This window comes from Cuculus canorus, chromosome 1 (genome assembly GCF_017976375.1).
Source record: "Cuculus canorus isolate bCucCan1 chromosome 1, bCucCan1.pri, whole genome shotgun sequence".
In the NCBI taxonomy this organism is placed as follows: Eukaryota; Metazoa; Chordata; class Aves; order Cuculiformes; family Cuculidae; genus Cuculus; species Cuculus canorus.
Window position 1 is genome coordinate 156,588,236 of NC_071401.1, and position 144,179 is coordinate 156,732,414.

Genomic DNA, 144,179 nt, shown 5'->3' on the forward strand with positions numbered 1-144,179 from the left:
AAGAGACATTTGGACAACACCTTCGGACACACAAGGTGAATGTTGGGGTTGTCCTGTGTAGGGACAGGAGTTGGACTCAGTGATCCTTGGGGGTCCCTTCCAACTCGGATCATTCTGTAATTTTCTACCTTTGCTTTGTGTACATTCTGCTCCATACGTATGACCTCTGCTCTGAGGTCATACCATGTCTTTCCAGGTGTGCCACGTAGTGTATGGCAAAGCTACCCTGCAGTAAAACACACAGAGTGCTCTGGATGTTCACTTATTCATTTCTTTTGTGCTGTACAAACTGCAATTACAGTGCTTCAGCAGTGGTCACACTGTATTTTATGATAAAGCCAATGGTCTAAACTATGTCCAGGACATATACTCTTTATTATAAGTAGGCAGCTTGAGAAACTCTCTGGACTTTAAAGTGTGATTGCATTTGTCATCTTTTGGTCAGTGACTCAAAGCAAGTTCTAGCATGTGCTGGAAAACTAATTACCACCATCACAAATTAATTACATCCCTAGAAGTATGGGCTCAGCACTAGCTCAGGGTCAATGTGTCAGTGATTCTAAGCTTTAAGAACTTGTTTCATTTTTCTACAAGTTGGCAGCAGAGTTGGGTCTTTTGGCAGCTTTTACGAACTGCCTTCTAGTAACACGGTTTATTTGTTCTTAACTAAGTTGCACAACATATTTCATGGAACTAGAGTTGTCTTCTACCCTTGAAAAGCAACTGTGTGTGTGTGTAGACTTGCTTGATTACTGAGTCATAGAATCATAGAATAGTTTTGGTTGGAAGGGACCTTAAAGATCATCCAGTTCCAACCCTGCTGCCATGGGCAGGGACACCTGGCACCAGACCAGGCTCCCCAAGGCCCCATCCAACCTGGCCTTGAACACCTCCATGGATGGAGCAGCCACAGCTTCCCTGGGCAACCTGTGCCAGTGCCTCACCACCCTCATTGTGAAGAAATTCCTCCTTATATCTAGTCTAAATCTGCCCCTCTCCAGTTTATACTTGTTCCCTCTCGTCCTGTCACTACAAGCCTTTGTGAACAGTCCCTCCTCAGCCGTCCTGTAGCCCCTTCAGGTACTGTCCATGATACACAGCTGCTTCTTCCTTTGTGAAAGTGCCTGGAAAATGAAGTTGTTTTTTTTTTTTTTTCCAGAAGTTTTCAGTTTTTGTTTCTGTGAGAAGGCTGGGAGGGCAGCATCACACGCTTGACTTTCTGGGCATGATCTAGACCCAAACCATTGCTGCTTGAACATTACTTGAGCAAGGCGGCAACACTTATGAAGAGGAAGAGCACACACTGGGGTCTTTTTGAGAGAGTTCTCTCTTGAGATGTCTGCAACGAAGCACAGATGACTCAAAATGTTAAAAACCCAGTAATTTATTTCAAAGTATAAATTTCAGGCGTGTCAGACAAACCCCCACTACAGTTAACAGAGAGACACACACACTAATCTACAGTACATACAAAAATGGGGAGAGCTTGCAACTGCCCAGTTTAAATTGGACATTAAATCAGTTCTGCATTTTTTTTTGTATTTACAAGTCCAGCTGCAAAACAAAAAAAAAAATCAGATTCCAAGTTTTCTAACAAATGATTTTGCACATTTGACTCCCAATAGCCAATAAATTACTAAAGCTGAACAGAACTCCCCAAACAGCTACTGCCCAGTTATCTTATTTACAGCTATACTCCATTAAATTAAGACAGCACTTCAAATTATATATATATATATCTGTGTGTGTGTGTGTATAAAGAGGAAAAAAAAGAATGCTCAGCTTGTGTAATGACAATGAGAAATAAAGATGCATTTTAACAGGTACTTAGGAAGTGATGAAAAGGAAAATTAATCCACTTTCTCTTAGCAATCCTTTATTTTATTTTCTCCTCTCCGAAGGTGTTTGGAAGGGAATATCGAGTTTGGTGGCTGGGCTGGCTCAGCATTATTTGAACTCCTCTCCCTCCAGTGTTTTCATACGATGCCCACCCCTACCCAAAACAACAAATTAAAAAAATATATATTTAATATATCAAGATTCTATTTAAAAAGTCTGGATAGATATTTTTTGACTAAATCAAAATACTCAAGAGTTTACAAGAAGGCAGAATCACAGCTTGGCTTTGTACAGTGTATGCAATACTCTAATACTTGGGAATGGCTGTTTGGAGAGCTGGAACAGATTTGACCTTTGACCTGTGCCTACATATAATACAGATTCTAATTTATTGGACATTTAAGACAAACAGGATAAAGGAAGGGCTGAAGTGACTATTTTTGTTACAGTGCAAAACAGTGCTCAGATCCTACTATTGGGCCCAACCATGCTCCCACTGAAGGCACGAGGGGTTTTGCCGTTGTTTTCGAAGGAAGCAGGGTAAGACCCCTTATTTTTTACAGGGAAGACAATGTGGGCATTTCCAGCCTTGTGCTAAGAACTTGGGACTGGGCAAGCATCTCAGTGCTTGTGATCAGTCATGTAACGAGGCCAACGGCAGCACAAATAATTTGAAGGAACAAAATCTAAGAGCACCTGCTACTCCTAGGAAGCTGGTCAGAAAATACAGGTTGAGTGGAACCTGCCTCTGCACCCTCACATTTTCTAAAGCTGCCACTGCAGATACAGTACAGATGCGATACCTGAAGTCTGCCCCCTTCCTAGTGTTTAGTTATTTCAATAAAATATAACTTTTTTAAAGACATATACAGAAATAAAGGAGGCTGGTGAGGCTGTAACTATGTTGAATGAAGTTGAAAGGAAAGACGTTTTACTATCAGCGCTCCACAGCAGGGGTCCTCTCCAACCAGAAACTGAACTAACTCAATTCAACCTGGACATCCAGATGCCTTTGTATTGCACAGAGAAAACAAACCAAACCTAAAACCCACCAGAAAGTAAATGAGGATGGAAAACACAGCTGTAGATTTAGTACTGTGTTTGCTAAAAAGTGGGGAACTAGATCCAAGGTGGTACTGCTGAAAAGTCACATATCCAATGGCAACAGCAAAACACTAACACAGTAACCACATTATACCAGGCTACTGAGATGGAAAAAAACTTGCACGAAGTGTGAAGGAGAAACTGAAACCGACCCTTTCACTTGAAAGCAATATAGAGATTTTAAGCATATTTTAAAGTGGAAGCCTCCAGCAACAAATACTTTTATGAAGAGCCCAGTCTAGAAGTACAGCGTTAACAGACCTGTACTGAATGTTCCCAGATACTTTGGTAATATCTTCAAATAAAGTCTATTGAATGAAATCAGTAAGTTCTGCATGTTTGTTGAAACAAACTGGAAATTTAGTTTCTCAGTAGTTTTATTGTTCCTGGGAGGTAAAGGATAATAGAATAACCAGCCACCCCACAACACAGGGAAAAGTGCTGCAGGTAATCAAGTAACAGTCCTGTTAGTTAGCATAAGGGGCAAATACTCACTGCAGAGATCTGCTCCACCATGAAAATGATTTCATAGATACGGCATAGTTCTCTCTTCGTGTCTGTTATTTGAAGACCAGCTACCTTTCAGGTGTCCAAACCAAGCTAGGCATCTGAAAGTCAAGCTGTGTTTTATCACATTGCCACCACTACTTGCTTAAAATCTTGAAATTGGACCTTTGACAGCTCTGCTGGGATGAAACAAAGGAGAAATCAGCTTTCCCCCAAGCTGCGATGGCTTCAGCCAACAAACGATAGCTAGGTTTATTTAATTTGTTCACAAAACACCAACTGCACTCTGCCATACCAGCAGCAATGGGTCTATTAAGACCCAGTCTAAGCCAGTTTTTACACCTTTCTTTGGTTATTAAAGATGAGTCTTCTTCCTCTAAAGATACAGTCCGGAAAACCTCCAAACACAACACTGGACCATCCCTAATACCTCCACTGGAGAAAAGAAAAAAAAAAATTAACACAGGACTCTCACCCCCTGCTTATCCCAAGCAAGACAAAGCTGAGAACAGCTGCGACAAACCATAGAAAAGCTTATGCATAGTTTGGGCTGGAATCACAATTAAATGAGCAACGTTAAGTTCCAGGTTGTATTCTAACATTTATTTCCATTTTTGAATTATAAAACCTCATTGTACTGATATAACCCATGGCCCTTTGGTGCCACCTCGAAGACACAATGAAAAACATTGCCCAAGGAGGACTTGACAGCCATCAACTGGAGTGAACTGCTCTAACCTCTGCTACAGAACTGGCTTTATAGGGACCCAATTTTCCATAAGTAGACTAAATGTGTAACTAAGTAATTATTCTTTGAAATAGGCAGAAAAACCATTTAATTAAACATAGAAAAATCCAAGGCATTATTGGCACCAGTAGTACAAGGACAACTGTTATCCAAAGGAAATGTTACACATCTTTCATACATGAGATTCTGTGAACCTTCTCTCATGATACTTGCATTTCAACAGAATTTTTGCTCCCCCAAATCAACAGAACTGCTGTACTTCAAAAGCAAATTTCCATACAGAAAATATCCATTACCCACCTGACAGAAGCGACAATCCCAGTTACATGAAGGAGTGTAGTGAAATAGGATAGATGAAAGTCTTCAATGGAGTTTATTTAACTGATGGAAGTTCTCAAAGGGAACACAACTAAAGAACCCGTAATTTCATAGCATACTTCACCAGCTACGTTTTGAGATTTATTCTTTCCTGGCCTTTTTCAACCTTGCTTTACCTTTACAAATGTTGGTTTTAAGAAACAGAGCACTGACGTTAACAAATGGAATCTTTTACAGCTTTGCTACTGGATTAGGAAAAAAACCCAACTCCCTTCTAAACTCTTTGTTTGGTTCTACTGGGCAGGAACGAGACTGCTGTCCTTGTTCTGACAAGTGTCAAAATAAAAACCTTACATATATTTTCTTGTCTAAGGACATTACAATTTGATTCTGCAAAAAAAGCAAGTTTAACATGTCAACAACAGTAGGGCAGATGACCGATTTCTTTTCTCAGCTCAGAAGCATCAATCAACATTTGCAATTGCTCACAAGTTTTAGGCCAGCGTCTAAAGTTGTTTCTAAACAGCTTTGGGTGTGTTACCTTTCTGCAGAAGCAGACAGGTGACTGAGACAGAGAACAGGACTGGGAAGCCAACTTAGTATCTTCTTGTACTAACTTCACATCCAAACTGAGCGCAAACAGCTAGAAGCTTTCATGGTGTCACACCACAGAGGTTTCTTCTTTGGCTGAATTGCAGCATACAGCTTTCCCAAAAGAACAGGGAAAGGCTCTGGTGGAAAATACTGTCTGTATATTCTAATATTCTTGACAGGACAAAAACAACTACTCAAGAATTACAGTGAGGAAAGTGTTGAATGATACTGCAGATAAAAACAAATCCAACATCAACAGATGTTACACTCTCTGGTCTTCACAGAAAAAATAATTGCTGCAAGCCAGGAAAATGAGAAGCAGTAATGAAGGGCTGGAAAGGGGAAAAATAACTTCAAGCAAATAAAAGAACACCACAAGGTATCTGGCTACATTTATTCTTTAAGGCACAAAATAAATTTAAAAAAATAGGGCTGGATGTATGAAGAGAGGGACAGAGAAATTATCTGAGCTAGAGTTGTGAATGCAGTCCCTACAATATCGTTTAATTTCTGACCTGGGAATACTCCCAGTGTGAGTGTGGGAGGACGGTGAAAGTAGGGGAGCATTCTTATTTAGGAGCAGTAGGAGGTAGTGGGGTGACTTATTTTTTTCTACCACCTCCAAATTTATACACATACTGGTTCCCTGGCCAGACTCAAGTTCCCTTCCCCCCGCTTAGAGAGCTGATTACAGTTTGTAAAACAGGACCAGACCACTCAATCTTCCAGTACAAAAGTGAAACCTTGAATTGCCCTTCCTCTCACAGCCTGCTCACAGTGTGAAGGGGCTAAAAGGCAAATCTGTTCCCGCCCTCACGTTAGTGCCTTGACAGATATTACAGATGTGTACGTGTTGCTTCAGACAAACTGTAATTTATTATTTTGTTCCGACTCTGAAGCAGAATCCCAGGCATCCAGGGTGCCATTGTATAACAGGTAGGTAGGTATCTAGGTAGAACAGCTGTCATGGAAAGGAAAATGAAATTTTCAAATGGCCCATGACTTGAGCTATCCAGAAAAAACAGGCTCTCTTGCTGCAGGTGACACTTTATTTTTTTTGGTTCTGAATGTATGTAGTGTATCACACAACTGTCTAAAATGATCCTGCAGACTGGATTTAAAAGTGAATTTCATGCATGGGATCAACTCCCCAAAACTGGGGTAATTCTTGGTAGTAGGACAGGTTGAAAAACTCCACATCTCTAGTTTAACTGCTCTGGGAAGAGATCACATCTGTGGACTGGGGGTCACAGAAGGGTCCAAAACGTCCATAGATGTCCTTGGCCCGGACCGCAAAATAGTATTTGCTGCCAGACACAAACTGCGTAAGAGTGCATGCCATAGGTAGCGGGAGGGCCTTTACTTCCCCGATCTTCTTCCACTGGGAGGGCATAGTGGCACTCGGGTCCTCGTGATACGCATAGAGATGGTAACTGTCCACAGTGGCACAGCTCCGGTCCACCTCCATGACACTCCACGACAGCACAATACCATTCTGGCTCTGTACCCGTGCCAGCTTCAGCTGTGGCTTTTGAGGTGGAGAAGTGTTGGCAGCTTCAGGGGGCAGACGTGGTGGCTGTGGTGCCTCTGGGAGTGGCGCAGGATGTATAGGGCGTGGCGGCTCCTAAGCAATATAACAGCAATACAGGAAAGGTCAGAGTCTACAGCAGTGGAAGGAGGCTTTAATTCTTCACTCCCCAAGCAAATGACCCAGTCATCACAACTAAGTCCTCTGTGCAGTGGGCAAGAGATCAATAGCAAAGGTTACGAAGGGGTGGGACCAAGGACGATGTAAGTTCTTATTATTCACATATAAATCCGTAGCGGTACACAGATGATCACTGCCACTGTTATTTCCCTATATCCAATTTGCTTCTTACCCAAGAGGTGATGGACTGAACACTGTGCCCTTTGTCAAGACTAAGCAGGCAGTCTCGACTAGCTCAGTGGACTAGCTCTTGACTTTGAGGTAATCCGCATTTGAGATGTTGCTCCCATGTTACCCAGAACACTCCACGCAGTGGACTAAGCTGACACCTCATCTGTACCACCAACTGCACAAGTCATCTGCAGGCAATTAATGCACCATTTTTCAGCATGTGCTACTGGTGATCCGGAGAACTCTGGGGTAAGCTAACAGACTGAACAGCTTTTACCATTCTTGGCAGAAGTTGCTCTAGGTGATAGCGTGGTGCTATACACGCAAACTGCCTGAAAAGTGTCTACAAGGCATTTCAGTATTCTGTACTTCACACTATGAAGCAATCTGAAAGACGTTAATGCAGTGACAAGCCTATAAATTGCATTAAGTAATTTCAACATGATTACTCACAGCATGCACTTGTGGTGGTGGTCGATGATGCACTGTAAGCTGAGGTGCTCCAGGTGCAAGAGTTAATCCATTGTTCACAACATATGCGGCTGTTTGAGGCATTCGTACTGTCATACCTATAAGAAGCACAGTGCATACTTTTGAGTATTCAATACTTAAAATCAGCTTAACAGAACAGTGGACGACCAACTCCTTGGTTTGGTTGGATGACATCAAATTTCAAAGCGACACACTCTCCTCAAACCGCCTGCAGGTTGATGACGTCCTGCACAATGAAACCACCTTCCATCCCTGAAGCTGTAGAAGTGAAAGAGAACTTTTACTTATGCCTGTAAAGTGGACAGAATGAAAGTGTGGGACATACAGGAAGCTTAGGTAACAAGATAAAAACTACATCGCTTTGGGATTCAGATTACTTCTGAAGCATTCAACTAATACACATCAACAGTAGCATTTCCGCAAGTTGTATAACAAAGAATAAAAAATGTACAATGGGTTAAAAGATGAAAACTCATGAGAGCTGAAAGGGATCAAGAAACATGATTGGTTTTTTGTTACCGATACGTGAAACCTCTTTACCAAATATGAAACTTTGAATCGGTATTCTAACTAAACTGGTCTTACATGTAGTCTGGCTAACCATGTGGCTTCCTTGTCCTGAGGTACAGGGTGCCACAATGCTATGGAGGAACCATCATTTTCTTATGTCTTAACTAGCTTGTCACACAGTAGTACTGTATAATACACAGACTTTACAAGCCAGAGTAACAGAACTACCTCTAACAGAATCATGGAAAAGTTCAGGTTGGATGTAAAGTATTGGGCATATCATCCAGAGATGCTTAATTGGCAGAGTTAGGATGTGATCTTAGACCTGTGATGACTTGCATCTGGTTTTTTTTTCTCATTCACATAGCTGCAGGGGGAATGATTCCTTAATAACCTGAGATTTTCTCGAGTCTGCAAGTTGGAATAAAACCCTAACCTCTAAAATTAGGACTAGTACTGTAAAAAAAAAATAAGCAACAAAGGCAAAACAAAACACCCCACCATATCCATCAGGTAGAACATATTGAGCTGTGTTGTTGTAAAATGTGCATGGAAGAAAGCATCCCCTACCTCCAGTTTGTGGGTTGACTGGCCTTAAACCTGGGCTTGGCACAACAGCTCCTCTTACAGGATTCTGAGCTGGTGGTGCAGGAAGAGTTGTGTAGACCACCTGATGGTTAGCAGGGGCTCTTGGTATAGGAAGTTTTGCAGCAGTTTGAGTCACTGGTCGATGAGTTACATTCACTGTTGTCGGAGCTGGAAAAAAGACAGAAACCTCAACCTAGAATGGAATTCCACAGCATTAAGGTGATACGCTTATTCCAGAGTACAAAACTCCTTTGGAAAACTGACTCATCTGAGCCATGAAAAATAAAAACTGTCTCTGTGAAATTTTATCTGCTTTTGACAATGCAATAGAGAAAACAGCCTAAAGAAATAGTAGTTTTCACTTTAAAGAATAATGCAAATATATAGACAAATTCCAAACATAAAAGATAAAGCATAATCCTCACCACTGGAAAAAAAAAGTGCTAAGTATAAGCACAGCTGTGGAAAATATAAAACCCAACACCAAAGAGTCTGTAGAACACATCAGTCATAAAGACAATTTCACCAATCATCTACAGAAGAAAGTAAAATAAAGAAAAATAGGAGGATTTACCAACCCAAAACACACTGCAGATAAAGTAACTAGGAATGGAATTTCATTGTCAGCCTTGCCATTCACTCTGCCAAAAGGATTAACTGCCAAGTGCAGCTGAACAGAGCCAGGAGTGATGCTGCTAATGGTTTTATGTTTCTTCTCCCCACCATTACTTCAACAATGCAACTGCTACAGGTTTCTCCTTCATTTTTACAAGCAATAGTAATTTCAATGACCATTCATAGCAGGATTTCTTCCTCTCCATGGAATTAATTTGATCCCGAATTCAACCAACTGGGCTATCCTTCCCTTTCACTTCATCAGTTTTAAAAAAAGAGTTACGGGAAACTGATTAGAGTGGATGACCAAAAAGTGACTCAAACATTCTGATCATTCAAGTGAAAAGATGAGTGCAATGTAGAACACACACAAGCCTAGTTTAAGGAAAGAAAAAAAAAAAAAGCAGTCACTGCATTCCCATAATGGTGTAAAATGAAGCTACCTGTAGGTAATACATGTATGGTGGTTTGGGAAGGTCCACTTGTTGGCACACCTGCTGGCTGCACAGGGTTTGGCTGCATAGGCTGCAAGGACCGAGACAAGGGCTGGGTGGATATGCTCAATCCTGTCACAGGTGTCTGGTTCTGTTTCTTGGCATCTGCTTTAAAAGAAAATTAAGTTTTAGACAAAGTTTTAGACAATAGCAAACAAATTAGAACATCACAGAGCTTTAAAATCTTTTTTCTCCCCAGTCATTCACAGATTAGCAAAGAATATCTCCTAGCAGGACTTCTTTCATCTTTTCATTCTGCAAACAGAACTGTAGAGAATTCATTCAATTCCCTTCACTTTCATCATCTCAATCTTTTGCCCCCCATATTCCATAATGTTTCATTCTGTCATCATCGAGTTCACGTATCTCAGCATAATTGGGAAACCTGAATTAAACAGAACACTGTGCAACACCTTTAGAAGTTTCTATTTAAAAAAGAATAGCCTAAAACCTTAAAAAATCCTTAATACTGCTGTACTCAATTTGTTCTGAAAAAGTGATAGAGCTCCCTAAATAAATCTTGTCTACCTTTGATGCTTACATCCTTTTGTTATTTGCTGACTCTTTCCTTTATTTATTAGTCATCCCAGTTTGTTGGATTTTCATACTATTTTCTTAAAAAAGGGAACTTGTTATTTATAGAAAATTTTAAAAGGAGAATTTAAGTTTTCTCAGACACCCTCCTCAACATGACTTACTGACTTGTCAGAAGTCACAGTGTTTGTATCTGCAGTTTACCACAGCAATATGTTTTCCTGCTTTAGTTTATTTGTGACAACGCAAAACATTCCTTTGAGTGCAAGTCTGTATGTAATCAAGACAGTGCACAAGTTGCATAAAGAAGAATTGAGAAGCTTTTGCCTGGATAGTTCAGCTAGAATAGACTAGTGATGGGCAGAAAAAGCACCACCAAAAACTAAAAACAAGACAAAAGAGTAGGTTTTAAGGGCACTCTATACAAAAAAATTGATTAAATTGTACATGCAGCTACTAATTTAGTAAATAAGTACACAATATAAAAATAAAAAACATGTTAGTGTGTTACTTAACTCTCAAGAAAACATATGAACAACGTATTGAAGAATACATTTAGAAACTATCAATTAAGTATACTAACTAGATTTCAAAGCATTAAGAACAGGGTTGATGGCCATGCAGCTCAGAACGCTGCGGTTTTTAGCAGCTGGAGACTATTGTGATGGTCTCACTGAGCTGTCTCTAACACCAGCTACTAAGAGCCAGAAGTAGCAGTATCTTTTACAAACTGCTAGATGATAAATTAAATACAATTCAAGACCTCAAAGTACAATACAATATAAATTGCAGACCATACTGTCCTACAGATGGAATAGCCCAACTACTTCACTGAAGCCATTTTGTGAAAATAGAATTTTATTTACTTTCTTTTTTCAAAGTCTATAAAAGGAGCAGCAGAAGGATGCTCAGTCTGAAAATGAAAGAGGTGATGTTTCCTGCTCTTTCACGAACTAACAGGTCTTGTGAATTGCTCAAGCTTTTTTTATTTTCCATAAGTAAGACACACTTCTCAGTGTTCAACAAATTATTTGGCTCTGAAGAGACTCCTACAGAGATGCACACAGCTGCTGACTTCGAATATTTACAGACTGATGCACATTTCAACTGCTGTTGGATAATTTAAGCCATTTGAGTGCATTCTTAGTCATGACCTACAGAAGATGTGCTCACGATCCAACCAGTAAAAACTCAAGACACACTACTGATGTAAAAACGCAGTTCAAGTAAAAATTCTAGCCTGAACAAATGTGAGGGCTTTTTTTGGTTTTGCTTTTGTTTTCAATCTCACACAGAAGCGAGTTCATTTTTCCCTGACAAATCAAGAGCCCTGCAGAGAATCCAGTTGCTGGAAAGGTCAGAATTGCACCAGCCAGAGAAACGATGAAAGATGCCCAACTAGACCTCACTAAATGAATGGAAACAAACAGCAAAGGCTAGTTTAGCTATGCAAGTTAAAAATCAGCAAGGAAATCAGGAAGTCTGGGTGCAGAGTAAACACAGGACTAAGGTGAACACAACATCACATTCATTACAAATGTTGAACTGGAGAGACAGGACAGTCTGATTTATGGAAATGAGCATAAAATGGAAGAAATTACTACTAGAAGTATAAACAATACTCAAGTACACAAAATGGAAAAGAAGACGGGCTAATTTCCATGACAGAAAATGGGCCTACGACACCACAGTTGTAGCAGAAAGTTTTAATCAGCACAACGATTCCGAAGTGGTATAATGAGATTATGGGAGAGCAAAAATACTATACAATACAATACAATAAGAGAAAAAAAAAATGTTCCAGAAAACTGTCAATTTGTTATCAGATAAAACAGCTTATGGAATTAAAAACTGATACTGTATGTATTTAATAGCTTTTCCTACAAAAAGATAAATGCAAAAAAAAAAGCAGCACAGGGCTGTTTGAGAGCATACTTGTGCATATTTCTTAGATCACAAGTGCAGTTTAGACTAGGGACAGGTATCAGCTAAAGCCATTAAGTTGTTTTAGTACTTTTATTAAGTATTTTGATGCAGTATTTTACACAAATATTTAATAAAAAGGACAGCAAGGGGACTGTACAAGCATTGCAAGATACTTGCAGTCAGTAAAGTATCTACATCACTCTTTGATAAAAGGGCAACAACTGCTCTGAACAGAAATAACAACACAGTTTCTGAAATTTTATGCAATATTTTAATTAATTTTTGCACACATCAGTGAGCATGCACTAAATTTAGTTGCCAGTGTGCTAAACTGGAAGATGCCCCCAGTATGGAGGTGGACCAAAATATCAGACAGGAACAAGGCTAAGACTTGAGAACTAGAAAAAAGATGAAGATGATGATAAAGCAACATCAGCCTTTTAGGAACTGGTAAGGACTTCTACTATTAATGTGGGAAATCACATGTAGAACAGTGAAGATGATCAGGAAAACCTGCATATGAACCATGGAACGTCTGTGTGTTGCTTATCTGATAAAGTAAGTAAGAGGAAATGAAAATCCAGGCTGTATCAGGTGTGTTCCTACAGTGTGATGGAAATACCCTCTTCATCCCCTACACAAAGCACTATTTGAAAGCAAACTGCTGTATGTAAAAAAGGCATTAGAACTTAGACACTCTTGTTTGTGTTAATAGAGTGGTGCTTCAAAAAGCCACACAAACAGCTGTTTAAGGAAAGCTACTCTTTTGTAGTACTGTGCCCAAAGCCTGTGGCTCAAGCACATAATTAGAGGTCCTAGTCACTATGACGCAAAGAACACCAAACCCCAACACCCCAGCCCAAACAACAACTAAACACACATCACACGCCCCCAACATGATTAGCCCTTAAAAACAATGCACGGGGTTTTGTCTATCACGATTGAAGAATAGGCTCGATGACAATGTACACAGGTCTGCTTATCCGTGACCCAGAACAGAAATTCTGATTTCAGTTTAATAACCTCACAAAAAATACCTAAAAACTCCATAGTTCTTAACCTAAAGTTCAATATAAATACATACTTTGGTATCCAGTATTACAGATATTAATTACTGATCCACACAGGAACTTCATTTGGAAAAGGGACGGAGAGTAAACTAGAAGAACAAATTTAAAAATCTACCACAATGTTAAAATTTAATGTCAACTTTAATCTTTAGTAATTTAAACCAAGAAGGACACATCTCATAGTTGTACACTACTAAAACAGTACAACTTTATTTCCCAGTTGTACCAGGAGAGATGGAAAGGGAAACACATGGTAAGTCTCTCCATATGTTAATATCTATTTAAATACCTTCTGTAAGTAATAGAATTAGGTTTACTTAATATGTGGGTGACTGCTTTAAACAAAATAATCAGGATCTGAGTTTTCCCAACAACACTAAATAAGCATTGCTCTTCTATTTGAATTAGCACTGAACTAATATTGTGGCATACTGCAGTAATTACCATAATGCTGGAGGTACCTTCTCTCCTGAGACTGCGTACCAATAATTCTAAAACAAAATAAAACTTGCTCCACGTTTGCTGTAAACAAAGCACATTGGAAAAAATTTGGCCAAATCTATATAAATGCATATGATCACGAAGAAGCTGGCAGAAGTGTACTCTTCCTCTTTTTAACCTTAATGCTATTAACAAAACATGGGAACTACTTCCCAAGAAACTTGTTCAAAATTCTAGAGATATGTTTTCACTGCATGGCAAAACGCAAGCTCTTACTATCAGTCCCCACATTTCTACAGCTTACATGAAAAATACTGACTCCCCGCACAAACTCAAAACCTAACCTAATCTGTAAGGCTGCAGACTATCAGCAAGAGTCTGGCTTCTGCTTTGCAGTGAAGAGAGACACAGAAGCTAACCCAGCCTGAAAGCACCACACTAACCTTCCTCCTATTGAAAAGAGGATTTTCTAAAACCTGACAACTAATTGGAAAGAATCTCAGAATATCCCACAACAGAAAATTGTAATGTACTGGGATAAAGCACCCAAAAAAAGAAACCAAGAAAGAATTAAGTTACTGTACTGTAACACAGCCAGGACTCTGCTGTGGCCGCTAGCACTTCTACTTAAAGAAGTGTTCTTAGAGGTGCACACACAACCATGGCGTTGATCTTCTACGGTAACTGTGCGGTGAAGACTTTATGTAATCAAGGAGGAAAAAACTTCTCTGAGAAATGTTAATTTTGACAGACAAAGATTAGCTGCAATACATTACAACACTGTGACACACTCCTTTAAAACACACCATCAATCCATTTACATATGTTGGTGTCCTTTATGTAACATTAAATGGGACTGGGTAGGCTAACCTTAGCTGACAGAGTTCCACAGTCCAAGTGCAACCAGCTCTTTTTGAAAATGAACTTTCAGAAGAGATAGAAGTTGTAATAACTTGATTCCTATGCTATTCTGATTCTCAGCTAATCTGGAAAGGACCTCCACTGGCTGTGCAGTCCAACCTCTTGTTGGAAGCTGGACCACCACCAAGATTAAATGAGTTGTGTTTTAGCCTAGCTGAATCTTGAGAACAGTCAAGAGCTTCTACCATCCCTTTGTGTAGCACTACCTTCCTACTGATTTCTTTTCCCCTCAAGCTCAACCTGAACTTCCTGAACTTTTAGTTCACAGTCACTGCCCCTTGATGTATCAGCTGACACTGCTGAGAAGAGCTATGCTGTATCATCTTTGTAATCATCCTTCAAGTAGTTGTAGGCTGCTATTACTTGTCTTTGAGGTTGCTCTTTGCCAAACATGCCATGGTCTGTTGATCTCTCCTCACAGGTCACGTACACTAGTCCCCTGCCATCCCAACACTGTCTATTGCATCTACTGGGCCCTCTGGACCCTCTCCAGTGCTACACCAACAGTTCTGAAATCAAGGAAGGGGGACTCAGTGTCCGGGGAACACTAACAAATGGGAACACACTGGTGGCTCATACTCAGCTCAGTGTCTATCATATACCCTCTGCTGATAAAAGAACTGGACTGTCAGCTATATGAATTGCATAATGCTTCTTTAATACTTGTGTACCACATTAACTCTTTTTGGTGGTAACCTTACATTTTTCCCCTCGCTGAAAGAACTGCTACCACATCCCAGCTCTGATCTTCTACATTTGCATCACAGAGAGCAAGTAAAAACATTAAGAATATACACGTAGAACTTGAACACATATAGCTAGAGAGATAGCTAATGAGGTTGTCTAGAGGAATGAAACTTCTTGGTGGCTGGACTTCAGAATGCAGTGCAGAGGCAGGCATTCAGAGACCACATAGAAGTATTTTATCTCTAACAGTATAAGTATCAATTTTTCAGCTACAATGACAGTGCAATACATAGTCTTAAGTACATACTCTTATGACTTCTTTGAAATACTAGAATACTTTCATAATCCAATGCTAATTATGATTAGACCTGCCCACAGTTATGCAAGGCTTATAAAAAGTATTATTTTAAAAAATGAAGTGCATCCACACTGCCAAAGGATACAAGAGCACAATTATATTTACTCTAATCTTGGCATACAGTCCCATAGCAAGGAACAGATCTGCATTTGGTATCTAAACTCTTGCACATTAAGTTTTTCAGTTAAACAAAAGATCAGAAGCTGTAATAACCTAATGCCTGAATACCAACTGTAGAAGTAAAAGGTCTTTAACTAAGCAGTAAAAAGAAAAATGAAATGCATCTAAAACTTTCCAAAATATAATAAAGAACTCAAATGTAAGGTAAGAATCTTGAACGCTGTTTTACAGTAAGCAGAATTATTTTTATTTAATGCCTGTCAGAATTCTTTAATAACAGTCCTGTTTAAATGAAACACCAAGGAATAAAACACACTAAGCAGAAACAGAGGTTTATTCCTTTCTATCATTCAAGGGATGAAATAATACTTGTATCTCAATTATCCCCACAACTAGTGGTTTTCACGCACCTTGTGAAGAGCTATCCTCCTCTTCATCCAGTGTAAGATCAATGACACCTCCTGAATCGCTTCCTGTGACCTTCGCGCTCTGAAAGACAAAACTCCTTCATTTTGCAAAAGCAAATCCAGGGAACCCAGGTGGAAAAGGGATTCAAATTGAACATTGAGAAGGAGAGGTCTCAGAATTGATGCATTTATTAGAAGGGAACAGATGAAATGAGCAGGAAGAAGAAATTTCAGACCAATTTCCCAGCACTTGAAATACAGGCAACGACCAAATGACTGTATTGCAGTAACGTGCTTTTAGCTTTGTAAGAAGCAAAAAGTACAAATTAAAAAACCCTGATGATCAGTAGCATACTGTTATTTTATAGGTAAATACAAAACAATTTGGTGTTATAGAGTATCTTTCAAGTACGACCCTCAATATTTTCATCTGGCTGTAATCTGTGCTTTCCACTAAGGCAGTATAACCTCTCAACGTAACAGTCACCAGGACAATACCCATCTTGAGACAGCTCGGCTATATGACTATAAAGAAATGGACTTCACAATAAGAAAAACTGAAAGCTAAACTGCAACCTGTAATGCTTATAAAACACGTCCTCAAAAGCCATCAGAGAACTTCATTTGTATCCAGCTTTTTGAAGTAGTTTTGTTACTGTACTTTTATCCATTACAATAAATTTTAGCATTCTATCATTCTACACACGAAACTATCTGTAACCATCACTTTAGAGAGGATAAAGAGATCATTTAAATTATTTTGAAGGCTAATTGTTATTAAAAACCCTAGAGGATCATCAAACAAGATTTATGTTCTGGAACAATTGGTGTCCCTTGGCTATTCAGATTGAGTGACTAGCAACACTTTCCCTTAGATGATGGAAAAAATACTAAGGCAGATCCTACATATTTCTGTGTTTTTAAATACACTTCTAGAAAAAAATTCTTGAATGATGGCTATTTCTAGTTCCTTAAACTTGGTGCAAAAACTAGGCTTTTTTTGTTTTGTAGAAATGATCATTTATTATTGGACTGAACTGCTACTGATTTATGGATTAGAGTAAACTAGGTTCCTTAGGATACAAAGGATTATGAAAGCAACATAATTATAAAAAACTCTGAACAATTAACAGAGAAAAATCCCGTAACAGTTATCAGTCCCACATGGCCTATACAAATGCCAACATGACAAATCCTAGGAAGATTAGAGATTTTTTTTTTTTTCTGTGCAGTCTGATGGGAACAGATGCAAAGAGCCTAAGCACCGAGATTATCCGCTCTGTGACCTTTGTTTGGGTAAAACTAAGCCTTCAAGGAGGTCCGAAAGACAAATCTCACAGGCACAGCTTTGAGGAGAGGGAAAGGAGGTATTGTAAGATTACTAAATGCAAACAAAACCTAGTGTCTAGATCACTGGTCACTGAATTTGGAGTGCCTGACATGACTGATCTCTTAGTTATGCATTATTACAACCTGATTTCTTCATGCCTTAAGTTCTGATGCTGTCACTGATGAAACTGTGCTAATAATCTACACGATAGACAATTTGAATAAGAAATATCTGACTACTTATGTTCATGGGCAACAGAAGAGACCTCTATAGGGACTCCACCTTTGCTATACATAAACAACTTTTAGAGTTGTTAACCATGGAATTCTTCTGTTGAGTGATTTCTATTTCAAAGACTTTCCAGCTTCAGTTTTCTCTGTATGATGAGCCAATTTATCCACTTGAATCTCAAGATAAAAGGCACATTCAAATAATCAATGATTATATGATTAGCATAAAGTTACGGTGTAGAAGTGTTGTAATTTACAACATGGCTAACACCTACAAATAGGACCATCAGAGATCATCACTGACAAAACAATTAATAAATAGGTTTCAGAAAATCCTGTACCAAAGCAACCAAGAAAAGAAACACACCCCTTTTGAACATCATGATTATTTCACTCAGAAATTCTCTCAGGGAAATTTTTGTTTCTACAATGACTTCTGAAAACTCCAGTTTACAACAGACGTATGTTTGAGGAAAGCTAGGGAATAAAAACTGCTACTGCTTCTGTAAATAGAAGGGAATGAGATTCGGAGGAGGAGACTGCTGTGTCACGTATCAGGAGATTCAGACAAGGTGCTGTGGGCAAAATCAGAAACCAGCTTAAGAAGGCTTGCAGCCCTGATGAAGGCAAAGGGAAGCCTAGCATTGGACTTTCAGTCATGCATAGAAATGATGTATCCTGTAACAGAACAATTAACATTTAAGTCTAATGTAGATCCAGGCCAAGAAGATGCACACAACTTCGAGTTGAAAGGCAAAATACTAGGTGAAGTGGGGCAAAAGAACTGCAAGGTTTGATTAAGAGTAGGAATAAAGGTGAAAAAAAGGATGCAACAGGCAGTAAAAAAGAAGCAGGGAAAAAAAGAATTGCAAGCCAAGCAGCAGTCAAGCACACGCCACTCTAAATACAGAAGGACAGTGTGTGAGTGTATTGTAATGCTACTTTGCTCTTCTTGTGCATTTTTCCTGAAACAGTCAGCCAAGGAGAAAGGCACTTCACATTTACTGTCTTGATCTGCTTTGAAAAGTGCTTTACTTAAAGAAAATCTTGCCTAATTGCAGGCTCCCTGCCCCAGCTCCTGCAGTTTGCAAAGTTACATCCACACCTATTGTTTTTCCAGTATGTAACTTTCCCTGGACTATGTATGTCTCAGGCAAGCATCAACTTGGCAAGGGTGAAGGGCAAGTGTTTTAATGCCAAGCAGAAAACTTGTGAAGTAGCAAATGAAAGACCCTAGAAAAGGGGCAAAGCCAAAAGAGTAAATTCTTACCCCTTTCAAATATCTGAATGAATCCAGTTAAGTCCTGAAACAGAGGCCAAATCATAACTTCCTCTAATCAGCACTTAATCAGGGGAGTGTAAAAGTCTTTAGAGTGCATACGGAAGATAAAAATATGAAAGGTACATATAAAATGAATGCAACTTATTCAGATTTCTGCTTTGTTTTCACTTATATTCTTAGAAATTTTTATTTCCATGGGCTAGGTGGAAAACAGGATCTATAGTACTGATTCCTCTAACGCTTTCAGATTTTTTTACCATGAAAACTACTAGAAACACTTTAATTTCTTACGTACAGTATCTATTCATATTACTTCAATTACACTCCAGCTCAAGGTTTTCTACAAAGGATTGGTGAAAGTGACCTATACTCAGAATTTCATGCTTTTCCCACTGCATATACTATGACAACATCTTTCTTACAATCCCAACTACAAAAGTCTCTTTAATAAGTAAAGGAAACACTGAGAAAATAGAGGTGCTGATAAAAAAATAATAAAAAAAAAAGAGATACTTATGGGGAGAAGTCCTAGGAAAAAGCAGCAATAATGCAGTTTTCCTTGAGGAAGAAATGAACTATACAGTGACTTTTTAGAACCAGTGGCATATGTATGTTTGATTACAGAAATTTACAAAATAAGCATATTAGAAAAAGAGTACTTAGAGTACTTGTTAAAAATGCATAAATACAGTGAGCAGGGTCACCTGAATCTGAAGGCACAATCAAGATTTGCAATGAATGCAGCGTAAAATGCTTTGTAATTAAGAACTTTCTTCCTTCTTTTGCAAAACTGTCATCACATTGCACACGTCACTGACAGCAACATTTAATAACTAACCTCCACACTGGCCAATGGCAAATTAACAAATGGAAATCAGAAAGGAATCAACCTCACAATAAAATTTAAGGGCTGCCTTTGGTGTGGAATTGATTCTGGAGCAGTATCCTCATCTGCCTTTGGAAGAGCAGGACACTGAGACCAGCTACTACCTTCTGTGCACTACCTTATGTGCTAATGCTCCATTTTTCCACAAGATGAGACCATTTCACACTGTTGCAAAACACACTGCAGTGGGAGAAAAGAATATCACCTTAGCTTTGCTATCCAGCAACATTTTCAGATCAGCACTGCTGTAGACTAAGTTGATTCGCAGTTTGTAATTTTGAAAAGAAAAAGAAAGGAAAAAAAAAAGGGGGCTAGGGAGGGATGAGGAAGGAAAAAAGCTACTTCAGTTCCTTGTAGAAAACAAACAAAATGAAGGGGACTGAATTTAAAGGCCAAAGCACATATTGCAGACATGATATTCAGAAAAGGACATATCTTCTCCCATAACTACAATTGTGAAAATTAACACAGAAAGAAGTAGTTAGAACATCACAGCATATATATGTCACTGCTAAACTACTGACGAAAATCGAAAAAGAGATCTTTAAAACTCAAATTGAACAGAAAATGTTACCAGTTACATCATTTTATATTACCACACATATACACACACCAACGTGCACATGTTTTGTACCGCATGGAAAAACGAAAGGTAAATGTTGGCATTTTGCAGACAGTTCAGAATGTGCACTCCTCTATTCCTAAGAGATATATATAATTAAAAGAAAAGGTTTTGGTATTATATAATGCCACGGTTCAGTTCATCATAGAGCAGTAACAAAGCTATTCATTGCAATGCCACCTGCTTTTCATAAAGAAAAATCTCAGTATGTGAAAGTGAAAATTGAAGGGAAAAAAATTCAACCACAACAAAAATACAATGCAAAATAAAAATTAATTCCAGGGTAGTAAAGATTAAAATTATGAAAATTACGTATGGCACGCTGACACGGTGCAGGCAATTAACAATTTCTAATGTAGCAAAACAGAAAACATTCTGGGGGTTGTAAAACAAGACAATCTATGAAGCATCACAACACCACAATCATACATGACGCACCGAGGCATTATATAATAACAAAATCCATCTTAAATTATGTTAAAAATACAATCTGGGTATGATGGGGGAAGAGGGGGAAGAAGGTGATGATACTGTGTTTGGATGCATAATTATAAGGCCACGTAACTTTTTTAGTCATCCATATAGAAAACTACAGATTCTGAGTACAGTCTAAACAGCTGTGGAAATTCATTTTTTAATACATTTTTTATTATATTTCAGTCACCAACTGCTTCCATCTCAGACTCATCACTCTTGAACAGTTACTTTTTCCAATGCAGTAACTTCCACAAAACTGAAGTAGTTATTCCAGCCTTGTAAAGCTGTCATGAAAATTTATTTCACCAGGTACTAAAAGTATTTGTCAACTCTTACCAAGATAAAAATGAAAACAATAATGCAGTCAACTCAGCAGTTTACAGAGATCACAGTTTGCACAAACAAAATTTCACAGGGCTGCAATACACGTTTTGATAGGGTGTGGTTGCATACTTGTAAAACAAATACTGCTAACAGACATTTTACATATTGCGTTTACAAGAATGCTGTGTTCTCCTTACCCTTAATCTGCGCAATGTTACCTACAGAACAAGAACAATGCATTTATGGAAGAAAATAATAAACCAGTCTTAGGAACCCCTGATAAACCAGCCTCAGTAACCCCTATATACCATCTCATTTCTTTGGTGCAAAGAGACATTGGCTCTGCTCTACTCCTTTTAAAAAGAATCATAAATCAAGAAGTCCATCTGAGGAACTGGTTGCCAGAAATGCTGGGTTTAGGCAATCTTAATTCCAACTAAAAGTCATAAAGGAACACTTGACACAATGCTTAAAAGTACTTCTTCACTGCTGTGATTTTATTTTTTGTTAACCAAAGTTTAAAAGGGTATATAACAAACACACACAGATGCATGCACATGGTTCTTACTCTTTTAAGGTGTAACATCTAACTTGTTTCCCCAAACCTCACTGACAGTTTCCCAACAGTTATGTGGGATTGCCATCTTGGATGACAGAAGATCATCTTATTCATCAATAAATATTAATTATAGTAATTTTCAGATTAGGTTAATGTACCTTCTAAGAGCTATCTCCCATGTCTGGTGTAATGATGTCATCAGTTGGATTGTATTAATATTGCTCTCAACTTTTTGGCCCAAAATAACAAATTGGAGACTATTAACCACCAGTACATTTACTTATTGAAAGCTGTTCTCAGTAACTGGGTGTGGTTTAGGTAACACAGATGTGGTCTCAAGAAAGGACAAATCACTTTAAAAAATGAATTAAAAAATAATCTGAAGAATGTCATATGGCTGAATTGGGTGTCTGTTCTAAGGAACACAATTCACGTGACTCCATTCATGTATGACTTTTAAACTATCCTCCTGCTAACATCTTAATAATTTGAATTTCTAATTAGCCTCAGGTAAAGGTTCAACCTTGCAGATAACAGCTCGTTGCATTTTAAACAGCACAAACGTAAATCCAGGATCAGAGACAAAAGCAAGTATCCCATTTTACATATATAATTATGCACGTTTATTTTCAGTGACGAAACCATGAAATGCAAGAAAACATTCATCAATAATGCTTCAACAATATAGAATTAATAGCTGCTTATAAGTTGTAAGCTGACATATCCACTTTGTTCACATTGTTTCCCAACAGACATTCACGAACTTTGTAAAACATTGCAATGTAAAGGGATAGGAGTCATAAATGTACTTTATTAACATTTTACCAGATGAATTTCTAATAGTCAGCAAAACAGCTCCAGTTAAACTTTAGTTCAACCAAACAAATCAAGGCATGTCAGAAACCATGGGAAATGGACAGGACACCAGTGCATCTTTTTCTAAAAAACTACTATTCAATGAAAAGGTGAAATGCACAGATGAAATTTAGACTGAAAGAAGATTTATTTCGTAAGAGGATAGGGTGCACCTGGAGTGGGGAACACGGAAGAAAAGACTATTCACCAGACCTGGGTTTTTAGTAAATCTACCATTATGATTCTTCAACAGATTGACTTTACGCAAACCATTTTTAACACATCCAACCCCATTCATATTTGTTCACTGTTATGTCACAACTTAACAAAAGCTGCTTTCATAGATTCCCTCAATATACCATAGGTATATTAATATATTATATATAATATATAAATCCTGTATTTATAACTGGGATTCATAATAAAATACTTAAAAACCATTCTAAAGATTTGTTATGCAATTAAAAATGCCTTTGCCTCTGTAACAATAATATTTACTCTAATACATTAAAAGTGCTTATCACGTCTTCAGAAGTGCAACTCCAGGACCGGAGGCACTGAATGGCCACTGGTAAAAAGACTGGGACTGAATAACAACCCTTAAATTTCTGTGTATGCAGGAAGAAGTTGACGCTAAGAGACTAACACAAACATAGTAAGATGCCCCCTCTCACATTCCTGTGGCCATTTCTTTTGAAGCAAGCAGCAGAGAAAGGCTGGAAAAGGAGAAGCAGCCATACAACAAAACCATACATCCAAGCTGCTTATTGCAAACTTTGACTATACTGACAATTGTTGAGAAACTGCATATTCAAGATAACTAAAAAGATGGATCAGACTGAAAACAACAAAGCCAAGAACATGTTCAATTTCAAACTATCCTTCGAAGCCTTCAAGTGTTTGACACTGTGCACAACAGTGTTCTGCAGGGGGCACAGAGAAAACGCATGTAAGAAAAAAACCATTTACCTTGTAGATTTCCCACACTGCAGATCACAGTGTCTTACAGTGGGTACGAATTATTTAAAGAGCAATAAAAGAAGTAATAAAAACCCCCTTGTCTTAAGATACTGTGCCAACTTCATAAAAATAAATAGTAAATAGGGTACTCCTTAAAGTAACAGCAGATTTCCAAGCTTATCAGGAAAAAGCACAGAAAAAACAAGTTCTAGATTCACAGCACCAGTACTGAAGATTCATTACGAAAACAAAATCCAAAACTGAATATACAGATGTACTATATAAGGTTCCAGTCATTCCCCGCTGTTTTCAGAGTCATCTCCATCAAGCAGAATGGAATTTAATACAAAAATTAGTTTAATTGACTTAAGGCTGTGTGAATACATATTTTTTCTTTTTTGCAACTGAAATATAACATTCTTATTTTAGGAAAAAAAATAATTTGAAAACCTAAAAGTGACAGCTGATACATTTCTTTCAAAGTATATTTGTTATATTCACATTTCTAAAAGTAACTTTATATGACGTTTAACAATTTTGTGGAGGTTTAGAGCAAAAGTCAAAATTTAAGTTTAGGCAAACAAACTGCTGGTTAACCAATATGATAATGGTTGTATAAGAAAAAGAGGTTTTCTGCTGATACTGCCACTGAAGAGTCTGATTCATGCCCATTTTGACAGAATTCGTGATGTTCACACGGTATAACCTGTACGGCAATGAACAGGACTGACTGGAAATTTTAACTTAGAGTTAAAAGAACAAGAAAAAAAAAAAAGGAAAAGCCTCCTTACACCGCACATTACTGTATGCACAGCCAAAGTTCACTTTACAAATCCCCCTTTCTGTCTGCCTACTTCAGCTTTACTTGAAAGGAAACAACATAAAAGGAAGATTCATTTAACACTTCGTGTGGGAAGGGGAACAGGAGAAAGCTTTTTCAGTTCTGGAAGGTGAGAAATATGTTCTCTTAATGAGAATTAATTCAAGTATTAGTGGAAAGCCTACTGAACACTGATTCCAGCTTCTGTGAAGCAATACTTTCAGACCAAATCAGGAATGCCTTTTCTCACTTTCAAGAAGACTTTGTCCCACACAAAAATAAAAAGTTAGTAATACTGCTGTCAGTAGCTTTGAAGTATCAGGTTCAGACTGAAGGTAGTAAAAGGACATTGCATAGTTGGTGCCAATAGAATTAGAACTTTACAGATAAGCCAGCAGAATGGAAGTCAAGTTAGAAGCCAAATGATAATTAAAAAGAATCAGTCATGCCCAGATTGGCTGAAAGTTCCTTTTTCAATTTAAATCACCAACTAGGTTTATGTTAAGCAATGAAACAATCAGCAATATGCTGTTACAGTAAGTTACCTAGATACAGTTCGGAGCAGAGCAGGACATGTGGTCAGTATGACCACGGTATGCAGCAAGAGGGAACAAAAGAGAATCATCTCCTGGCAACATACTTTCCCCATTTCCGCAGGATAAATTCTCAACAGCAGCATGCTGGAACGAGCAACTACCTGAGACAAAGATGGGAATATTTTTGGGGGGAGGGGAGAAAATACGTTCCCATCTTGGTAAAAGTTTAGAGTAGATATTTTCAAACGAAATTAAACTTGCCCGTCTGGCTTAATTATGAATCCCTAAAATCTGGATATGTACTATATACATATATCTAAAACGTCCTAGAACTGCACGCTTCTCTAGTTTGAGAGCTGTTTGCCCCTTCCTCCCCCCCCCTCCCCCCAATTTTTCTTCTTTCTAGACATTATAAAGACCAATTTTCTTTACCATTTCTATTCCATTTACTCTAGGCTTGACAAAATTGTGATCCTGGATACAATCCTCTTGTCATTGATGCTGTAAGTTAATGCTGCAACTAAGGAAGTGTAGGATTGTGCACAAGTAACTTTAATATTAATTATATCTGATTAAACTAGCCCATCATTTTAACAGCAAACAAAAAGGGACTGTAAAGAGTATGTAAGATAAGTAGAGCACCTTCAAAACCTTTTATCTTTAACATGATCCATTAGAAAATGGAACACTGTATGAGTCTTACACTTTGAAAAACTGTTACAATATGAATAACCTAAGCAAGGCCACAAAGGTAAAGATAAAGACTCCAAAGTTCTGGCATGAAGTCTTCTCTTCAGACTATAACAATATTTGAAAGCCTTTCCTAGCAAGGACGTTCTCCACAGAATTAAGAGTTTATAATGGACAATTTGTTATTTCAACTGGGATCTTTCTGTTTGTCCACTGCTGAGCAACACAGTAAAGTACTTAGTGATAAACAGTGTGTGACATGGGTGCATGCGTGTACACACATATATGCATGCATTTCAAAAGTATGAAGCCAGTGTTATTTCATTCAGTCAGTATAATGGAGAATGGTTTTAAACGCTACACTATTTCTTCTCCCAAAGTGGAGCTACTATAGTCTGTGATCTAATGATCAGTTTTCCATTTTTATTTGAAGGAAAATCTCTTGATTTGTCAGAATCTATGACAGAAGTCATGGCATAGATTAGCAGAGATAAATTACGAATTAGATTAATGAACTATCAATAGCCCTCCTAATTTGTAATTTTTCTTCATTAAAAAGCCTTTTAAACTACAATTTAATTTCTCTGACAAAATTCACATCCACTGTCCTGACAGCTTCTAACCTGTAAAAATCTCCTATGAAAAATGTAATCATAAGATCAGTTTACTACAGTGAACTAATCTAAAAAACTTACAACCAAAACTGGCACTTGGATAGGGTTTGGTAGAGAAGAACAAGATGTACATCTTACGAATTACACTATACTGACAAAGACTATACTACGCTGCAAAGACAACGTGAAAAGTCATGGAAGGCGGTAGGTGAGAAGAAATACAAAAAAACCCTCTCTCACAAGGGAAGCACATAGAGGCAACACTTCAGCTCTAATTACCTGCCATTTAAGCAACAAGCTCATTCTCAATTCTTCTGAGAACTTTTCCCCCATTTCATGCATAACTGAAGAGATCACAATTTTAATATAATTTGTATCAAATACTGCCTTTGGAGAACAGAATGACTGAAATCTTAGCTAGAAATATTAAACAGGAAAAGGAAAGACCTGCAATACAAATCCATAGCTCATAGAGAAGCTAAATATGGAAGAATATTTTTTTTAAAAAAAAAAGGCACAATCCTCTGGTAGGTTTGATAACAATTTGAACAGAGTGGGTGACATTGGTCAAGCAATTGCAGGTGTTTTCATGCATATGTATATAGTCGTAGATTATTTGTGTCTATTTCATTCAGTTTCTACTTTCTCCATGCTCTTCAGTAATCAAGTATTTGATTTGTAAGATGCTACATTAGTGCCAGCAGGCACAAAAATGGTATAATAAACACACTCTTCACAAAACATAAAAGCCATGAACTTAATGAAGGAAGCATAGCTCTTCAGTTAAATGGAAATCAATATCTCCCTTTCATTTTTTAAAGAATAGCTTTGCTCAGCCACTTAAAGAGTCCCAGCTGCCACAGAAAGTCATACAAACTCCAAGCCCTGCTCTGTTTAAGTTTCTGTTTCATAACTCGCTTAAGGGTGTGAACAGGATACTTCTCGCTGAACTAGAGCGTAAGAAATTTCCTTAGTAGACCAAGTGAAAAATCAAATCTGATAGCTTTTCCATTTTAGCAATTAATTTGAGCTCAGTTCTGTTACAGAAGCATCAAGTCATTGGTTCTTGTTTTATCACACGCTTTATAAAAACAGGTTTGTTACCACAGCCTTGAAGGGAACCAACAGTTAGGTTCCCATTGGCCAATTTCTTGGGGTGAAACACCTTGGAAGAACTGTGGTTCAACAGGACAGGGCTTTCTGAATTCAGAGCTCGGTGTCCCTCAGGGACTAAAGTCACAGAATTAGTGCCAGGTGGCACCACAGATTTCTTAGGGAATAGAATTTTGCTTTGTTCTAGAATCTGGTTTATAGAAGAGGTGGAGGCACCACACAGTGATTCTTTTATTACTTCGTTTGGGATCTTGCTAAATAGGTAACTGGGGGCGTTATTCTCCATTACATCCGACCAAGCCCTGTAGCGAACTTCCGCTGCTCCCCAATAGTGTCTAATAGCAGACTCAGATCGATGGCCTGTCACTGCCATGATTTCTCTAGGCCCCAGTCCTGCTTCACAGAGTAGCTGGATGGTGGTAGTTCGGAGAGAATGATTGGTATATCGTTGAGAAAGCCTGGCTGCCACACTGATCCTGGGCATCATGGTACCCAAGTAGTTCACACCCATCGGTTCTCTTTTGTACCAGACAGGCTGTTCTTGCATTTGCTCTGATGTTAGCTTTAAAGGATGTAGGTAAAAGGCAGGGGGTTCCGGAGGCAACTTAGACAAATATAGCTCCAAGGAAAAAACAGGACAGTTTGGGTCCCCTGGCATATCATACATTTTACCCATTTTATGAGGATCTTCTCCATTTTTTCCTTTGCCAGGATACCTAAACATAGCATATCGACGCCCGTTCTTGTCCTTCTCAACAACAAAAGCATCTGGAGCCAGATCTCTTAAGATTTCCCTCCCTCGTTTGGCAAAATGCAACTGCAAATCAAACCACACTTTGTTGACGAGTGCTAGTGGACTGTGCAAACCCAGCACACCAGAATGTTTAATCTTACGCAAGTCCTCAGCAGCTATAGGAGGATGGTGGTGAGTCTCATCCTTTCCCTGCATGCGCAGCATCTTCAGCACACTCACAAATACCATGTTTGCACTAGAAAAATCTTTGTCCTTCATTAAGCAAATTTGACGATTATAAGGTGGCATTTTGAGATGCCGGTTTAAGCCAGCACGTATTGACTTGTAGCTTGCCACACTGTAGGTATTTCCATCATGATTCCTTATTGTGTAATAAAACTCCCTTAAGATATCATTGAGTTCACTTACTGGGACCAATTCAAAGCTAGGATCCTTGCCATTTTTGGCCAGCCATTGTTTTAATAGGTTAGCTGCCCAGCCAGTCTGCTTGTGGGTGTTTTTGATGCTCTTAGCATCCTCTTCCTCTTCCTCCAAGCCAAAGAGGACATCCTCAGGGAAGTTAAAATTCGTCTGTTCTGCTTCTACCGCTTCTTTATTTTCTGATGAAGTCTCTTCCTGTTTCAACTGCTTTTCGAAACAATTGATCAAAGTTGTACTATCAAATATGCCACAAGTACACGGCACACAGCGAACTACTTTTTGCTCTGAGAGCTGTGAAATGTGGAGTAATACATAACATTTTGGATTTTACATAACAAAAAGCAGGTGGCATTAACTGGATTTTTGAAATATGGCATGTCAACTCCATACCTCACTGGCCAATTTAAAATGCTTCAGGTCCTTCTTTATCAACCATGGCATTACACATGCTTTAACTGATTTGACTGAAAGCAAACCTAGAAACATACGCTATAACATAAGACTGAAAACCGGAAAGCACCACGTGTCATTTATTTCCTCACCTTCCATTGTTAAATACCACTATCACACACAACATCTTTTTCCAAAATCTTTTCCGGGTTTCAGGCTCCACCAAAAAAGAAAAATTCCAAAAAATACATCTTATATTTAACATTAAATATTAAAATTGTCTGTCATCCATATCTGGTACCAATACTACATATCAAGTACTGACAATGCTTTAATAGCTATAATCCACAGGTATCTTTGAAAAATGAAGTTTCAAACAACCAATCTTTATCAAACAATAAAAGGGTAGAGTGAGGCACACTTTATACTCTGCAATATCTTTGCCAGGCTATTTCTGTGACAGTGCAAAAAGAGAATATTGTCCAGTGTATTTTCCTCTTGCTTTGAAATACAATTCGGATTTAACCGTATCTTGAAACACTATTAAATGTGGAAATTTTGGCTAGAAGAAATTAATTCTATTCCCCTTAATAAAATGATTTCCAATCATCAGCAGTGTAAATATGAGGTGCCTTGTGAAACATCAGTATGCAGAAATAAAATTACAAAAAAATTTCAATAGCTTAATGTCAACGTTTAAATTTCAAGGCAAGTTCAAGTTAATGAGGAATCCAGAAGTACTACAAGTTCTCCTTTATCACCAAGTAGTTAATCCTGAAGTTTCTTTTCCGTTTTTTTTTTTTTCTATGACATATGGCAATGAAATATCAGAACCCCAATTCTTATTAACTTCTGCATTAGCATGGAAATGAAAGTGCTGCAATAATTCACTAAATATTTGTAGCTTAAAGTTCAAGCCCTTCAGACAAAAACTGGGCAGGATTTTCTTTCGTATGTTAGCTCTGTTGTATAACCTACTTACTCAAACCCTATCAGAAAACTTGTAAAAAGATTATCAGTAGGCTTGTGCTCCAAGTAATACTCTTGATCAGAAGAAGAAAAATACAAATGGACAGAAAGGATAGCACAAAACAAACAACAATTGTTTCATTATGAGCAAAAAAGGTAAAGAACTTTTCTCCTGTGGATTGTAACTTTAGAATTTTATGTAGAAATATAATCAACAACTTACCTGTGTTGTTCCCTCAGCAGTTCGCTTGTTTGCAGAAGCATCAACTGGTGGCCTGCTTGTCTGGTTTTCTGAAGGGTCAAAAAATTGTTCATTTGCAGCATCTGATCAGTACCAAATACTGCTATCCATTATGCAAATTTGGAGGCAATATTTGTTTAATACTAAACATTCAGTATGTGGCACATCTAACATTTTTCAGTCCTAATTTTCAATTATATGTATTCAAGTTGGATTACTACCATTTTTCAGATGGAACAGAAGACACAGAAAAGCAAAATGGCACTTTCCAGCCTAGAAGCAGTACACGTTTCCTTCCTTGAAAGTCTGACAGTGTAGTCAAAATATTTTGGTGCACAGTTACCAGAGGACAAAGCGCAATTGTCACTTCTCCTGCCTCGGTATGTAAACGACAAGATACTGAACTGAGAACAATCACAATTTTTCAACATTTCTGTGCAAGAAATTGACTGAACAATGGATGGTTAAACTACATTAACCATATTGTATACATAACTGCAAGATACATAACTCATCTGTGCATGGAGACTATCTTTACTAGCTCAGCAAATATATCTATGCTTGCAGCTTGATCAGAAGTTGCTTGAATATTTGATGTACACATTTAAATCCAAACTCTCCCTTCTTACTCCTTTTAACTAGTGCTTATGAGCAACACTGCTGGCTCAAAGCAGCATTTTAATTCTGTGTAGGAAACTACTAGGGTATACACTAAGGCTATGTGAACTGCAGAAAATGAGATGTTTTTGGACACATAGGCCCTTCCTTTGGTTACTGTACCTGACATGTCACAATCATTTTTATGTTGTATTAAATCATTTTATTAGCTTTAGAGATAAAAGTCAATATGAGGCATATAACTGTCAAACTCTATGGAAGGTGTATTTTAACATAAGTAACTGAGGAGATGGAAAAATGAAATAAAACTAGTTCTGATGTCAAGAATTGACATTCATTTTAACATCATATTGTGCCAATAAGAAACCAGCTATAATTCCAACTCATTTAGAAATCTTGTTAGAATAAATACCTGTTAGAAAACAATTTGCAAGGCAGGTAAAATCAGAAGCCCAGAGAACCATCACGGCATGGCCAAAGATGGAGAGAGAGCATTTAAAAATAGTTTGTCTAGATACCATATTTGAACACTCATTGTGTTCAAAGACTATTTTAAATACAATAAATGTACCTCTTTGGAACTAGGTTAGTAATCAGTTGCACTTTTCTCCCCCATTTTGTTTACTTCCAAGTGTTCTGAAAATTAAGTTAATGATTATACTTTCCTTTCAGCATGTCCTTGCTTAGAAAGGCAGTCAGATTAATTTTGAGAGGCTGTATTAAAAATAAGTACCAAGCTGCTAACGGTCGAATTTCATGCTAGGAATGATATAAACCAAGTTCTAAATAAAACAAAGCTTACAGAGTCACATGGCTGACTCCTTCCAAGGAGAGATGATTTTCAACAATGGCTGGAGCACATCTACGACACAGGCAATTTTGATCTTGACAATTTTGACAGAGATAACCCAGAAGGAACATCTCAGTAAAATACACTAATAAACAAATCTCCACAGAAGCAAAGTTTTCTGCCTCCCTTTGACAATTATTTTCCTTTCCCAGTGTCAACACTCAAGGATAACTTACCAACTCTGGGCGCTGTAACAGTGGGTGGTTCAATAGAAGGTGTAGTACTAAATGCAGAGAGAGGAATCTTCATCTGTAGAGGGGTTCGACTGCTGGCAGCACTATAGAGTCCTGAAGTACCCACTGTAGGCAAAGAAGTCCTTGTGGCCTGGGCAACAGGATGTGCAGTGGAAACAGCCTGTACTGCCAACGCTGTGCCTACTGACCCAGCACTGGCTGGAGGGTTCCTTTGAGTACCAGGACTGGGCACAGATGGGCTGTTATTTGGTTTAGTTGATGCCAAAGACACTGCAGTTTTGGTAAGGCTACCAACTGAAGATGGGCCTTGTACAGATATAAATTCAACGCTGCCTGATTGTTGGTTAGTGACCAAAGTCCCAGTGTGGCTCTGCAGTAGCTGATGCTGGGATGAAACTGCAACAGGTACATGCAAGATTACGGGCAAAGACTGCAATGAGACAGACACTGACTGAGTGCTGCCACTGGGCACTTGGTTAGTGCCTACAACTGTAGCTGTGTTAGGTACGGGAAGAACAGTTGTCGTCAAAGAGGTGGTAGAGGTCACTGGAGTCTGCGGCTTAGGATGGCCACTGACAGCTGTTGGAGGAGCAGCAAGACTGGAAGCTGGCGCTACATCAATGAAAAAAACAATAAAAAATTAAGTATCTGAGCCAAGTGGGAATATCACCCCAACACAACAATCAAACAATTTACAACGAGAGTGGTGAGACACTGTAACAGATTGTCTGGTGAAATTATGAATGCCCTGTCATTTTACGTGTTCAAAGTTAGGCTGTACGAAGCTTTGAGCAACCTGATTTAGTGAGAAATGCCCTGGCCTACTGCAGAATGGTTGGACTAGATTATCTTTAAAGGTCTTTTCCAAACCAAAACATTCTACGATTTTATGAAAAATGCATTATACAATTTGCAAAGAAAGGCTACAGATATTTTCTCTGTTGCAAACTCTATTATTCAATGGCCTAGTTAAAGATACAGTCAGTTCTGTATTTCTGTTTGAAAACTATATAAAAATGGCAAAAAAATAAGATATACAAAGAAATACAACGCAAACAGGCATGAAGAAAGCTGCAAGATTTAACTGTTGAAAACACATGAAATATAGCATTTTAAAAACTTGTTATAGACTTGGTAGACCAACTGCTCCTTCCGAAAAACACAAGAAAGAAAACCAAGTCAGTGATGGATAACTTGCTTTGTATTGATAGGACCTTGTATCCAGAAGGTTATATGGAAACCAAGGAGTAAAGTGTCAGAGCTGATACTTGCTTTAATGTAACAAAATTTCAGGATTAAATCTAAAATTCAGAAGCATAATACACTACTGAAAGCCAGTACATGCCTGCTATGATATGGTTTTGTGGAAAGGACTCAGTGTTCAACATTAGGCAATCTACTTTTAAAACCAGGGATGGCGTGACTGCAATTAATGCAAATAATGTTGGTTTTCATTCTGCATTCCCTATACAACTCTAATCTACGAATTCCATTTTTAACTTGATTCCCTTAAGAAATAAGTCTTACGGCTTTCTTTAGCTCCCTACTCAACTTCCCTATTTAACTAAATTAACACTTAGAAGGGAAGACAGCAGCATGACATGGCCTGAGCCAAGTGTTTCACTTCTCAGCAACTGAGAGATTGCAAGTTTTGCTGCCATACCCAGCGAGCTGTCTACTGAAGCATCTACTGAACCACATGTGCTGGTTGGCCAAATCAACACATTTTTTCCCTTACCTGGTAAGCACACTACACAAAAATATAAACTGAGAACATGGTAGGGAGCTAAAAATAATGATTTTTCATGTCAGAAAAAGTAGTCATAAAACACAGTCTTGGTCTGTTCAGTTAGTTACTTATTTAATAGAAAGCAATAAAACTTTTAAGAATTGTGTGTAGTCCACAGGTAGTTTCTTACTTGAATTTAAAGGGGCTTGAAAAGTTGCTGGTGTGTTATCTCCCACATTCCGCTTCAGCTCCAGCATCTGCCTCACCGTGCCAACATTTCTATGGAATGAAGTTCCATTTAGCATTTCTCAATGAGACACACAGCGTATAATTAGGCATAATACAATGATGAAAAAACCCTTGACTTTACAGTTAACATGTTCACTGAGATCTTCTGAAACCATTTATCTCCTGCTTCCATGCAAATAAAATTTAGATTTTCCCCTATGAAAAAAATGCAGAATTTCAGGTAAATTTTCAAGTGCTTGTACCAAGTTTGCCTTCCACCATGGGAATTTTCCCTTCCTTGAAATTAAACTTTCATTTTTACCCACTATTTTTTAACCACTGAAGCAACACCCATCTCAGTTTACCTAAGAATGCATCAATAACATCCACTTATGACTTTTCCGAAAAAAAAATATTAAATTTTACTATTGAAGAGCAATGAAGAAAAAGTGCTTTAATTAAAAAAAAAAAGAAAATACAGGCTTATTCATTACATTAAGTATCTTAGGTGTCCTATTGTAAATTTTAACACAGTCACAGTGACGTGGTTTGCTTACCGATATGTTGCATTGTTTGTGTTTGCAGTGTCAGCTGCTGCTTTCACTGGAGACTGAGGTTCAGCTGGTGTATCCTGAAAAAAAAACCCAAACCGTATAAAATTACACTTTCATTGTATTTCATATTACTTCATTTCTGTGTGAGATCTAAATTTTCTGGAGCCAACACTGCAGAAGAACTTGACATATTTTACCATGCCCCACAACGTCCTAGGTCCTACCTGCCTTCCCCTCTTCCATCCTCCCTTTTACAAGTCTCTTGCTGTCAGGATTTATAGCACAAGAATCAAAATTTCTTCTTGAACGTTAACAGACTTTTATAGCTTCCACTTCTTCATAGCATTAATCCAAAATATTAATTCTTGACACAGAGAAGTATTGTTTTTTGTATTCATTCTTCTACTCTCCCCTCTCCACCCCCAAAATCAAGGTACTGGGATTCACTCTTACTCCATACTCTTCAAACTGAAGTACCTCAGATTTACTATTCCTTCATATCGCTGCCTTGAACCAAACAAGACAAACCTACTTTGTGAACACCACTGAACAACCAGGTCACATCTTTCTGCATATAAAATTTCTTCATTTTTCAACATGAGGTTTAGGCTAACTCAGAAAAACAAAGAAAACAAATTCAGCTCTTACTTCCTGTCTTTTCTTCAAGTCCTCCCTTGCTGCTCCAAATCGCTTTGTCAATCTAGCAATTCTAGCCTAAATGGGAAGAAGAAAAAAAAAACAAAATGAAACAAACCAATCCATAAATATCTTCCCCAAGAACCATCAAAGAAATTATACAAAATAAAAGACATATAATTTAGACATCAAGTCAAAGGCTATTGTCGCATCATGGAAAGTTATCCTTCCCTGAAATACAGTACAACTATATTACTTCAGAGCAGCAGAAAGACACACACATCTATCACAATCTAGGTATCTTAAAAGACAAGTTGAATTCTTTTCCTTTCTACTCACAATTGCACAAACAGAATCCATCTTGCAGAGGTTCACACGATATTCTACATTAATGAAGGCAACTGAAAGCACTGGACTGTTTTAATGCCTTATATATAAACCATACTGAAAAATACACTCGTTTGCCTCTCATATTATATACTCTTCCCTCATTTATCCTATTTGTCCCTCTCACTAATACACTACATATCACGCACACCTTACTGTCAGTTTTTCTGCTCTATTTGATGTTCCGGTGTCAGGTTCATTGTCCTCTTAAACATCATTCTTGCATCTCGTCTTCTGCTTTTAGTGCTTACCTCGTTATACTATTTGGTGTCCCTCCCTTCTGTAATTACCTCAGCATTACAAGATCCTAATTTACCCTGCCTAGGTTACTGTTCTGATCACTGACTTAACTCTGGAAGCAGCAGCTGTGCCACTTGCTCTAAGCAGGTAATTTCTCTTTTCTTTTTTTTTCTGGGGGTGGGGAGCCCAGAAAGAAGAGTTAAAATCTTTTTACAAACTTCTGAAAACACTAGGTTAGCACTAGAAGAATGCAAGTTTTTAAAAAATTGGTGAATTTCATATACCATAATTTCAGTACTTCTTACCTAAAAGGAGTTGGTTCATTTGGAAACCTCATATCTTTTACATATTTATAAAGCAACATAATAGGCTACAATTACAGTCTGCCTTTAATTACATTTATATTTCAATTTCTTTTGCAACACGGATGTCTTTTGAAGCACTTTATGTAATAAAACTGTGTAAGCTTAGATTGCAAGTGTATTAACATCAGCAGATTCACAGCCTTATACAACATTATTAATTTGATACTGTAGCTGGTCACTAAAGACACTGGTAAGTATACTGAAAGTGATAAAACATCTAGGGAGGCAAAGAGGAAGTTATGTAGCACAAAGTTGTCTAGCAAACTTGAAACTTTTTATTTTAAAAGTAATATGGTCTTTGTTTGAATTTGTTATGATGTAAGCTTTTAATTGTCTTGTCATTCAAAATTCTTCCGATTTTTGTGATGGTCCTCACCTCACCACTATGTACATAATTTCTACAAAGAATGGAAGAAAGCATACCGCATTCAACACTAACTATTGGTTTCCTGGCTAGAACATAATTACTTAGTTTCTGGGGAAATAACAAGGATAAGTATCACGGGATGTTCCTTTGTTTGAACATTCTACAAAGGCCAGTGCTACTGTCGCCTCCTTTCTGCACCTTTTCATTTTTAAGTAGATTTCTGGCTTCATAGAGGCATTAGATATTTTCATACTTCATTTATTTGAAGAATGTCAAATTGCAACAGAACAGCGGAAAAGTAGTTTACTAACAGCTAATGAATCAGTCTGCCAAAAGGAAGATTTGCTTTGGGTTTTTTGATGATTAATTGGTTGCTTTCTTCTTCTGAGTAGGGAAACAGAATTTTATAACTCAAAAGCAACATCAGTACTTGCTTGCTCATCCCCACCCCTCTTCTCTGTGTGAAGTCAAAATGGCTTCCCTACTGGCAACTACAGGAGACTTACTACTAAATATTGAAGAATTTATTTTTAATTTGACTTTAGTATGCAGTTCAACACACAAACACTCACCTGTAGTTCAGTAAGCACAGTTTTATGCCTCTTGTTACATTCTACTTTCTCTATTCGGGTTTTCAAGTCCGCCAGAGTCTTGTCAAATACAGCACACTGTAAAGCACTAAGTTTTTCTTCTAACAGTCTCTGGATAATCTGCAAAGTTATTATTAAGAAAATAAAAATAACAATGCAGTCCTAGAATTTGGCAGACTATCTAGAAAAATATTCTCAACTCTTAACTAGTACCCTGCTACAAACAGAACAATGGCAATGTTTCTGCCCTGTCAATCAAATAAATCTGTAGTCACTGATAAGCAGGTGGTCGCCCAGCTAAGAGAAGTTTCTACATCTATTCTGGCAAATACAAATGGTCCCTCTTTGCCATTAATTCAAGACATTCACTTCACTGCAGTATGAGAAATATATAAAACTTTATTAAATATAAAAAGAACCTTAAGAACAGAACATATTTTCATAAAGTGCTATGTTTAGACAAATTAATTTTTCCTCTTACTTTTCTGTTCTTGAGAGGGACACTGGTATTCAAAGAATGGAAACTAAAGACATTTAACAAAACAATTTCTGAGATTTTCCCTTAGCAGAAATACCCCATGTTGCTTTTCTTGATGAAGCTAAAAATGGAAAAAGTAGAGACTGATTTCCGCAAAGTTTACTTGTTAGACTTATTTTTTTTTTTTACACCTACTGCAGTGCAAAAATTCCCCTCAGGAAACAAAAATAAACAAGCAACATACACAGTTCAGCTTTCTGCACCCTACATTAACAAAATTACAACATGCACTAGCTAACTAATTAATAGAAGCAAGGCATAATTTTTTCTTCATGACCACAGGTTTCTTTACATGCCAGTGGTGCAACCAGGCAATTAACAGCTCTCTAAAAAACTGCAGAATACTATGCTGATTGCATGCATGTTTGGAGACTTTCTTTAAAGCTAGGCACACAATAAAACTGACCTTCCTTTTCACTTCTCAGGTAAGAAAATAAAATTGTGAGCCTAAGTTTAAAGAAACGATATTATTGCAGCATAGTTTTCAAACTGTGCTTGCTCTCTTCTTAAAAGAAAGGGTCTATAAGACTTTATATGAACTAAGCCACTTTTGTTATTTGAATTATGTTGAATTTTCAACCATAAAGCAAAGAAAGCGTTTCAGGGGTTTGGGAGCACGTAGGAAATGATTCAAGGACGGTCAGACAAATGACAGGCACACATTTACCATCTGTGCTCTGCACCTCCGTTCTACCTTTTGTAATTTTTGGTCAGTATCCTTTCTGGCTGTTATTTTTACTTGGAGCTCAGCTTCATAATCTTCTCCCATGTACCGACGACGTTTAGAATGAACACTGTCAATGTCCTCAGATTTAGAACGTTTTCTTCTTGACACTTCACCTGGAACAATTAGATACAACTGCTTGTAAGGAATCTTTGAAAAAAGACATATTGGCAGAATGCCGCTGATTATCATGAAGCTTCATTTGTCCCCAGTTTAAGCTTTTACACTGTGAACAAGTAAGAATGCCTTTGGAGAAACAAAATGTTTTATGACATCAAAGCAGAACAATAGCCCCTTTCGTCTCCATGGAAAGAACCAACTAGAACTGCAACCCCCAGCCGTATGAAATAAAGTACAGTCAGAGCCTGAGCTTTTCCAGATGGGAAACAAACTCCCATGATGAGAAAGGCTGGAAGCACCAGGACAGCAGCTCCCACCCTGCCTGCCCAGGTACAGGATAATGACAGATTTGCCTCAGTGCCCTCACTGAAGATATGGGGCTGGGAGCTGTGCTCAGTGAAGTTTCTGAACTGGCTAAACATGAGCTGTTCCTGCCTGCAGGAAGTGGAGGTGCCCATCTGCTAGGGACAGGTGACCTGTGAGCAAGATAAAGGCACCGTGTGGGTGGGAACGGGGATAGGAAAGCCAAAGCTCACCTTAAGCAGATTCTTGTGAGAGGCACGAAGGGCAACAAAGAAGGGCTTCTTCCAGTACACTAGCAGTAAAACTAGGGAAGGTACATCCCCCTGGCTGAACGAGGCAGGAGAGCAAGGGACAAAGGACACAAGAATGATGTCTTCTTTGCCTCAGACTCTAATGAGAAAACTTGCCTTGAACAATGCCTGCTTCCTGAGACCAATGGGACAGTCTGGAGCAAAGGCAGATTTGCTCTCAGTGGAGGAGCACTGAGATAACATTTAAACAAACTGGATACCCAAGTCAGAGGGACACCCTCACAAGTGCCAAAGGAGATGGCTGAAGTGACTGCAAGGCCACTCTCGACCTCTGAAACATTGTGGCAATAGCAGAAGGTTGCTGAGGATAGGAGCAACATTTGCTTTCTTCTAATCTTCAAGAAAGGCAAGAAGTACCCAGGGAGTCACAGAATGGTCAGCCTAACCTTAATCCCTGGGAATGGTATGGAGCAAGTAGTTCTAGAAGTCATCTCTAAACATATTAAGAAGGTGTTGGGGAATAATCAGAATGGATTTATCAAGGGGAATCATGCTTCATCAGCCTGATAGCCTTCTATGACGAGACAACTGGCTTGGTGGATGAAGGGGGGGAATTTGATGCTATTTATCTTACCTTTAGACACCCAAAACATCCTCAGACAAAAACTCATGACGTATGGCCTAGATAAATGGACTGGCTCAACTGCTGGGCTCCAAGAGCTGTAATTAGTAGCATAAAGTCCAGCTGGAGCTCATCACTATCGCTATACACCAACTGATGGTACTGGTAGCAATACTAACATCCTCATTAATGGCCTAGATACCTCAGATACCAAACTGGAAGGAGCGGTGGCTACACTACCATGGTTATACTGCCATTCAGTCACCTTGACAAGCTGGAGAAATAGGCAAATGGGAACCTCATGAAATTCAGTAAAAGGAAATGCAGTCTTACACTGCATAGGAATCAATCCCAATCCCACACACTGGAAACCGACTTGCTGGAAAGCAGGTTTACAGAAAAGGCCCTGGTGGTCTTCACGCACATCAACTGGAGAATGAGCCAGCAATGTGTCCTTTTGACAAAGAAGGCCAACAATATCCTTGGCCGCCCAAGGAAGAGTATATTCAGCAGGCTGATGGAGATAATTACTCCCCTCTAATCGGCACTGTGAGACTGACCCTTGTCTTGTGTCCAGTTTTGGTTTTCTAAATACAAGAAAGATGTGAGTATGCTGGAGGGAGTCCAGTGTAGGGCCACAAGATTTTTTATAGACTGGAGCATCTATCATATGAGGAAATGACAGCTGGCATTGTTCAGCCGGGGAAGGCAGTTAAGGGAGATTTTATTAAGTGTATAAATTAGCAAATGGATGGAGAGTGGAAAAGACAGACCAAGACTCTTAGTCAGTACCCATGAAAGGATAAGAAAAATGAATGTGAACTGAAATACAGGAAATTCCATTAAAAAAACATCAAAACTTTTTCACCATGAGGGTGGTCAAACACTGGAATTGGAACACTGGAAAGGCAGTGGAGTCTCTGTGGAGATATTCAAGATCTGTCTGGACAATGTTTCTGAGCAAACTGCTCTAGTTGATCTGGTTTTGAGGCAGGGAGTTTGGACTAGAAAATCTCCAAAGGTCTCATCCAACATCAACAATTCTGTGTTTCTAACCACGTGCCACCAGGGAAGCAGAACAGCTTTAACATTACGTACTTATCTCTGTGTGTTTTTCTTCTTTAAGGGCCTCTTCTTTCTCTTCACTCTTCTCTCTTGTCTTTTCCACCTCTTCTGTAAACAGAAGAAAAAGCTTCATGTCTTTCTTATGCTGACCTACAAAGTCTCACATAAGAGTCCTATTTTGGCTAGTGAACTTACAATATTTACAAAAAAACACCTTGGAGAAGGCAAGATAAATAAGTGTGACACAGAGGGAACCCAGGTATGAAAAAAATCAGAGGATAACGTCAGAGCAAAAAGTTTGAACTACCATACAATGAAATGAAATAATAATTCTGAAATGAAACGATCTATTTTTAATGTAAAGTTCTCAATAAATTATTTTAGCTTAATTTTCACCTAGGGAAAAAGTAGAAAAATTTCAGAAGCAAAATACTAACACGTTTCTCTATTTACAGCTGGCAAATTCACCCAAATTCACCTATAATCTTTGTAGCAGAAGAGGCCTAGATTCCTCTTTTATTAACAAATGTGAATCTCCATTTCAAGTTTCTTCCTAATACAAAGTAGCATGGTTTAAGTTTAGTCATTTAAAATCATACAGTTTAGGGAATTCTTAAAGAAAAATCTGAAATAAGACCTCCAAATGCACACAAGTTAAAAAGAAGAATGCTGACACTTGCTGAAAACTTTTATTGTATGTTCCATGACCTCCCATCATGGCTGTATCTGCCAACTTCTATCTTGCTAGCTACAACGTAAAACTATTAAGATTACAATCTATGTAATAGAACAAGGCAGCACTGTACAAGTACGCACATCTTGATCTGTATTTCTCCAATTTCCACACAGCATTTTACTAGCTTTTTTTACAGAAAGTTCTTGCTGCAAAGACTTGCTTAATGCTCTCTTAACTCGGAATTTTACTTCTATTGGTAAGAACATGTGAATGATTTAAAATGACTTGTCTAATAAATCTGAAAAAGGAAGGAATTAGAAAACAAAAATCTGAAATTATGAGATATTTCATTTTGTTAATTTATGCCTTAAATAATATTCATACCACAAACTCTTCAAACCCAATCAGATCTACTTATAAGAAAATAAAATGGCATAGTGTCAATGCCACCTGCTTTTTAAGACTTAACAAATACATCACGTTTATCTGTATCAGTAAAACAGAACTCATTTAACTAAGAATCTAAAGGAGTCATTAAGCTCAAGGGTACTTTTCCCACAACTCACAGAATCTAATACTCAACTGAAAGATATAAATATTCCATGGAAAGATACACATATCTAGAATGTCTTTAAAGTACGTTATAAGTTTCAAAGTTGAGCTTTGAATTCTGTGCACAGAACAAAATAATTTCAGGGAATAGTAAGTGCTTTCCTTATAAACTTCCACCATGGTGAAAAGATCTAGCTTGTTTAACCGGAAGTGGTTTAAACATGACGCATAACTAAACCTCTCTAGTATATAAGGTTTGAACCATAACGTGGAGATAATTTTACAACTGGCTATCGGCTTATTTTTCACCAATAAGCTGTGATCTTGTTATCCCGATGCTAGAAAGGCAGAAACAATGAATGCAATCCTTTAAAAAATAATTTGGTGATACCATTAAGTTATCACTGTATTTAACCACACAGTCATCCTAGTAAGTCTCTCTATTTTCTGTGGATCTCAACAGAAAGTTGTTTACTTTTTTTTTCTTTTCACTAGGCATCTGCCTGTCACTGAACAGCTGAAAATACCTTTTAATACAAAACATTTAGATCTGCTTAGTAACTGATTGGATGCATATTTGGATGTCAGCTCTGCCAAAATATATATCTAAATGGAAATAAAAACTATGAATAAGCCTAAGAGCATCTGAATAGGATTTGCAAGTTAGTGGACTGCAGTCATACCACTCACTATTGCATAATCCTGTAACTGCAACATTCTCCTTATAGACTGAGTAGAACTGATGTACTTTCAACTGCTGTCTGTGCACAAAAGCACAGCACGGCCTTTCTAAGTAGTGAATCCTCGATCAAACTCTACCCAAAACTTATTATAACAACAGAAATATAGAATTTTGCCATGAAATATGACAAGATTTGACTATTTTTGTTTAGGAAGAAATCACAGTCACATGCTTTCAATAGAACTGTCATAACCCAAACAAGCTGGAGAAATGGGATGACCAATGTTTAATGTTATTCAACAAGGACAAATACAGAAGTTCTGCACCTAGGAAGGGAGAACTCTTGCAATGACACAGGCTAGGGCCTGCATGGCTGGGGAGCAGCCCTGCTTTGAGGACTCACATAGACAGCAAACAAACCATGAGTCAACAGCGAGCCTTGGCAGCAAAGCAGGTCCATGGCATTCTCAACTGCATTTGCAGGAACAAAGCCAGTATATCCTACATGGTTTTGCCCTTTACTTGGCACTCATTATGCCACTCCTTGGTAAGGAGCAAGAGACTGCTGAGGGGTTGGAGAACATGACCTGCAAGAGAGGTTGAGGGAGCAGGATTTATTCAGCATGGAGAAAACAAGGCTTAACAGTGACTTCAAACCAGCTTTCCAGTACTTTTTTCTCAAAAGTGGCTTTTGAGAAGATGGACAGACTCATTGTAAAGGTGCATGAGGAAGGATAAGAGACAGCATGTGAAACAAGCAGAAACAAGAGATTCCAAAAGATAGTAAGATAAAAGTTTCCAGTATGAAGAGATTCACTGGAACAGGTCTTTCAGTCTTCATCAGTACTACTTTTCAAGTCCTAACTGGATAAAGTTCTGAGCTACCTTGTCTAATCTCACAGCTAACCCTGCTCTGAACAGAAGACTTGTCTAGAGGTCTCTTGAGGTCCCTCTCAATCTGAACTACTCTATTTGGTCACAATTCCTCCTGCCTATTACAAAATACATATTAAAAAAAAAAGTGAAATGACTCACACACAAAGCACAGCACTCCCTTCTCTAGTTAGTTATCACCACATATTTAGTTGAAAAAAATATTTCATTGACTTAAAAGCTTGTAACAGATGAATCCAACATCCAGTAAACGGTCATCCAAAGTCTGTTGGACAGAAGTGTGGCTGATTTCTGGTTTGCAAAATCCAGTGGATCAAAAACGTCGCAGTCGTGTCTTTATTTGCTACACTGAAGAAACCCTTCTTCCACTAAATATTCAGCTCCCATTTGCAGATATTATAGACCTTAGTCTTCTACTGCATGAGCAAAACTTATCTTCTTTTAAGCTTTCCAGTATAACATTTGTTTCCCAAATGCTGAAATATTTTTGCACCTACTCTCTGAAAGCCCTCCATTACCCCTGTCTCAAGTAAAAAACAGAACTACAAATACTACTGCAGAAAAGTGGTTTCACTGATGCCATTTAAGCACAACATATTTTCCTGCTTATGAACTCAAGAATTTTGTCAGTCAGTTCTGTCAAAACACAGGAACAAAAGTTCATGTTCAGTTGTTTATCTGCCTTTACAGGCTCTGAAGTTCTCTTCAAACACTACTTTCTAGAAGGCAAGCTGTATTCTTTCAAACGTTGACTGTATTCTTTATTCTTTAAAGGTTGTAGTTCGGGTTGCTGCTTGACTTCAGACTCCCTTAAAGACCAGTAACAACTAAGTTCTCCTTCAAACTATCCCTGGAGGGCATGAAATACCATTGTTGTAAAGAAGCCTAGAATCAAGGCGTCTAGAATGCACTCTGAAGTGCTAGCAATTCTGAGGCAGAAAGACTTCAGGTTTGCATTGGTAGACACCCTTAGCTTATCAAACTTGAGAGTGTACAGATTAGGTAAGAGAAAAGAACACAGCAACAGCTGCACTAGGTAAAATTAACAGTTCACTGAATCCAGGATCTTGTCTCCAACACTTTCATGTCAACAACAGACAATCAAGCAGGGGAAGAGTATAAAGGAGGAGAAAAACCCACATAGTTACATATTCCCAGAAAACTTCCCTAGTTTTCTGAAAAATTTCTGGTAGAAGAAAGAGACTCAGGTTTTCTGTGCTTGATTGCCCTCAAAAAAATTCATCTTCCACAGAAGATGAAGGTAAGTAAACTTCCAGCAGTCATACTTTTTCTAACAAGGAGCTCCACAGTTCTCCGCATGGAGGATCCATCTCTTCTTCCATGCCTTGATCCCACGTCTCACTTTTTTCCTTTCCTCCATTTGATATTTGAGATTCTTGTGGAGGAAGAGACATCAAACATCCATTCTTCATACCATATACTATGTACAAATCTTTCTCACTTCTCTCTTCCATCTCTCTTTTTCAGGCTGAAAGATCAAACTCTATTAATAAACAGTTCATCCATGTCTAAAAGCTCTCTCTCTGATCTGAGTCAGAAGCTGAATAAGCTGTAGAAATGAGCTAACTGTGAAGAAAAGACAAAAAGGGGATTAACTATAACCCCGTGCAGACAAAAGCCCCAAGCCTCACAGTGCTAGGAAACAGGGACAGCTAGAGGCTGTATTCAAAATAGTAACAAACAGAGACAGTAAGAAGTTTGTGACTTTCAGCAACAGAACGAAGGCTCCCTCTCTATCTGCAAATCTGCAGTTACTGACCAGGTACAGAACTGATGGAACACACTAAGAGGAAAATCTTCTATTAAGACACATCACAGCCAGCTGAGTCTGAACCAACCACCTGCATAACAGACTGGTGATAGTCATCAGGGTCTCCCTCTCACAGGAGGTACTCCGCACCCAGCAACCAGCATTGGTGCCTCAAGACAGCAGTGCTTGCTGAGGGCCTGAATGCCCAATGTTGCAAAGAGGCTACCAAGGCTCATCTGGTCCTCAGACTATTACCTCTGGCTGCTTATCCACATACGCACTAACAATACTGCTCAAAGCTATTCTAAGCATACCAAGAGCGACAGAAAAGGTGAAGGGCACCAGGGCCCAAGCTGGTGTTATCACTAACAGTCCCACAGAACGGAAACAAAAAAGCTCTAGTAAGAGTGCATGCATTCAGAAGATCAACACTTGGCTGAATAATTGGTGTTACAAGCAAGGTTTTCACACCTTTGGCTGTGGTAATCTCTGATGATCGAGAATTAGTAAGCAGGGACCGAATCCATGACAAAGGTGAACAAGAATTCTGCAAGCAGGTTCGCTAATCTAATGAGGAAGACCTGAAACTAGGCATGGTAGGGAATGTCTGTCATAATCTCAAGCAGAGATATGACAGGCAGCGAGAAAACGTCTGGGGACCAGCATGACAGGGAACGTGCTTGCTTGTCCTTTGTGAAAGCATCGTGACTCAGGGTTCGTAATCCCAAGTATCTGTAAACAAATGAATACAGCAAAAGAAACAAGGAATTACTATTGCCTATACAACTGCACAATTATGGCTTCATTTGGACTAGAGAGAGATGGTGGCATAGCTGAAATTACCACAGCGCTGCAACAGATGAACATAGTCTCTTCAGGACAGACAGGCTGGAAAGGGTGAAGAGGGGTTGCGCTTTATGCAGGGGAATGCCCCCAGCTTTGCCATGGGACAGGTGATGAGCCAGTTAGGTGCTTGTGGGCAAAGAGAAGAAGGCAAAGCAACACACACGATATTGTTGTAGGTGCTCACTACAGATCAAGGAGTCAGCCACCTCACACAATGGCAGGCCTTGGGACTGACTTATCGGTGTAGTTTAACTGGAGGGGTTATGCGAACTAGGCATAATCCAGGTGGTTTCTTGAGTGTGCTGACAATTTCTTGACAAAGGCAATTGATGAGTCAAGTAGGAGAGATGCTCTGTTGGGGTTGTTATTCACAAACAAGGAAGAATTGGTCTGGAATATGGAGGTCAAGAGCAGTTTCACCTACAGTCACCTTGAGACTTCCGTATTAAAACCCTTCAAGAAGTTTCCTGCTGGGAACTCTGAGCACATGGAAAAGAAAGAGATGACTGGCAAGAGCCAACATGGCTTCACAAAGGGCAAACTGGGCCTTACAAATTTGGTGGCCTTCTACGACAGGGTTACAGTGCTGGTGGGTAGAAGAAAACTGACCTCATCTACCTGGACTTGTGCAAAACACTTGACATTGTCCTACACAACGTCCTTGTCTCTAAATTGGAGAGATATGGATTTGATGGATGGACCACTTGCTGGATAAGGAATTGGCTGCATGGTTGCACTTTGAGTTGTGGTCAATGGTTCAGTGTCCAAGTGGAGACCAGTAATGAGTGGCAGGTGTTGGTATTGGGACTGGTGCTGCTCAACATCTTTGTCAGCAATATAGACAGTGGGATTGAGGGCACCCTCAGCAGGGCTGCCAATGACACCAAGCACTCTGGTATGGTTGACACGCTTGAGGGAAGAGATACCTTGACAGGCTTGAGAGGTGGGCCCGTGTGAATCTCATGTAGTTCAACAGGGCGAAGTTCAAGGTCCTGTACCTGAGGGGTCAGGGGAATTCCAAGCAAAAATAGAGGCAGGGTGGAGAACGGATTAAGCCTGAGCAGGAGGACTTGAGAATGCTGGCTGATGAGAAGTTCAACATGAGCTGGCAATGTGCACTTGCAGCCCAGAAAGCCAACCGTATTCTGGGCTGCATCAAAAGAAGTGTGACTGCTGCTATTCACAGGCACACTGGCAGGCTGGAAAAATGGCTAGAACGTTACTTTGTAGAACAGGGTTTTGATTTCTGCTTGAAAACAAATTGAATGCTATTTAGCAGTGTGAAATACATTCAGTAGCATTTCAGGTTGTATTGACAAGAAATCTGTCCAGCAGGATAAGGGAGGGAGGCGATTTTAGCAGTGGTTGAGAAATGACCATCTGGAGTACCATGTCCGGTTTTTGGATCCTCTGTACTAGAAAAGCACTGACAAAACACAGAAAACCACAGCACACGCAGCAGAGTCACCAGAAAGGTGAAGGGAATGAAATACATGGTATTTGAGGAACAGATTACAGAATTGGTTTTGCTGAGCTTTAACAAGTGAAGACTTGATTGTATCACTGCCTTCCATTACATAATGGGAGAGGAGAGTGAAGATGAAGCCATTACACTTTAAGATGAACAGCAACAGGTCAGGAGGCGAACGGACACAAGCTGGAAGACAGAAGATTCCAATTAAGCATGAAGTTTTTCACTGTTGAGGTTGGTTAAGTATTGGGCTACTCCAGAAGATACACTGCATCCATCCTTGGAGATACACAAAAGTAAACTGCCAAGGTCCATGAGCTATCTGATTTAACTGGACTTGCTTCAAGTACAGGATCGGAATAAACGCCAGAGGGTTGAATTAAAATTACTCTGCAATTCCATCATCTTCACTGATGCTTATTCATGCTCATTTTCCAATTTTGTGATATCTTTGATATGGGGAGGAGGAAGGAAACAGAATTCCACAAACAATCTAAGAACTTCATGTCCCACAGTGAAGTTTTGCTCAATTTCTTAATTTACACCCAGCATTCTTTATTTGCTTTCTTCAACTGCTACTATATCAATGATTTCACAGAACTGCCTACTGTAATGACAGAAAATCGTTCCTTAGTGGAGAGTCAGTTCTGTCTTCCTATCAAGTTATGAACATTTTTTTACTCATCTGTACCACTTTGTAGTTAACCATAATGAGTATCATCTGTCATTTTTCTACCCTGGTCACTCAGCAGTGTAAAACTGTTCTGCAGCTCTTCATAGCATCGTTATCGAACTGCCACCTTGCTGGTCACCCTTCATTTTGGGTAAATTATTAATTCTGTTGCACAGCACAGTCTCAGGAACAGATCACTGTAGATTTACTTTCCATTCTTCCAATGGTTATTTACTCCACAAGGATGTTCCATCTCATGGAATGACCGATCAGCTTCAGGAAGTTCTTGGTAAGAAGTAACTTGTGTTTGGATATCCAAAAGAATTCAAATACATCAGCCATGTCTTCCTTGTCTCGTGCTTGCATACTTGCCCAAAGAGCTCCAAGGTTTTGCAACACAGGATCTTCCACTACAAAAATCTTAAGTACCAACACAGCCAATTATATTTACTAATTCTACTTGAGAAAAGATTAATAGAATTTGTGCACTTGAAGAAAGTCTTCCAGTACCATTCTTTATGTCGTCGTTTGGGCATGCTGGTTTCCTGTCTGTGCTTTTTAATTGAGCAGTTTACACCTCTGACTCCAATATAGCACCTTCAAATGACCTCAATATCATCGCCACTGATTTAATTCTCACAGAATCTTTCCAAAAGTTAATCTTCTAAGATAACTCTACCTGTTTTCTCTTCTGACTGTTTCCTGCCCCTGCAATGTCTACCATTATCTTTGTTGTGGAAATAATGAATATGATGAAAGGACCGCAATTTGTTTTGTTCTTAATACCATGTTAAATTTAGTACAAAATGGGTCCCCAAGATTTGCTTGAAGAATGTCCCATTTAGCAAAAAAATAAATTCCCTTTTCTGCAACTTGATGGTCAAGCTTTATGAAGCTTCGAATGCACAAAGTAACGGGTGACTGCTGGTTAAATACAAAACATACATTACGGTGACCAGTTTTCACTTCATGAACAGTCTCAGTTACAGCCACACAACTGTGAAAGGTAAACTGCCATAGCCAATAAATAAGATATTAAAAAAAAATTTGTCCTGTCACCAAAACTGAAAATATGAAAAAAATATTGCTGGACAAAAGAGACTTGACATCCTACAATTCTGACACAAGAAAACAGAAGGTTCTTTCTCCCTGCCACCCCCAACTTCCAAATAGTTTCTGGACAACTTGAATTGCACAACTATAGTATAACTGTTGCAATCTCAGTGCCATACCTAACATCCAAATAAGATCCTTAGAAGGAACTACGAAGCCAACCTTTTATTTGTTTAACTGGCATAAATTTAAAAGTAAATACTTGAAAAGAAGGAAGAGTCTCACCTTGAGTAGTGTGGGCAGTTTTGGGTGCCACAGTATAAAAAGGATATCAAGCTACTGGAGAATGCCCAGAGGAGGGACACAAAGTTGGTGGAGGGTCTAGAAGGGAAGCTGAATAAGGAGTGGCTGAAGTCACTTGGTCTGTTCAGCCTGAAGGAGACTTAGGGAAGATCTTATCACGGTCTACAGCTTCCTCACAAGGAGAGGAGGAGCAGCCCTCTCTTGCCTTGAACAACCAACGACAGGAACCAAGGGAGTGGCATGAAGATGTGCCAGGGGAGGTTCAGGTTAGATATTGGGAAAAGGCTCTCCACTCGGAGGGTGGTAAAGCACTGGCACAGGCTCCCCAGGGAAGTAGTCATGGTACCAAGACTGACAGTATTCAGGAGACATTTGGACAACACCCTAAGAAACATGGTGTGAATGTTGGGGTTGTCCTGTGCAGGGATCAGAGTTGGACTTGATGATCCTTGCAGGTCCCTTCCAAGGCAGAACATGCTGTGATTTCATAAGTCTGAAACATGGCTGAAGAGACATATTCTTTCTCTAGTTGTTTAAAGACTGAAGACTCAGAATGCCACCACACATTAGCAAAAGACACAGTTTCATCATTAGCAAAACACGAGTAGAGAAACTGTGATTATTACCCTTCTAGACACTGAAAGATGCCTGAATCTATGGAATTCCTACCCAGCCAAGCATGTCTAAATGCATTTGGGTTAGCATGGTCATGGTTTCATAAAACACTATACAGGGGGGAGAAGAAAGAAAGAAGAAAGATAAGAAAAGTAATAAAAAAAGATAATTTGAAACAACAGCTTTCTTAATTACACGTAAAACAGCAGCATCAATTTATCTGTAAACTATTCATCTGTTTAATTTTCAGAAGTGCTAGAGGATGGCAATGACTGCCCTATGTCAAAACAATAAATATGTTTAACAAAACTGAATGTCTATAGGGGACATACATTCAATTTCACATAAAAAGAATTCTCTGCAAACTACAGGAAGAAACTGAAGTACCAGCTTCTTACACTTAAAGCTTTCAATGTTAACCAGTTGGCACAACCATCAGATAGAAGTTAGATTAAAACCATTACGAGTTAAATAAAAGCTATATGGCATGAAAATCATACATGACTTGTGTTTTTCATTAAACCTTTCCAACACTGTCTTTTGGTGAAAAAAAGAAATCTGCAACAAACAGGATTGGAGGCATGCCTGGATTACCAGCATGTTTTCATTGGTACTGTTTATCTGCATGTTACAGAAAGCTGAAATCCTTTCTTCCCCTCAAGAACTGTAAACAAAACATTGCTCTTTCCACAAATCTTCCTGTTCCATGTCTGCCAACTACTCATCTTTCCTCTTATTACACCCACCACACTACCTCAGTTTCCAAAGTCTATATGGGGAAAAAAAAACCCAAACAAACCAGATCTCAAAGATGAGTTTTTTTGGTGTTCCTCTCATTTTTTTTCTGGGCTTCAAATTATTCCTTTCTTGAAAATTTAAGACTATAACACAGAATTGGTGGGCAAGACTGCCTTTTTGATTTAGAAACTTGTTACAAATGTGTCATTCTAACAAATTAACAAAGTGCCACGCTTGAATCAAGAATATCAATTCAGAAAATTCTTACCTGGAAGACTTGACTTGTTTGGTAGTATCACTTCAGCACGTTCTTCCTTCTCATCACAGGGATCTTCTTCATCAGATAGTACTAAGAAAGCCTCTTTTGGCAGACTTTCATTGCTTTCCTGCTTGCATGGTGAAGCCAAACAGTTGTCTGGTTTCTCTACTAAGTCTGGGACTGTGACATCCGCTGGAAGCAGAGGAGTTCTGGAAAAACAGCTCAGTTCATCTTCAGCAGGGGCTAGTTTTTCTAAAATTGGAATAATTTCATCTGTTTCCATAGAGTCATTATTGCCCAAGATACTTTCACTTGGCTCATTTATAGTCTTCTGAAAAACGGTTTCTGAAAGACCTACAGTGCTGTCTTGTTTGTCCTTTGGTTCCTCATCAGTTTCCATACTGCTAGAGATGGCTGCTTCTCCAACAGCATCTTCAATAGTTACTTCTCCAGTTTTCTTCTCCTCATCTAATGAGCTGGAATTAATAGCGGAGTTATTTGTGTCTCCCTTCTCTTCAGAAGAGTTGCTAATATCACAGATTGATTTACTTTTACTTTCTGACGGGATCTCACTCTCTCTTTGGTCCAAATGATCTTTTGCCTTATTTTCTTCACGGAAGGTATCTTTATTGCTACCAGGCAGTCCACTTTCAGCCTCAGAAGCTAAAGCAGTATCAATGTCTTTATCTTGCCCAGAAGTAACGTTGTCTGGAGGCAGTATTGGACGTTTGGGTTCTACATCACTAACTATGTTCCCTGTCCTACTTTCAGGCCTCCTGGCTTCACTTACTTCATCAGAGGCTGGTTTTCCTTCTTCAGACTTATCACAGGAGTCCACTAGACCATTAACTTCCCTTTTGTCCTCCGTACAGTCTGTACTGTTTAAAGGGGAATTTAAATCAGAATCTCCATTATCATGCTTTCCATTTAACAGTTTAACTTCAGTTGTCTTCAACAGCTCCTCTTTAACCTTATAGACAGCTTCAAGCTGTTGTCGATCACTTACTCTCATTGTTTTTCGTGCTTTAAAGACTTTTTTCTGAGGTTCTTCGGTGCTATCCATCTTGACCTTTAAAGAAAAGGTTCCAAAAGAATTGTGAAGATAATTTATCCTCATCATCATATTATAATGTTCCTAAAGACTGCAACATTCAGCACATCTTAAAGCAGACCAGTTTAACTGTACCCACAAAGAAACACCTGACAACACACTTAAACTTTGTTTGTTCTCAGAAAAAGGGATTACAAATTTCTACGTGTGCTGCACAAATGTGTCTATGGAAAACCACTGATAACACACCATAATTTTACATACTAATGCTCTGACTACATATTTTAGATTTGTCACCTCCATAGTATCATTATAGCAAAGCCACATAATGAGGTTTTCGAGCTAGAAACAGATAACGTGCTAATGTAAGAGCCAGCAGCCTCTCTCCTCGTAAAAAAAGGGACAACTATCAGCTTAATTTATTTTATCTTTCTGAAATGATGCAATTTCACAAGTTTCAAATAGAATAAACTAGGGTAAATGACAAGACTTTTATACCAAGTAACTCTTAAGAGAACTTCAATATATCGAAAAAGTTTCTGAATGTATCATTAACATTTTTTTCTTCTGCACAGATAAAATAGACCTTCATCCTCCATACTTGTATACAATGGCTAACTGAACTTCAGGGAACAGTATTCTACTACGAACATTTATGCTCATAAAATCTATAGTTCTTGTAGATCCTTTTAGTAATATTTTTCAATGAAAACTGATGGCTTTGCCCTCCGTATAATTTTATTAATTCCATCCATCTATGCAAATGCAATGAAAAAATAAGAACATGAATGTATAAAAAAAGTAAGAAAAATAATGTTTGAAAAATCTGCTTCATCAAATCAATAAATGTAGTTAAATCCACAATTACCTAAGACGTTAACATAATTTTGTTGAAATACAATAAAATCTTACTTCATTTGTTTCCATTAAACAAAACAAAAAAAAATATCCATAGGGATTTTTAAACTATATTTTTCTCCATGTGGACTTGTTTTAGCACACAGTTCTAAAGGATTAGATATGATAAAATTATTCAGAAGCAGAAAGCAGTTCAGAAACTTGTTATATCCTAAATAAAACTCAGCAACTAAGACCTTAAATAATTTGATGCTAACCAATTTAGCTCTACAGAAGCCACTCTATTATCGTTAAGTTACTCCCGTCAAGGACATGGCTTTATCTTAAGTTTCTCAAAACATGTGAAAATTCACTTGAGTAACAGTAGTTAAAAGATACCATAATAAATAGGGAAAAAATCAAAGAAAACAAATCAGGCAGTTCTCTCTTTACAATGTCGCGCCCCTGTGCCAAGCACCAGAGGAGCAAATGGTTTATACCATTGATACAGGAAATTATTACACAAAGGACGCATTCTAAATATTTAGTACAGTTCATCTTGCATCTTAAACCAATCCACTTTGACTTACAGAGCTGAAAATTAATTAATAAACTGCATTTTGTCTTTTCAGGTGGGGTGTAATTTTTTTTTGATAAAAAAGCAGGACCATTGTCAACACTAGCTCAGATCAGTGATGTTTTTGCATAACCAATTAGTAAAGTTCAGAAAACAGATTCCACAGCCTCTAAGTAACAGTCTGGCTCCACCTTCTTTGTAAGCAATCTTCCCTGTAAGTTTTATTTTAGGCAGCTATAAGATTGTCCTTGAGCCTTCTTTTCAACAGATTAAAGTTGTCAAGCTCTCTCAGCATTCTCATCTTAAGTCATATGCTTTTGGCTCCTATCACTTTGGTAGTCCTCCGCTAGATCCTTCCTAGTTTACTTGGAATAGTTTCTTTAGGAAGGAAATTATTTAACATTTACACATTGCCCAACTAGAATTTTCTATGCTAAGATATAAATATTTATTCTCTAGTACAATTAGTACAATACCAACTTCCACCAACGAGACAAATTCTAAATCTTAAAATCATGATATACCATAAGGCCTCTTTTACACTTAGTTCACATGACCTGACAAAAATACAGGCAAATCAGAAAAGTAATATGATTAAAAAAAACATTTTCCCCCCATTTTGCCTCTCCTATTAACATAAAATTGAGATTCTGTTCCATGTTTTTTCAGTTCTTTTCTGCATGATAATCTAGAATCCTCATATTTGAGGAACTGATAGCACTGAAATAACATTTCAATCCACATCTCAAGAACAGAAGAACAAGTCAGATGAACATAAAGTTGTATTAGTTCTATTTATAGACTTTAAATAATACCAGTCTGAACTAAGTTTTCTAACCAGGATTGCCAACTACTGCATTGCCACTAGTGGGAGCAAAACATAACACCTACAGAAACACTGCTCTGAAACATCAGTTTACTTGTTATTAGAGAATGTTCTCATCGCATAACTATTTCCAGTCAAATGAAATATGACACCAGATGAGCTGTTAATGTCCTTCCAAAAACATTTAACCCAGTCATTCTACTCCTAAAGTTAGAAGTATATAAAAATCTCCAGTTTTTGAAAGCACATCCCTTCCTTCTTCCCGAGAACTTAGAATGTAAATCATGTTTTTTCACATCACTATAAAAGCATATTTCAGACTACCATGAAACAGAGTACTGATCATCATACTCACATTCCATGCATATAATCCCTTAGAATCAACATGCATACTCTCTTAAAGATGTGAATCTTGTAGAGCCAAATTGGAAAAAGTTAGAATAATCCAGGCTTGGCTAACCTGGAACAATTCCAAGAGCTCCTAGTAGGTGACCAGCGAGTGAGAATCTAATATTAAAACAGTACAAAGATACAGGGCCTCTGTATCAAAAACAACACGTATAAGCAGTTTGTTCTCCCAGACCACTACGGTTTCTTTTGCAAGCATTACCCAGACTTCAGAAGTTCTTATATTACAAAATTCACAAACCTACTTTTTCTATGACCAAAGATACACTAACAGACTAATAAGATGTTAACAGGCAACTCAAAATCAAATTCATAAGTGCATCACTTGACTGATCATAAAACATAACTTAAGACAAATTAATCTTTTCTACTTTACCTTCCTTAATCATCTAAGCAGTCTTTCATTCATATTTTTAATATAAAATACAGTAAAATGCAGAGTAAAATGAAAGGCACTTCCTTTTAAATTTGCCAAGAATAACAGTCTTAAAAAATTAAACATCAGAATACCTTCATATTGATACATTCTTATTTCTCTAAAACAATACTGAATGAATAAGCCTGAATTTCTAATATATTTCAAAATCATGTTTAATTTATATCATAGGATATTATCAAAAACCTAGTTTAAAAACAAATCTCTAATATAATTCTACAGTGAACCTGTATGAAAAAAAAGGCTTCCCATAAAATTCCGTTGTTAGATGGTAATCCGAGTAGCTCATGCATATTTTCAGCTCAGCCCCACAATCTTTTGTAACCAAAGAACATCCAATAAAAGCTATCATGAGTGTAAAAATTCTAAGCATAGATGATAGTAAATGATGAACACTAAACGCTGGTGAACGGCTAAATATCATGTATCCCTGCAGACCAGCCTTAAAACGTTTCCAGCCATACCCACAAGGGAGCACACTGCAGCTAAGTAACAGATCCCATGTGTGAGCTGAGGAAAAGAAGAAACAAATAAACCGGTAACCAGTCCAGACAGGTTTGGTCATACCAGTGCAAGCCAATCAGCACTCATTGATAAATACTGCCTTCCAGTCTCTCAAAGGGGTACGAAGGTTGCTTTTCTGAGAGCAGCTCCAGAGCAGGTGACGTGAATTCAGTCTTACGCAAATAAAACATTTACAGCTACCAATGTTCTAAACGAACGTTTTTGGTGGTCTCCCTTCATGCTTAACAATTAACATAACATTTAGCTATGTTTTCTATGCACTTCCCTTGTCCGATGCTTGGGTATTTTCACTTTTACTCGTGTGACCAAGTCACAAGACTGAGATGAGTGGCCCATGCACCAAGCCAATGGAGGGGCATCTTTTATTTCAAAGAAAGACATTTGTACATGGTAGCACAAAATGACTCCTGCCTGCGCAGCTAAGTATGTAAGGGTTAAATGCTCTAAATAACGTGGTAGGTTTTGAGGTTTTTTGGGTTGATTTTTTTTTAAACACAGTAATCTATTTTTAAACACTAAAACACAAACATTGTGTGTATTTGTTTAGATGTCATTTAGGAAAAATTCCCTTTTTCATTTTAAGCTTGAAAGTCACACATACTACAGCATGAGAGACGAGCACACCATTAAGGACCTCCCTCCAATAATACTTGGGAGATTGTTTCTCATGATGAAATGGAAAACCAAAGTGTGCCAGCGCAGCTAGGAATATATGAAGGGCTCCTCTCTTAGCCCATTAAAGAGTTTTCCCCTCCATTTCCTTATTTGTTCTTTATTATTGCTCCATATAGAGGTTGCAGCTGTAAAGCAACACAGGAAGGTACTGGCGTAGCCGCTATGGATCAGCCTATAACTGTGTGCTCATAGGAGCAGCCCAAGAGCTGCTTGAAACGCCAGCCAATCCGCAAGCAGTTGCCTGAATCCTGCCTGGTAACAAGCAGCAGACAAAGAGAAGGTCATGGAAACAGGAACTGGGGGGGGGGGGAGGCTGGAAGCTAAACAACATTACACAATAAGGTTTGCATAATATCATCAGTCTAGAACAGCACTGGCACAGGGTTCCTGGAGTACACGCAGTGCCAGCCAAGAAGCACCACAACCATGAACATTTGCCAAGGCACAAGAACTACATGGAAGAAGCAAAACCCTGCATCTTGAATTTCAGTGCTCAAATATGCAAGTCTACTTATAATGCAGCCAAATCAAGGGAAGTGAGAAAGCAAGTGTTCAGGAGTATTTTGTTCTAGACAGAGTCCCAGAGAATGAAAGTGGTCAATAGAACCTACCTTGTAAATACTGGCTCATAAAGAGCAGTTTTTAGTTGAAATCCTGTATGGCCACATTGATATAAATTGTCAATTTTAAAACTATTTTAAAAGAAGAAAACAATAAGCGTTTGCAATCCGTTCTTACAGAACATGCGCTAAAATAACATGCCAAGAGCTTGTTTTCCCACCACTGATCCAGGTCTATTTATCTGATGGGATGCAAAACGCGCACCACCAGCCCACTGAGAGCCACGCACAACTGTGCCTTTATTTTAAAAGGTAACAAACAAAACAGAGGACACGTGATAAGTGCAGACAGCATTTCTTTGAGCACACCACAGATAATTTGAGTTTTCCTCCCTTTTAGGCTCAAATTACCTTAGTGTCAGTTGAACAAAGTGAAAGAATGTGCCATTTTCCAGAAAAAATTACGCCACCATCCCATCCTATTTCACTTACTGCACATACAGCACAACGAGGTCCACTGTGATAAAGAAAAGAAGAGACGTTGAGCTGGCAGCCAACCAGATAACAGCTCTCACAAATCTACCTGGCAACAGAGCCCCATGAAGCCGTCGGCAAGAGCACCGACTAGGGGGTTTGCCTTAAAGCAACAAGGTTTTCCACAGGGCTGGTAAATGACACAAGGAAGAGCTACATTTCCAGCTTGAGAACTGGAGCTGCACAGAAGCGCTCGCCCACGGGTGCAGCGCGCAGCTGGCTTTCTGTGATATGAAATGTTGAACCAGAAACACTGCTCACATCCAACCTGGATTCCAGTATGGCAGCTGCCAGCTCTTCCATCCTTCAAACACCCCACAGCGCCCGTGCTTTTCTGGTGTCCCAACAGAAGCATCCAAATCGGGGTTTTATCACAAGTGCAATGACTTCTGCCTCAAAAGCAGGGGCGGCTCACCCCACCCTTGTGAACTGCCCCTTGAAGAACTAGTTCAGTACAACATTGAAGTCCACATGGGTATATATACCCAAGAAAAACATCCAGACGTGTGGTTACAGCCTCGGTAAACCAGAGTAAATCCACAGGACAGCTTCAAATAGGTCGTATGGGCTTATGTACTGTACTCAATTGACAATTTCATATGCAAACAAACTACGCTCTTGTCACTTCAGCATCACAGTGAATTAAGCAGGTGTCCTGTGCCTTCTCTACCTCCAAAGGATGACACTGCAATCAACTTTAGCTCATGAACCAATTTCTCATGCTACATTAGTAATTTTAGAGTTGTTTTCCCATAGGCTGCCATGCCTCATGGGAAAAATGCATTCCACATGGGAAAAAAGGACTTCTGGTCCATTGACACAACTAAGATCTTCCATCTGCTGGTGGTTTTGCAGAATTGTCCTTACATGGTTCATCAGTTTATGTCTTTGTAACTATTATACATAAGAAAAGATACTCCTGAAGATGGAAGAACGGTAAACAAACCAGAATCTTTCCTATACAACTTTTAATTAAAATACATACTCCAGTCAGTCTTCTTACAGGCACATCAAGTGCCTTAGAAACACCTGCTCTTTAGCATACGAAGCTTAAGCTCATTCTCCAAGAACAGTTTTGCCTTTTTCTAAAAACTAAATTTTAACAGCCACTTAGGTCATTAAACCAAGTAAAACTGCTTGAGTGGAACTCAACCAGAGCAACAGTGGTGGATACTGGTTTCTCACTTCCCACACTGCTAGAGATTTCAACTTTTATCGGCAACTTAAAACATGAGCTTTCAAAACAGGTGTGAGATCTCCAAACACTAAACAGGTTCTGCTGTTTGAAATATCTGTAACAGCACAAGCTAACACACCAAGTATGTTTGTAAGAAATTACTGAAGTTTTATATGACTTGAATTTGTGCATTTTAATATGCATTTGTTAACTATATTACAAGTCTCAGCTCATACTGAAGTTCCATCTTTGGCACAGGATTAACAGTTATCATCCTTAAACATGAAGAGGAACTAATAATTCCATAGAAGTGGACCCTAACTGCCAGAACACATCTACAATTAAATACTTGTAAAACATCCGATGTTCCAAACTTAAAACATGAACAACCTGAATTAATTGTTTACGTACATGCAGACCAAAAAATACAAGAAATTCTGTGAAAAAAATCCTTAAAAAAAAAGTTCTGTTCATGTTCAGGCTTTTCTATGCATTATAAAGTATAGTGGTTTTTCCCTTTATAGGTGAAATTTCAAGTGAAAAATAAACAGGTTAGAGCTCTAACAAGGTAATACTAATATATGCAGAACTGCATCCTTTTAAGACAATCTCTTTACAAGTCTTCTGTTAGATAAAATGCAGAATAACACTACTTTAATGAAAAATTTGCTATATTTATCTTTAACATTCTGTGAACTACTTTTTACGCAAGTTTACATATTACATATGCACCTAACTGTGGTGGTGATGTAACCTTGGCGTTCGAAGACTTGCAACTTGGTGACACGAGACTTCAGAGGTGACCTGTCTGATGCCAGCAGTGGACACCGGAAGACACTTCTCAAACACAGAATAAACAGAAATTAAAAGAGAATGTGCAACAAAAATGTTGATGCTGCATTAAAATGTTAGGAAGTGTTTGTCACACGTCCCAGCATGTTTTAGAAGTTTTTTGGAAAGATTACATTTTCTCATTAATGAAAAAGTAACTTCTAAAATGGAACTAAAACAGCAGTTGATGAGTTGGCTGGGGTAACCCGCTCTTTATAAAGTGTTATCAGTATTCCCTCTAGGGAAGCCATCCTTTCCCAGGAGGGGCTGCACACCTGCTGCCTTGCTTCCTTAGCCCAGTCCTTCTACACGAAGGCCCTGCTGAACTCCCACCAAGTGCATCTCCATCTCCTAGGGTTGGAGGAGGCAGCTCTTCAGCATGGGAAGGAACCAACTGTTTCATCACTTCTCATTAAAGCCTGCTAGGGACCTATCACCACCTTTATATTTTAGGGGCAAGACTGCTATTTCCCTGTTTTCCACCAGAACTGTTGGATTTCCTCTCCGTGGGTGCAGCGGAGTCCCTGCAGCACTGTGCTGGACTGCGGACAATCTGCATCCCTGCTTGGGATTGGCACCAATCCGCAACTGCGGGGCAGAGCCATCACTGCACGCCCATGCAAGTCTGCCTGGCACGGAAGTGTCTGGGGAAGGCGCGAGGGGTGGCGAACACAAGGGACAAGGGGACACCCAATCTCGGACTTTGTGCTGTGAGCAGAGGCATGAAGCGCAGGTGCGGTGCAAGCACACCCTCCGGTTATGGTGTGGTTTGGCTTTTTCTAAAACAGAAAAAGTAATTCCAGAAGCACCACAGTCATTCTCTTTCCAAATCAAACCAAGACTCTTATCTGCACTTTTTCTTTTCCATCTCCTTCATTTCTGAGCAAGAGTGAACAGAAACCATCTGTCTTACACTGTTTAATGTTGCACATCAGTTTGGTGACACAATGACTCCATTTTCCACCCCACTGTGACAGATGTCATTGAATCCTCATTAATGGCGGGCTTTTATCCCCTCGGCAGAGCCTTCTCCCTGGCCCCTCTCGGCAGGTCACACCTCACCAGACACACCGTACAACCTGTGCACTCCCACTAAAGAAAGGAGGATCTGGGAAGGTCAGTAGGCTGAACCAAAGTAAGAAACTAAATAGATAAGGCATCTTAACAACAAAAATGAAATACAGAACAGGATAACTAAAGCACACAATTTTTAAGCCATTATGTAAATACACATTCTATTATGAATAAGAGCTGCAATGATCTACCCATACAGGACTGTGCCACTTCAAATCTGTAGAACGGTTATCATCTATACAAGTCTGACCTTTAGAACTACTGAACTGACAGCATTAACTCTTCTAACCACACCAGAAGTAAGGAAAAGAGATTTACGCACTTTCCTATCTGCCACACCTGTCCCCATGTTTCTGTTTCATGAATGCATTAAAGGCAGGTGAAAACCAACACAGCGAGAAGGATGAGAGCAGTATCCAATGCACACGGGGCACGTACAGCTACCTAATCCATCTTTGGCAGTCTGAGAAGTACCATCTAACAGAAAAGCACATCTGGTACATAAAAACACCTGTATTTTCTACAAGGCTGTCACAATCAAATAAGGACAGAAATTAGAAAGGTGGCCAAAGCAAACAGTCGCAAAGTGACCACTGACAATGGCTTATAGCTTTTGAATGACTCTACAAAAGAGAATCAGAAATCACAAGGGGAAGGTTTGAAGTGAAAATCTTGAATGTAAGAAATCTTCAAAATAACATCAGAAGAAAAAATTTTTAGAATTAAGTTTCTTGTAGAAGCTACAATTTACTGAAACTTTATTATTGGTACCTACTGTTAGAACAATTTGTCACAAGCATCCTTCAAGGATGCTAGCTCACTCCATAGATGTTAGCGACTGCTAATAAACTTTACTAGCAACTGTGTCTCCCTGCCCACAGGACTGTTAACAACAGTGCCTCGACATTTTCCAAAAGAAACTAATGCTAGGGAAGGATGAGGACTGAAAAAACTTATCGACCTAATATTCTAGTCATTACTAGGTACAAGAAAAAAATAAAAAAAGTATGTTTTCAGTGCTGGTAGCCCACTATATTACTATGCTAAGAACCCTAGATAATGAAAGTAATTCATGTTTTTACAATGATAAGCAGTCACTCTCTAATAAATTTCTATGGCAGTCAATTTCTTATTACACCAAGCATACAATAGTGTAATATTTATTTATCCTAGTAAAAGTGTACTGCAGCAGATTAAATTCTCTTGGGTCAATGGGCAGACAATTATTTTTCTGTACTTGCTGCTAGGCAGATTTGTCACAGGTCTCAAATTTGTAAGGACTTGTAAAAAAATTACCCAAAGTATTACCCAAACTGCACTTTAAACGTTTCATAATCAAACACGTAAGCAACCATAGCATAGATGATTCTTCAACTTAAGCATGCTTACAACAAGCTCTGCAGACGCTGACTGCCAGACTTCTACTATTTCTTTGTTAAGCTGACCAAGGAATGGGAAGCAGAAACTGCACCAACACAAGGCTGTTTCTTTATATAATGTCAATAATGGAAATAAACATTAAGAACAACAGAACTAGTTTTGAAAGGAGAATTGATGGCAAAAAGTAACCTTTGATGGCAAAAAGTACCTGAAATGGTATTGATTTTTGCTGCATTCTTCTTTAACCTTCAACATACCCATCACTTACTACACCTGCAGCCTTACAATCTCGCTATACACCATTTGTCTGAGTTGTTTCCAGACCAATTATAGCATTGTACAAACATTTATTTTTCCTATCCATGTTCCTGAATGAACATCAACAAAATCGTACCCACTCCATTTTGCATTGGCATTACATTACGCTGTATACAGTCATGTTTACCTATGAAGGATGAAATAAAGCCAGATTATGATGCAAGAACCAATGAGGTGCCATGTGAACTCAGATCAGGGACCTCAGCCATGTTAAAGCAAACCTTTTAGTTCAGCCCAACAAGTGAGAAAAGCCCCAGCCCAGATCAGTTGTCTGATGCTATTCAACACGTAGATTGGTTATAGCACTTAAGCCAGGAGGCAGACAGGGGAACAGAGAACCACTTCAAGAGTAGCATGTTGCATACCAGTCTTTCGATACCAACTTATATTACCCATGCAATTACAGCACGGAGCTAGATCAGGGAGCTTAACCTCCAGATATGTACTTAATAGGTGCTTTGTTAAACTCAGTTCCTTTAGCTGGCTGACAACAACCACAGGAACACAGGGGCTGCCGCAACAGAACACGCAGAACAGCCATGGGTTTTCTGAGTGTAGATATATGAGCCAAGAACCAGCTGCAACAGACAGGCAGACCTTCCAGAGGCTGACAAAGCACTACGGGTGTCCCATCCAATCATCTCCATCTGGTTATTCAGGCTTTTTACGGACAGGACAAGGAGACTGTTCTAACAATAAAATATATTTGATATACTCAAGTGTATGTCTTCTTAATTATTTTTAAATGCTCATGATGACGCCTCAGATGTAAAAGCAATAGTGCAATAATACTGTATATAATAATATGTATACATTATAATATGTAGTTATTTCTAGAAAGCTTAAAAATAAAGAAAGAGATTTAAGGATCTAATTTAATTTCTGGGTTTAGACTGTACTAGATTATACAGTGGTGGAAGGACCCTGAAACACACACTGCTTTTGGACAGAGTATTAAGAAGAAAAGGAGATAAAATTTGCCTCTTCTCTGAGGACAGTAACAAGCTCCTAACATGAAATTTTACTTAAGTATTTCCAGACTTATGCACTCAATTACAGGTTAAAAAAAATGTTAATAGTACTCAGTATTAGAAATTAAATCAAATAACCATTAGTAGAGAAAATACGGAAATCCATGCTATCCCATTCCTTTAAGATTTCAGTGAACATCCTGCAGTACGTGATGACAATTTATTCTCAATTTAAAAAAAAGAAAACAATTATTTGTGGTAGCTCATACAAATAAACATGCATATTAAGCTTTTTGCCAACTGACCTGATGGCAATAGAGTTTGTTATCACTAAACACTACATTGGTGCTTTAAATTAGATTACAAACTTTATACCATAATGTTCTCAAGTACTCCTGGTCACATGAAGCCAGAGCTATGTGCATTTGAGCTGTAAAAACATTCTGTGACAATTCAGTACCTACTCATCTATTTGGATTATCTATTAATTTAATCATGGTTTCGATACAGGATGGGGAATGATGTGATTGAGACTGGCCCTACTGAGAAGAATGCTGGTTGATGAGAAGCTCAATGTGAGCTGGCAATGTGTGCTCGCAGCCCAGGAGGCCAACTGTATCCTGGGCTGCATCAAAAGAAACGTGGCCGGCAAGCTGAGGGACGTGATTCTGCCCCTCTATTCCTCTCTTGTGAGACCTCATCTGGAATCTCCACCACAAGAAGGATATGGAGCTGTTGGAATGGGTCCAGAGGAGCACTACAAAAATGATCAGAGGGCTGGAGCACCTCCCATAGGAGGACAGGCTGAGAGAGTTGGGCTTGTTCAGCCTGGAGAAGAGACGGCTCCGAAGAGACCTTTTATAGCCACCTTCTAGTACCTGAAGGGGCTACCAGAAAGCTGAGGAGGGACTGTTCACAAAGGCTTGTAGTGATAGGGCTAGGGGCAATGGGTATAAATTGGAGAGGGGCAGATTTAGACTAGACATAAATAGGAATTTCTTCACCACGAAAGTCGTGAGGCACCAGCACAGGTTGCCCAGGGAAGCTGTGGATGTCCCATCCCTGGAGGTGTTCAAGGCCAGGTTGGATGGGGCCTTGGGCAGCCTGACCTAGCGGGAGGTGTCCCTGCCCATGGGAGGGGGCTTGGAACCGCATGATCTTTAAGGTTCCTTCCAACCCAAACTATTCTATGATTTGATGATGATTCTACGAATTTAGTGACTTGATATCGATTTTAAACACATCAGGAAAATTAATTAAGGAAAAGTATGTTTATAACTCACAGCTAGTTTAGCTCTACTTAATATTCTGTATCCCAAACAAGCAGAAAAAACTATCATCACACAGCTGAGTATTGCATCAACTAAAAAGGACAGACTGCCGAGAAACATCCATGTCTAATGTGCCAGAATGTCCTTAAGGGAATATAACCACTGAAGCTTGAAATGGCTAGGCCTAAAATTAATTACATCCTACATAAACAAGACCTGAAAAATTCCTGTGTCTGCATTTGACAATTAAAAAGAATAGTCATTTGTGACAAGGAACAACGGAGAGAAGTAACCCCCCTAAGGGGTCACACATTAGAAATTTTCTTCTGAGTTTTGGGAGAATCTTTAGTAGAGGTTAACAGCATTAAAGTGTTCCCCCCCCCCATTTTTGCTACAAAGACAGAAAACTGATTTGCTGAAGACAAAATAATAAAATCATAATTTCTGAAATTTCAACTTGAAAAAACATATTAGGAAAAAAAGTAACAGAATAACATTCTCCCTCCCCAAACACTGGTTTTGCTTGGGATACACCAAACAATCGGAGATTTTGCTCATCTAAATCTCTTCACCAAGTATTAAAGACAGCTTAAAACTAATCAGCTGTGTTTTTTAGTTACATAGTATAGTGTGACTTCACAGTAAATACGTATAATAAATATACCTTCCTGTGCATCTTATCAGCATTTAGTATCCAGGGATTAAAATCACTTCTAGAGTTTACAGCTTCCAAGACAATCTAAAGATAGAGAGAACAACAAAAAAGCTAACCTAAGCAAGCTATAATGTAGCTGTACTGAGTTGCCCAAAGTCATCTATAAATACAGGATTCAAATTTGATGCAGCATTCCCATCTCAGGAGAACTAGTATCTAATGACCAATGTGACCATCTGGGGACACATGCTTCAAACGATAACACATAAAAGTAGAGAAGTTTGAGGTACAGCATTCCAAATTCACCTACTGTCAAACTTGTTTGGATTAGATGACTTTCTCCTTTTGCTGGCTACCTCTAATCACCTCTGCTTCAACTCAGATACCAAACATTGATCTTGAACAAGACATGCAGAAATTGTCACATTTACAATACTGAAATAATTTTCACTAAACATTCTAGGTGTGATTGTTCCAATCTCAACTGACTGCATTCACTCCTTGAATTCCCATGGAAGAATTTCAAACATTGAAGTACCCAATCTAAAACCACACACAGACACTAAGTTACTCATGAATTCAACAGCAATAAAAAAATGCTGTTAAACAGATGAAAATGAATTCTAATAGATAAAAAAGACCATAAAATATCCCTCCAACAATTTAAAGATGTAGCTGATTTACCTTGTTTATCTTTTCTGTCCTCACACACATCTGATTGAGAACATAGAGCATTTCCCAGACTTAAGACTACTGGGGAAAGACAGATGACTAGTTCATGCAGGGGAAGTGCAAACATGGTAGAAGCGAAGACGCAAACAGGAGATAGGAATCTTAATTCTAACTGCATTATGAAAAAAATCAATTACGATCACAGTGAGGGAGCAGTCAAATTTATTTTATTATGCTTGGTACATCATGACTCCTTTGCTAGGGAGACCTGACTTATCCACCTACTGAATGCGTATATGTTGCGCGCACTTCAATGATGGAGAACTGAGCCATAGAGAAAGAATGCTCAGTAGCTTATACAAGATTAGACAAAAAGCCTAAAAGTAAAACCAAACCAGAAGCCCATGAACAAGAAAAAAAAGCCAAAAATCTAACACCACAATTTACGACTCTTGGGTCTCTCCTACTTCCAATGCATTTATGCTTTGACTTGACTAAAAATAACAGTAGTAAACTAGTTCCTTTCCACACCAACTCAGTTTGTAAGACCAGGTCTTGCATTAGATTACATTCTTCTAAAATTACCTGATGTTATCTGAAGGAATAAGACTGACATCTACCTTTTTTTTCTGCCAACAATTACATTTATAACCTATTACCACACCCACTTAAAGGTGTATTTTGAATGTACCTAGTACTCTAAGGTGCTTTGACAGATACAATGAAACTACTTTTTCTGATCAGTTAATGCAAAAAGGACACACAGCAAAGGCTGCACTGGGCAACAATCTGGTGCTATTTCTGATTTGTAAACATCTTGTAGCTGCATATAAAGGAAGCCCAAGATGAACAAAATGTTTTCAGAATATTTTACTTTCAGGAGTGATAAACTCCTACTCCCCCAGCACTTAAACTTTTTTTGAGCCCAGTTCCTAGGCTATCCTACAATTCAGAATATTTCTAGTACCAGTGGAGTGTTTGGAAAGGTACTCGTGATCACACTGTTGAGTGTTCTCTATTTACACATTAAGTGCACTGGTTTATTAGCCTGGTCTTTCTGGAAGAGCTGCTAATAAAAGCAAACTGAAGCGCTTTGTTACTGCTACTAATTGTCATGTAGAACAACTAGGAACCTTATGCCCAGGAGCAGAAGGCCACAATTTGAAGACGCTATCTCTATTTTTCCTATCATAAGTCTCAATAACTAAACTGAGTCTTGTGTCCTTGCAACTATATTTGTGCTTAGCACATCTGAATGACAACTGGAGTAACCTTTGGTGGAAAATGCCACAAAGGCACAGATTTAGTTGTCTCTACTGGACAGCATCCTCTCTGCACAGGTTGGTACCAACTAGTTCTAAGGAGAAGCAGTATCAAGATGAGCACAGTGACTCCAAAAGACTCAATGTAACCATTTACATTTCTAATTTCTGCTACCATTTGAAACAAAAAGGCAAAATAAAAAAAGCTTTATTTCTGCTGATACTATTGCAGGCTACCTTAAAAAAAAGCAGTTGGAGTAAGACAAAACAATAAGCAGGCAGAAAAAACATACATATACAAATTCAGGAAGTCTTTTCTACATATTTTTACATTAAAAATAACAAACAAAACTATGAAAATAGGGGATTGTTCCAGTTCTGCATAACTTATTCTTTTCAATATTGGCTTTGGAACTTTCCCAGGAGAGAAAAGAAGCATCTCCTCTAGGTTGTTTAAAGTTATACGTATGCCAGCTGATGAACTGACTGTTACTGCACAGAAGCTACTGTATAAGAGCCCTTCCTCAACCTCAGGTAGGAACAATAACTTGAGATTCCTTCTACTTTTATCCAAGCAGCAAATCTCATAAAGCTTGTAGGAATCAACTTTAATGTTTCTATACCTTTAGAGTTTGGCTGAAATCAGTTAGTGGGTAAAGAACAATGAAGAGGAAGAACTTTTGCCTCAATGTAAGATTTTTATTTATTTGAGTTTTTTTAAAGTGAGAACGATTCACTAGAACAAACTCCACAGGGACTTTAGGTAAAGTCCCCATCACTGGAGGTTTTCAAAGATACAGTTGGACAGGGTGCTAGATAATCTCATCTAGGCTCCCTTTCCCAAGGAAGACTGGACCAGATGATCTCTTGAGGTCCCTTCCAACTTGGGCTACTCTATCACCTCAGCTGCAAGACTGATTTTTGACCAAAAGATCAGCATTCGCTGACAGATATTAAACCAACTCTCAGAAATAGGACCTTTAAAGGTGGATAGTTAAGCACTCCAACACTCTTCTGAAGGAGTGTTACATCTTAAGCAAAAGAGCAGTAATTGCAGAGTTGACAAGGTCCCTTTCAAGCTAAACAATCTTCTACACATAAATTAAGCCATTTACAAAGAAAAGGTACTCTCTTTGGTTATGTTACACACACACACAGAGAAATAAAATATATTTTACATACTTTATATGGTTTGTATTCATATAGATATACATGCTTAGAGAAAATGTGATCAGCTGGCTTATAATAAGAAAAGTCTTAAAGGCAGTAGTTGGGTTGTGAATTTAAGGATCTAGTTTTATCTGCATAGGGTTTTAAATACAATTCTTGTATATGGAAGCTGAAAAATACATGCAAACATTCGAAGATTAAACTGAAATAAGCAGAAGTGTAGCCACCTTCCTTCTGGGCAAGCAAATTCAGCTTCTTCACCATCTCTCTTGCCTTTCTGGATTTCTAGTTTCTCCACTTAAGGTAAGCAAAACCAGGAAGGACAGACTTTCATAGCAATAATAACAAAAAATCCATACTACAGAGAAGTTAGTGTATTATCTGGACTTATTCTACTGTTGAAATACACATCCTCCATAGACAAGACTGAACCAGCTAATTCAAATATTATTATGTATGAGCCTATACACGTTCTCCTATCTTTCCAAAAAAAGACCAACCTAAACAACCTTCAGTGACTCCACCAATATACAGATACTAAACAGCATAAGGAGGAATTTCTTCACAATGAGAGTGGTGAGGCACTGGAACAGGTTGCCCAAGGAAGCTGTGGATGCCCCATCCCTGGAGGTGTTCAAGGCCAAGTTGGATGGGACCTTGGGCAGCTTGATCCAGTGCGATGTGTCCCTGCCCACAGCAGAGGGGTTGGAACTGGATGATCTTTAAGGTCCCTTCCAACCCAAACTATTCTATGATTCCACAGTCACAGGAAAAGCAAAAAGACTGCAAAAATCCATACAGTCAACATATTTCTGTGAATAATAGTGCTGCTTGAGAGACTGCCTGCAGACACTGTCATCTAACCCAGAGGGACTTCCTGCCGTGCAATGACTTACAGGACAGCATCATATGCCCCATAAGGTTACTCTGTACACTTTGAATACAGTAACAGTATTAAAAAGAGGTGATGACTTCTACAGAACTCTAGCAGAATAAGCACCACCACCACTACTATGCAGCAGCGCCATCTTAAATAGTTTAGTTGATGTTCATACATTGTCCTATTCTCACACTCTGTCCTTCTATGTAGCATTTAATCATTAAAAAGTATTCCTGACTGTTTTGTAAGAGGCGTTACATGAACAATACGCCGTGGCATTTCCCTTTGGGTCGAGTAAGGACTGGTGAAGAAAGAGGAGCGGAAAAAATTCTAATAATTAGATGTAGGCTCTTGGGATGAGAACTGTAAATAGCTATATTTTCAATGAAACATTAAATAAGTGGAATCACGCATACACTTCAGGCGACAGCTCTTCAAATCATAGACTTAAACTGATCAGGAAATAATTCAAGTGCTTACTTAACAATGTGAAATGGGAGATTACAAACCCAACTAACGTTACACAGATGTTTCAAGGATGCAGAGCAAAAAATGCTAATCCAGCTATTGCACTCTCATCTTGCAATATGAATCTCAAGAAGGACTCAGTTTTGTATCACTATCAAAAATCACAGATTTCAGAGCAGTACCAGACTGACAAAGGGAACACTGAAGAGAAAGACAGTTTCCATTTTTAATTCTTAGAAAATTAAGTCTTGTTCAGGACTTAAACCTTCTGGCGGAATATGCTGCCAGGCCACATCAACGAGACAGACACTACGAATGAATGGAGAAGTCTGGGTGTACAGAAACAGCAAGACTCAATTTAAAGTCTATTAGTACCTTTATTTTGGGATCTTCTATATTGAAGGGCATACATGAAACAGTGTTCAAGGAAAGAGATCCATGTCTCTCCAATTTAGAGAGAAGAATGTTGCGCAGGACACTGTCAAGTTGTGCAGGACAGCGTCAAGTGCTTTGCACAAGTCCAGGTAGATGAAGTCAGTTACTCTTCCCTTATCCACTAACGCTGTAGCCCCATCGCAGAAGGCCATCAAATTTGCCAGGCCTGATTTGCCCTTAGTGAAGCCATGTTGACTGTCACCAATCATCTCCTTTTTTCCCATGTGCCTCAGCAGAGTTTCCAGGAGCATCTGCTCTACAATCAGGTGAGACTGATCAACTTGTAGTTCCCTGGTCTTCCTTTTTTCAAAGGACAAGATACGTTTCCCCTTTTCCAGCCAGTGGGAACTTCACCAAACTGCCACTACTTCTCAAATATGATGGATGATGGCCTAGCAACTTCATCCACCAGTTCCTCAGGACCCACGGATGCATCTTATCAGGTCCCATGGACTTGTACATCTTCAGCTTCCTTAGATGGTCTCGCACCTGATCATCTCCTACAGTGAGCAATTATTCCATCTCCCAATCCCTGCCTTTGCCTTCTGTGACTTGGGTGGTAAGGTGTGACCTCCTTGCCAATGAAGAGTGAGGCAAAAAAGTTGTCGGGTACCTCAACCTTCTCCATATCCTAAATAACCAGGTCTCCCGTTTCCTTCCAGAGAGGTCCCATATTCTCCCTAGTCTTCCTTTTATCACTAACATACCTACAGGAGCTTTTCTTCTTGCCCTTGACATCCTTGGATAGATTTAATTCTATCAGGGCTTTAGCTTTCCTCATCTGACGGTTGGACTCGATGATCCGGTGGGTCCTTTCCAACCTGGTGATTCTATGACAATTTCTCTGTATTCATCTCAGGCCACTTGTCCTTGCTTCCACCCTCTGCTGGCTTCTTTATGTTTACGTTTGTCCAGAAGCTCCTTTCTCATCAGTGCAGGCCTCCTGGTGTTTTCTCTTGACTTGCTCTTTGCTGGGATGTATTGTTCCTGAGCTTGGAGGAGATGACCCTTGAATATTAACGAGCTTCCCTGGACCTCTCTTCCCTCCAGGACTTTATTCTGTGGTACTCTACCAAGCAGACCCCTGAAGAGGCCAAAGTCTGCTCTCCAGGATAACGAGCTTGCTACATGCTCTCCTTGCTGCCCTAAGGATCTCGAATTCCACCATTTCATGCTCACTGTATCCAAGGCTTCCCTTGAGCTTCACATTTCCCACCAGCTCCTCTTTGTTGGTGAGAACAAGGTCCAGCATAGCACCTCTCTTCACGGGCTCTCCCCATCACTTGGAGAAGGAATTTATCATCAAGGCACTCCAGGAACCTTATGGATTGCTTGGACTCTGTTGTATTGTCCCTCCAACAGATATCAGAGTGGCTGAAGTCCCCCATAAGGATGAGCACTTGTGAATGTGAGGCTGCACCTAGCTGTCAATAGACAATCTAATCCGCTCGCTCTACTTGGTCCAGTGGCCTCTAGCATTCCCACGCTATAATGTCACCTGTCCCCGTCTTCCCTTTAATCCTGACTCATAAGCTCTCAGTTGGCTCCTCATCCACCTCCAGGTGGAACTTCATGCACTCCATCTGGTCACTGACACAAAGGGCAACATTCCATTCTCACCTACCTTGGCTGTCCTTTCTAATAAGCCTGTATCCCTCCATCCCAACACTCCAATCAAAGGATCCATCCAACCATGCCTCCGTGATGCCAATAAGCTCACAGCCCTGTAGATGCATGCACTTCCCAAACTCTTCTGTTTATTCCCCACGTTGCATGCATTTGCATAGAGGCATTTGGGTTGGGCCCTCAAGGAAGCTGACTCACTTGCAGGAGTGGCTGGAATTCCTTTGTGCTGCTCCTCAAGTGCTCTTCTGTCGACCTGTGATCCTTCTCCAGGCTCTGGGCATCTATTGCTGGCACTGGCATGAAAATAAGAGGTAAGAGAGGGATAGACTGAGGTTTTACTTCCCCAGCAACTTTAGTTTAAAGCCCTCTTCACCGCCTCGGGAAGCCTATGACTGAAGACGCCCTTCCCCTTCCCCCCCATCATCAGCCTTCAGTAGACCAGGTTTCTCAAAGCAAGTCCCATGGTCTAAGTACCCAAACCTCTGGGTGCAGCACCAGTCCTTCAGCAATAGATGACAATCAGTTGAGGGCCAGTATTGACCCGATTCATGCAAAACAGCTCAAGAGTTTGCAGAAGAACTAAATGTTGACCATTCAACAGTTGTTTGACATTTGCATCCAATGGGAAAATAAAAAAACCCTCAACAAATGGGTGCCTTTTGAGCAAGAAAATCAATAAATTTCTTGATCACAGAGTGACATATGACAAAAATCGAGTCTATATGACAACCGATAGCACTCTGCACAGTGACTGGACTGAGGAGAAGCACCAAAGCACTTCCCCAAACCAAAGCTGCACAAAAAGAAGTTTATGGTCACTGTTTGGTGGTCGACCAGTGGGATCAACTGCTACAACTCCTTGAACCCTGGCAAAACTACCACAGCAGAGAAGTACTGCCAGGAAGACAACAAAACATTTCAAGAACTAACATTTCCCTCCAACACTGCTCAATCAAAAAGGACCTATTCTTTTCCATGACAATGCCTGACTGCATTCCTCACAGAAGACTCTGCAGAAGCTGAGTGAACTGGGCTATGAAACCACTTCACCCAGCTTACCCACCAGTCCTCTCTCCCACCCATTACCACATTTTCAAGCACCTTGACAACCTCCTGCAAGAGAAGGTTTTCCACAGCTAAGCAGCAGCGTAAGATGCCTCCAAAGAATTCATCAGTTCCAGGACTCCATAATTCTATGCTACCAGAATAAACACGACTTGTTTCCCTTGTTGGCAAAACCGCAAAGATTCTAATGGCTCTTATTTTGATTAAGACATTTTATTCTAAGCTGAGAGATACTGTTTTGTAGTTGATGCTTGAAAATGGCCATTATTTTTGCACCACCTCAATATGTCGCATGTGTCAGTTTTTCAGCCGTTTCACAAGAGAGAGTTTGATGGTATCCTTGCAGCTGACATTTTAACACTGCTTCTGAGTACATACAAATCTACTCTAAAAAACTTCTGCATGGAGGTACTGCTGTAGAGGAGTTCTGAAGTCTGACATTTTGCTTCATCCAGCTGCATGGATAAGTCCCACATATCATAAGTATACTTTTGACATTATTTCTATTAAAAAGCTCCCTTTCAACTAGTCATTTTTCTTGCAAATTCATATTAACACAAGTCCCTTTGAAGACAAGATTTCTGTGATTCCTGTGACAATAAATATTGCCAAAACTATGAAAAAAAATGATTACTTACAAAGGTGATATCACTTGGATTAACTTTTGTCTCCAGTCTATATAAACAAGGTGCTCTAGCTGCTACGTTGCTTGCATTTATCTTTCATGTTGCAAGATGGCCAAATGTCAACAGCTGTACCTGTACCAAAACGTTAGTATTAGGAATTTGCAATATTTTCTGGGAATTACAGCTTATTGTTACTATTAGAAAGGAACATGGACTTCTAAACACAAGAAAACGAAATGAACGTCTGTAGCTTTATGGCATCTCTTCTTCATGAAGAAGGGAAGAGTCCATTTTTGTGTTTCCTCAGTATCTTAAGAGAAAGGTCCTTGAAAAAGAAAGCAGAAGAAGATATATGCAAAATGTCCTCTTAACAGTCCTTTTGAACACAGTAGGCTGCAGGTTTTCAGAAGGGTTTTCTTGAAGTCCAGGTTTCTTAAAGGACACAAATGCAAAATAAAACTAAAGACTGCAGAGACATTCCACCTCACAAATGAAGACATCTACCTTTTAGAATAAGAAGCCAGGGGCCTCATGTGAGATCGACTTAGAATTCTGGAAGTGTTTCTTATATTTTGAGTTAAAAGGCTGTTCACTAATGACCTCAATGAGGCCTGCAATTACAGAGGATGCACAAGAAACACCCTAAAGGGCCTTCCTAGCTTTAAACTTCACAACTAGGATGATAGGTTTTAGTGTTTGGGTATTTCCCCCCCACCCCCCTCCCGTGGAGTTCTTTTCCAAGATGGCTCTAAGTCCCAGTTTGCATTCACTCAACACCACCAACTGCAGCTGGCAGTGAACTTGCGGACAGAAGTCAGCCAGCTATGTTTTGTTCATGCTGACTGGTAAGATCACAGATAGTAACCTGGTGAACCAGAGAAGCACATCTAGAGGTATCAACCTCCTAGGACATATGACTGACTCCTCCTACTCAGAAAGAGTTGGTCTAGAGCCACCTCCAACGTCAGTGTTGTGTTCATAAGTGGAAAGGATGGAAGCAAACCAAGTAGAACACCTTTCTTCCAGTAATAAGGTCACTGCTTTGCTTGCTACTGCAAATCTTGAAAAATAAAGAAAACAATATAACTTTATAAATTCATGAAGCATTGATAGTGTGCATAAAAAAATTAATAAAATCAAACTACTGTTCACAGTACTGTACAATCCCCCCAAAAGAAGCTGCAAGTTTGGCCTAACCAATACATTATTTGGCAGCAATTTTTCTAGAACAGTCCGTAAGAAATTTCTGAGTCTGGACCTAAAAAACAACGTCCAGGCTACAGTGATACTTTCAGCAGTGGTTAATACTTGGTCTGCAAAAGACTTCTACAAACTGCTGCCTGAAAAGCTCTTAAATAGCTCTACAAAAAAACATCTTTAATTTTACCATTGTGGGAAAGACAAAAGCCATTGATGAAGCAACAATCCAGGAGCACCATCATCGCAAACACAGAAGTACATGAAAAACTTATACAGCTACATTAAGACTGCTTGCCTTTCCAAATGCCACAGAAAGTAATATGGAGAAAAATGCATCCCCATAGTCACTCAAGAGATCACCTACAATAAACTTAATTTTTCTTGTCTAGAAAGCTTCCAAAATGTCACCCAGAGTTAGATGCCAGAGGCAGACAAAAATTATACTGAAAAATGGTATAAAAGTCTCAAAGGAAAGCTGTCCTAAATTGTGGCAATGTAAGTTTAGCTGTAATAGGTCCACCTCCAGAAAGCTTCTGCTCAGAACCCTTTAACACTAAATGGAGTATTCTGAATGTAGCTGACTTTTGTCTGGTGAACAAGCAAGCCACAACGCTTGTTTGTTTGCTTTCTGTAAAGAAAGGACTGCAGTTTCACCTTATTCCAAAAATCAAAGGCTAAATTTCTCTCTGAATGAATAGAGACATCAACACACATCCTTTCTTCATGTGCTGTCACATAACATACCTGAGCTGTTTCCTGATCATTTTGTGAACTAACTCCAGACTGATGGTTCTGTATGTGCGACCACCTCTCTCCAAATCTGCATTTGTGATGACTTGTGTACCCAAAAGGTGAATATTAACCAGGTCGCATTCATTTGTAACCACGGGACCTTCTTGGGGAAGAATTTCCCTAAATAACAGAACACTGAGGAAAAGGTAGCAGAAGCTACTGAGCTGGATAACCTCCTGAGAACCCTTCCAATCAATTTTGTTTGCAAGCCGTTATTTGCTTCTTTAAAATCTTGTGCAGCTTCAGTGAAAACCACACAAACTGTCGATCCTTGACGGGACACTTTAAAAACCTATTTGAGAGGACAAATTCTGTTCACTGTAAGTCCTGTTTTCTCCCTTGAAATAAGACAAAAAATTTCCATGAAGTCTTCTGTGAGTGATCAAAGCTGAATATGCCAGGATAGTGTTAGAGGCACACCCTACACCAATGTATGAAAAAAAAAATGAATACACTTAACAGCTGACATTTTGATTCTAAACAGGACTTCAAAAAGAAGCCATCAAAAAGAGGACATTAAGATGTTAACCAGCAATACTGCCAACCTCCTAAAACGTTCCTAGTAGTACTTCTCATACAGCAAGACCTTGCAGGTATCATAATGGCAATGAACTGCTGTCAAATCAAGTCGATTATAAATAGAGAATCTAAGGATTATTTTCTGGTGTTAAGCCTAGATTAACGGTTAAATTTTTCCCCACGTTTTAGCAGATGCTAGATTACCAATCTCTACTAGTGTTAGTGCAAGAAATAAAGTGGTTAAAACAGTAAGTGTAGCTACATTAGTGTAAGCCACAGTTAATCCTTGAAAAACAAACTAACAAACAAAACAAAACCCCAACTTTTTTATTCTGTTTATAGGGTAGTTTGGCAATTGGTCTTCTTTCCGTATCAGCATATATATCTTACGCAGGGATAAAGAATATTATTTTGGATGAACAGCATAATTATAATACCTAGCAGTCGTTTCAGTTTTGCGTAAAAGAAGCCTTCATCCAGAGCGTGAAGTTTTTTTATTTTCTAAAAAGAATTATACGTATAGGATTCCATTCTGGATTGGATAAATGGTATGCTTTTTATCTTCTGTAAAGATTTCCTTGTTGAAGTTGTTTTGTTGGTCTTCCAAAACTGAATAGTTTGATACTGAAGATACCCTCTCTCCCGCCAAATCTCTCTCTGCAACTACATCAGAAGTGGAGGTAGTTATGCTTTCTGATGGACAGTATTAAGATATTCTCTCGAAAATGAGAGAAATGGAATTGGCTTAGCATGTTTTAGCAAAATTCTCACATGACCATGACAGAAAATCGCTTCCTTCGCTGTTTTCCTCATTGAGTTTGTCAATCAGACTTCGATGGCTTCCATCTCAGAGTAGCTAAAGGAAGGGACAATCCAGTGTGTATCCTTTTTGCTGGGGGTTCGTTTTTGGTTGGTTTTTTTTGTCACAGCTAGATGCAAATTTAGTCCTTGATTCTTTTTATCATGCAGAGCAGAATGTGAGGTAGGAATCCTCTGACTGTAGAACTTTGGGTTTATTCTCTCAAGCAGTCAAAGTCTTACACATTTTTGAAACACTGAATTCAGAAGACCTATCCTTTGTTCAATCAGGATCCTTTGACACAGCTGGAGTGTGTTCAGCCTATGAACAGAATACCAGATTCTAAACCATAAGATCTAAAACTCACCATCACAGTTCTTTCTCAACAGAGATGCAACTGGGCCGACACTGCTGGCATGACACAGCTCTGGTTCACTGTGAAACTGCGCAAAGATGATGAAGGTTGATAGGAAGAATGAGCAATGAGCTTGAGCCTTTTACTGTCTTGGAATTCTGATGTCAGTGCCTTACTGCCACAGTAGCTTCAGAAGAGCCGAGTAACTGCTTCCGTCAGTTTAAATTCTTCCATTTCTCTTTCCACTTTTACCCAGGCAAATAAGAGTCACTTCTTTTTTAAAACAGAAGAGGTTTTAAAATACAGGGTCTATCAACACTTCTTGGAAGATCTTCCTCAAAAAGGTTAAAAAAAAAAATCCTGCTCCAGCCTGAACCCTTTAGAGAGCTTGAGACTTCTCCAAGAAAAAGAAACAAAACCCAAATTCCAGAAAGATCGTCTACACACTCAAATTTAAGAGAAGACAAAAATCTAGTTCGCTTCTCTGTTTGTGGCTTTCTCCATGTTCTGTATTGTATTTGAGTAAGCTGAGGAAATGAAAACGAAGACAGACGTAGAGCAGGAAACATTTCAACAACAGCAGGATTTCAAATACAAGGCTGTTTATTCAGAGTAAATGACAGTGATAAAGAACCACCTTACATTGCATCTCCACTTCGACACATTTACCTACTTTTCTCATTGTTGTTCTACACAGACAAAGCCTTCTGTAAAGCCAACATAATAATACTTTCCCAATTTAGTAAGAAGAAATTAGACTCTCAACCCTTCCAAACCAAAAGTAAAACTCTGACACACAAAAACTACGTAATGCTATTGGAAACAAAGAATTATTCATTTTTCTCCCTCCTTATAAAATATGGTTCTTCCCCAAACTCATTAAAAATGTTCTATAATCACTGCACATATTTACAGGACTGTTGAGACTTAAGTAAAGGATCAGTCTGCATTTTTTGCCGTGACAAATCCTACACCTACGTTCCTCAGCCCCTCATTTCTACCTTATGCTACTTCTATTATGCAGACAGGATAGCCTGTAAAATATACCACAGTGAAACCCAAACTGGCTTCCCCCAGTAGCCTTTCAGATCAGTTTTCCAATCCAGTTCCTTGTTGTGCCAACATAAACAGGATGGCAAAGGCTAGGAACAAGGAGCTAGAATCAGGAAGTTGCAAATGCTGCTTATGTAACATTGATGCAAAATGTTTAAATCCCAGCTTAGCTTATTTCCAGCTCATTTTCAATCTACTCAAGCCACAATTATCAATGACTTAAGTATTTTACCACCAGATGTTGGAGGTTGTGTGGTGTGTCTACCTATCTGTGAAGTTCCTTAAGCTATGCTGTCTAGATGCATTTTTCATCTCGTACGCCTACATACTCAAAAATACGAACTCAGTTTCTTTTTCCTTGTATTCACAGCTGTGAAGCCTCCCTTACCACACGCTCAACAGCGAATAAGTTTAAAAAACAAACCAAACATTTTTGGCTCATTGGGGCAACTTTACTGCCACAAAGACGTCTGAGCTATTGAACATTACGAAATATTAAATGATAAACCCAAACTAGCAAAATATTTGTCTTGAGGTATCACTGTAAACCAGAAAAATTCAAAAGGCTGTCAAGCAAGTAAAAATCTGTGCATAGGACAGCAAATACAGCAGCTGCCCTGAACTAAGCCATCCCAGCTTTATCCATGACCTCTGTCTCCCTTTAAGACCGCTGGGAAAAAAAAAAAACCACACACAAACAAACAAAAACCAGAAATAGTAAACATCTGTATCTCAAGGAATTTTAACTAGCGATGAAATTCTTCTAAATGGTTGCAAATTTATTCTTGAAAATGTCCACAATCACCTCACCACAACAGTGAACCAGTCTCAGAATGCAGTGTGGACATGTTCTGAAAAGAATCATCTCTTCTACCCATCACAGCGTTTCTTTAGACATTTGATATTTAAGCCAATTCCAAAGGGCTATCCCTCAAAGAAACATTTAGTGATGGACATACTCCAGAGAATGGACTCAGCTTTCTCTAAACAGAGAAGCTCCGATCATCCTGAACTGATTAATCTCTGCAAGCTTTGGTACAACCCAGTATTTAACTAAACAGTTCTTGAACAGATGCAATATTTGTGGTTTTTTGCTAATGAAAACCAACAGTTGATAAGTTTCCCATAAAGATTTGGATTAGCACAGATAAAAATTAAGACTCTTCTCATATCAAATATACATATAGATGCCTCAGCATCTGAAAATAATGCTTAAAAAAAAATTAAAGAGAAACCTTCCAAGTAAGAGAAATTACTTTGACCAAGAAGAAGGAAAACTTAGAATAAGTCTGCATTCCTCAAAACACAATATGAACTACACAAATGCCTGCCATAACTTTACCTCCCCCTTCTTCAAACTAACAGGCGCACACAGAAAAAGCCTTCATTTAAAGAATTGCACTCAAGCTGCTAAGCTATTAGGGCAGAGACTATGCGTTGAAGGTTTAACTCCCAGCCAGCAACTAGGACCACGCAGCCGCTCTCACTCTTTGGGGACTACCTAAGCCACCTCAAAAAACTAATATTATATTTTGTGATACACTTTCAAAGGACCCAACCCCCTTCAATGTAATTTTCTTTGTGTGTTTAATACATCAAAAGCCAAGTCCAGTTCAAAATTATTCTTGTGCTGCACCAAAGGGCACAGATTACAGGGGTTGTACAGGCTTGGTAAGAGTTATGAGGTAACATAAATTTCATATTGTACATAAAGGCAGACTTATTTAACCTCTAAAAAAGGATGAGGTGAAGGGCTCTTAAACAAATCACTATCGTTTCCAGATTTTGACTCAAATAAGTCTGGCCTAGTTTTGCAGAGCAACAGCTAATAACGAACATGGAATCTCATGTGCAAAGTTCATATTAAGTATATTAAGTGCATGAAGAACTCCACTGCTACAGTTTTATTCCATTTAATTTCTACAAAGATAGCTCAAAAGCGCTAAGAAAAAGATTTTGCATTAAAATCTTGGAGATGTCAAGGTCCCCTGTCTTTCAAAAACAGCACTCAATTTATGGTATTTCTTATGAAAATTAAACAAATCTATTCACTTGCCTCTTGACTGACCTTGAGAAACCATTCATCCGGAACATCATACTGCCAACTATATTTCCAACTATGTAACACTTTTGACCTGGTGACTGATCTCCCACATAAGCAATTTGATACACAGTAATTAAGGTGATTCATGAAATAGAAGGCCTGCTCAATAGGTAGCAGAAAACAAGCTACTGCTTTCCCATAAAACACATGGCACTGTCATGTTCTGACAGACTATGACAATGTACTTGTGAATTTTAAATATGAAGACTCTGTTTATATCAAAACCATCTCTATTCCAAGGAACACATCAAGAAGCAATTCTATGAGCAAGCTATAAAGATTAGGAAGTATCTACTTAGTTTGGTTTAGTTTTCATTCAACAGTTAGCAGTTTTGCAGCATGGCAATTAAGTCTTGCTCACTGTCCTTTCTGAAAGGAGGGTGCAGGAGCTGACGCGAAAGTATCCAGAACCTCTGCAATATGTCTCAAAATACCAAGTGGCTTGAATTAAAGAAGATACTGTATAGGATGTAAAGCATCACAACAAAAGGAACCATTTCTAGGCTTATCAGACCATTAAATGCCATTAGCCATCCATTTGCTGAAACCAGAAAGGCACTTGGTTAGCACAAAGTTGGCTAAGTTTCTTGACCTCATAATCTAAACATCTTATCTGGCTAAGGGCCACAAGATGAGATGGTCCAGAAATTACTCTTGGGCAGAAGGGCTAGACAACTTTTGTGGGGTTTCACCACATAAGTATAATTATGGCTGGGCATGGTTTGGCTAAATACGTAACCAGCTCCAATTCAAAATACTGATAAAGGTTGTAACAGTCTCTACTAGGGAATCGAATTCAATAACTAGAAATTTGGATAACATGGAAGACTTCATGTCAGCATTATGCCATGTAATCCATCCACCATCTAAGTGCCACAGGCTGGCCTTTCTTTCAAGCCTATCTGCAAATCAGGATTAGATGTCTTTCTGGAAAGAGACAAGACAAAAAATTTACTGCTTCCTTTACTCACACACAGTATAATTAAAAGAAAAAACTCATCAAAACAAAATGCACCATTTTAAAATATTAGTTCATCTGCCTCCAGCTTCTCATTACCCCTCTCTCACCTTCACTGGAGAATCTATTATAGTAGTCAATTTGCTTTCTGAAGTATAAAGCAGTAACTCCATGTTTCTAATTCCTTCTTTCAAAACTTAAGACTGCGCTGCATAAGCAAAAGCAAAGCCTGCGGATCAAAGGGAATGATTATTCCACTCTGCCTGGCACCTGTGAAGCTACATCTGAAATATGATACATCCACTTTTAGGACCTTGAATATGAAAGAGATACTGACAAACAGGTCCAGTGAAGGACCACCAGTATGGTTAAGGATTGAAGAAAACCACAGACAAGTTGAGACTAGTGAGCTGAATGTGTGGCAAGAAGAAGAGCTAAGTGAGAACTTATTTCTCTCATCAATCTCATTGGCATTCATGAGGAAGACAAAGCCAGACTGTTTTCAGAGATGCACAGCATACTGACAAGAAGAAATATTAAGTCGGTACAAAAATAATTGCCGGTTTTGTCACTGTAAGCTGTGATGCTTGCTTTGGATTAAACTTTTATTTAACTATGTACAACTAGTATACCATCTTAAGCCACGAAATTCACTCTACTTACTTATGAGAATGATTTTGTTTCCACTGTTGTTCTTTATTACGTTCCAAATTAAAGATGGAAGAAAAGCAAATTTGAGTTATTTCATTGGATGAATTTGAAAGGCGGCATAAAGCAGCAGGAACTGCTAGTGACATCAACCAAGCATTTGGCCAGGGTATCACCAATAAATGTACAGCTTGACAACTGTTCCAAAGATTTCATAACTGAAATAAGAACCCTGAAGATGAGGAGGGTCGCGGATGTCCTTCTGTGACAGACGACAACTAGTTGAGTGTCACTATTGAGCGGACCCACATAAACAAGAGGTTGCAGAAAAACTAAACGTTGACTATTCAACAGTTGTTCAACATTTGCACTAAACGGGAAAAATCAAAAACCTCAACACGAGCTGAACGGAAATAAAAAAAAAATCGCCATTATGAAGTCTTCTCTGTGTTTCTTTAGCGCAATAAAACTGATTCATTTCTTGATCACATTGTGAGGTATGATAAAAATGGAGTCCGTATGACAACCATAGCGTTATGCACAGTGACTGGACTGAGGAGAAGCACAAAAGCACTTCCCCAAACAAAAGCTGCATCAAAAGAAGGTTATGGTCACTGTTTGGTGCAAGTGAAATAAACCACTTCAGCTCCTTCAATCCTGGCAAAACCATCACAGCAGAGAAGTATTGCCAGGAAGTCAACAAAACACATCAAGAACTGCAACATTTATGTCCAACAGCAGTCAATCAAAAAGGACTGATTCTTCTCCACGACAATGCCTGACTGCATTCCTCACAGATGACTGCAGAAGCTGCATGAACTGGGCTATGAAACTCTACCTCACCCAGCTTACTCACCAGTCCTCGCACTCCCACCCATCACCACATTTTTCAAGCACCTTGTCAACTTCCTGCAAGAGAAGGTTCTCCACAGTCAAGCATCAGCTCAAAACGCCTTCTAAGAGTTCAGTTTCAGGACTCCATAAGTCTATGCTACCAGAATACACAGACTTGTTTCTTGTTGACCACAGTGCATCGATTCTAACAGCTCTTCCAGTGATTTTTGTGCCTTTTCCCAGGACCTTACCTAATTTTTCAACATTGTAAAAAAATCTTTGGACAACAGGACTGTAAACTGTAGACAGGGTTTAGAGTGGGGATGGGTGGAAGTTGTTATTACATTAGGATTTTTTTTTTTTAAAAAAGTTGTATTTCCATTGAACCAACTCAGCATTAATTCTGACAACGCCCTTCCGCATTTACTGAATACCTCGGTTGTCCCTCCATTATTTTCCCCAGGACTGGTGTAAGGCTAAATAGTTATTTAAGTAATCCGGCTTGGCCTTTTTAAATACAAAGTCTTCAACATTTCTGGAATTTCCGTTGTATTTTAAGAGTTACTGGGAGAAAAAGTTACTCTCAGAAAATAAATATTCTCAATCAGTTCTTTTATAACTCCTAGGGACACATAACAAAGACCCCCTTATAGGCTTTGTTAAGAAATATCATGGATTCCTCAGTATTTTCCCCGTAACATTTAGATTTTAAGTATTTAAGTCAATCATGAGATACAATCATGTAATCTCACTTCCATCTAAAGAACACCATAATATTTACTTTAATCTTCTGCAATTTCTGTTTCACTATGAATCATGTTATCATTGTTAAAAAAAAAATGAAAAAACTTCTAACCTATTTACATGCTTTGTTACATGCATGCGCCCTGCACACACTCCCCTTTTTTGTACTGTTTTTAGTCTGGACATGCATATAACCAGACATGCAAACAACAAGTGAAGTTGTGTCCCATACCAAATTTTAAGCCACCAGTAAAAAAAATTCTCATTTTCTTCGAAACCTTTGGTATGTACAAAACACCTTATTTGGCTCAAGCGGTTGGCATGGAGCATTTTACTCTGCCATATTGGAGCAGCATACCTTTCTCTACTATCTAAATTCTCCATCCTCAATATCCACCAGCTATTTCTTATTCTTAGCATATTTACATCTTCTCTATTAATTCTCTTAATTCATTGTTCATTTCAGAATGGCTCCAACACTTTTAGTCCCCATCACTGCCATTTTAAGCTCAAATAATCTACTTTGCCCTTTTACCTTTTTATTCTCTTTGACTAATCTCATTTTTTCTTCAACTGGACCAGGTCCTTCTACTGCCAGTTCCACATCCATACCATGCGCTGCTGTCTACATTTAAGTGACCATGTTTTCCTTGGCCTATTCAAATGATCTCTTTTCTCTAGTTCAAAGACTTCCCAGATCCAGTCATTTTCCTTTACCGCCTCCCATTTCCAGTCTCCCAACCTCCCATGACTTTTCTGACTTGTAAAACAGAAACAATGCAAATATATTTGTGCAGAACTAGCACATCTGCCCTGTGGAGTCTTTTAATGCACTTCATGCATAACAACAATACAGTATGTAATGTAATTAGTAGTAGTGTAATTTTGTTAAAATTTGCTGCTCTAAGGCAAGTTTATTGTCTTCTATGGTGAGATGGGACTAGATAAATACCATATTCTGATGGTTCCCTGTTCATTATTATTATGCAAATTAAGATTTACATAAATGCACTTGCAAATGTGCATTTATGATAAAATATACATGGACAACATTTCAGTGTCCAGTACTTTTAATAGCTTTGCCATCTCTAAAAAAATTCAGACTACAACCAGGATAATGAAGTTTCTTCTTAGTACCATGTAGCAAAAAAACCCACCACTGGTGGATTCATTCTTCTTAATTCTGCACCCTTTTCAGGGGTAATCTTATAGTACTGCTAAGCCTCCATATGCATCAACTGGTGTCACTATAAAGATAAAAATAATACAGCAGGAAAACAGCAGAGAGTGGAACCAAACAAGATCAGTAACATTAGGAGCAAAACCTGCGCACTCAAATTTCTAATATTTTTTAAAGTCTTCAGTTTTACTTCAGTAAACATTTTACAGTAAATGCTAGTTGACGTTCCCTGTAACAATGGCAATCCCAAAATAATTACAGCAAGAACAAATGACTCCTGGGCTTCTCAGAAAACATCTTAAATACACTTAAATTTAATTCCTGGCACTATGCCAAAGTGGGGGAGGGGAAATAAACTCTGTTCAAAGGCCTCTAAAACAATAATGCAGAAAATGAGTTTCTTCTCTTACCTGGCGAGAAGGTAGCACGTGCAAAATGTGTCTCCTCCTCTGAATAAGCCACTGACACGTAGCTCATTTGCATATATATGTCGAGCTACAATTAGACTTCCAAGTCGGCCATCTTGATACTAAGATCTTGTTCTGTTTACATAGCAGCATTGAGTACTATTTTTTTAGCCAGCCTGAGCATTGTATCTCTCAGGCAGTAGCCTAGGTCTGCTTGTTAAAGCCTGCTGGAACACAAGTGGCAGAAGGTGTCAGGGGTGCCCCTGCAGCTCTGAGCATGCCACAGCCTCACGCTGCAACTGCAGCTGCCTGCGGCCGGGCTCTCCGTACCGCCTCCCGTGCTGCCAACTATGAGCACTGCAGCAACTATGTGCAGTGAAGTACCTCCCACATACCACAGAGCAGTGCCAACAAGCATAAACTTGTTAGGGCGCAGTGCAAGGCAGCAGGCTCAAAAAAAGGGAAACTGACATTTCCCCTGCGTTTTCACTTAACAGCAATCTAATTACACCGAGGTTCCTTCCTTTGTGCATCTTTTCACTTCAGTCAGTGTGGTTCTTTTGGTCCAGAAACCTGCGTGCTCCTGCAATCCCTGCGCAGAAGTCCAGGACACGTGTTAGCTGCTGCCGATGCGGAGCCAGACTGCAATGAGGGCAGCTGGAGCCAGGAAACGTTTACATAAAGGCGGCCTCTTTTCCAGACCAAACTGCAGCAGGATACTGGAGCAGAGCCTCCCCACCCCCACCAGGCCACCGCAGCTTCTAGAATACATTCTCTAGTTATTTGCTTACTAATACTCCAGATCCACGTCAAAAGTCAAGTGCTGTTCCTACTGTTTATGTAAAGGAAAACTGACAATAGCCTCTGCAAAAAATATTCCACCTTGAAGCCTGTTCCTAGGAGGACTCTGCACCGTTCACAGCAATGCTGGTGAGCGCTCTGTAGGAACTGAAATAACATCAAAATAATGGGATGCTCAATAACTAGCTTTTCTTAAACTGATATTTCCAGTATTTTGCAGCCTACCCGTACCAATAACAATTAAAAATTAGCTCCAAGTAGGAGAGAACCGTTTTTAATCTAATTCTGACAGGCAATGTCTAGCCATTTAATCTGCTGGTTTACACATTTAATTTTTCATTAGGCAGATGAAGAAAAAGAATTCCCCAACCAGAGCTGTGCACTTTATCTTGTCTAGTACCTAAGAGGTACAGTGATAGGTAGAGACAGAAGCTTGGATTTCAGCCTCTGACTTCAAACGATTACTTATTTTTCCCTTTTTCCTTCCACTCAAAGTTCAATTACATTAATAAATAAATTACATTTTACAAATGTTTATTCTAAAAGTCACTGTAGTGTTTTGGGGGGAAAAAGCAGCCAGGTTTTGCTTACAGAATCACAGAATCACAGAATCACACAAGGTTGGAAAGGACCCATTGGATCATCGAGTCCAACCGTTCCTAACACTCCCTAAACCATGTCCCTAAGTACTTCATCCACCCGTTCCTTAAACACCTCCAGGGAAGGCGACTCGACCACCTCCCTGGGCAGCCTGTTCCAGTACCCAATGACTCTTACTGTGAAGAATTTTTTTCTGATATCCAACCTGAACCTCCCCTGACGGAGCTTCAGGCCATTCCCTCTAGTCCTGTCCCCTGTCACTTGGGAGAAGAGGCCAGCTCCCTCCTCTCCACAACCTCCTTTCAGGTAGTTGTAGAGAGTAATAAGGTCTCCCCTCAGCCTCCTCTTCTCAAGGCTAAACAACCCCAGCTCTCTCAGCCGCTCCTCATAAGACTTGTTCTCCAGCCCCCTCACCAGCTTTGTTGCTCTTCTCTGGACATGCTCCAGAGCCTCAACATCCTTCTTGTGGTGAGGGGCCCAGAACTGAACACAGTATTCGAGGTGCGGTCTCACCAGTGCCGAGTACAGAGGGAGAATAACCTCCCTGGACCTGCTGGTGACCCCATTTCTGATACAAGCCAAGATGCCATTGGCCTTCTTGGCCACCTGGGCACACTGCTGGCTCATGTTCAGTCGGCTGTCAACCAGCACCCCCAGGTCCTTCTCTTCTGTGCAGCTCTCCAGCCATTCTTCCCCCAGTCTGTAGCGCTGCATAGGGTTGTTGTGCCCCAAGTGCAGGACCCGGCATTTGGTCTTGTTAAACCTCATCCCATTGGTCTCGGCCCAGCAGTCCAGCCTGTTCAGATCCCTTTGCAGAGCCTCCCTACCCTCCAGCAGGTCGACACTTCCTCCCAGCTTAGTGTCATCTGCAAACTTGCTGAGGGTGCACTCAATGCCTTCATCCAGGTCATTGATAAAGACATTGAACAGAGCTGGACCCAGTACTGAGCCCTGAGGAACTCCACTTGTGACTGGCCTCCAGCTGGAGTTAACTCCATTGACCACCACTCTCTGGAATTACTATTAATTGTGCGTACTTATAAGAGGAATCATTGGCCCATACCTTTCTCCCCTTATTTGCTGCTTTATAAGAAACTCTTGAAGCGTGAAACAGCTCCATGCAAATAAACATACTATTTATTATACCAACTATAAACATAAATCTGTGAGACTACAAACAAAATAAGTTAAACACACCATATTCTGGCTAGCCACATATCCAGCAGCACTTCAGTAGCTGCAGCCTGGCACCATTTAGTGGAAAAGGAAAGTGATAAGAGACAGTGGTGCTTGTGGATTTCAGCAGGGCAAGGGCAAAGGCAGAGTGCCCCAGGACCAGGAGCACCAGCTTTTAGCACCAGGCCTCTTCTAGTTCCCTACACTGTTCCTCTTTCGAGTGCCAACACTATCAAGGCTATATAGTTAAATTACTTTTATATCCCCTTTTCCACTGTCAGCATAATTTGCTGCATGGCTGGTTGTAGGTTATTTGACTGTAACACAATTTGCTCATCTGTAATGTCAAAAAAATACCATTTTTGGATGTGGAAGTATTTAATAACGCAAATAACTCTTCATTGGTTGCTACAATTCATCCTCAGCTGCTGCACACAAAAACCTAAAGCAAAGGAAAAATATTTATTTTTCCAGAATTAAGGTCACATTAAGATGTCCGACATTAACACGAGTAGTCTGGAATTCCTCTTCTTCTACATCACATGGATCTTTCAATTCGTTTCAGTTTCAGAGACAGATCTGTGCATGTCAGTGCATTTAAGTGCTGTGCAGAATACATCTTTCCCCTTGTCATTTGCAGAATGAATCACCAGATGCGATGATTCATCCTGGGAATCTAAAAACAACGCGCACCAATGCTGCTTTGAGAAAGGCAAACCAAACACCCCCTCCACCCAGCCGCCCCCCCCCCCCCCGCACTGCGGCGTCACGGCACCATTCTCCACAGGCTGCTGCAAAGAGCCTTTCCGTGCGGCTTTTCGATTCCAGGCTCCGCTCCGAGTCCAGCCCAGGGCTTGCCGGCAGCCCCGCGGGCTCGCGCTCGGCTCGCCGCCCGGGAGGCACCACCCCGCTTCCAGAACCTTCGGGGGAGGCACCCGCGCCGCCCCACCCTCGGGCGGTTTCGGGGAGGAGCGATCGCTTCAGCAGAAGCCGGCGGGGCCGCGGGGGGGGAGGGGCTCAGCCCAGGGCGGCCGCGGCGGCGCCCCCTGCAGCTCCCACGCGGGATGGGGGTGGCTCCCGTTCCGGTTTCGGGGGGGTCAGCGGGTAGTTTTGGTTGTTTAGTTGAGATCATCGTTATTTTGGGCTTATTTCCGATCATCATTATTTTTGTTTGTCTGGTTTTCCGGTTTTGTGTGTTTGGGCTTTTTTTTTTTTCTTCTTTCTTTTCTCTTTTTCCTTCTTTCTTTTCTTAATTCCAGAGTCTAACCCGGCAGACCAAGCAATCCCACACTCCAGTATCCACACCCAGTGATGGCCAGTACGGAAAAAGCCACAACGCCTGCCTTTCCCACATTCAGCATGGAGCAGGAAACCTTTATGACACTGCCTCTCCACCTCCACTTGAAACTGTTGCAAGTTGACTCTCCAACAAGCACCCTGGTTTCCTAGTCTTCCATTGGAAAAAAAAATTCCATTGGAATAAAAATAAACTTCCAATATTCCATTGGAAATCACTGAAGAGAGCAGATGTTACAGCCAAAAGTTATAAGCCCAGTTGTATGAGTAATAATTACAATTTGCTGTATGGCTTCTGTTGGTACATGTCAAAGACAAAATCCTCAAGTTTTAAATGTCAGTTGACTCAGGTTAGAAAGGTACAGAATGATTTGCCTAATTCAGACACAACTTCAGATATGAAAGCATTTCATGGACAAGCTTTGAAAGAAAAAGAAACCCAAAGCATAATGAAATCTCTCACTAGTAGTTTGATCTGAAAAAGAAGAAAAAACACTGCCCACTACAGAACAAAAGAAAATGGAAAGCCCTAGACCTTCTGTAGGCAACGTGTATCCAGTTCACTCCCCTCACTCCCCCCGAGCTTCTCTTCCCAAAGCATGAAACAGAACACATCATCCACACAGTAGTCAGCTAGAAGTTTGGTAGCACCCAGGTTTTTCCTCATGTTGGTCCTTGAAAGGCACAGAAAATTATACTAATTTCTGAAGTAGACAACTGTCTGTCAACCCAGTATCTTAGCCAGGGTGGTTCGTTTCAAGATATTTTACAGCAAAAGCCTCTGTCAACAAAAGGAGCAGGCAGAGCAGGGAAGGGGGGAATGGGGATGACACTTAGTTGTATCTGCCTTTCTATTGCAGAAAAGAGGTGAGCAGGTATCTAAAATGGGTAACTTCTAGGCAGTAACTGAAGCTAACATTGCACCTCCTTTCTTTTAGAAAATGGAGATAGTAATTTTGACTCTGTCAACTTCAGAAAAAAACATTTTGCTGAAATTTACATGAAAAGTTGTTATTTACTGAATACTGAAAATCTGACAGATCTTGACCTGCACATCAAGATAATGCAGAAAAAAAGTAACATTTACCTTACTCATAATTCTTTTGACACTACATTCTAGAAAAAATATAGTAAAGCTTACAGCTTAAAATAAAGGTCCAATGTAATCACATTATGACTATTATTAAACAAGTATTTAAAATTCAAACCAGTTGTAAGTGCTTGTTAACTATTTATTTCTAGTACCTAAGAAACTAAGCAAGTTAGCTGTTTGCAAAAGATTCGCACGCATTAAATAGTACTGTTAATTCAGCAGTCCATTCCAGTTTGTCCCAAATCCTGCCTGAAATTGTTTGCTCCCCAAATAGCAACCGAAATAGAAGATGCAGCTGTGCAAATTGAGACAATTCAAGGAACATATAAAATAATCAAGCTGTGTTAGATTTGTTCTGAAAAGTACGATTTGGTAATGAAAAGCTATGCAAATAATTTTGGAGCACAAATGAAAATAAAGTAGAATAATTTTCTTATAATCAAATACACCATTTGCGAAAAAATGAATTTAAAAATTGTGAATCTTAAGCATTCCTTCAGGGTAAAGTATTGTTGAGTATATCTCTTCCAAAGTCACAAGTATTTGAGACTGCTACCCTGTTAGCAATTTATTTACTTCTGAAAGCCTATCCTTCATGTTTACCTATCAGGAGTACAAAACTAATTGTTCTAGCATGCAGCAGGTCTCAGCAGTGGAGAAAATGCAGACACAAGAACACTGATCAGAGTCTGACAATGCACTGTACATTAAAAATGTATAGCAATCAATTCAGTTGACGTCGTTAATTTATTATACGCAAATATTAATAATTCAGGTCATGAACATCTAATTGATATATTTAGTAAAAGTATATTTTATTTTTTCTTAGCACCCACTGAATTGCCTTGTTCCCATGCAAGTAAATCTGTGTTTTTAGTTTTCTTTTTGACTACCAAACTCTTAATGCCATGGGAGAGAACAGGGAATAGATCACGCCGTCAGCTACCAGGATACTACTGTACAGCAAGCATTATTACAGTATACTTGCACTCTGGGCAACAGGGTTGTGTTAGATATAGCAACATATATTGTGTTACATATAGTATGTGCAACATAGCTTTCAAAACCTACCACACTTCATGCATTCCAACACCCATCTCAGGAAACAAAGAAAACAACAAAAAAACCCTATCCAAAGAACACCCAAACCACGCCACACACTCCAGCTCACTACAAGAAAATAATACAGCTCCCAGGTGAGCCAGTCATTTTGTACCGTGCTTCCACGGTTTTCACAACAGCCTGTAAAAGAGCAAAGTAAACCATAAGCAAAGGGAAGGAAGACATGAAGGCAAGAGCTTTCCTCTGAACTTTGGCAATCTCTCCGCATCTTTTCTGTAAAATGGGAGTAAGCTTAAGCAGTTTACGGGAAAAAACATGAGCAACAAAAAAAAAGGACTACATAAAAGACATGGTGTGAATGTACAGTATTTTACTCCAGTGTAATACATGTGAAGAATCACTCCTTGCAGTGAATAACAAAAAATATAGTGATTTTCCTTTTCACGTTCCCATTAAAGAGGGGGTTAACAACCCCAAACCAAGAGAACCAATAGCAGTTGGCAATTTCTATATGCCTATTGGTTTATGAAACATTTTCATATGTGCCTTTAAAAAATCAAAAACCCCGAACCAACAACAAAACCATCATAGGATGTGCATGGTAAAGTACGTTTTAGACATAATATTTGATCTTCTTCAATGATTACGCAGTAAGATTTTGGTGATCTTATTGTAAAGAATGAATTGTTCCTGCTTGCTTTGAACGATGCGAGTTATTAACATCTGGATTTAATCAACAACAATAACTGAATAAAAACCACACAAACCTCAGGAATCCTTTATAAAACCAGGACCAAGTTGACTTGACTCAGAGTATCTTGCAGAAAACCAGGAAGATTATTGTTTGGGGGATGGGAAGAAGGAAATCTAACTGCATTATTAATCTGCATTCATTAGATGAGGCAAATGTATGGCAAAACTTCACCGTTTTATCAAGATAAATACATTTCAGTAGAATTAAAATGTCTCAAAACTCAACAACAGAAATGCGCAAATGTTCTCAGGATCATAACAATCTTATCCAATCCAATTCAATCAAGAAAAGCCACTATAAACCAAATAAATCCACTAGCAATAAAACAACTGATGAAATGCTGGTAGGTAGTTCTATTATCACCCATGACCACACATTCGCGCTATTCCTCTCGCTTATCTTTTATCCTAAAGCAGGAAGATCCTATGCCAAAATACTCGCAAATTTACAGTTAGCTTAAGTCAGCAATCAACCTAGGCTTAAAATCCTGTATTTTACATATCTTTTTCAATTATTTCTTCATTCCAAATGCAAACAGTTAACATGGAGAAACCACATCTCCCAAGAAACGGATGTGCACTGTCTGCCCAGAGTACTTTGTTTCTTTATAAACAGAGTATTGTTGTTAACTATAAAAGATCATTTACAGAAATAAGTATTTAAAAACTAATTTAATCATCAAGTGTTTTGTTACAGAGTACGCTAAAAGCACCAAATTAATGTGCAAAAAAATAAAGGAAGGACTAAACTTTTAGGCATTTAGTACTGACTCGCATATCCTTAGCACTAAATACAACTTCAGCAGGAAAATACACGAGCTACATCCTGGTATGTTAACTATTAAGCTTATCTGCTGCTCCGGATGGCTTCCTGGACAACTTCAAGTAACTCTCCATTTAATTACTGTAAATTAACTCATATCCAGCTTAAGATGCCTTAAAGGCCCTAACTAGGTATTTGCCGCAGATATAAAATAAGTAAATGAGTGAATCCAGAGGAGAAATGTCTTCTTTCTCCTCCTCATTTTCCATTCTCTCTCTGCCCAACTGAAAAAAGCCGAGTGCTGCTTTTCTCCTGCTTTCATGTCCCTGGAGACTGACACCTATCAACTGCCCTTTAATGAGTGCTGAGGATGATGGATAGCTAGGCTATCAACCAGTAACACGCAGGGGAAAAAACTAGTCCATGTGAAACCAACAGCACTTTGAAACATTTTTCAATTATGTTACACAAAGTAAACAGAAGAATAATTTACCTTGAAACTTTCAAGGTTAGTAGTTCTGCAGAATTTACAGCAGTTCTGCAGTTTGTAGTAGTGTTATTCTTGAGTAGCAAATAACTGCTAACTGCAAAATAGTTAACATTTATTTATTCATTAAATTTAATCTTATTATTTATTCATTACATTTTCATAGCACTTATTACTAGTCTAATGTATTTATGCAGGTTTTGTAGTTCTTGCCTACCCTTGGAAAAAGTTATATGTTGAAAATACGATAATCAAATGCAAATCTAAGCATGTGGTTACAAAAATTTAATGAATTTTCATTTTGGTTATTTTATATTTCAGTTTAAGTATGAGGCAAACTTTTGCAAAAGAGCAGCGTGAAGCAAGAGCTCTTCTGGCCTGGTAAGGAAGTAAGCCAAAATGAAACAATTTAATTAGCAAGACATATGGGTAAGATCTTTGACCTCTCATGTCCCACCCAATCTGCCCCGAAACTGAGAAAGGACAGAGTATGAATTAATGCAGCGAGAGGGGAGGGAAAGCAAAAGACACTAAACAAAATGCACCCTCCAACTGACAAAAAAAAAAAAATATATATATATTTTAGGCTATTTGATACAGCTCAGGGTGAGTCAGTTTTGCCAAGCAAAGCTGCACTGGTGCATGTGACGCTAGCAGCCCTGCCCATCTGCATGCAGCCACGCTCCCTGCTGCAGCCAGCAGCCCTCTGGCAGCCATTTTGAAACTGCGCTGCCTGAGCTGCACTGAGAATGCCATTAAGATGGCTGCAGTGCACACACAAGAGCAGCCACCCACCAGTGGGTGGGGCATTTGTACAGGAAAGCACCTCCCCCTTTGCCGCACTGCAACAAAACTGCACGGGGGGGGGGGGGAGGGGGATAGGAGGCAGAGGAAATGTTTGACAGGCAGGAGGTGGTTAATGCATGGCTGCAACACTGCAGCTGCTCCGAGCATCGCTGGTAGAGAGAAAACTAAAATAAACCAAACAGCACGGAGAAGCAGCTCCGAGAGCCCTGGGATGTGGGATTTGTATCACATACTCCAAATCTCTCCCAGCTCCAGGCAGTTCGGAATCCAGGTCACATATTAACAGACAGATGCAGAGCCAGATCACACAGAACTGATAAACATTAGCGAATACTTCTAAGAGCAGCCTCATTTCCGTCTTTAAAAAAAAAAAGTGTAAGAAACCCATCTACATCTCTTTACAGCGCCGCCTATTTTGAAACATTGTGTAATATTAGTTACCCAGTAAAACAGTTTTACCGGGGGAGGAGGGAAGGAAGTCCACAAATAAAGAAGCTAGCAAAAACCCCAAGAACACTCCAGAACTTCAGTGCCCACAGAACTCCAGTATCTCAATTCTTTATAAATAATGCAGTATGTTGTACAAGTTTTTTCAAAGAAGAGACATTTCTAGAATCCCTTCAGCAATTCTGCTAAAATTTTGTTGTGACACTAAGTAGTTTGTTCCTAAAGAACTGGTTTAGGTACCTAGGGGGAGGGGTAGATGTGCAGAGGGTTTATCAAACATATACACTATTTTAAGGCAAACAGAACTTACGGTAATAAAGGTTCCTCTTTAATATCTGTTCAGTAGTGCTCATCACCCACTGTTATCCAGTGGATCAGTTGTGTTGGGAGCCTCTCTCTATCTGCCTCACTTCATTACGTACACCTCTTCTACAAAATCCAAACATCGTTATTTTAAAACAAGATAATGGCAAGTGCATATGGGGCAATCCTGAACGAAATTAATGTGGAATTATTCTTAACCTTCTAGAAAAAATAGTCTTTGTGAAGCAAAATTAACCCAGCGTGGTATGCCAGTCTCAAAAGTGGGAGAACATGCCCTTCCTATCTAATTCTTCTATGAAAATGTCTAAACTTGTGTAACTGCATGTCTGCTGCCAGCTATAGTTGGTTATTTCAGGACTGATTAATCATGCCAGCAGTAGTTGCCTGATGCGCTTATCAGCACCATGGTTAGTATTTCAAACTGAAAATTATTGAAATAGACCAAACACTGGTTAATACAAGGGCAAAAAGAAAAGCAGAATTTGCAACACAAGAAAAAGCACACACCACATACATGAAAACAGCTACATTGGCTGTTATCATCTTTCATAAAACTGTAAAGATTCAGAGGAATAAATTAAAAGATGCTTGAAGTTCAAATGCCCAAAAGACAAGTATTTCAAAAACAAAGGTGGGAGAACAACTTTGTTACAATTAATTTAAGATCACCCACTGCACTGAAGCTTTTCTTCACCAAGATCTACTACTAAATCAAAAGTTTACAACAAATTCAAAATAAATGTTTTTTATGAGTCAGTTATAGCCCCATGTTGCTTACTCTGAACTTCATACATTGAACACCTTCCATTTGCAGGGATCTACAGTAATTTATAACATTACAAAATTAAGACATGGTATTTTTATATGACGAATATATATACCCTCTGATTCCCAGAGTAGCAATGTTTTAAATAAAAGAATTCTATGCTTATTGCACCTACAGAACTCCTACATCAAAAGGCGAATTCTGACCTCTAGCCTCAGAAGTTCAACAGAAGCCTAGGGAGGTTCTAATCCACAGCACTTGTACAACACTGCATTCAGTCTTGAAGCTCAATATATGGAAGCTTAATTACTTAAATAGGTTTGAATGTGCATAACTACTTGGCAAAAGAATTTCGGAGAACACTGTCACTGAGTCGGGGAAAACAGAACCACGTCACGCTCCAGGTGCTGCAGTTAATCATCTTACCTTGTCAGAAAACTTCCTGAACATGCAGAAGTAACTGACCAATATGTTAATAGAAGTAACCAGTTGCAAAAAATCCAGCTGAATGGTAAGAAGCGATGCCATTCAGAGGGACCATGAAAGGCTTGAGAGGTGGGCCTGTGAGAACCCTATGAAGTTCAAAAAAGTCAAATGCAAGGTCCTGCACCTCGGTTAGGGCAATACCAAGGCTGGGTAGAAAAGAGATCAGGCTGCCCAAGGTCCCATCCAACCTGGCCCTGAACACCCTCCAGGGATGAGGCTTCCACAACTTCTCTGGGTAGCCCTGAAGAGAAGGACTTGGGGGTGTTGGTGAATGAGAAGCTCAACATGAGCTGGCAATGCGTGCTTGTAGCCAGAAAGCCAACTGTATCCTGGGCTGCATCAAAATAAGTGTGACCAGCAGGTCAAGGGAGGTGATTCTGCCCCTTCTACTCTGCCTTCCTGAGACCTCGCCCGGAGTGCTGTGTTCAATTCTGGAGTCCTCAGCACAGGAAGGGCATGGATCTGTTCAAACAAGTCCAGCAGGGCCAGGAAAATGATCAGAAGGCTGGAGCACCTCTTATATGAGGACAGGCTGAGAGCACTGTGCTTGTTTAGCCTGGAGAAGAGAAGGTTGTGGGAAGATCTTATAGCAGCTTTTCAGTACTTAAAGGAGGCTACAGGAAAGATGGGGAGGAGCTCTTTACCAGGGAGTGCAGCGATGGGACAAGGGGTAATGGTTTTAAGTTGAAGAGAGTGTAGATTTACATTAGATATTGGCAAGAATTTTTTTCCTGTGAGGGTGGTGAGGCACTGAAACAGGTTGCTCAGAGAAGTCGTGGAAACCCCATCCTATCAAGGCCAGCCTGGATGAGGCTTTGAGCAACCTGATCGAGGAGAAGGTGTCCCTGCCCATGGCAGAGGGGTTTGAACTGGATGATCTTTAAAGTGCCTTCCAATCCAAACCATTCCATGATCCTACTAAAATGACCTTCTGGAAACCGCATTAAGTTAGAGACACAGGTAGAAGGAACTTCGTTTTGTGTCTTTTTTTTTTTTTTATGCTACTGTGAAATGGAGGATAATGCTTAGGATGGCACAAAACGATGGAGCAAATACACAGGTTATTTAACAGCTAGACGGCATATCCGCAGTCATGCATTTCTAAAAATCTGTGCTTTGAGTACATGAATTTACTTTGAAGCATTTTCAGAAATTGGATCTACAAGAGAGAAACATTTTTACTCTACTATAAATACCCAAGTTATACATGGCAAACAAGCTCTACTAGTTTACCTAAATATCTTAGAAAATAAATTATTCCAAAAAGTACTTTGCACACAGCCATCTAATTTACTAAATCTCAGATTTTTGAGTTTGTGCCTGGAAGAAATAAGAGCTGGTAACTCATGAGTACAGCATTTAATCACTTGTAACATGCAAAGCACAAAATAAAAATATCTTAAAAAGGCATAGTTTTTTTTCTTTTTTTAAAGTCATAAATGCTAAAGGAACACAAAGGACGTTTATATATTATACATCATATACGTAGTGTTCTGAATCCCTCCACAGTCATATGATGGAAGCTGATAAGCAATTGAGGATCAGGCATTTATTTACTACTACAGTTAGCATTATGCCTTCAGCTACACCATCAAGGAATCAATACTAAAAAAAGTGGGGGGAAGGATCGGGGGTGGAGTAGAGTTGTTAAATAAACCGGTAATTTTAAAAGTATATGTTAATGGTAGTCAACAAATCAAACGGTGGAACTAACGAAACCACGTTTCCTGCAGATTCATAAATATTCTCTTGTAATCTTTTATTAGAGTAACCTTAGGTTATCAGTAGTGTGTTACCACACAGGGCAAGCGAGTGCACGCACACATCTAGTCCGAAGCTGCATGCCAATGTGACAGCCTCCATACTGCTTTGACAGACATTACCTAGCTCTTGGCTGACAGCAAATTATCCCTCCAAAACAACGTGTAACTGCGTAGTTCCCTTATTGGGGACAATGGTAGCCCAGTCACTTGTTCTCCTAAAATTTGTAGAAATTAATTATCTTTGATACTTACTACTATGTCAAATTTACTGAAAACCAACAAGTTTTTCAAGAATTACTAAGGACAGAACAATTGACAAACAACGATCACATAAAACTGGACTACTATACTACAACTAAGCAGATAGTTCTGTTAAAACTTGTAGGGCTGTGGCACAATTAAGCATTTTTGTCAAATGCAATTTTCTCCTTAAGCAAAAAAAAAAAATTTGTATTTGTTAAACATGTTTATCTTGTAAGTGAAATACCCAAGTGCCATGTAATAATATTTTTCGTGCATTGCAAAAGTTTTCTGGAGGCACTTTTTTTTCACTAAAAGCATTCTGGTTCTTGTCCAACACTGTCTAACAACCTGAAATGAAAACATAAAACACACAGCCACGTAAAACTCAAATGCAGCTGAAATTCTACTCTCAACTTTGGGACTTTTTTTTGCTTGTATATTTGTATGCACACAAACAGTCAAGACAGAACAGAGATAAGAAGTAGAACCAGAATATATGACTAAACTAAAAGACAAAGTCCCCAAAACAAACAACATGGACTCCCATTTCTCAATCACAATTCAATTCACTGAACAGCTGGAGAGAATTTATTTATTGGTTTAGTTCAATCTTTACCATTCAAAACAAACAAGCAAATCCTAATGCTTTCTGCAGATCCAGCTTCTGGATAATTAATATCTGTACTTTATATTTCTAAAATTGATCACACTCACTTTTACAGTCTGGTGTGTAGGCTAATAATGAAATTTAATCATAGAATCATAGAATAGTTTGGGTTGGGAGGGACCTTAAAGATCATCTAGTTTCAATCCCCCTGCCATGGGCAGGGACACCTCCCACTATATCAGGTCCCACTACAGTCAGGTGCTTCCAGAGACTTAAACATTCTACACATGAACTTAGGTATTTTCTGGCCACTATGACCACAGAAAAAGGGAAGAAAAAAGTAAACAAAAACCACCACACAAACAAAAATGCTAAGACACCTAAACACACTACAAATGATACACAAAATCTCCTTAGCCGAAAGAAAATTAAGATCCTACAACACCATGCAAGATTTTGCTTTAAAAAGATAACAAGAACTCAAAGGCCAACAACATCTATGTTCCCGATCCTCCTGACTGAAAATCTCAACATTTGAAGGCTTTACAGTTACCTTCTTTGGGATCAGTCATCAGGCTTTAAAATCCAAAGCAAGACAAGAATTTTGAATATCAAGTATTACCCGATTCACATCTAAACTTTATTCAGCAACCAAAACGTTCTGTAACTTCCAACTTAATAAGAACAGCTATTACAGAGACCACTTTAGAGAACACTAACTTTCTACTTCTTAATGAGCTGTCAAAAAATATCCATTTTTTTGTTGCCCCACACAACAACCCTGTCTTAGACTGAATCATGTATTTGCATAAGTCACTGCTGCTTGCTGAACAGCTTCTTAGAGTATGGTGGCAACAGGAAAGCGTTTTTTCATACAGTACAGCACATAGCACAGGATGTCTAACTGAAATACCAGAATTACAAGTTGTCGTGGTTTAACCCAGAAGGCAGCCAAACACCACACAGCCGCTCGCTCACTCTCTCCTCTGAGCAGGATGGGAGAGAATCAAAGGAGTGAAGGGTGAAGCAGAATTTGTGGGTTGAGGTAACAACAGTTTAACGGAACAGCAAAGGAAGAGGAAAAAAAAAAAAATAATGATATAAAGGTATGCAAAACAAGTGCAACTGCTCACTACCCATCAACCAACTGATGTCCAGCCCGTTCCCAAGCAGCAATCTCCCCCACCCCAGCCAACTCCTCTCCCAGTTATGTACAGAGCATGACAACATATGGTATGGAATACCCCTATGGTCAGTTTGTGTAAGCTGTCCTGGCTGTGTTCCTTTCCAGCTTCTTGTGCATCTGCTCTCCAGCAGAGTATGAGAACCTGAAAAGTCAATGACTTACTATAACCATTTCTTAACATACCAATGTTCTTAGTTCTTGCTATTAATATTGTTCCCTACTAAATCCCAAACACAGCACTATACTAGATACTATGGAGAAAATTAACACTCTCCCAGCCAAAACCAAGACACAAATAGACATCATGAAAGAATAATTTATGTTGGCCAGTCTGAGTTCCCAGTTGTTTTGTATATGTAGGTAAATCTCTCAAAGTAATGTTACATACTAAAGAGAAGACAGGAGTCTAGACACAGATTTAACTGAAAAATATTAATCATCTGAGATTTCACTGCATTTAAGAGAAATATGATATAAAAATATTCTGTGAGGGGAAAAAGAACCCACAACCCCCAAAATGACACATGAGTTTTGTAACTTGCAATTTATTTTCCTCATCTAATATCCCTTCTGAAACGTGAAGTACATTTGTGTTACTGCAGTAATTTCAGGTTAAATTCATAACATAAACATAAAAGTAGCTGACAATACAGAACACCAGGCGGAAAGCAAATGGAAAAAATGTATTCAACTTTCAAACTATTTAAGCAAGAGCAACATACTGGTAAAGTATCTTTTGGCCTTACTATCTACATTCCAAGAATAACCTCGAGATTTTTGACATGAATATTACTTCTGACAATAAACCCATATAAGCCAAATTAATGGCTATACTATTAAAAACATCTAGATGGGAAGAAGTTTGTTTGCTTTTTTTTTTTCTTGTTTCAGAAAGACGACAGAGTAACTGGTTTATTCAATGAATTTTCACTGTGAAAATATTCTGCATTTGTAAAAGAAAAAATGCCTTCTCCCAAAAAGTCAAACACAATGAAATGTTGATTTAGTTACTAATTAGGAATCAGTTACTAAAATAGGATTTAATTCTTTTTGTTAACATGTAAACTGTTTCTGTTTGCAACAGTACTTAAACTTGAACCTTTTTTTCACGGGTTTTTCAGTCTCTTGGCTAGCAAGATCACCTCTAATGCCAGGATGAAAGTATACATGGGTATTATAACACATTTCTTGTTTTTATGCCCTAAATGGATGCATTACTAAAGGAGTCTTTGGAAGAAAACCAACACGCTACAGTTGATGTTGATCTTCTAAATATGTGAAATGGGCATAATACAAATTAAAGCAGGAGGTGTCAGCAAACACAGCAGAGTATAGCAAGTGTGCGTATCTATTGGCATTAACATCTTATTGAAAACATACTTCATAATGACCGTTCCAATTGATGCATGCAACTATTGCATGCTTCTATGCACCAGTCCTGCTATGATCACCTTCAAGGCTACACAACATTCAAGGTAGTCTTGTCAAATTAATTCATACATCAAAATACAACACCGTTCCACATTATCACAGGAAGCATCAGTTCAGCACTGCTGCACTTGTCAGCAAGGTTGCAGCTGATAAAAAGCCTTTTACTTCAAGCAACCTAGTAAGTCTACTAAGCTAACAACATAACAATGAGAACACAAAAACCTCTTGGGATTCTTTGAAAAAGAACAAACAATGAGCAGTTATTTATAAACAGCGTCAAAACATTTTTTCTGTATTTTAGGTTTTTGGCATTTACTAAAAGAATGTACTGTTATCCAAAATTATTAGCACAATTTCTTTCTGGATTATTTGCACGTAGGAACTTGATTTGATACTCCTGAAGCATACAAATTAACAAGAGAACTGCCAGACTTGAAGAATCAACAGTGAGTGTAGTTGCCATGATTCATGAACTGCAAGAGTCCTCATGCAATCATTAGTGAATTTATTTTATGATGGGCCTGACAACTACCATTAGCCCCATCTCAGAGATCTGAAAACTGAAAAGTTACCTACCCACAATTACATATCAAATAGCAGTGGGTTTTACATTTCATTTTTTCCACTCCAAAGAATTATTAATATTCAATGCAACATTCTCTTTCATACCTTCCTGTAGGACCACACAAGCCTAATCAGAAAAACATACTTGCTTCTTACATTTTTAACTGCTGTTTGTGTACAGAATTCATATGTATTAATTTCAGATTTAAGCAGAAGATAAGCACATTCTTCACATCTTTATTTTTAAAAACCTAAAAGTAAATATTAATAACTGTAGTATTTGTAACTAAATCATAATAGTGTAACAAATAACGGCTGAAAACATATTTTAACTTGCAAAAGACAGACATGCTTGTACGATACCTGATCTTGCAGGTGCAAATTCCAAAAAACTTTTTCATAATACTACTATATTTACTGGTATAATCTGGATATTGACAAAACTTATTCATTAGCGTACTCTTACTTCCACCAATAAGCATGTTAAAGTGTCTGGATGCATAAATGTTACTTTTTCTGTGACTGCATAAAGGCTGCAGTTTTAAGCTCACTAAACTGTTGCCTAGAACAATTGAGCTGTTCAGCCCTTTATTTTAAGAGAATATTTTTTCCATCAACAATTCCATACAATTTTTCCATCCAGCAAGCCGATCTGTGTTAACGGCCACACTGACATTACAATACCAAAGTTTATTTTAAGGTTACTATTATGCAACAAAATAGTCTAATGTAGGCATTTCCACTGGATATCTAACAGAGATCAGATCTAATAAGAAACATATAATAAATTATCTATTATTATTCTTATCTCTAATATATCCTTTTAATAAAAAGGATATATACCTGTTAAAATAAAACCACTTGTGGACAATGCTATGTCTTAAACAGTCCCCAATGTCACATCAAAATTAAAACATTAAACACTTCGCCATAAATACAGTTTTGGTATTAGAAATGCTTAAGTTAAAGGAAAATTAGAAGTTCAAGTGTGCCTCTTTTACATAGATATAGTACTTAAACTGTTAACTTTTGCCATTTTGTTTGACGTGGGCCTCTATGACAACCTGGAGTCACCACTCTGGCCTCTCTTACTGATGACATCACATAAATAATGCACAACTGGGCTGGAAACACTTTCATTTCAGGTTGCCCAAGGAAGTTGTGGATACTCCATCCCTGGAGATGTTCAAGGCCAGATTGGATGCGGCCTTGGGCAGCCTGGTCTGGTGGGAGGTGACCCTGCCCATGGCTGGGGGGTTGGAAGTAGGTGATCTTTAAGGTCCCTTCCAATCAAGACCATTCTATGATTTCTAGTAAATTAGCGTGCCCACACGCTTGAGAAACCTTAACCTTAAGTTCACCATGGCTACAGCACGCAGTACTACGAAGGATGGCTTTCTCCTCATTGTACTCGCCACCCGTTCACCGCGACACTCAACATCCATGTCAGGGAAGTTGGAACAGGATGATCTTTAAGGTCCCTTCCAACGCAAGTCATTCTACGATTCTATGATTTCTAGTAAATTAGCGCACCCACATGCTTGAGAAACCTTAACCTTAAGTTCACTGTGGCTACAGAGCACGGTACCACAAAGGATGGCTTTCTCCTTTTTCTGCCCATAGCCTACGCACCACGACACTCAACACCCATGGCAGCGGGAGAGCTGGAACTAGAAGATTGTTAAGGTCCCTTCTAACCCAAACCATTCTATGATCCTATGATTTCTAGTAACTTGGCGCGTCCACACACTTGACAAACCTTAATCTGAAGTGCAGTAGCGCTACAGAGCGCTACATACCATGGAAGATGGCTTTACCCTCTTTGCACCCACCGCTCATGCATCGCGACACTCAACACCCATGACCAGAACTGGATGATCTTTACAGTCCCTTCCAACCCAACCCATTCCAGCACCCGCCATACCCTCGAGGACACCCCGGCGGAGAGCGAGCGCGGCGCCACCTTCGAGGTGCGAGGCGGGCAGGCACGCGCTATCCCACCCAAACACCGGCCTCACCTCCACTTCACCTCTCCGCTGCGCGAGGTGGAACCCGAACAAGCGTCCCCGCACTCCTTTGCACCCGCGGGAGCGAGCACCGCACGTCCCCACGCCCCGGCTCCTTCTGCACGTGGAGGGGTGGAGGAAGGCGCCCCCCTACCCCTTCTCGCTCCCCAAAACGCCACCGCGCATGCGCGGCCGCCTCCTGCACTGGAGCCGGGTCACGTGCTCCCATGCAGCGCGCGCGCGGGGCGGCACCGCCCCCTTCCCCCCCTCCCCCGGGGAGAGCCCGCGCGGCGGCAGCGCCGTGTGCAAAAAAGAAGCTGCAGCCCCGGAGCATGCGCACCAGCCGCCCTGCCCCGCGCGGAGGAGCTGCTGCTGCTGCTGCTGCTGCTGCTGCCGCCCGGCCGCTCGCGCCCCGAAAGGGGCGGTGCGGTTACCTGTGCCCCTGCGTCCCGCGGCGACTCCCGCTTCAGAGCCCTCGCCGCCCGCCTCCGCGCCCGCCTCCCCGGTGCGGCCGCCGTAGATTCAAATAATCGGAACCCGCTCCGGGCAGCGACGGCGGCGCCTCCCCTCCGCCGCGCGCGCGCCAGGCCGTTATGCAAATAAGCCCCAGTGTCCCCTCCCCTCGCGTGGCTGGCCACGCCCCCTCCGCGGGCACAGGGGCCGGCGGTGGGGGCCGCCTCGCAGCCGGCCAATCGCGGGGCTGCCCCTCGCCAGCATATTTGCATGAACGCGTAGCTCCGCCCCCTCCTGGAGGCGGGGCCCCCGCGGCAGAGGGCGGCGCTGCGGCCGCCAGGGGGCGCCGCGGTGGGGACGGGGCAGGGTGGCTCCATCCATGCCTGCCTCCCTCTAGTTCCCGCCACGGGGGCTGCGTGGCTCGGGAGCCTCGCTGCGACCTTCGAAAGCCGGCCCGAAGTCCGCTAGGCGTCCCTGGAAAGAAGCTGCGGGATCAGCATCCCGTTTTGTTGGTGGCTCCCACGTCGCCCCTCTTGCCCAGGCACTGGGCTGCCGGTTCTCTGTGTGGCAGGCACCCACCTGGCCAAAACACAGAGGTTGGGGGCGTTTAATAACCACTCTTGGGTTTCCAGACCACCAAGGAACCCCACAGTGCTGTGCTCTAAGAGGATAGAAGGTGCGGTGCTCATCCTGCGTGATCCCGGGTCAAACCCACAAGTGGCCCTTTCCCACGCACCCTCTGTTTCTGTCTGAAGGGTACAAAAACACGGGACCCGCTTCAGTCTGAGCCAGAAATTGGCGTTCTTTGTACTGTAGCCAAAGGCAGGAATGGCCACTCCCAACAGCTGGTCTTTTGCCAACAACGGGTCTGTCCTGCAAGGCACCAGTCAGGTCTAGCAGAGACTAGCGGCTGTATCATAGAATCATAGAATAGTTTGGGTTGGAAAGGACCTTAAAGATCATTTAGTTCCACCCCCCTGCCACGGGCAGGGACACCTCCCACCAGGCCAGGCTGCCCAAGGCCCCATCAGCCTGGCCTTGAACACCTCCAGGAATGGGGCATCCATAGCTTTCCCTGGGCAACCTGTGCCAGTGCCTCGCCACCCTCACAGTAAAGGAATTCTTCCTTACATCTAGTCTAAGTGCCCCCTCTCCCGTTTATTCCCCTTTTCCCCTCGTCCTGTCACCACAAGCCTTTGTCAACAGTTCCTCCCCAGCTTTCTTGTAGCCCCTTCAGATTCTGGAAAGTCGCTATAAAGTCTGCTTGGAGCCTTCTCTTCTCCTGGCTGAACAATCCCAATTCTCTCAGCCTGTCCTCATATTGGAGGTGCTCCTTGGAACAAAAGCACAGAAAGACACTTGTAGAATTTTCAGCAGAAATGCTTATATGCCACCTGCGCTAATCCAGTGCTGAGATTCAAGTAACAGTCATCTGCTAACCCTGTAACGGAGAGTCCTGTTCCCTCCCCGTTAGGGTCAATAAAGCTCACATTCTTCCTACTCAAGATGTGAAAAATGGCATTGTGATCTATCTTCTTCAACCATAAGCTAAATATGAATGAAGTTTTTGTCAGTCACACACAGAACAGGGCACTCTGTTCCTGTGTGTCACAAAACGGTACCTACAGCCATTGTAAGAGTGCTTGAGGGATCAAGGGGCAGTGTTTTAAGACGCTGCCATTCCTGGCAATTTGCCTGACCTCCCTGTTACGCGCTTGCACTGTACAGCCAAGATGGAAGAGGGAAATATTTACATGTGCCCATAAATTTGTGCAAACACATCTGCAACAGTGCTTTAAGGAGGTGTACCAGCCTGGGAACTTAAACTACTGGAGTGTGAAGGTACATCTTGCTTTGCTGTCTTTGCTACAGGCATGACAAATTCTGAGAGAAAGTCTGGTGAGCACCTGCAAGTGTAACTTCTTAAACTTTCACAGCTAGCTTTATTGAGCTGTAGTGCAATAATGGCATGTTTCATCTTGGGAAAAAAAGGAAACTTAATTTCAGTTGTGTCTTCAGTGTTTTGCATACAGAGGACAAGGCATTTCAGAGGGAAAAGGCTAGAATTATCCAGAACTGAGCAGTTCCTAGCCATGCCTATAGTTTAATGTCAAGTTTCACTGCTGGTGAGCACTTTGGCAGGGTCCATGCATATATATCCTTTGAGAATTAATCAGGATTGAATGCTTTGTGGCTAAAAGATACTTGTTTTCAGAAGACTGGGCATTAGTACAGCCATCACTTTTTTATTCCAAACTTAATTTACTATGGAAGCTGCTACAGCAACATAGTGTTTTGCCCACTGCAGTGCATTTCATGCATGTAGAGGGAGAATGAAAAAGGTTTTTGTCACCTTAAAAAACCATACAGTTTATCAAGTCTGCATTTAGGTATAATTTCGCTGAATTAGCTTGATTTTTTTTCCTCACAAACAAATAGAAAATATAGAAATGCACCAAGAAATTAATGATTACAAAAAAACTTTCTTAGATCTCTGAGGAAAAGATTGTCCTGAAAGCCTGAGTGCCTCAAAAAGATCCTGTTTGTCAGGCCTAACGTCTGCCTCCATTTGGCGAGAGGACACTCTTTAATCAACAACTGAGGGGACCCATCCACTACTACTTGAAGGCACAGGATGGTGTTGATTGTGATTATCCCCAGATGATCGAGATCGCTGACAATCTCTGAAGTGTTTCTAAGTCTACTTATAAAGACGCTACTGTTCTTTCAAATACTGAAGAATCCAGCTGTCCAGAGTTTACGAGTTGCTCACAAGAATAGAAACTGAGAAATCTCTGAAAGAAGGTCAGAGAGACAGTTCTGTAGAGAATACAGAGACATGAAAGTTGCCATTGAAATCTCACACTTAAATAATGTGGGAAAGTTGCTGCAATGCCTGGTAGACCAATGGCTATTTTCTTAAGAATCGCTTTTAAGTATTTCAAGTGCTGTATAGAAAAGCAGGGAGTTTGGTTTATTATGTTTTTTAAAGTATATTAATAAATTAAACAGTTACTTAAAAGGTGGCAGGAAACAAATACATTCGAAGTTTTATATAGAATTACCTAGAAATTTAACTTTGGATATGGAATCTTTTTGCAAACCCAAAATGTGATCCTGTTCTTCAACAATGACAAAAGTGGAATATTATAAATTGCTTTGCTCCAAAATGTTATAGAAAGACAAACCATTAAGAAGCAAACAAAATCAGTTAGTTTTGTTTTCAGGACTACTACATTGCTGGAAAATGTATTTACAAGAGGTCACCTTACTAAATGGATGACACTTCTGAGCCAGAAAGATTTATGTTAGTTTTTCTTGGTAATTGGCTAGATCAATAAGTATTTCTTCCATAATAATAGCCTAATGGGGTTGAATGATTGTGACTTCTCTGATTACAAACAGTTTCTATGCGGGACAAAAGAAATTTCACTTACAGAATAAGTGATTTCAGTAACAGAAATATTTCTGTCAAGAAAAGAAAATATCCCTATCTGACAACATTATCTGTGATTTAATAACTCATTTGGGACTTAAGGAATTTCACTAGGAAGGTTTAAAACATCACTGAAAAAGGAATTGCATGACACCTTTCTGGTGAAGAAAAACAGAGAACATTTTTTAAATTCCTTTTTCATATAAGGTCACCTTTTTTTTTTTTCTTTTCATTCCAAAACTAAAGGCACAGTTTTGAAGTTTCCATTCTTCCTTTCCTTTTCAGCAGGAAGAAATCTGTGAAAATATGTTAAGACATTTCCTAAGCATTTTAAAAACATAAACTTAACAGCATACAGAGACCACAAACGTGGTAAGTGAACTTGAGGAAATTTTACTGCAAAGCTATTGAAGGCATTTTCACTTAAGTTACTTTTCACTGTAGATTAAGTACCTTCCTGTAAGGTGACTTTCATAAAATATGCTAATATTATCTCTTATTTTTACAGGTCATAGAGGATTTGGGGAAAATTCTTAAATCTACTCTATTCCTCTTGATTTACCAATTTTTTTAAAAAAACAAATCTACTAATCATGAAGAAAGTATTCTGCTTCTCAGCTGTTTACTAATCAAACTTACTCTATAACTTTGCTGTATTAACTAACTCATTTAGTTCCTGAGCAGATATGTTTAGGTTAAACACCTACAAGTAATTTTTTTCTCTGAGTTGTCCTCTCCCTTTGTTACCTCTTTTACTTACTGTCTCCCTTTGTTACCTCCCTTTGTTACCTCTTCCATAACAAACTAAGTTAATTTCTAGTTTTAATAAGAGAATTGTATTTTGTACCATAAGGATTGATAGAGTTCAGTCGTAAGTGCAGAGTTCAGTGATGAAGAAGTAGGGACAAAAACATGTCTTTACAGCTCATTGGATTTGTTTCTTCTACACTGAACTACTGGTATTTTCAAATACACACAACTGTCATCTGCACTGTGAATTCTTGTGCTTAACATCTAGCTGAAGAGTCTATCATGAGTCTGAAAGAAAAAATTATTTTAACAAATTGTGACTTGAAGGAAAATTGGAATCTATTAAATATAGATCCTTCTCCAAAGAGTCTATAAACTACATCAGTTCTAAGCACTGATGAGGAACCCATTGGAAAGAAGAGCATTATTTCCACAGTCCCAATTATTCTCTGATACGAGAATTGTGAAACTCAGTTGTAAAAACAGCACGTGGTTTACTGAAGAACCTTAAAGCTATGAAAGCTCTAGGTTTTACCTATTTTCCTGGCAGTTTATTTTCAATCCGTAGAAGTATTCATGTAGTGACCATGGAACAATCTGTTTTTCATCAAGTTTTTTGACCATGTAACTTACTTCCTGGACACAGTTGTCTTTCTATGACATCAGAGGTGTTTGCTCTAGAAGTAGCTTGGCTTGGAAGATGCCCTTTTCCCTCTAAAAATGTGAAGTAATACTGCAGTAGCATTGTTACTACAAGTAGAGGTTGAGAAATTAGTGCTGATTTTCTACTCCTGCATACCTCTTAGATGCAGTGTGCTTCACCTCCAAATTACACGGGTAAAGTTTTATGAACATGTGTCTCATTAAGTTTTATCCAATACATTTAAGTATTTTTAGAAACTGATGAAGAAAGGGTGTGTGTTCTGACCTGTTGGAAGAAATCTACTTGAACATCACTCTGGAATGTAATGAATATGGGATGTCTTCAGTAAATGAACCATGTACATAGTCTCATAAAATCATAGAATGTCCTGAACTGGAAGGTATCCACAAGGATCATTGAGTTCATCTGCTGTCCCTACGTAGGACAATTCCAACATTCACACCCTGTGCCCAAGGTCATTGTCCGAATGCTTCTCGAATATTGTCAGTTTTGGCAGCATGACTCCCTGCAGAGCCTGTTCCAGAGTTCCATTGCCCTCTGAGTGAAGAACCTTTTCCCGATATCCAACCTAAACCTCCTGTGGCACATCTTCCTGCCATTCCCTCAGGTCCATTATGATTGGTCGCCAGAGAGAAGAGCTCAGTGCCTTCTCCTCCTCCTTCCCTTATGAAGAAACTGTAGGTCTCAATGAGGTCTCCCCTCAGTCTTCTCTTCTCCGGGCTGAACAGACCAACCAACTTTAGCTGCTCCTCACACGGCTTCCCGTCTAGATCCTTCACCAACTTTGTGGCCCTCCTCTGGACACTCTCCAGTAGCTTTATATCCCTCTAATACTGTGGTGTCAAAACTGCACATAGCACTTGAGGTGTGGCTGCATTGGTCTGGAGTAAAGCAGGACAATTGCCTCCCTTGGCTGGCTAGCAATGGAGTGCTCGATGCACCCCAGGGCACAGTTGGCCTTCCTGGCTGCCAGGCCACTCTGCTGGCTCGTGTTCAACTTGCTGTTGATCAGAACCCCAGATCCATTTCTGCAGGGCTGCTCTGCAGCCTCACTCTCCAGTCTGGATGGACATCCAGGGTTACTGTGTCCCAGGTGCAAAATCCAGCACTTGCCCTTGTTAAACTTCGTGCGGTTGGTGGTTGCCCAGCTCTGCGATCTGTCTAGATCCCTCTGCAGGACCTCTCTGCCCTCGAGAGTGTCAACAGCTCCCTCAACTTCATGTCATCTGCAAACTTAGTAAACCTGCACATCCTGCATCCCAGTCATTTATGAAGACATTGAAGAGTACTGGCCCTAAGACGGATCCCTGCAGAACCCCGCTAGTGACTGGTCGCCAGCTTCATGTAACCTCATGTATCCTTGGAGTCTGACCCATCAGCCAATTGCTCTCTCATTGCATTTTTATCCAGCTGTATGCTGGACACTTTGTTCAGAAGGATACTGTGAGAGACTGTACTGAAAGCTTTACTGAAATCCAGAAAGATTACATCAACTGACTTCCCTTGGTCAGCTTGGTCCAATAAGTGAACTTTTCATAGAAAGAAATGTGATTTTTTTGTGTAGTCATGTTACTGGTTTAGTTTAAATGTGTGAAAATATTTGACCCTTTTGAATGTTTGGAAATGGAAATACTTTTTCTTTAAAAGAAGACTCTCTATGCTGTTTAAAAAGGATTACCCTCAGGGTGAATCAATTTATTTTCTCAATTTCTATTTTATCAGCTCTAAACTTGTGCTTTTTTTCAATGCAACACCTGCTTTAGACCGTTCTAGAAAGTGGAAGACTCATGGGTTAACAAATCCAAGTGGTAATACATTTCTTAATGATGCGTATCTGCAGGAAATTGCCAATGAAGAGTCTGAGGCAGAGTGGTTTAGTAACAAGTTAAAAAGGTAAACACTTGGGCTTAGCCTCAGTGAACTTTTTCAAGAAGCTGTTAGTTACAAAATAATTGGCACTCAAGAACATCTCGTTATCTTCTCTGTTGTTTTTGAAAGGTCTCTTTTTTTTTTTTTTGGCTTAACCACAGGATGGCTGGCCTTATATTAACTTGCCGGAAGCTTTGTAAATAAAAATTTGACTGTCAGAAAAGGGGTAGAATGTAAAAATGTGCTTGTTAAGAGTTTGTTTATTAATTACTGTTTGGTTTATTACTGTTGTATATCCTGCTTGAGTTGAATTTTCTCCACAGTGACTTTAAATGAAAATCAATGGCAACTTAAAACTGACTATATTTATGCCAAATTTTAATAACCCAGTTGTTCTTATTTAAAAAAAAATGAAAAACAAGAAGAAAGGAACCCTGTGAAGTTTTGAGGGTTGTTAGCGTTAAATTGCCTGTTATTTTTGCTAGAAATCATTGTCTTGCCTTTAAAGCTTTTTCCTAATTGAAGTTGTCATCTGGTATTTTTTGCCATTTTCTGAGTACTTTCTCGTGACTTCTTCCTATAAGTTCTTTTTAACATGTGTAAAACAATATTGATACCTCTTCTATAAATGTAGATTAGAAAATACCGAACAGTTCTTCCAATACTGAGGCAGGTAATTAACTAAAACACATGATATTCACTGATCCTGATTGAAGTTGTGTCCATGTCCAGTCTGAGCTTTGCCCATTACCTCTCTCAATTACTGTCACTATCTCAAATTTCTCCAACCCCATGTTGGACACCAGAAAGGACTGTGGTGGCTTAGCCTCATCTATCAGCCAGAAGTCCACCCAGCCGCTCTCTCACTTCCCCTCTCCAACACGACAAATGGGAAAAATAAGATGGACAAGCTTAGGGTAATTGTGATAAAGACAGTTACTGCCTCTGGCAAAACAGGCTTGGCTTGGGGAACATTAATTTAATTTATTACCAATTAAAATAGATTTGGGTAGTGAGAAATAAAAACAAAAATTAAAACACCACCTTTCCTCCCTCTCCTATCTCAAACCAAAACAAGCCCGAAGTCCCTATTGTGTAATAAATCGTATCTTTTCCTTTATTGTTTGCTCTTTGTTAAAAATGCCTAAACATTATTTATCACAAGCTGCTATTTGTTCTTGTTTTGTTTGTATTATTCTGTCAGTCTTACAAGTTGACATTTTAATGTTTTCTTGATGTAGCTCGCTGTATAAGTCAAATTATAAATTATTAACAAAATTGTCACTTCAAAGGTAACTCATTTGTTTCAAAAGGAAGGAAACAAAACTTTTCTAAACAATACATTATTACATCATTCTCAACTTCTTCAGTAGGATGAGGGGTAGGGGCATCTTTCTAAGAAACTTCTTTCTGTGGCAAAAATGCCCCTCCTGGAGCAGGAGGAAGAAAACTAAATCATGCAGAAAATCTATAGATACATGGGGGAAGTTACACAGCCACTCCACAGCATGTTCTAAATGCTTATAACATCTTTGAGCAAATTCAGTCTTTATTTTGCATTTTTCATGTTAACTCAACTTTCAGATACCAATAACACCCTAGGATTTACTCTGAAAGAAAAAATGTTTTCTATTAAGTTGTATTATATTCATAATATAATGAAATGTCAAAAATACTAAAAAAAATAATACTTGACTGAAAATTCAGACATTTCAAACTTATGATTGCTCATGGTATGACTTCAGTTCATCCTGGTCTGTGTCTTAAATAAATAAAATAGAGATCTCTAGAACTTAATGTACTAACCAGTGTTAAATAGTCTGCCCTTACGCTACTGCTGTTTCCTGAAATAAAAGGAATACATCTTCTTTTGCTGTATCTGACTGGATCACTGTAAGCTACCGGAATACAACTTTTTGTGTGATGAATGACAGAGAAGAAAATATTTCACAACATTTAAATAACACACCTTCTGCACAGTTTTTGATTAACAACATATCATATCATATCATACTTGTCATATATTTGATAGATTTTGAAAGAACGTATCCATGAAAACCTGCTGCCCTGGGTTTATCTGGGTTAGAGTTAATTTTCACAAGAAGCTGGAAGGGAACACATCTGGGGCAACTGACCCAAACTGGCCAAAGGGATATTCAGTACCATGAGGTCTTGCTCAGTAAATAAGAGGGGTATTTGGCTGGGGAACAGGGTTTGTGGCGTGGTTTGCAACTCTGTTTATGGTTTGGTTTGTGGCTCAGTTCACAGCTCAGTTCAGGACTTGCTTCAGGGCTTAGTAGTCATGGCTTGGGGTTGTGGCTCAGGTGTGCAGCTCAGAAGCACAGCTTGGGATTCCAGATTGGGAGCATGCCAGGCATTGGTTCTCCATAGAGGGAGAGATTTGCATTGTTTCAGCTGTTTTGTATATTCTTTTACTGTGATTGTTGTTGAGTCACCATTCCTGGAGGTATTTAAAAGGTGGGTAGATGAGGTGCTTAGGGATATAGTTTAGCAGTGGGCAGGTACAGTTGGAGTTGATGATCTCAAGGGTCTTTTCCAACCTGATGATTCGATGATTCAGTTTGGTGTTGGCAGACATAATCACAGACGTTGTTTCAGTGGGCTCACTGATGTTGTCATTGCACAGTACTCTTTGTTCTTCACTCTCCTGACCCTGTATAACAGACTGCTTCCTGTCTGGCTCTCACTTCCGTCTTCCATCAACATTGCACTTCCTGCCTCCAGTGGTCCTTCACAGCCTCTTGTTCTCTTTGTGTTTCCTGTAACCAATCCCTTCCTTTTTTTTCTGCCATATAAAGCAGAGAGACAAAGTCACACCCTGGAACTGAAAAAAAAATACAGAAATCATGGAACCACTGGTAGGCTCACTCAGCAGCTGTGTCAAAAAGTTGTCTTGCACATACTCCAGGAACCTCCTAGACCTTTCCTTCTCTGATGTGTTGTAATTCCAGCAGATGTCTGGTAAGCTGAAGTTCCCCACAAGAAGAGTAGCAATTGAGAAACTTCTGCCAGCTTCTTGCAGAATGCTTCATCAACGTCTTCATCCTGGTCAAGTGGCCTCTAACAGACTCTGAGTGGGATATCTGTCTTGTTGGCCTTCCCTCTCACCCTTACCCATAAGCACTCAACCTTATCATCACAATCATGTGAATCATGTGAGTTTTCCTGTTCCTTTAAGTGTTCTTCCCTGCTAGTGACGGGATTGAGGAAAACACTACCTGTGCCCCTGATCCTTTGACCAATCACCTTGGTGCCCTAAAGTTCATTTTGATGGGTTTTGGACTTCTCTCTGCCACCTCATCACTGCCAGAAGTGGGTAATAATCAGAGGGCTGTACCAGACCAGGGAGTTTCCTAGTAATGTCTCTTGCCCATGCCCCAGGAAGGCAGCAGAATTCCCTGCAGGATGAGTCTGGTCAGCATAACTGCTTTCAGGTAGTTGTAGAGAGCAATAAGGTCTCCCCTCAGCCTCCTCTTCTCCAGGCTAAACAACCCCTGTTCCCTCAGCTGCTCCTCATAAGACTTGTTCTCCACACCATTCACCATCTTTGTTGTTCTTCTCTGCACATGCTCCAGCACCTCAATGTCCTTCTTGTACTGAAAGGCCCACTTCTCCCTGAGATATGAAACTGTTCAGGACTTCTCTAATCAGTTGAGAAAAGAGCAGGTTCACTCACATTTTTGGTCCCCCAGCAGTGAAATCAGTGAGGAACCACACAGTCCCCAGGTGGCAAATCTGTACGCTACAGCACTGGGGCAACAGCAGAAAATAAAATTGTTTTGTATATATCCATCATAAGGGTAAGGACTGGATTAATTATGTAACACTCCACAAACGGAGTCAATATTCTCTATCCCAGAAAGCCATCTACCTGTTACAAAGGGGTAAAAGGTATGCCTTGTTTCAAGTTTTGCTCAGATGAGTAATTTTCTTCTGCTTTTCAATTTTTCTTCTTTTTAGCGGCCTTGTTACCTCTACTTTAAAAGTAGCTTCTTTCAGTTACTCAAAAGTAATGTCCCATTTGAGGAGAGGGGGTTTCATTTTCCACTTCTTGCTTCTTTCATTTTGCTTCTTGCTAAGGATTAGCACCATGGTTTTATTTACTAGTTACTTGCTAGTTCACCAGCAGAGGGGCAAGAGTGGCTCTCTAGAATAGGAAACATAGTGTTATTAGGGTTTTATTTCCCACTCAAGAGGATTCCTTTGTGATGGCTTTGCTCTGGCCATGCAGTCTCTTCAACTCCTTCAGGCGCCTTCATAGAATCATTGGATGCCCTTATTTGGAAGGGACCCACAAGTATCATTGAGCCCAACTCCTGTCCCTGCATAGGACAACTCCCACATTCACACCATGTGCCCAAGGGCATTGTCCAAATGCTTCTTCAATATTGTCAGGCTTGGTGTCACGACTGCTTCCCCGGGGAGCCTGTTCCAGTGCTCCAGCACCCTCTGGGTGAAGAACCTTTTCCTAATATCCAAACTAAACCTACCCAGCACATCTTCCTGCCATTCCCTCAGGTCCTATCATTGGTCTCCAGAAAGAGGAGATCAGCGCCTGCTCCTCCTCCCTTTGTGTGGAATCTGTAGGCCATGATGATGTCTTCCCTCAGTCTCCTCTTCTCCAGAGTGAACAGGCCAAGTGACGTTAGCCGCTCCTCATACAGCTTCCTCTCTAGACCCTTCACCAACTCTGTGTCCCTCCTCTGGACACTGTCCAGTGGCTTGATATTCTTTTTATACTGTGGCGCACAAACTGCACAAAACCTACTTACATCAGCCTATGGTTTGTATGGAAGTAAAACAAAATATGTCTGCCCATTAGCCTAACCGTGACCACAGTGAAGCTCATGAAGGGTTGTTCTGCAGCCTTCCTGAATACCTGGTCTCTACTTTCATTGAAAAACATGTTTTTTTACTGGATTTTGTTTTCAGAGCCATGGAGCAGCCAGTGGTCCTGAAACTGTGTAGGGCAGAATTGAGATTGCCTCTTGGGCTTGGTGCCTTTTAAAGGATTTCCACCAGACGGTGGGTAACTCTAGGCTTGCTTTATTTACAACTCAGAGTTAGGCCATCACCTCAGTCAATAGCAAAAGCCCACACAAAATCATCAGATATTTATATAGCATTATACAACAGGTATTTTCTTTGAAAAGTTCTTGGTGTTTTTCCATGTGCTCCTAGTTCTTGATTCTTCATTAACTCGAAAGTCCACAAAAGTCCACCTTGATAATTCATCTCCGATGTCTCATTTTGGTTTTCCTTCAGAAGTGATGCTTCAATAGATCATGTTTCTCCTCTGGTCATAAAAGTCACTTCTCTTCTTTTTTGAGACACATGTATTCACCTTCAAACTTCAAAGAAAAACCTCAAGCTTTTCCATTAACTGATACCAATATCTAGTCTATGCCTATACGCAAAAAAAAAGTTGAGTTTTTAATCATCATTTATCATCAATTCTAATACCTAGGTTCTAAGTCTGACATTTCATAGAATCACAGAATCACAGAATCACATAGAATCATAGGACCTCTTAGATCATTGAGTCCAACCATTCCTATGTGCCGCTAAACCATGTCCCTGAGCACCTCGTCTACCCACCTTTTAAATACCTCCAGGGACGGGGACTCCACCACCTCCCTGGGCAGCCTCTGCCAGTGCCCAATGATGCTTTCCGTGAAAATTTTTTTTCTGATGTCCAGTCTGAACCTCCCCTGGCAGAGCTTTAGGCCATTCCCCCTTGTCCTGTCCCCTGTCACTTGGGAGAAGAGGCCAGCACCCTCCTCTTTACAACCTCCTTTCAGGTAGTTGTAGAGAGCAATAAGGTCTCCCCTCAGCCTCCTCTTCTCCAGGCTAAACAACCCCACTTCCCTCAGCCGCTCCTCATAAGACTTGTTCTCCAGCCCCTTCACCAGCTTTGTAGCTCTTCTCTGGACACGCTCCAGAGCCTCAACATCCGTAGTAGGCATAAATATTAATTTCCAACACCTTATATTCTTGATGCAATACTCTATTTATCATAATCAACTATCAATAATATCTAAGTCCTACACGGATATATTTATCATATTTTCTCATTTCCCTTAACAGTGCCTCTGGCCAAAATGCAAAGGGGAGAGTTGCTTGGGGTCCCCCGTGGCCGACAACCAGGCCAGGAGGTGCTAGGCATCCCAAGTACCCACATGGGCCCCCAGGGTCTCCTGGAAAGGGGCTAAGGGGCTGCCATGGTGTCCTGGGGACTGGGATGGGGCACGCGGAGAGCTGTCACCATGGCAACACACATGATGTAAGCAGCGTTGCCTAGCAACCGGGCTCTCTGGGCACAAGGAGCCTCTGGAGAGTTCTGAGCAGCTGTTGCAGGGGGAGGGGAAGGCAGCTGCCATGGGGGAGGGGAAGAAGCAGGAATCTGCCATGAAAACTGCATGAAAATGGGCCTCCAACCAGCCAAACGGAGCGTGGGAGGATGGGCTGAGGCAAGAGAGGCGGAATGGGTGTCTGTAGGAAGGTGCTGGGTGTGCTGAATGGCGTCGGACTGCCACTGCCGCCGCCATCACCACTAGGGCAAGTTGCCCCCACACACCGCTTATCCTGTAGGTCTATCCTGTCCTTTCCTCATAATTCCTACAGGACAGAACTGCCAGGGCAAGCTGAAGAGCGCGTGGTGATGTGAAAGGATGTTACAGAATGCCCCAATTTTGGTTTTGTAGGTGGAGACCAAGATCAAAAGAGCTCATTGAGCGGATCACTCACATGCCACACAGCTGCCTTCTAAAATGATGTCACCAGGGTAGTACTTTTCTTTTCTCAGTAGCGCAAGTAATGCCAATAGGTAATTAACAGTTCCTTAAAATAGAAGATGTTTATGGAGACTTGCTGAGATCTTGCATCCCAGCAAGAGAGAATCATAGAAATACAGAATCATTAGGTTGGAAAAGACCTTTGAGATCATAAACTCTAACTGTACCTGTCCACTACTAAGTCATGTCCCCAAGCACCTCATCTACCTGCCTTTTAAACACCTGCAGGGACTGTGACTCAACCACCTCTCTGGACAGCCTATGCCAGTGTCTGAGAACCCTTTCTGTGAAGAAATTTTTCCTAATGTTCAATCTAAGCTTCGTCTGATGCAGCTTAAGGCCATTCCCTCTTGTCCTATCACCTTCACTTGGGAGAAGAGAGGTCACAAGTGAGGGAGGACCAGAGGAAGCTAATAGAGACAACCAGATGTCTGTATAATGATAGTTATTTTCTTTTGTTGTTTTATGCTAGATGTTATGAAAATTCCTAACTCGCCAGTGCAGGCTGAAGAGATGGTCTAGAATGCAAAGTATAGAATTACAAGGGTAAATATTTATTCATACATGTGAGGTGTCCCAGCCAAATTGGGGCACCCCAAATGCAGTTTTACCAAAGGTTCTCTTACCTTTCAAGTGTTCAGCTCCAGCACGATTCAACTAACTACTAGCATAGCACTTACTAATCATAGTAAAACTTCGTAAAGCAAGTTTACTTCTGCAGCATTCTGGCTGCTTGTCTATTTATGCAGACCTCAGTCTCGCTATAGTTACTTATCTATGATGCCGGCTGATGCTGGGAGGGTTTCAAAGATATGTTAAAGAGGCTGGGATGCTGGCATTACCTTGGCTGCTCAGGGGCATCTTTTATCCTTTATGGACAGCTCTATGCTTCCAAGAAGCAAATTCCTTATTTCTAGGGCCCAGCTGTCCTTCTGGTCCCCTCGCTCCAAGAAGGATGTTGAGGCTCTGGAGCGTGTCCAGAGAAGAGCAACAAAGCTGGTGAAGGGGCTGGAGAACAAGTCTTACGAGAAGCGGCTGAGGGAACTGGGGTTGTTTAGCCTTGAGAAGAGGAGTCTGAGGGGAGACCTTATTGCTCTCTACAATTACCTGAAAGGAGGTTGTAAAGAGGAGGGAGCTGGCCTCTTCTCCCAAGTGACAGAGGACAGGACAAGGGGGGATGGCCTAAAGCTCCGCCAGGGGAGGTTCAGACTGGACATCAGAAAAAAATTTTTCACAGAAAGGGTCATTGGGCCCTGGAACAGGCTGCCCAGGGAGGTGGTGGAGTAAATACCCTGGAGGTATTTAAAAGATGAGTGGATGAGATACTCAGGGGCATGGTTTAGTGTTTGGTAGGAATGGTTGGACTCGATGATCCACGAGGTCTTTTCCAACCTAGTGATTCTGTGACTCTGTGAGTGATACATCAGGAAAGACAAGTGGTGATTATGATGGACCTGTAAATCTTCACTGAATATGAATTAAAAATTAAAAAGTGAAATAAAAAAAATATGTGAAGACATACAAAACTGCAAGAAAAATTATACCAGTGGTAGTAGAATAGTAGCCTGTTTATCTGTATTACTATATTATATTTTCGCATATGAAATAGTTTTCAGGTGCAAGACTTCCATCTCAAACAGGTACACCATTACAGATATTTGAGTTCACAGATGTCTGAAATCATTGGTTAGAACAAAAAATGAAAAGTTGAGAATGTTCTGTTTAGAAAGGAGTAAGTAACAACAGCTATAAAAACTGTGAAAAATACTGAGAGGCCTATTTGGATTGTAGTCTTCATATTAGAATTGCCTGGTGCAGCCCATGCTCCGTATGATATACGGTAGAAATTGCTCCAGTATGACACCTTTTTATAACCGCTGCAGCTTCACTCAGACCTGAACTGTCAAACGTGCAATTTATACATCACGTAATAGAAACCAGGTCTATAACTTCCTAAGATATGTGCAATGTGGGTAATGTGCCCTTGCAGGCCAGAGAGCCAACCATATCCTGGGCTGCACCAAAAGAAGCATGACCAGCAGGTCGAAGGAGGTGATTCTGCCTCTCTACTCCTCTTTGGTGAGACTCCTACCTAGACTACTGTGTTCATTTCTGGAGTCTTCAGTACAGGGAAGACATGGACCTGTTGGAGTGGGTCCAAAGGAGAACCTCAAAAATAGTCAGAGGGATGGAACATGTCTCCTATGAAGAAAGGCTGAGAGAGTTCAGGTTGTTCAGCCAGGGGAAGGGAAGGGTCTGGGGAGACCTTATTGCAGCCTTTCAGCATTTAAAGAGGGACTACAGGAATGATAGGGACAGACGTTGTAGTAGGGCCTGTACTGATAGGACAAAGAGTAATGACTTTAAACTGAAGGAGGGCAGATTTAGACAAGATATAAGGAAGATATTTTTTACAATGAGGGTGATGAAACTGTGGAACAGGTTGCCCAGAGAGGCTGTAGATACCCCATCCCTAGAAACATTAAAGGTCAGGTTGGACAGGGCTCTGAACAACCTGATCAAGTTGGATGTCCCTGCTTATTGCTGGGAGGTTGGACGAGAAGACTTTTAAACGTCCCTTCCAACCCAAACCATTCTATAATTCCATGATTATATATTCTAAAATATCTCAAATAAAAATGTATCCACTTCTGATCTTCTTGAGTTTTATTCTACTTGAGGCATCAAACTTACATCTCTCTCATCCACAAGAGAAAGCAGTTCTGAGCTTTTTGTGTTACTGTTAAACTGTGCAATGGGGAAGAATTTTCTAATTGTTTTGTTAAAATCCCTACATGGCAATCTGAATTCCTGTTACTGGACCCATTCTACAGGTCTTCTGTTTAGCATTTTAGAATTGCCGTTTAAGTGTAAACTTTCCTACTAACTGTGAAGTGCGTATGTTGAGGAGCAGCTGATAGGGAGCCATGCTAGAAGCAAGTTTCTAGGCAGACTCGCTGCCGTGGTGCTATAAACAGATTTGTGAAATCCCAGATTTAGTGTCCCCTTGCCTTTGCTGCAAAAAAAAAGCACAAACTATCCCAAATTCTTTAGACATCAAAATTTTATTGTAAAGTACAAATCACTGTGACAATAAGTTCTTGTGATTCACAAGCACACTTCAGAGCATTTCTAAAGCATAGAATTTTATTCCTGTTTCCTAGTTGATGTGATAGACCTCCCTGGCTTTTTATCTCCCTGTTTACCATCAGAACCAGTTGGTCAAATTATGGTCTGCTGCGTTAGAAAAGAGTGTATGCTATTCTTTAGAAGATATATGAAAGAAAATAACTTCATCTGTAAAGAGATATTGTTTAACACTCACCTTGAGTTGAAACTGAAAATACATTTAATATCAAGTACAGTACAGTAACATTTTTATAGCCACCTGTGCTACTGAAAGTACCATTTTATTTCAGATATCCAACTTTTGCATGTGCCCATTCATATGAACACTCATAAACATATGAGGGTGTGGGTTTCCCCACTTTACCGTGTATATTGATGTGCTGACTTGTTTATACACAATTCTGATTTTGTGAATGATGTCATAAGCTTCAGGGCGGCGAGAAAGTAGACCTGTAGATCTTTACACCGTTATCTGGCATTTGCACTAAACTTAAAACGCTTTAGGAATGAACATGCTGTGGATCCCTGATCGAGGAAGGTACAGGCTTACTCAGCGGCTTCTGGTCTCATTTTATATCACCCGTAGCTCAAGCACTGGCGGTGCAGTGCTGCCACCTCCTCTCACTCTGGCACCAAAGATCATGTTTATCCATTCTGTGTAGCATGTGGGAAATGAGGAGTGGTAGAGGGTCTGTAATGACAGGCTGTGTCCATGGCACGTCTCCTAGAATACTGTTCTTCTCAAAAGCACATTCCCTGGCTTCAGCCTGTGCTGTGACTATCAAGGGGAATTTGGAATGGGACAAAATGTGTCACAATCTTCTTTGAACCATGGAGTTCATTGCAGCTGGCCTGTAGAAGCTGAGAAGCCTATGCCTGAGGAAAATAGTGAGCTACTGGATGTTTCAAATATAGCTGCCATGATGTGTACTAAGGCAATTACTAATGATGCTCTACTTCCTGAACATCCTATGCCAGGTTTCTGTAATTCAGGAACTAAAAGCTATTTTTGCTAGTTGGCTGCAAAATTAATGGGTCATTTCTTAGGGAAGCATAACTAAAGTAATGACTTTTCTTTCAAATTAAAATCATAGAATCATACAATGTCCTGAGTTGGAAAGGCCCCACAAGGATCATCAAATCCAACTGCTGTCCCTGCATAGGACAACCCCAACATTCACACCACATGGCTGAAGGCGTTGTCCAAATGCTTCTTGAATATTGTCAGTTTTGGTGCCATGACTGCTTCCCTGGGGAGCTGTTCCAGTGCTCCACCACCCTGTGGGTGAAGAATCTTTGCCAAATATCCAACCTAGATCTCCTGTGGCGCATCTTCCTGCCATTCCCTCAGGTCCTATCATTGGTCACCAGAGAGAACAGATCAGCGCTTGTTCCTCCTCCTCCCCTTGTGTGGAACGTGTAAGCTGCGATGAGGTCTCCCCTCAGTCTCCTCCAGGCTGAACAGATCAAGTCACTTTAGCCAGTTCTCATATGGCTTCCCCTCTAGACCCTTCACTGACTTTGCGTCCCTCCTCTGGGCACTCTCTAGTAGCTGTATACCCTTTGTATACTGTGGCACCCAAAACTGCCCACAGCACTCATTGTGGGGCCACACAAGTGTGGAGTAGAGCAAGACAATCACCTCCCTCAATCAGCTGGCAATGCTGTGCTTGATGCACTCCAGGACATGGTTGTGTCCACTCAGCTGCCAGGACACACTGCTGGCCCATGTTCAACTTGCTGTTGACGAGATTCCCAGATCCCTTCCCACAGGGCTCCTCTCTAGCCTCTCACCTTCCTAGTCTGTATGGACATGCAGGGTTGCTAGTCCTCCCTATTTATTCTAATTAATGATTTAACTGTATTTTTTGGAAGTGCAAAGGTGTTGGGCCCAGTTTTGGGGCCAATCTCCGATGTAGAGATGTTTCCTATTTTCTCTTTCAGTTTCGTTTTCAAGATATGAGTGTGACTTCCATGCATCTTCAGTAAAACAACAGATGGAAATAATAAAAACTAGAATTATACTGATGAAAAGTCTGAGTTTTCCAGTTGCCTGCAGATTCTTCTTTTTTAGTTATTAAAAAAAACCAAGAAAGGCAGTAGTGTGGGCGAGAAAGAGGAAACTTTCAGGAAGTAAAATAAGTTTCAAGGTTTTTTATGCAATGGTTCCCTAAAATGTTTTCAAAGAGTACAGGCTCGATATTTGGTCAAAATTCATAATACAATGACTGTAATTACAATGAAATTATAGCATAGTTACACCCGTAATTTTTTTATCCTACAATTACCACTAATTCAAGTAACCACAAAGAGTTTGGCTGGGAATAATTACAGCATGAACACAATGGTTTCATGTGAACACAATTGTTCATGTGAACACAATGTACATCTGAGATAAATATACATGCATATATACATACTTATAGATAGATGTGGTAGTGTGTCTGTCTATACGTGTATTTAGAATTCACACGCAGAACACCAGCATGCATTATGTAGAACGGGAATAGCTGGAATACCGGTATAGTTACCTCATATTTGTATTTGCATTGGTTATTCATTAAAAAGTATGACCTTAGTGTACCCACCTATCAACTGGACTGAAACTACACCGTAATTAATCACTGCATGATTATGTAGATAACCCATATGCTTGAAACACAAAACATTTTAACTCTCTATTGCACATAATTTTAAAAGTTGACATAATGACTTTATTTTAATCTCAGGTTACTGGCAATTGCTTATAATATCCATGTGCTGAAATACCTCATTAAAAAAAATGCATCATTGAATTATTATTTGAGTTTGATGAAATGATGTCAAACTTGGTTTTATGCTTTTATAATTCGAAAATAGGTAAGATGTAGAAGTTTAGGTTTGTAATAATAATTTTCCATAAGAAATACTGAGATGATGCTACAGTTTGAAGCTATTAGGAAGATGAAGATATTAAATGCTCCACATTATTATTGGCACATTTCACATTAGCCATCCCAAAAAATTGTTGAAAATACTTAAAAACCATTTTCACTATAGAGTGTAAGGAATGCTTATAATCTAAAGAGTAAGACAGATGTTAAGGAGGAAAAAAGACAAACGTAGAGGAAAATAGTAGTGGTGATCTTTTCCGTTCCATGATCTCTGTGTTGTTTTTTTTTTTTCAGTTCCAGGGTGTGAGTTTATATCTCTGCTTTATATGGCAGAAAAAAAAGGAAGGAATTGGTTACAGGAAACACAATGAGAACAAAAGGCTGTGAAGGACCATTGGAGGCAGGAAGTGCAATGTTGATGGAAGACAGAAGTGAGAGTCAGACAGGAAACAGTCTGTTGTAAGGGGTCAGGAGAGTGAAGAACAAAGAGTACTGTGCAGTGACAACATCAGTGAGCCCACTGAAATGACATCTGTAATTATGTCTGCCAACACCAAACTCTCCTTACAGGAAAATGCTTATCTTTCCCCTTAGCTTATATAAGCATTGACTGATGGTGGGGAGGAAGACAACTACACGGCAACTGTCACTAAATGATGACATGTGAAATAATGATTTTTGCTGTACAGCAAGGCTAAATTACAGTTGAAAATAGAATCCCAATGAAAAGGACTTGTTTACCGATGCCCCTGCAATTCTACTTCTGCATATTTGGTAATTACAGTGGAAATATATGGCTTGGTATCATAGAATCATATCAGGTTGAAAAAGACCTCTTTGATCATCAACTCCAACTGTACATGTCCACTACTAAACCATATCCCTAAGCACCTCATCTACCCGCCTTTTAAATACCTCCAGGGAGTGGTGACTCAATCACCTCCCTGGGCAGCCTGTTCCACTGCTTGATAACTCTTTCTGCAATGAAATTCTTCCTGATGTCTAATCTAAACTTCCCCGATGCAGCTTGACGCCATTTTCTCTTGTCCTATCACCTATCATTTGGGAGAAGAGATCAACACTCACCTCACTACGACCTCCTTTCAGACAGTTGTAGACAGTGATAAGGTCTCCCTTCAGCCTCCTCTTCTCCAGTCTACATAACCCCAGTTCCCTCAGCCACTCCTTGTAAGGCTTGTTCTCCAGCCCCTTCACCAGCTCTGTTGCTCTTCTCTGGACGCACTCCAAGACCTCAATGTCTTCCTTGTAGCGAGGGGCCCAAAACTGAACACAGTAGTAGAGGTGTGGCCTCACCAGTGCTGAGTACAAGGGCAGAATCTCTTCCCTGGTCCTTATGGCCACACTGTTTTTGATACGAGCCAAGATGATGTTGGCTTTCTTGCCCAGCTGGGCACATTGCTGGCTTATGTTCAGTCAGCTGTTGACCAACACCCCCAGCTCTTTCTCTGTCAGGCAGCTTTCCAGCCACTGTAGCACTCCAAGCCTGTAGCACTGCACAGGATTGTTGTGTCCCAAGTGCAGGACTTGGCACTTGTCCTTGTTAAACCTCAGCCCATCGGTCCAGCCTGTTCAGATATCTCTTTAGAGCTTCACTACTCTCAAGTAGATCGACACTTCCTCCCAGTTTAGTGTCATCTGCAAGCTTGCTAAGGGTGCATTCGATCCCCTCAACCAGGTTGCTGATAAAGATATTGAACAGAACTGGACCCAGCACTGAGCCTTGGGGAACACCACTTGTGACTGGCCTCCAGATGGATTTAACTCCATTCATGTCCACTCTTTGGGCCTGCATATCCAGCCAGTTTTTCACCCAGCAGAGGGTATGCCTGTCCATGCCAGTGGCAGCCACTTTCTTTAGTAGAATACTGTGAGAAACTGTGTAAAAGTGTTTACTAAAGTCCAGGTACACTACATCCACAGCCTTTCCCTCATCCATCAAGTGGGTCACCTTGTCATAGAAGGAGATTAAGTTAGTTTGGCAGGACCTGCCTTTCATAAACCCATTCTGAGTGGGCCTGACCACCTGGTTTTCTTGTGTGTGCTGTGAGATAGCACCGAGATGACTTGCTCCATGACCTCCCCTGGCACTGAGGTCAGACTGACAGTCCTGTGGTTTTCTGGATCCTCTCTCTGGTCCTTCTTGTAAATGGGTGTAAAACCTGCCAGCCTCCAGTCCAAAGGAACTTCCCCAGTCAGCCAGGACTGATGGTAGATGATGGAAAGGGGTTTGGTAAGCATGTCCGCCAGCTACCTCAATACCCTTGAGTGGATCCCTTCTGGCCCCAGAGACTTATGAATGCCTAATTTGCCTAACAGTTCTCTAACCATTTCCTTTTGGATCATGGGAGCTTTGTTCTGTTCTTCCTCCCTGACTACTAGCTCACGAGGTTGAGTATCCAGAGTACATCTTACCTTACTGAAGACTGAGGCAAAGAAGAATTAAGCACCTCAGCCTTATCTTCATCCTTTGTCACTATTGTTCCTCCTGCATCCAATAAAGGATGGAGATTCTCCTTGGCCCTCCTTTTGTTGTTGATATACTTGTAGAAGGGTTTTTTATGAGTTCATTTGCCATTAAGGGCTGTCTCCCATGGAACTTTATCGACCAGCCTTCTGAACAGACCAAAGTCTGCCCTCCACAAGTCCAAGGTGGCAGTTCTACTGATCCTCCCCTGCACCATTTGCTTCTCCTAGAACTGAGAATTCTATCATCTTGTGATCACTATGCCCCAAGCGTCCTCTAACTGTCATACCTCCCACAAGTCTTTCTCTGTTCACGAACAGCAGGTCCAGCAGGACACCTTCCCTAGTCGAGTCGCTTGCCAATTGTGTTAGGAAGCTGTCTTCCACACACTCCAGAAACCTCCTAGACTGTTTCCTCTCTGCTGTATTATATTTCCAGGAGACAGCTGGTAAGTTGAAGTCTCCCACAAGGACTAGTAGTAGTAGTAGTAGTTCAGGATATATAGTTACTGTTCAGGATATCTTTGCAACATCATCTCTTGTGAAATCCCACTAGTCATGATAGTTCAGTTTTAACAGCCCATTCCTCTAACTTCCTCTCTTTAGAGGCAAGAAAGCTAATGCAACCTTGCATGCTACACACTTTCCTGCATCTTATTACTGCATCTATAAGTGGAGGGTTATATATGCAAATCACTTCCATAGCTGCATGTCTGCACAGCAGTGTGGCAACATAGTATTAAACACTTGGAATGAGGCTTTCATTAGTGATGTCTCAAGAAGATTCAATTTGTAAATTGGCAAGCTTAGTCATTAGACAATTAAATTCTAAGCCTATGTACTATTGTGCTCCACCTCACCTGCATTCAAGAAAGTCCCATTAATATAGTTATTAAAACACGTGTCTTTGAAGTACTCGAACCAAGCAAGGCTTAGCAACATTTATGACCATTATACCACTGTATATATATATATATATTTATACTACTGTATATATATATTTATCCATGAACAGACTTGTGTGTTCTTAAGCGGACCTTCAGTAAGTGTCTCACAATCACAGTTATTGCATGGTGGGTCTGTTTTATGATGGCAGAGAGAAATATGTAATGCTATTAGTATGAACCAGCATAGACAACCGAGGAATGTTACAACATGTGTAGCAACTCATTTTATCCACAGACCAGTGACTATAGTGCATAATTTCTGTTGCAGGAAAGCTCTCATTCTGAAATGGAACCATGTCTGAGGTGGAATGGTGTAGGACAGTCACATAAACATTCCCTCTTTCAAAGTACTTTAAGGTCCTTTTTTTCAAACTTATTAAAATGAAAGGCTCAGGGGAAAAATGCAGTCTTTTTACTGAAGCAAACGGGTCTTCCTTGTTGGTGTCGTGCACAGGCACGCTAGCTGGTGACAACTGAATAACTTGAAACACAACATAAGATCCTTAAATATGAACAGCTCACTTCTATAGACATCCAACATCAAGAGGCAGAGAAGAGGGAAACTGGGATGCAAAGACAAGTTGTGCCATGTGAATGCTGGGGTATACCACCAGTTGATCCCTGGATCAACTATTTGCCTTCTGATCTTAAACAGACAAGAAGATATTTTTAATTTTGAGACTGCCATAATGTAGACAACAAAGAGTATAAGTCCAGAGGAGGTGAGATCTGTTTAAGAACCTAGAAATACAGTGACACTATGTGTATGTGTACCTGAATCCATGTCACTTTTTCCAGAAATACTTTTTAGGCACAAGCCATCAGATTCCTCTTGATATTGCAAATGCAATTTTTTCTATCTTCTCCCAAAAAAGTGCTTTGCAAGAATTTTTTTTTGCCATTAAAAAAAAAATAAAGGATACATTGATATCACTGAATGTACAGAAAAGTTAAAAATGCCCCCAAACCTCGAACCACTCCGGTTCTGGAAGGCAATGGCAGTAAAGATGCCCAGGATCTAACATCAATGGACTCCTCTTAAATTAATATGGCTGACAGAGGAAAGACTTACAAGACATTTAAAACCAGGCCAGTGAGCCAAAATGAAAGCACAACAGCCTCAGGACTATTTGTTCTTCAGCTTAGAACCCACTTATTCTTTATAAACGAAACCAAAGGAAAACTACTGAGTCAGTATGACTCACACAGTTACATATACCCATTGCCAGATTGTATCATGAAGAGAAGAGATGACATCATTAAATCTATAGACCAATGCAGAGAAGTCCTATGTAACCTTCCTGCTAGTTTCTTGCTTCCCACAGCAGCACTGACAAATATATCTGAGAAGCTGGCACGGAGTCATCTCACCTGTTTTAGTGCTGCACACAAGAGCCCTGCAGGAAATGATCACATTGATTCCACATATGTTTCAGATAAGCCGTTCTACTGCCTATTGCTGTCCATCCAGCATTCCTCCGCACCTGGATCAGCTTCTCCCTTTACCTGTGTATGGCTTTTTCCTGTCCTTAAATCGTCTTGACCTGATGTCACCTTCTTGTTCAAAAAACAAGTGCATCATGTAGTGCAAGTGTGTGCAGTTGCGACTTGTTTACATGTATATGAAGAAAAGGGTACAGACCTCCTCAGAGTGGCCACACTTTCCTTCTCTCCTTCTGTGCTTCAGTACAGCCCTATCAGGATCCCTTGGGTAGATCCCTGTTCACTTGAGGAACACATCCAATCCTAGCTAACCAGCTTCTGAAATACCAAGACCTGTAAGTAGTTGGCAGTGCTAACACTAGAGGAAGGGTGATTATGGGACATGGACCAGGGCAGCTACAAAGCAAATGGTCACTGGCCGGACAACAATAAGGGAAAGGGCTACACCAGAACTTCTATTAATTCTATTAACATGATTACCCATATTACATGGAACAAATCGAATGTTTACAGCAAAGGGCAGTAGAAGTACTATACAGTTCAAACTTGGCTGCACAAAGTATTCAAATTAACTTCATCCCCCATTGAGGTGGTTCCTTGTCAATGTGTCACCTAAAAGTGGAGATCCAGATTAGAATTCTAGAATCATCCAATGGTTTGAGTTGGAAGGGATCTTAACGATCACCCAATTCCAACCCCCCGGCCCTAGGCAGGGACACCTTCCACTGGCTCAGGTTGCTCATAGCCTCACTCTGCCTGGCCTTGAACACCTCTAGGGATGGGGCATCCATGACTCCTCTGGAAAGAAGTAGATCTCCTTGAATGCATTATAAGGCACTCACTGCAATTATTTATATTCTGCTTATATCTATGTATCTCTTTGCTCTGTGTGTGCATATGTGAAACTTTGGCAAATGCTTCACAAGACAAATGCTACCTTTTCTAGGTTGCCCACAGTGTGTTTTTGCTAATTTAGCCAACAGACTTCAATCTTGCAAAAAGCATAATGAGCATTTCCAAAAAGACCAGTGACTTATGAATGAAGCCATATTACCGTCTGAAATGCATCTCAAACAACGCACGCCTTCCACCACCTAGACAGCCTGCACATCTGAGCATGGAATTACAATCATGGCTGCAGATTCCTCGGATGCTCTCCAAGAGAATACCAACTCTGTATATGCTTGAAGGTCCCATAGAAATGAGCTACTAAGTGAAAAAAATGTCCTACTAAGTGAAAAAAATGTCCTTTTCAAGTGTGCTTCAAACTTGGAATAGGAATCATCAAAAAAAAGATAAAGAAAAGCAAATTACATCCTTGCTGGTGCTCGGCTTAGTATTTGGACAATAAAGATTTGTGAGTTTCTTTTCTTCTTTATTTTCACCTGCCTACTGCAATCCTAAGAGATAAAGGCTGTCATCTGCCGAGTACCTGATAAGGCTCCAAGGAAGAGAGAGGAATGAAGGACAAACTTGCTCAGCTCCTATCTGCATCTCAGCAGAATGGCCAGAAAGCTGGCAAGTGAAGACGACAGATATTTCACAGCCTTCCAACTGGTATTCATTCCGTACAGGTCTATCCTAACATTTAGAAGTTTTTCTAAACCTGTTAAACATTCTTAATATGAAGCAACTTTCTTCTTTCTCTACTTTGTTACTTCTCATCCTGTTCCAGTGGACATGAAATAAAGCAATTTTTCTGTTCCTTTTTGCAGAAACTTTTTCAACATTTGAATCATAACCACATTTCCCCTCATTCTTCACTAGACTAAAGAAGTCCAGTTATTCCATCCCTGGGTTAAGTTTTCTAGATTTCTTATCATTTTTATTACTCATTTATTTAAATTTTCTCTAGCTGGCACGTATATTTGCCTGGAGTGTAGTGCCCATATCTGGACATACTACTGCATAGCTAAGAGTTTAGCAAGATTTTCACTTGTTGTAAAGCAAAAGGAAATTTTGTCATTGTTCCCTGTTCACTTTAAATTATCATTATTAGATCAAATAAATAAAACTATGAAAAATTCTTGTTAGCAATTTTAATAGGAGCTCACTGACGCAGTTTCTCCCATTAACATCAATTTATACAGTATTTTAAAATTTTTTTTTCAGCTTCTTTGGTATAAATACAGTCTTTTCCCTTTGCTCAAACTTAAATCTCTGACCAAGAACAGTAACCTCACAGCTCAACAGGCAGAAATTGTGCATATCCAGCCTCACAGGTGTGGTCGATTAACTTTGGCTGGAATCCAGGTGCCCACCAAAGCTGCTTTATCACTCCCACTCCTCAGCTGGACAGCAGGGTGAAAATAGGACAAATGGCTCATGGGTTGAGATAAGGACAGGGAGATCACCCAAGTGATCATCAAGACAAGCAAAACATAATTTAATGAATTAATTTAATTCATTGCCATCAAAAGCAATAGTAGGATAATGAGACAAATCTTAAAACACCTTCCCCCCAACCTCTCCCTTCTTCTTGAGCCCAACTTTACTTCTAGCTTCTCCACCTCCTCCCTGTGAGTGGTGCAGGAGGATGGAGAATGGGAGTTGCAATTAGTTCGTCACACCTTGTTTCTGCCATTTCTTCCCCTCAGGGGGAAGGACTTATCACACATTCCCCCTGCTCTGGCATGGGGTCCCTCACATGGGAGACAGTCCTTCATTAATTTCTCCAACATGAGTCCTTTCCAAACAGCTTCAGTGTGTGTCCTTTCCACGGGATCACAGTGTGTGCTCCAGTGTGTGCTCTTCTCCACAGGGTTACAGGTCGTGCCAGGAGACTGCTCCAGCACAGGCTCTCCACAGGGTGACAGCCTCCTTTGGGTGCAACCACCCTTTCCAGCATGGGGACCTCCACAGGCTGCAGGTGGATATCTGCTCCACCATTAACATCCATGGGCTGCAGAGGGACAGCCTGCCTCACCATGGTCTTTACCATGGGCTGGCAGGGGAATCTCTGCTCTGGCACCTGAAGCACCTACTTCCCCTCCCTCTTCACGACCTTGATGTTAGCAGAGTTATTTCTCTCACACATTCTCACTCCTCTCTCTGACTACATTTGGTTTTGTTTCCACTTCTTAAATACGTTATCACAGAGGCGCTACCATTGTCACTGATTGGCCAGTGGCACATCTGTCCTGGAGCCATCTGGCATTGGCTCTTATCAGACACAGTGGAAGCATCTGGCATCTTCTTGCAGAACCTACCCATGCACTCCCTCCCCCTGCCCAAACCTTTTTTGTAAAAGATTTGTAAATGTAATGTAAATGTAAATGTATTGTACTGTTGCTCAGTGGATGATCCTTTTGTAGTCAAGTAACTCCTTTACTTTCCAGAAGATCCATAAATAGCTGACATTTTCATCCCTGGGAAGCGGACAGTATCCAGAAATCTAAGTTCCCATACATATCGTGTCTCTGTATTCGTACACTGAAGAAAAACAACTATTAATACTGCAAACTGCAAACTCACAGTTTCTGACAGCAGGGAAGACTTTTAGGCCTTTTGAGTCTTGGTTTCAATTCAGTTAGCTAAAAACTGGCAACATTCCTAACTACACTAGTGGTTACTGGGAAGCGGTCATCTAACCATGAGAAACTACAGTCCTGAAATTGTTTCGCACAAGGTAAGAAACAAATCTCTGATAATAATTACTTCTGGTCACAATTGGCTACAGTTCCAAAGTTGCTCAGTATTCAGCATTCTGAAAACCTGATGCCATTTACATTGTTACTTTGGATAGCATTAGTTATTTTGAAAGTCTAGCTTTGACAACTATTATTTAAACTTATAATGGATAAGTTTAAAATTAGGTTATTTTGCAATCTTAAATATTAAAAAAATATTAAATCTTAAATATTAAAAATAACCCCAGGATCTGGAACACTGGCTGGCAGATTTAGAGATTAAAGCATTTATTTTATTCATTTTTTCTGTTTGAAATGGCGTTATGATGAGCCTCTCGTAATCATGGAAAATTCTGAATAAAATAAAATTATGTCCATTCTTGAACATCCAAGGTTTAAACCTCCTGCCATTTGTTTCCCCAAAATTGTTTTTTCTGTTCTGTCAGCAGAGACCTGAAAGGGAGGAATTTGTGTTATTGCATCTCAAGGTTTGGGGACATATTTGTTCCTGAACTGTTACCAGTATCTGAAGACAGCCAGCTGACATATCCCTCCCCACCTTGAAGCTGCTGAAGAAGGAGCTGCTGCTTTGCTGAGCCACGTGGAGAGGAGCCAGACGAAGTCTGTTGGCCGCTCTGCCTCAGCAGCCACATCAAAGCCCACGTGTGCAGCAAGGATGAGTCAGGGAGCATGAGGTAGTCATTACGTCTCTGCCACTCGTTCGCCTATCAGGATGACCGAACTGGCCCCTGGTCACCCCCTCGCGCATATCAAGGCAGGTATGCGGAGTTACACCACAGCCACAGAACAAAGAATCAGAGGTGATCCTGAAAACAGAAGTATTAATAAGATTTATGAATAGAAACCAGTATAAGTTGTACTTGGATGATTTATGAACGTGGAAACTATGAGTTTTGTGTGTTGGAAATGGCTGGATGTATGACCCTGGAGTTTTTGGGGTCCCTAAGCTGTGGTGGAGGTTGCACCCGCAGGGGGGACAAAGCAACCCACCTTGTCCCTTACCAGTGGCTGCCACTGGCCAAAGATAACGAAGAAAAGGAGCTGGGCTGATTGATAGCCCAGATGTTATCACACCAGAAGGGACTATAAGAGGATGAGAGAAGCAGGTCATAATTGGATCTCTCTCTCAGCTGGTCAGAGGCCCCAATTGACGTCGGCGTAACATTATGGATCCAATCCCTCCGAGCACTGGAGTGTCTGCAAAAACTTCCCCTGCAGCAACCTCATGGACACATCTACAAAGACTTTATCACTGAACTCCGGACAGGTCGTATAGTCCCTCACAAAACCTCGTGGGATGCTAATATTGGTCTAGACTTAAGCTTATTTTCTTGACTTAGAATTGTAACATGATAGGTAATAAACTAAATGTTTAAATGCAGTTCTGGGTCCTTCTCTATCTCCCTTGGGGTGTGACACCAGCACACTTACCAACATAGACTACCTATCAGGATGAGGAAGAAACTGTCAAAACCGAAACCTACACGATTCCGTCGCCTGCTCAGGTCCTCAGCTGGCAGTGCCAAATCCAAACAGCTCATTTTCACACAGCGCTAGAGCATGACAAGTAAACATTGTGCTACCATTTCTAGATAATTCTTGGCTGAGATACCGTGCTAATGCAAATTCAGCAGCTAAATAACAGCATGGGAGAAACGGTGCTTAGCCGTTCAAATGTACTGAAAAGCTCTATGGATCCATTTTAAAGCCTGCACTAAAGTAATTACACAGAATTCAGAATTTATAGTATAAAAAACAGATGGAAGCCCTTTCTGCCATACAATGCAATGAAATCTGTTTCCCATCAAGCACAACCTGCAGAGGATGAGGCTGGGGTAAGAGAAAGCTGCAGCTGAAAGGAATTCAGTGATCTGATGCCTCTCCTTGACAGAGCTGATGAACGAGAAGAAGCCTAACTGGGTGAAGCCAAAAGAGCTGAAAAAGATAATTTTCTCCAAGGACCCCAGCTGAAACCTTTTCTCTCCAGTACGGAGCTCATTTCAGCCTCCTCATAGTTCATTTGACCCTCTTCAAACCCCTCTCTGTGTGACTTCTTGGTACTTCAAAGCAAATATCCTACCGCTTCGTACGAGAGAGGCAAAATCTGTGGCCTAAATAGAGGTCTCCCGACCTTTGGATGTGACTTATGTTTCACAAGGACATTGTGTGCATTTGATAAGTGGCATTTTCTAACAAAGACACATTTTCAGTGCTGCTTTGAGGGAAATACACTGAATACGTCAAACAAGAACCTTCATAACTATTTTCATCTGGATCTTTGTCTGACTGACATACAAAAGAATGAAGTTAAGTCAGACTTCATCTCTTCTCAGTGTTTCCACCTTTAATTCCTTTATTCCCTTTACTCCTGTACGCTGAAGCACAACAGCTATAAAACCATTGGGTTTTGTTGGGAAAACAAGAAGCTCCATCCCTCTGTTCCCTGTACAGTCTCATGTTCTTCATGCACTACATGTGCAGATGCACATACACACGTGTTCACACACACACTCCCCATTGTGGCAATGCAGATCCTCCACAGTTAGAGGATGGCCTTCCATCCTGTCTCACTGTGGGAAAATTCAAGGTTCAACATTTATCCAGCGATAGTTTGCAGTTTTGTTGGCAAGAGGAAGGGTAGATGGGATTGTTTAAAAACATCCCTCTGATTAGGAATTATTTCTCACAACCAGCGTTCACACTTCCAGGGCAGCTAAATTTGCTGGTACTGCAGGGCTAAATACATAGTAGAAAGAGTAGAATTTTTCCTAAATGGCCCCAGGAGAGCTTAAAGAGCTGGGAGGGTAGAGCATAAGATCGCCATAATTAAGTGGTATTATATTTATTCCCAGCTCAACTGAGATTACTGCCAGGAAAATTCATACATTTTGGAGTTGTGAACTTACCATTTTATGCACAGCCAGAGTCACAGCTTCTCTAATTTGTATTTTCCTACTGTTGCACTGATGGAAAAACAATTAGAGAAACTGGAAAATTTGATTGTAAAATGCTGCAATAACTGACATAGTAGAACCATATGTAGGAGTAGTACTTGGAAAAAATTACTTGGACACTGGCTGCATAGATGTCATTTTTCTTGTGTTGTTTTAAACCAATAATCAGCTTTACATCAGCCCAATTAAGGCTATCTGTAAAGTCCTCAGAAGTGTATTTAAATTCCGCATGCACGTCTTGTAGCATGAAGTGGATGTTGGGGCTTTTTGGAAGTGAAATGGCAAACCAGATTATATTGTTGGGGCTCCATGGATCTGAACAAATCTTAAACATTATTTTATCCTCATGGTTAGACTCCACATTCTTTTCCATGTGCATCTTGGCTGATATGGTTGGAAAACGCTTCTGACTAATGTCTGTACAGAACCACTCAACAAGTACAGGTTGCAACTTTCTAGGAATAAGCAAAAAATATCTGCTATACAGCAAGGCATATAGGGCCATAAAAAGAGTTGGATGGAGGAAACATTTATCTGGGTCAGAATTCAGTTTTAACATTTATTTATTTATAATCAGAATTTGCACATCATCTAAACTTCATGGTGTTCTCTAGTTTCTGCACCTCCAGACAACTTAGCAAGCAGTAATCAGAAACAAAGTAGCTTATTTCTCAAAAATGATGAGTGGAGAGCTTTCCTAACAGATATCATTCTTTGCTCCTGCTATGGTATACCACCATATTTTTTTTTCAGGACACAGTGTTTCACCAGTACTTTTATCATTGATGAACACTTGGGAGTGTGAGTGCTTAGTGGAGTGCATTGCATTCAAGTTTGCAGGACATTCTGTACACGCTCTCTTGACCTACATAGGCCTGCTGGCTCTTGCACAAGGACACAAGGCAGCTCTGTTTCTTACCATGAGTCATCGCTCAAGAATGGTATTTAAATACGAGAAAGAGGAAGGGGAAAAAATCCCCAACAGATTCCAGGGAAAAGCAAGTAGCAGCCTGTGTTTTTTACAGGCAGAATTACAGGTTTTTTTTTTTTTTTTATTCCATCTTGCTAGGAAATTCCAGGGAAGTCAGAGCCTTGTATTTTTTATTATGCTACTGGGTGGAAAAATGGTATTAGAGTATAACGTTGACCTTGTCTAGCTGTAGTGAAGTAAATATTGTCCATGTGTTTATCTCCACTACAGTTTTGGGGAGACAAATTTTATTAATATTGCCGTGGTTTGAGCTAAAGTAGAATCAGTTCTCTAACTTCAGCTAAGCCTCGTCTACATAACTTCATTTCTGAAAGTTAATTGCATATTTTTCAGACAGTGTTTGTCTCTAGCAGAGATAACACGGGGCACTGGTATGCAGAAAAGCCAATGCTTGTACTTATTCCTAGAGAAACCAAGGCCATCCTCGAGCCGGTGGATGCCATAAGTCAGAGGTGAAAAAGGTCGTATCTGCAGGAGGGGCAGACAGGACAGGTGACCCCAAACTGACCAGCAGAGTATTCCATTCCATATACATCATATTCAGTATAAACTTGAGGGATCACGAGGGTCTGACTGTCTTCTGTGACAGCCAACATCCGGTGAGAACCTCATCTGCCTGTTTGCCTCTGATCCTGGATTCATGCATTCCTGAACCCAGTTTCTGTGTCCATTCTCCTCTCGCCACTCACCTTGCCTGCTCTGCGGTATCTGTAGTGATGTACAATCATTGGGGAGGGAGGGGGCAATTTCATATATATGTGTACATACTTATTATTTATTATTACTCTTGTTGTTATTATTTTTTCATTAAAGCTCTTTTAGTTTAGCTTTCAACCCACAATCTTTTTCTCTTATTTCCCTTTCCCTGGGGGTAGGGAAAAGGGAATTGAGAGCCCAACCACTCAATTTTAGCTGCCAAAATTGGCCAGGCTGGAGCAAAACGTGACAAATACACACACGCACAATCTCTTTTTATCAGAGAAGATAAAGTTCTAGTTTAAAGACAGGTTTCAATGCCATAAAACCTTTTAGAGCCTAACTCAGTTGTATGAAGAGTGTGCATATTAATCCTTACAAACATCAGGTTCCTCAAGTTAAATGGCCAGTAGTCAAAATAACGTCAAAAGACAAGCTCTGTTGGGAGGATGGAAGTGCTAAAAGAGACTTTTTCTGAGTGAGTTAGTCTGCATCTTGCACCTTCCTGTGAAGCAAATAATAGTGATTAGTGTAGAAGACAACATACTAAATTAAACCATTCTAATCTACCAAAGCAACGTTTTCCTTGTTATAGAATTTCCTTGCTGTTCCCAGAGGAACATCTTGCTGGACCTCAGCTCTTCCTGATGCTTTCTGTTTTGTTTCTGTCAAAGTGTTTTTCTGTCTTACAGGTAATATCATTTTATCTCTGGGGACTATGGGTTGGCAAATGAAATGATGTACTTTTTTCAATGTTATGAAAATTTGGGGGATTTCTGTCGGGATTTTTTTTTTTGCTATCATTTTTGACAGGAAACAGAAAAAAAAAAGCACCCAGAGGGCAGTATATGCTAATTAAGATGTGGAGGAAGGGAGGAAAGAAGGTGAAGAACAGCACAGGGAAGAAATTCAACTCAGCTGGCTAAGAAAAATACACAGAACATAGAAAATGAACAGCAAAAGGTAAAAGAGGCAATGAAAGGACTTTCTTGTGCAAGAGGATAAGCACTCCATAGGTGTTAAAAAAAAAGAAAGTAAAATGACCAATAAAACAGAATCCACTGTCCAGATTTTTCCAACTGTTCTCAAACTAGGAGTATCTGAAACAGAATCATTGCTTGGTGGCTCTCAGCAGCCAGTACAAAATGAGCCGTCTTATTTTCTGAGGTAGTAGTGTTTGTGTTCCTCTACTTCACAGGGAACTAATCAGTCCTTCTGTTGGCAATCTCTACTAGGAGGCCTATTACAGCAAAAGCATGGCAACTAAACTGCTTTTTGCTTCAGTGGTGTTCTCATGGGCTCGGCGAAGAACCACAAAGGGAAGGAAGAAGTGCATGTAAAAAGTTCATATGGTCCTACCCACACTTCACCTCTCCCGAGAACTGACAAAGACTTTCACTGTCAATGATCTATTCGAGGCAGAAGGTTCTCTTTCAAAAACACCTGAAGGAAAAAATACCTTATTCTATTTTTGTTAACACTGCTGGAGGGAGAGGACAATAACAGCTGTACCTTCCCACCGCAGCTGGGCTTTGGGGCTGATGTCAGCTACTCGCTCCCACCCCGCTGTCTGCTGCTCCTTTCACTGTGCTGATAAATCCTTTATGGAGACAGCAGAACACAGAAATTACCACTTTGAAATGTAACTTCACAGGGGAGAAAATAGTTTGGGGAGGAGAAGTTCTCACCTCTTCAATGACCTAATTAACAGTGCAGCTCCACATACCATTGCACTGATTCACTCAGGAGATGCAGCGGAAGGAATAAACATCTTGAGGGTCAGGAAGTGATGCTGAGAAAACTGTATTTGGAAGGACTGTCATCTGCTGAAGGGCTGGCTGATTGTGGGGAGCACTGGGAGAAGCTGCCTCAGGCAAGGTTTTGAGGTCCTGAAGAGCTCCCTGCCTGGCCCAACACACCATCCCTGCCTATGGGTCTGGTCACCAGCAACACTACTGTTTTCCTAACAACTGTTTCCATGGCACTGTCATGCAGACAGTGTTAGTCATCCTGGCTGGAAAAGGTGGTGTGGGAAGATTCATTCTGACTCGCCAGTCACCTCTTGTGGGGGAGGGCAGCAGCTGGTCTCAGAAGGAATCCAGGCAGAACCGGTTGGGTGAGGGTGGAGCCTCTTTGAAGAGTTTGTAAGCACAAGGTCCTTGTTCAGCTGAACTGGCTGCTGGTACCAGGGAATGAAGTTCAATGCATTCAACCCATTCCTTCATTGGTAGCTGTAATAGTAATGTGGTTTCATTTAAAACATAAGATGGCAAGAGCTTAAGCCACAAGGAGTGGTTAGAGGCATTTCCATTGATAAGCAACGACTCTCCCGATCCCATGACATTAAAACCTGAAATCAGAACCAAAATTTAATGACTTCTGCCATGCACATTTGGAGCGACAGGCCACAAGCACCCCTGTACAGATGATTTCCTGCAGAGCAAAGATAGGAGGGCTCCAGAGCAACTCTGGAGCATGGTAATGTGTGGGAGCTGCTAAACTTCTTTAACAAGTTTAGCTGGCCCAGACACAGCACCCCTTGAAGTTCCGGCACAGTAGCCGTCTCCTCCTGGCAACTGTAAAGTGACAATTTCTTCTTTCCCACCTGGAAAAAAGACAAAGCACATGAGATTTAGAAGGCTCCTCTATATTCCTTCCCATACAACAATCTGTGCATGGAATTGTCCCTCCCCATATGCTGGGGAGAGTCATTTCTCCTAATGATAAAAAGTAAAACAGAGAAAGACAAGGGCAAACCTGTACCTACAAGCCCAGAAGTGTATTCTCTCTAGAACTGTTTTGATCTGCTAAGGCTGGGAGGTGGCACCGACACTGAATATTCTCAAGTATATCAAGCCAAAGTCATTCGTGCCTCAATACTTCTGGACTCAGGCCTTGTGGACATGTGTGAACTGTGCTCCAGGATCTCTGGCTATTTGATGTGTAGAGGATCACTCCCCCGTGGTTAACTGTCCCTTCAGATCTCTTTCAGTCACAAAGCAAATGGGTCTGGCTTTAAGCTGGGTCTAGAGGCGGTGGAAAAAAGACGTCCTTAGATGACTTACAGACTTCCTCTCAGACCTCTTACGCACCTGATGCTCTAACTGAGCTGAGGGACAGTCTGGTCCAATTTCTTAAGCAAAAGCCTTGCTTAGATTCAGCTTTACAGCTTCTAAGTGGAATGAATAAATCACGGCCCTTTGACTGTCAAATTTTGTCACCTAGACTCTAAGTAAATATTAGACACGAAGCTTTTCCTGATTATATCCACGTGTGGATACTTTTGTCTGAATAAGCAATATTCATGCGCAGCTATTTCAGAGCAGCCATTGCACTTGTAAATTCACTGCCTCCCCCAACTCACATTAACTTTGAAGTGCTGTTAAAACAAACATACTTCTGAGAGCTTGTCTACCTGCCAATGTAACATAGAAAACTGAGGACAGAATGAGTGCTCTTCATGTTAGTTAAGAAGGGGTAAGAATAGCTGTTGTGCTCTTAAATTCATACCCCAGCTTATTTTACAATATTTCATATATACAGACCACCCTTGACCTTTGGCTTTTTTCTGCTGTGTCACTCTAAAATGCTTGGCTTCAGTAGGGAGAATTGTCTCCATGCCACGCTTTCCATGATGACACAATGTAAAGAACGTTTATTGGGCAAATATGAGCATTTCAGGGGAAAAAAATATTTGAATGGTTATTTGAATAGAAATTCCTGTACAGGCGCCAGTGCCATTTGGCTTAATCACTTCATCTATTTATGAATGTTTAATGTTTAGTTTATTAGATTGCCATCATCTTGCTGTGTCCTGCTATTTTTCTATGTAATTTCCCTTGCCTCGCCACATCTAATTCTATGGAAAAGTCCTCCTACAGTTAAGAGTAAAACCCATCTGGGAACCAAAATATATTCCAAGCACAGTGTGCACACATTGACACAGATGTTGTAATTATGGTTGATGATCAGCAGTGAGTGAACATTTATTGCCAAAAAAAAGATGGAGGAGAAGAAAAGCAAAAATATTCTTCGCTTTTATAAAACTTCTGTAAGATTGGAACATTTTTAATTTATGATATTTACCCCATTCTTCCTAATTTCTTAAAGTTTGACTGATGAAGATAAAGAAAATTCAGCCCTCCCAGTCTCCATGACTAACAGAGACCCAGAGCCAAAAATTTTAAGAATGGATGCAACTATAGTGCAAGAGGCACTACTGCCAATTTGTTTTTGTTCAGAGGGCAGGCAAAAGGGACTCAACTACTGATGCATGTCCACTCTGCTGGTACAAACACATAACTATCTTCTTCATAAATATTTCTTATTACAGGCAAGACCTGCTGTTAAATGTCCTGTGCCCAAGGGCAACAGCATAATCTTGATGTCCTTTTATAAACTTTGCTTTTATTGATCCGTGTCTTCTTTGCCTACCAGATGTGTGCAGACTGCCTAAATCACATGAGAACAACAATCTGGATTTGGCTGTAGGATTCTGTCACATGAGAACGCAAGGACAGGTCAGCTGCCATGACCTACTTAGCTTTCTGGGAGGAGATGCCGCCTCCTGATCATGACAAAGCCCTCATGTAGGTGGGCACACATGATGACTTCTTATATAAGATCCGCTTCATGTATAAAGAACAACAATCTTATCTCTTATGTAGAAATAAGTCTAGTCCTGCAGGGAGTGAAGCATGGGGGGCAGTTAAGGGTCGCACCTCTGCTTTTCTTTTGAGCAAAGAATTCGTTTCTCCTGGCAGCTTACAGCCTGTTGGAGAACTGCTCAGCTCTGAAATATGAGCCATGGTAGGTGGGGGAGGGAAAGTCAGCCTGCAAGAGTGTGGGAGAGGATTTCCATTCCACACACAGGCTTTTGGTTCACTATTGTTCACACGTGAGTTATTTGAAATATCAATGAGAAGAATGCTCTCACCTCCCCAACGCCCCCATTTTTTTAGCAATCCTAATGTAAGCATAAAGGAAGACAAACAGTTTTTGTTGTATTTCACTGGTTTCATAGTCCTGACTGCATTAAGCACTTCGTGGTAAGGCTTCAAAGTGCTTCTGCCTTTTCATTTTACACATGCATGTAGAGTTTGCTTGAAAATATGTGTCCTGCTCAAATTACTTGAAGAAAATACTGGAACTATGAAATACACCCAATAGCAAGACATAAATTAGTGCTATTTCAAATTCTTCTGCAGCATCTCATCAGTTTTCAGCATTTTTTCTCTCACTCTAGGAAACAGGTTTTACACACCTCTGCTGACTTCTATGCTGTCAAACACTGAATGCTTTGTGAAATCTCAGAAATAAATAAAAAAAAAAGCCCTCACAAACAATGAGAGAAAAATAAGAAATAACTTTTTTTTAACAAATAAATTGCTGTGATAAGAGGCACATGTTAAAAAATACACATGTGAAAGTCATGACGTATAAGCACATGTATTTGTTCTTTCTAGCCAAGAGATACATAATACAAACATCAGGCCATGTGTGATCCAGAACTGGTAGGATATTTTACATAATTGCCCAAGTTATTGCTCAAACCAGGGGAACTGTGAATTACTTTTAGTAGGTTAAAAAATGACAGTGGAAGCAGGAGGCTCTGATCAATTCCACTTCAGAAAAACTACACAATAATATTGCCTGAAATCAGCAAGAACTTCATAACAGAGACACTTGCTTAGAAAACTGTCAGCAAAATATATTTTTCCCATACATGTCTAATATTTGCTTGTTTTGTTTGCCAATACATGCAAATATTTGGTGATAGAAACCATTCTCTGGCATTATAAGAGAGTGGAAACATTTCTCATCTTAGCTGAAACGAAGTAGTTGTCACTTAATTGAAACGAGACGCTCTTCCACCCTAATGGCAAATTAATGCTGAAAGTTCTTTGGTCCAGAATTCATGAAAAGGATTACAGAGCACATTCATTAAAACACCTGCTGCCACCACCCATGAATAAACTACAGAAATCAGAAAATTGCATTTCTAAGAACTGTAAATCAGAAGAATGCTACTGTCCAATCAATGAATGTCATTTAAATAATCCCCCTAGAAATATCACATTAATAACTTTATCCCTGCTCTGAGGCAAAGCCCTATAACTTCTAGAGACCAGATGAATCACAATTACTTGGTCATTTCATAGCTCAAAGAACTGTGAACATGGACAGTCATAAACCACAGTTTGCACTGCTGTACCAAGGCACATAATTTTTTGTGCTGCATATGAATTCTAAGCTACACTATACCAAACAAAACATTATATCATTTAGAAGACAAATTTGGAAGAAAAAACCCAGACATTACACTGAGGTCCATGGAGGCATTTTGACCTCTGAAAGGAAGGATGCAAGTCTACCTGTTAATTAATTCCTACTTTTTTGCGTGTTAGTTTGGTTTACTCTTAGTTTAATTTCTTTCCTGTTTTATTCCTTTCTTCCGCCAACCTCCCTTCATCACTTTTTGTCTTTCTTCAATCTACACTACTCTACCCTTTCCTTCTACACCTTCTACAATGCTTTCTGCTTTCCTCTTACACCTTGTGTAACTTTTCCAACTCATTCTCTCTTCCCATTCTCTTCATGATACTTGCTTCTCTTACGGTGCTGTCTCATGGGACCTGTCCTCAACTATTCTTTTATGTTTATATGCTGCAAGAAAAGAGACTGATGATAGTTTCATTTTCTTGTTCTCTTTGTCCTTCCCTTTTTGTTGAGTTCTGAGTCACCAAAATACTTAAGACTCTAAAAAACTTGCATGCATGACCATGCTGCCATTTCAAATTATGGTGATGTGTAATACCTTGCTAATGTAAACTCTTAATCAGGAAATCTGCAGAGAGGGAGTTCTTGATTCTTCTCTGACCTTCAAGCAGTTTTTCACAGGTGTTCAGGGCTGGATGTGGCCGTCACGTGAATCAATTCTGTGCATGTGCAGCAGCTCAGCTTCCCCCTTCTCAGGCAACTAAGAGAGACCACCAGGCAATACCAAATGCAGGTTAGACAGTTAAAGAGGAGAGTACCAGTCCCCTAAGCCCTGCCAATAACTCTATCCTGTTGTCAATAAAGGCAGCTCAGAAAACACTAATGGGAGTTTTAGAGCATGGGACCTCTGGAGGAAAAATTCAAGCCCTTACCTTTAAAATATATTTCTTGCAAGTATCCATTATTCATTAGTTATGATTACTCGTCTTATAACAGACACTTGCTAATGCATCATAACTGAGAGTTCTGAATAGTTCTAGTTAAATAACTGTTTATACATGGGACTTTTTGAAGTATTTATATGTTTAAGCTTTTCACACTAGG

General features: G+C 40.0%; 1 protein-coding gene across 13 annotated transcripts; it reads right to left on the reverse strand.

The window, feature by feature from the left end:
• Positions 1 to 1,354: 1,354 nt before the first annotated feature.
• Positions 1,355 to 104,295, reverse strand: ATF7IP (activating transcription factor 7 interacting protein). 13 transcript variants are annotated; one of them, XM_054085689.1, is made up of 15 exons: positions 71,956 to 72,050; positions 51,148 to 52,207; positions 40,639 to 40,710; positions 38,215 to 38,360; positions 36,965 to 37,102; positions 35,046 to 35,111; positions 34,401 to 34,474; positions 33,806 to 33,894; positions 31,869 to 32,498; positions 30,207 to 30,274; positions 16,156 to 16,234; positions 9,638 to 9,793; positions 8,562 to 8,747; positions 7,443 to 7,558; positions 1,355 to 6,734 (listed from the first exon to the last, which is right to left on the reverse strand). In XM_054085689.1, exons 2-15 carry the CDS (start codon positions 52,199 to 52,201, stop codon positions 6,318 to 6,320), a joined length of 3,291 nt encoding a protein of 1,096 aa, XP_053941664.1. In that variant the 5' UTR covers positions 52,202 to 52,207; positions 71,956 to 72,050; the 3' UTR covers positions 1,355 to 6,317. The 13 variants fall into 13 exon arrangements, with proteins under 13 accessions (XP_053941664.1, XP_053941647.1, XP_009554889.2 ...); XM_054085672.1 differs by having other exon boundaries at positions 40,639 to 40,713; XM_009556594.2 differs by having other exon boundaries at positions 9,638 to 9,796; positions 40,639 to 40,713.
• Between the last annotated feature and the right edge of the window lie 39,884 nt (positions 104,296 to 144,179).

What these genes read in the sequence shown, in the direction of transcription:
- ATF7IP (XM_054085680.1), bottom strand. Translation starts at nt 52,201, where the DNA reads ATGGATAGCACCGAAGAACCTCAGAAAAAAGTCTTTAAAGCACGAAAA. An exon ending in ACTTGAAGAAAAGACAGGAA is followed by an intron (nt 34,475 to 35,045) that starts GTAAGAGCTGAA and finishes TTTTTTTTTCAG; the next exon opens with GATACACCAGCTGAACCTCA. An exon ending in TCAAGCCCCTTTAAATTCAA is followed by an intron (nt 32,499 to 33,805) that starts GTAAGAAACTAC and finishes TCATTGATGTAG; the next exon opens with CGCCAGCTTCCAGTCTTGCT.